The 119,855-nt window shown below is 38.7% G+C and overlaps 1 protein-coding gene across 8 annotated transcripts; it reads right to left on the reverse strand.

Moving 5' to 3' along the window:
- Positions 1-347: 347 nt before the first annotated feature.
- Positions 348-114,734, reverse strand: SEC24D (SEC24 homolog D, COPII coat complex component). 8 transcript variants are annotated; one of them, XM_054554398.1, is made up of 23 exons: positions 114,585-114,734; positions 109,611-109,769; positions 100,649-100,778; positions 93,401-93,549; positions 91,583-91,858; positions 91,160-91,287; positions 82,009-82,120; positions 73,859-73,986; positions 46,004-46,142; positions 42,641-42,756; positions 35,559-35,683; positions 30,526-30,717; positions 29,826-29,919; positions 22,795-22,911; positions 21,522-21,692; positions 18,467-18,563; positions 18,189-18,334; positions 16,674-16,812; positions 15,785-15,903; positions 10,249-10,428; positions 8,828-9,019; positions 6,063-6,152; positions 348-1,177 (listed from the first exon to the last, which is right to left on the reverse strand). In XM_054554398.1, exons 2-23 carry the CDS (start codon positions 109,726-109,728, stop codon positions 1,037-1,039), a joined length of 3,099 nt encoding a protein of 1,032 aa, XP_054410373.1. In that variant the 5' UTR covers positions 109,729-109,769; positions 114,585-114,734; the 3' UTR covers positions 348-1,036. The 8 variants fall into 8 exon arrangements, 6 of the variants coding, with proteins under 6 accessions (XP_054410373.1, XP_054410371.1, XP_024101661.2 ...); XM_054554396.1 differs by having other exon boundaries at positions 91,160-91,290; positions 114,585-114,726; XM_024245893.3 differs by lacking the exon at positions 114,585-114,734 and adding an exon at positions 111,973-112,310.
- Between the last annotated feature and the right edge of the window lie 5,121 nt (positions 114,735-119,855).

A 119,855-nucleotide genomic window follows, 5' to 3' on the forward strand; every position in this document is an offset into this window, starting at 1 on the left:
GTTGAATAGGGCAGGTAGAGGCAGATGCCTTTGTGACATCACTCAAAATCATTCTCCTAGGTTTAGACATATTCATTAATAATGGTTTCATGTAGCCCATTTCTATTTATTTTGCCCACAAAAACATTTTAGAGAACTTTGAAATGCCTTTCTCAAGTATAATATGATGTTTCTTAGATTTATTGCCTAATACTCCTCCACCCTCAAAAAAAAGAGAAAATTTTGTTTTCCTGATTTGTTCTTAGTGAGCTACCCAAACAACTTTTTGCCAAGACATTTTGAATACTACCCTTATTTCTTTTTAAGACCTAAAAATACATAATAAATAAATAAATAAATCTACCTACTAAGATTATACAAAGTGATTTATTGATACTGGTTAAGATCCATTATATACAGGTAGAAACTTTCAAAATTGTACAAAGAACCATTAAGCATATTGATAAAGACAGTTTTACAGACAAAACTGGAAAATAGTTTTAACATACACAATATATAATTATGAAAAAAATGTAGAACACATATTGTTCTACCAGATAAATCCCAAGGTTATTAAAAGTCTGCTATGCAAACCTTAAGTTGAAAAATGTGTTCAATGGAGTTACATGGTTTTAAAAAATTAAGTATAATGTAAAAATTAAGCTTTTTTTTGTCATTGCAATTGGGAGAGGAACTGAGACAACTTTTTACCCCAAATCTATACAGTTTGAAAAATAATTTATATGTCTAGCATAAAGAAAATTGAGAATGTTTATGGTTCTGTAAACTTTACCTTTTATGAAACGCAAACCACATCAGTTTTAAAAATTAGAAACTGTGCAATCAGAAACAGATTGTTCCCTTTATGGTACAATTGTACCTTAATTGGCTTTATACCTGAGCACCAAAGCTGAAGTTCTAAATGCCGTCTCTTCCTGGAAAGTTATTCTGAAAATGAGCAAGAAATCAAAACTAGCCTATTATCATCTAGAAAATTAGGCACCAAGAAGGAGATTATCTCCTTAGAAATGCAACATCAATGACAGAGAAGTTTCAATTAATTAAGCAGCTGACAGATCTCCTTGTGAACACAACAAAGGAAATCCACATAAGAAGAGCCTCCATAAAGTCCTTTGTCTTCTACCAAGAACTGTCGGAAAACCATTTCTGGCTGTTCTCGCTGCTTTACGATTGTGAGCTAGGAAAAAACAAAACAAAACAGTAACAGCCCCTGGTTATAAACATTATTTGAAAATGGCTCAATTTTGTCTCTTTCAATTTCGGCAAACATTATTGAATGTCCATTATGTGCGAGGCTATGGAGGATGATGGGAAAGTGCCTAATATCTAGAGTGGAAAGAGGCATGGACCCCGAAACCCCAAAACCTAAGACATACAATTTTAAGTGGCAAAAATGAAACCTAAGCAGAGTGTTATGGGAAAGGCTTCACAATGATAGTAACTGTCCCCTGAGCCTTAAAGGATAGGGGTAGGGCTAGAGAGTGTTCCATACTGGAATACATGTGCCATGTACCAGAGATACAATTATGGCTGGCATGTAAATTATCACAGGCTTCTAAAAGGGACAAATTATCATCATAATGAGTTTGGGTTTCTGTAGGAAATGTGATCCAGTGAAAGTGCAGAAGAATGAAATGAGACAGTTAAGTGGCAGCAGTATGTACAATACATTCGTGAGATGAGGGACACTAGACAGGAAGTGGTTTGAAGCGTCTGGGTGGGAGATGATCAGGTTCGGAATTAGAGCAGTGGAGGTGGAAAAGGGGTAGATTGGAGAGATGCTAGAGAGGTTAACACACAGGGAAAACAGGGAGAACTCCTGTCCTTTGCTCATCACGATTCTCTAGACCAGTGCTGTCCAGTACAACAGCCAGACACACATACTATTGAGCACTTAAAATGTGGCTAATCCAAATTGAGATGTGCTGTAAATATAAGACACACAATAGATTTCTAGACTTAGTATGAAAAATAAAATGTAAAAATATCTCAATAATTGATGACACAGATTACATATAGAAATTATATTTTGGCTATACTGGGTTAAATTAATTATTTAAATGAATTTTTTTCTTTTTAAATGCAGTCATCAGAAAACATAGAATTGCATATGCATCTGTGTTACTGGAGAGTGCCGCTCTAAGAAACCCACAGGGAAGAAGCCCAGAAGAGAGGCAGTTTTGTCATAAACACTTTGAGCCCTTCTTTCTACACCTGTATTCGTACTTGAGGAAGTCAAGGTAGATGATCTGAATTGTCATAATTTCATATTTATTGCACCACAAGTGGGGTTAACTGAGCCATACATGCACAACAATGCCTCTCCACCTGCCTCCTATATAATTAAGAGGAACCAGGGTGTTTCTCACTTCTTCCTCTCAGGAGGTAAACACACCAGAAAGGCCTGCAATAGGGAAGCACATGCAGTTAGCCACTTCACCAGCTGCAGCAGGGAAGGTATGTGCAATTTTGGCTAGGAGGGCAGGGCCTGCCCTACTTTTGCCTTCTATGCTTTTTAGTTATCAAGCAGAGAGTAACTCTGTCAACACCACTTGCTTTTTTCCTTTATAATGTTTTGACCTGGATCCAAGTCTGTTGGGTTTTAAGTTGCCCCGACCTAGTAAAAATAATAATATATAAGAACAACTGCTGCTGCCACAACTCAGCTAATTCCATGTGGATCCAGATATGTGTGATGCCTTGGCTTTTGGGTGTCAGCTCTAGGTACTGGGAGTTGGCACTGGAATAGCTGTGTGCATAGGCAGATTCCACTCCTACATGAGGAAGCAAAACTATCCCTTAATGAGATTTCTCCAAAGAAGTTTAAAATTTGCCTCCTGATGAACCTGAAGTCAGGATTCTTTTCATTTTATGTTTTATCCACCCTCTCCCACATGCCACTACGACTTTACTACTGTCCATGATTGGTAGGGGCAGTGTGGGTCTAGCCTCTGACACAACTCAGGCTGAGGCTGGGCAGAATAAGACATTGAAGGAGGAAAGACTTGAAGTTCCAATTTCTTTAGAATTTACTTTCTTTATGGAAATTAATGGAAAGAAATTCAGGTTGCTCATCTGAGGTATTTTCTATTGCTGCCATTCACTTGGGTTTTTTGTTTTTGTTTTTGTGTGGTGCTTACTGTACAACCTCCTCTGACAAAGTGTCTCGCTACGAGCTGAGGTGGTAAGTAGAACAGGGAATGAATTTCAGCCTTGGGAGAAACTTAACTTTAAGCTACAGTGATTAATATCCTATCCTACCATTTGATTATCTACAGGTGTCAGGATGACACAGAAAATATAGTGGAAGGTCTCAGGGGAGTGGAGTCATGGAAGTGGTATTGGCCTGTCTTGACACAGTGATGGTCGTCTCTTCAAGGGGCACACCCACACCAATAAAAGGAAAGCATCCTGGTATGGATTGGTAGATCCGTCTTTATTTCCCCGCTTTACATTTCTAAAGGGAGGGGTATGGCCCTATAGAGTAGGAGGAGAACATTAAAATAATCACTGCTCGTCACCTCCTTGCTTCTTGTGTGCCTTCTCCAAGGGAAGACTGGCTAACTCTGAATGTGACATTCTCTGGGTCACCTTACCAGAGATCTTAAAGAATTAATGTGCTTCAAAAGCCAGTCTCATCTTTCATTGGCTGACTCACAGGGAATCGCTGAAGCATGGGAGTGATTAGGAAGGCCCAGGTGGAACATGTTGAGCGAGAAGAGAGCCATGATACAACCTTTGGGGAATATTAACTCTTAAGTGGCAGATGAATGAAGAGAAGCCTATGAAAAAGAGTCACTGAGAAAGAAGAATCAGGAGCAGGGGATGTTTTGAAAGCTGACAGGAGAGAATTTGAGGAAGTAGTCAACCTTGTAAATGCATAAAAGGATTGAGAATCAATTGTCTTTAGCAATTTGGCAGTTTACAGAGAACTGGAGAGATGAGAAGAAGGAAAGAGCAGTTAATATAGACTTTTTCAAGGAGCTTGGTTGTAGAATGTTTGGTATGTTGCCGGTGTTCAATAAATATTTGTAGAATGAATGAGGAAAGAGAAGCAGAATCTTGGAGAAGTGGCAGCTTCTATGAAGGTAGATTTGAACAGCTTGTAAACTGGAAAAGGGCCAATGGGAAAGGAATACTCTAGAAAATACAAGTGGAAGGAGAGAGAATAAAAAACATTTGGAGCACAGAGAACCGTGCAGGGCAGGACTAGAATTTCTCAGGAAGGCACTTGGTTTCGGTCATCTGTAGATATACTGTAGTAGAAATCTTTTTTGTTGTTGTTCCCCACATATATGAGAATAATCTGACAATAAGGTCTAAGAGGCCTGGGTTTTTGAAAACGTAATTAGCATAACCTAGAAGGTAGCAGTTCCTTCTAGATTTGATTTTGTTACTCTTGATCCTTCCATACCAACTCTTTTCTCCTACCTAATCTTAACCCTTTAAAAGTATGTTTTCATTTCCTTTGTTTAGTCAGTTTTCAAGTGTCAGAGAAAGGGTGGAATGCTAAGTGCACTGGGACTAAGCAGCTAGTACAAGCCCTGTATCTGCTATGATCCAGTTGTGAGACCCGGACCAAGCTAGTGAGGTCCTTTGAGCCTCACTTTCATGTCTGTGATGTGCAGGTACAGGAAGCCAGGTATCTCCCAGATTCCTTTCAACTCTGACATCTGTAGATTTTAGATATTTCTAATTCTTTATAGAGATAGCACTCTATGAACAGATGGATACATCTGCAGGTAGTACATAAGAATATCTGATTCTTTAAGTATTCAAGCTAAAATTGTTTTATCACACAGGTGCTTAATATTTTATTCACATATAATATTTGAAGCTCACCCCCAGATGGTTTTATAACCAAAGCTGACATAACTTTGATAAGAGGTTGGAACAGGTGGGAGAAAGCAGAGGAAAGTTTAATGGTTTTCCCTGAAGGAGGAACTACTGAGCACAAGGATGATCTCCATGCTTAGTCCTGCCTCTTCTCTGCAAATGCCCAGTTGGAAGGATGCAGTTGCTGCAGCTGGGATGAAGGTGAATCATTATTGCTGTGCATTCTAAATACCAGTGGCTTTCAATTTGCATTTCATGAGACTCAAGATTTGGTTACACATGTTTCTAGGGCATTCAGAGAGAATGCCCTAGAAAAACGTGTAACCAAATCTTAAGAGAATGTGTTTAGTTTGAGCCTTGTCTGTCATCTCTAGGTCCTGCCCTTAAACTGAACCATAGGTGCTGTGTGGTTTGAAAACTGTTCTAGAAAAGTTGTGTATTCATCCAGATGTCATTAGTTCAATTTGCCTAAGCTCTACCTAAAGTTGATGTTTGCATGCATGAGTTACTTTCACAGTTACGAATGTTGGTTCAGATTGACATCACATTTACATTTCAGGAGACAACTGGCCCCATAAATACCCTGGCACTTGTAGACACGTGCCTCCAGGTGAGTGTCTTATAGCTCTTCAGTAAGCAGTGTTACACAGCACATCATCATCATCTATACATTCTAGATCCCAGGAGACTCTAATACTGAGCTTGGGAAGGAAAACAAGTAAGTATCTGGAACGTGGCAACAACATATAATTTTCCTGGGTTCTAGACATATTAAATTTTTTTACTCAAACTCAGAAAAGGTTACAAGGGCTTGGAAGGACAAGAATAACAAAACTCTTCAGAGAATATAAATTAAACATTGTAATAAATCAAATTTTACAAATGTTCTAAATGATACTTTTATAATTAAGTAATTTTAGGCACCAGAAGAAAAGTCATTTCAAAGTCTGTTAATGGTACCAATTGCTATTAAATCATGAAGTTAATACTGACTTAAGATACCCCCATAGTTAACCCATGGTAGTAGCCATTTATGTTTGTGACTGGTAAGTAGGTAGATATACTTAGAGGTTAATGTGAGGTTTTTTTAACTTTTGTTTTAGATTTGTGATGGTGTGAGTTTTTAAAATCAAAGATCATGTCATAAAAATATAGGGTGCGCATTTTAAGTCTTTAATGAAATTTTTAACATTTGAATAAAGGGAAAAATAAAATTGCTTTCTTACCTTCATTGAATATGGCCTCTTTTGTTGGATAATACTCATTATCATTCTGAGTTGTTGAGAGTATGGGTTTCCCACTTCAGGCAGCAATGTCTTAAATTTAAGAAAATCAAAGTTTTAGTACAGTTTATAACATTTAGATAGAAGTAGCAATATGAGATTATCATAATGTTAAAAACATCCTTCTAAAACCATGTACTTGAACATTGGTGTAGTTCATTACCTGAAAACCAAAACTGTGGGGAAAATGCACTAAAAATTATTGGCACCCATTCCCATAATTGACAGAAGACAATTATTTCTGTCTTTTGAAAAAAACTCTTCCTCTGGAATTTGACACATGTACATCACTGAAATGACACAGCACAGACGTAGTCAGCCCTCTGTATCCATGGGTTCTGCATCCATGGATTCAGCCAACCACAGACAAAAATATTACTTGCAAAAAATGCATCTGTACTGAAAAGACATGGATTTTGGGGTTTTTTTTTGTCACTATTCTGTAAACAATATAGTTTAACAACTATTTACATAGCATTTTATATTGTATTAGGTGTTATAGGTAATCTTTTTTTTTTTTTTTTTTTGATAGAGAGAGGGTCTCACCATGTTGCCCAGGCTGGTCTTCAACGCCTGCACTCAAGCAATCCTCCCGCTTCAGCCTCCCAAAGTGCTGGGATTATAGGTGTGAGCCACCATGCCCAGCTGGTGTTATAAGTAATCTAGAGATGATTTAAAATATATGGGGGTATATGCACAAGTTATATGCAAATACCATGCCATTTTATATCAGGGACTTCAGCATCTGTGAATTTATAGAGTGTTCTGGAACCAATTCCCCATGGATACCAAGAGACAATAGTATATGTTTTATGCAAACAACTTCTTGTGAAAGTTTGATCCCTTTTCAAGATTCAAGGCTATGTTGTGAGAGAAAAGAATGTACTTTATTCCTTCAATGGATGGAAAATTCCATCCAAGTACTACTGTTCCAGCATTAAAACGAACTACCAAATGTTGATTTCTCAAAGGGAATGCAGCCTCTTAGATAGCCCAGAAATCTGGTTAGTGGTCTACAGGCCAATCCAGCTGCACATGGCATCCAGGTGATATGAAGAATTTTGACTTACATTTCTTCCATTAAGACAGAGTAAAATGCTAATGTTTGCTTCTCAGCAAGAAGATGCCAAGAGCCATCTGGCTAACTGTGAGTTAGCCAGAGAACATGTGAGTTAGAATGTTTCACCATAAACCTCAAGTGTCAGGAAAAGTTTATGGTCAATATTTTTCACAGGAGTAAGGAAAGCAAAAAATTCATTATTTATATTCACACTTCCATCCCCTATATGCATTATGTGGCATATTATGGTAGATCTATTTATTTAACAAACAACGTAAGTATTCTTCATGTATATGTTTTAAAGTGCCAGCTGCCTCTAAAAAGAAAGTAGCTTACATTTGGTTTTTAACTTTGTTTCATTTTGTTGATGAAAGTCAAGGAAATACCGGTATGCTGATATAAGCACAGACCTACCAATCTGCTGCCTTGTGGTAGAGACACTGGCTATCTCCTGTGGATGTTCAGTTCAGCAACTATGCATTCAGCATTTACTATGTCAATATATTACAAGAGGAAGCTTCCTTAACTTTTATATAAACATTCTTCAGACTCATAGTTCTTTGCCTACTGAATTTTATTTTTTTAAATTGCATTTACAATCATTTCTTAATTTCAAACCTATGCAGATATCAATTTCTAAATCTTCATCTTAAAACCAATCTCTAACTGGAATATTGATGCCCTTGAATTCTCTTAAAAATACACTTTTGACATTCCTAATGAATATGCAGCTCTCTAAACTGATCACCCGTCATGGCCTTGAATTTTAATCCTGCCTCTTTCTGCAAGATGCTATATATATTGATAAACTGTACTTCATACAATTGGGTTCAACAACTAGACTTAAGCCATCTTGCCACAACGTAAGTGAGGCTTCAGGAAACTATCTGCTGAGCTCTACTGGAACCCACTATCAGAGCCAAACAATAGCCATCGGCAGTGATGCTCACACAACAATGGTCTACAAATAAGGTTTGCAATAAATGTTGACTCTTGTAAAATTATAAGCTGGGTTTTCCTAAGATACTTTAAAATAGTCATTTGTATTAATTTAACATCAAACTCACAATTTCTTTTGTTGTTATTGCAACAGAGGGGTGTATAGTCTCTTTTTATGGAATTATTATTTGTTAACTCAGTAATCTGATTTAGTCTGTAGCCAAACACTTATGAAAGATTTCTACATTCTTCTGAGTATGCAGTTCAGCACCAGGGATGAGTCCAGAGCATAAGAACTGAATTCAGTTCCCATCTCTGCCACTTTACTACCTGAAGGAACTTGTCTCCAAGCCTCAATTGATTCTTCTGTAAAATGTTGAGACCATATCCATCTCACTGATTTGTTATGACAATTAACTGAAATGGTATATTTAAGTATTTAGAGTACAGAGACTGGCACATAGTTAATGATCTGGAAGTGTTAGCATTTTCTATTAAAGTCACATATTTTAGTTGTTTGAAAGTACTCTATACAAATAACTTTATACCAGCTAATTGATATTGAACAAAACATGAAATTCTTTCTTTCGTATACAGAAATATATGCCTTATTATTTTTCTTTCTGTAATATTTGACTGCACATAAATAAAAACATTTAAGAATTGATGTTTTTCATATTACCACAAAAGCAATGAAAATAATACTTACCATATCTGTGTTGATATGTGCAAAAGATGGCATATTAAATATTCCTTGGATCAGTTCTGGTGGGCTGCTTACTCCCAACCACAGGAACATGTGTAGGCCATTAGCCAGTAAGAATATTCCTTCTTCTGAAAGACGGGACTCAGAGCAACGAACAGCAGCAGGTAACATTGTACTCTTGACATCTAACGTGTGCTGGGCAGGCACAGACGAGAGTTAGAAACTCCTTTCTTCCCCTTCCCTTCCCTCCTTCCTCTTTTCCTTTCCTTTTTCCTCCCTTCCCTCCCTCAATGCATAGTGAATACTTATTATGTGCCAGACTTTATTCCAGTCATTAGAAAATAATCCCTACCTTGTGCAGCAAATGGTTTTGTGCAGGGAGGAAGAGACAACACATAAAATAAGTAAAATATACAGAATATAGATGGTGTTAAGAGTTATGAAGAAACGATGCACGCAAGTGGGATGGGGCGTGTCGCTGGTAAAGGTGGGGACAAATTTTAACTAGGGTAGTCCAGGGAGCCCACAAACTTTTAAGAAGGTAACCTGAGGAGGTAAGAGAAGGTGCCATGGGGACAACTAGAGAAGACCATTTCAGATGGAAGGAAAAGCTAGTGCACAGGTCCTAAAGCAAGGGCCCAAATGGAGTGTTTGAGGATCAGCACGAAGCCCAGTGTGGCTGAAGTGGGATGGGGAAAGGGAGAGTAACAAGATTTCTAGAAGGGAGGGGAGGGCGGGGCACATAGCACTGGGCCAGGGTGGTAGGAACTTTGGCTTTTACTGAGATGGGAAATCCTGGAGTGTTTTGAGGGAAGCAGTAATACGAGCTGACAATTTTTTTTTTTTTTTTTGAGACGGAGTCTTGCTCTGTCGTCCAGGCTGGAGGCACTATCTCGGCTCACTGCAACCTCCACCTCCCTGGTTCAAGCAATTCCCCTGCCTCAGCCCCCCACGAGTAGCTGGGATTACAGGCACATACCACCACGCTCGGCTAATTTTTTTGTATTTTTTAGTAGAGATGGGGTTTCACCATGTTGGCCAGACTGGTCTCAAACTCCTGACCTCAGGCAGTCTGCCCGCCTTGGCCTCCCAAAGTGCTGGGATTACAGACGTGAGCCACGGCACCTGGCCAGAGCTGACAATTATTTTAACAGGATGCCCTAACTTCTGTGCTGAAAACAGACTGAAGGAGACGCAGAACTCCTCAGATTCCCTCCCCTCACCATAGTGAGCACATACTGATGCACGTAAGCAACTTGCAGAAAGAGCCCCTGCTCGAAATTCCACACCATATATTTTGAAGGCATTTGTGACTTTAACTTTTCTCTTAAGAACAACATATTTCAGATATAACATACGGGAAAGCACAAAATATGATTCCCTTCCAGCCTCCTCTGGGAAATGCACCACCCCAGCATGCTTACTATGGGCAGAAGTTGTGGGTAGAAGAAAAGCTGAGAGTCAGCCACACCCATAGTCATGACCAGCTGTCTCTGGTATGCTCGTTCATCAGTTGAGATCTCTGGTCTGCTGAGTAGCACACAGTTTTTCAACAAGCAATTCATGTACACTGGCAATACTTTCATGGAATCTGGTAGAATAAGCTGAAAAAGACAATTTTTTGTTTCATACGCTTGATCTTTACTGAGAACAATCCCCTGAGCTTCATCTGTAAGACTGAAACATCATTTGCTTTTGAACTTGTAAGGATGTAAGGATTAACTGGTAACCAACGTAAAGCACCCAGAGCACACAGTAACTGGCTCAGAGCAGGCATTCAAAGAGCAGCAGTTGTTTTTATTTTATCCAATGCTACAGCAGCCTGGTGTAGCTGTTATCAGCACTACCCACTCACTGCTTAGGATGCAATCCCAGCTCTGTCTTTTAGCAGGTGTGTGACCCAGGGCAAATTACTTACCGTGTCTTTTTCTCAGTGTTTTTGTTTTTTTTTTTTTAGCTGAATATGTAATAATAGTATATCTACTTCATGATAATTGGGTTATGATAATTAAATGATTTGTAAAGCACAACAGTGCCTAGCACATAGGATATACCATATATATATATATGTTTAGATATATACATATATTTAATAAAACTTTTTAAAAAGTGATTACAAAACCTATATTTCCACTTCAAGAATAGCATTTCTAACTGCCCACAGGATATCTCTTCCGTTATGATTTTCATGCATCTTAAACTCATCAAACAAATATTAAATGCCATTGTGTCATAGGTTCTGTGCAAAGTGTCAAGGATATAAAAAGGAATAAGGCATAGTCCATGTCGTAAGATGCTTGAAGTTCGCTGGGGATAGACATATAAATACATAAAACATAATAAAGAGAGATTGTAGTACTATAGATTAAAAAAGGAAATGCTTCATGCATTTAGATGTGTCACTACTGAATGATAACCTGCAAAATCAAACTCCTACAATTCCACAAACATGTTCTTCCTCCCATGTTTCCTATTCAGTGTAGAACTTCCAGATGAACCCTAATTCATTTATTTCTTTACCCTCAATTAATAAACAAATCCTTTTAATTCTACCTTCATAATCTACCTGTACCTTCTCTCCATCCTCACTTTGGCTCACATGACCTCATTCTAACTGCCCCAAAGTACATGCCCTTGTGAGATACTACAACCTAACACAATGCAACAATTCTAGGAACACAACCTGATGATTTAAGAAATCATAATGTCCTATATTGTTTAACTTTCTCCTAAATAAATATTGTAAGAATAGCTAATAATCAAGTTTGACTGATCTGAATGTCACTTCCTTCCACTTAATAGCACAAGTCAGTGAACAAGGACATATCCAAAAGAAAAATTATACATACGAGATAATAACTTGCAAACAGATAAATGAAATATCTGATTTATAAATTAATGGTTTCTTTTTAGCTTTCTCTCTTTTTATTTTTTATTTTTATTTTTTGAGATGGAGTCTCACTCTGTTGCCCAGGCTGGAGCACAGCAGTGCAATCTCGGGTCACTGCAACCTCGCCTCCTGGGTTCAAGTGATTCTCCTGCCTCAGCCTCCTGAGTACCTGGGATTACAGGCATGTACCACCACACCCGGCTAACTTTTGTTTTTTTAGTAGAGATGGGTTTTCGCCATGTTGGCCAGTCTGGTCTCAAACTCCTGACCTCAAGCAATCCGCCCACCTCAGCCTCCCAAACTGCTGGGATTACAGGCGTGAGCCACCATGCCTGGCTTAGCTTTCTATCTTGATGATGAAAATGGATATACAGTTATCAGAATCCACACTGAAAGTCTCTTCTCATGATGTACTAAGTTAGGAATGTGGGGAACAGAACTTTCTAACTGGCTCAGGCAAACATATTTCAGAATGATTCTACTTTGCAGTTTGTTTCCCCTGTTGACTTCTAATCTCCTTTCAAAGAACCAAGGACAGTTAAATGTATGTTTATTCATAAGAGTAGAACACTCTCTTCTAATTTTTTCTCTAGCATAATATATCTTCATTTAACAACATTTGGTACTGGATTACTTTCTCAGCCAAGGAAAACTATGATAAAAAGATGTAGGAACCAGATAGATCATGGTCATATTCCAGAGCCATGTGGCCCCGATGCTATTTCTGGTCTAGTTACTAGTTAGCCATTTTACAAGTTATCAAGATCAAGGATCAAGAATGTTCTTAGATTCCTGTATAAAGCATGTCCATTTGGTTTTAAAATATCAGATTGAAATTTCACTGGTTGCTTCTAATTAATGAGGTCATATTAAGAGTTCAGAAATCTGTGATCCTAAATACCACAAAGGGGTGAGGTTGGCCCAAAATGACACTATTGGGACTAAAAAGTCTAATCAGAGGAGGTTGGATTATAGAAGGCAGAGGGAAGAAAAACAGGTGGTAAATGAGAAGGAAAATCTAATTATGAAAACAAAAAAAAAATGGAGTTAAAGAATGAAAGAAAACAAGAAGACGGTCTTATTCAATGTTTTTGAGGTGAGGAAGAAAATGTGGCCATGGATTACCACTATAAAATCTCCCCACCCCACTGACCCCCTCCATAAATAACTAAATTATTCTTTGGGAGTAAAGTGTGAGTGAGGTGGGAGCAGTAATTCATATAAGTCGAGCTTGCTTGAATTTGGAAACTTCTTTCCTTCTTTAGGTTTTAAAGTGACAGAAGTGGTAATGAGTTTTTTTTGTTTGTTTGTTATTGTTTTTTTTTTTAAAAAAGCTTATTTTGCAGTTAAGGTCATTTGACTTGCCTTTTGAAATCAGTGCACTCCCATATGATATTAATATATTTAAGCTCAGAACAGTGAGCTATTAGATTTAATTAAACGAATCCACATTGCTTATGTAAGCCTTATAAGCCTTAAAGTTTGCATTTTTTTTTTTTTTTTTTTAAAGATACAGGGTCTCACTTTGTCATCCAGGCTAGAGTATGGTGGCACAATCATAGCTCGCTGCATCCTCAAGCTCCTGGGTTCCAGGGATCCTCTTGCCTCAGCCTCCTGAGTGGCTGGGATTATAGGCATGTACCACTACACCTGGCTAAGTTTTTATTTTTAGTAGAGGTGGAGGTTTCGATATGTTGCCCAGGCTGGCCTTCAACTGCTGGCCTCAAGCAATCCTCCTGTCTTGGCCTCCCAAAGTGCTAGGATTACAGGTGTGAGCCACTGCACTCAGCCTAATTTATCTTGTTTCTTGTTTCCAGTTATAAGTCTTTTTTTTTTTTTTTTTTTTGCCCAGGCTGGAGTGGAGTGGCATGATCTTGGCTCACTGCAACGTCCGCCTCCTGGGTTCAAGCTATTCTCCTGCCTCAGCCTCCTGAGTAACAGGGATTAGAGGTCCATGCCACCACGCCCAGCTGTTTTTGTATTTTTAGTAGATGCGGGGTTTCACCATGTTGCCCAGGCTGGTCTTGAACTCCTGACCTCAAGTGATCCACCTGCCTTGGCCTCTCAAAGGGCTGGGATTACAGGCATGAGCCACCATGCCCAGCCATATGACTTAACCCAGCATCTATCATATGATCCTCAGAATGACAGCTTCCTTAGATTTTGTACCCTAATTGCCTTCTCTTGCTGCAGCCTAGTTTTGGCTCCAGCAATTCAGTAAAAGCAGTTCTACTGAGGTCCAGTATCATACAATCCAAATAGCTCCTTGGTGGTCTTGCTTGGGTCAAGGAAACTTTGGGCTCTATAGTAAAATAGCGGAATTCCTTTAGGAATCTCTCCATCTTCATAGATATTATTTTTCACAAGTGAACTGTAGGAAAGTACCAAGTTTACAGTTAGATTTTCTGAAGAGAACATTAAGTCCAACTATTCTATGTTTTCAGACAATACTGTTTTAGAATCTCCACATTTTCTAGACTCCATGATGGTTAATCATAAGGTCAAGTTACATTATTTTTTAAAAACATATAATTGGTTGAAAGGCACACTTGAAAAGTGCTAATGGAAAAACCTCATTATAAGAACAGGAATAATCTCTTATCAACTTATTCAGAGAAAATTTATAATCATAATGTTTTAACTCCAGAAATCATTTAATTGTGCAAACAGGTTATCCAGTGGTAGGGACAATGCTTTTAACTTTTAAACCAGAATAAAATAACAGGTTTTATTTTCTTCCATAAATAGGCAATAAGTTTGTTTTTAACTTAAGGTCTTTGAATCCAGTTGTTTCAAAGTTAACAAATGAATGTCCAGAGAGGACACTAACTGTATCTGTACTGCTTCAACTAATGCTCCTGAAGTGTGAGATACTCCAGAAACAGAATAATGTTTCCATAGCTCTAAGACAAATAGTAAAATGAGGTAAATGTTTAAAGTGCTCATGATTGGACTACATTCTGGCTAGATTCCAGGTGTACCTGGTGGGCTTTGTGTAACTTGAACAAGCATGCTATGAAATAGTACTGATATTTGAGTTGACTAAAATGGCAAATCTTCTGAATAATAAAGAAGACCGAATACTCATATAGATTCAGGAGTTGCTTATATATGATTATCAACAGAGGAGATAAAAGAATGGATGACTAATTTAATCACTTTGGACAGTATGGAAAGGAACTTTTGTGAAAAAATCCATCTAGTAAATGTGTTTGTTTTATTTTCTTTCTTTGCCCAGATTAAGAATTTGGACCCAAAATTTATCTGCATTATCTTTCCTGCTGAGGATTTACTTTTAGGTGGGACTTCAGATGTCCTCTCAGCACTCACTTTTGACAACGAATGAACTAGAAAGTTTTCCCATCTATTGCTATTTTAGTTGAAATTCTATATTCACATATTTGATATACAGCTATAAAAAATGCCATCTAACTTTTATTGACATAGAGAAGAATGTGAACAAGAGAGCAAATGCAAAAATAAATGTGGACTTGAGGTTCTGCTTTTCCTTTTATAGGAGAGAGACTAAATGAGGTTTATTCAAAGAATCTTCTAAAATTTCAAATTACTAGATGATGGAGAGTCAATTCTTTGAAAACTCTTGACACCTATTAATAACTTTTAAATGTAAAGAATTCCTGTATTTATATTTATAAATTATATTTGTTTATAAAATGTTATTATTGCCATCAGCTCATGTCAACTTTGTTAATATGCTTAAAATGTATTTAAGCATACACATTTCATAACAAAATACCCATCTCTGGATACAAAAGAGAATCCTGTTTATATTAGGACATTTCTTACATATAACATTCTTTTGTTTATACATACCGTAGTGACTGTCAACTGAATATGCACATCCATTTTTTTTTGTTCAAATTTTTAAATGTTGGCTATAAAAAAAAAACACCACAGCCCCCAAATTGCATTCTTAATCTTCTCAGCTACATTGTTTACTATAACAGCATCTAAGTGCCTGCAACATCATAAGCCTTCTATAGCTATGTGCTGAAGAAATGAGTAGTCGTTTGTAACACTTTAACATTTATGTACAATAGGCAGCTCACCTGGCTTGCCGCAGAAGGACTTGCACAATTCTTCCGGTAACATGCCAACATATGGGCAGTCTGATTAACTAGAATTTCCCGGATGACCTTCAAAGGCTGCTGGAGAACTGCTTTAAAAGCTATGTGCACAAAACAATGAAAAGGACATGAGTTTTAGCTAAGACACTGATCTCTTCAAATAATCAAACAAAAAAGAACAAGTTGCTATTATCTTCAGACCACCCAGCAAGAATAATAGCATTTAAATCTGTTCAAGTCATTTGCTAATAGTCTCCTCTTGACTAAATATGATGATCTAACTAATGGAGAACATTGGCCTACCTACAGCAAAAGGTTATATTGGCCAGATTTACCTTCAGAATATTAGAATTGTACACACAGAAAAAAAGACAGGCCAATTTGTAATTTTTTGATGTCCTGAATTCTTATGGGCTGGATTGCTACCTTTTCCAAACCTTAGTGTAGAATTTCTCAAGGAAGGCCAAAGAAAATTCCACCTTGAGCCCATTATATTTCATAGTTATCATGGTATGGATAAGCAAGTTTAGTCTAACATTAGAGATGGTCTCCATCCATTAACCCAATGTGTCAGAGGGCATGATCACATACCATAATAAGGGTCTAAGCATCATATTCCTAAATTTCAACTCAGACTGCCACCCCAGAAGTTAACTTTAAGTAAGTCTGTATAGCCAGGCCCTGAACTGAGTTATCTCACTTATTAATTTAGAGTTAGGAATGCTGACTATTCTCTCTCAGCCTTTGCTTTTATTAGTTCTGAATTTACCCACCAAAAAGTTGCAAAACTACATTGCTTTTTAGCTACTGACATATCTTGACTGAATTACTAAGCAAGGTTTACTGAACCTCAGGATTGGCAAAGTGTTACCTGACTTGGCAAAGAAGTTGATAAGAGCATCTGTCTCACAGCTCTTATAAAGATCAGCTAGCTGGGAGCTGCAGTTTAAGCCAAGATTGTGAATCCGAAGTCTTCTTTGACCACTGATTGTCGTGTAAAGCACAGCACACTGTAGAAGCAACATTGAGGTCACATGTTTTTCTGATTAACATATCCACCCAAGCTAACTTGATCTTACTTGCATTTACAAAACACTGTGTACAGATAGATAAAAGACCTCTAACTATTTTTCCACAGTTTTTTTTCTATTATTGTTAAAGAATGAACAACAGGAAGTATGGGAGAATAATGACCCATTCATTTGCTGGGTTTCAATGTAGCACTTCACTGGTTTAAATTGTTGAGTGATTCACATGTAAATATCTATTCACATTTCTACAACTAGTCTGCATTTTTCATAGCTCATGTTTTATTACCAGGGATCCAGGTCCAGAAACAATACCTTCACGTGCTCAGAGCCCTACTCAAGGCTCACTTTCTTAAAAACATACAGCTAGCTTTCACAATGGACTTAGGTCTTATGCTGATGATATACATTTGAAGAATGCATAGATAGAAGCATTTCCCCAAATATATGTGATTAAAAAATAAACTTTAATTAAAAGTTCTTCCTCAACCTAATGCCAGCCTCTTCATCCTTTAAAGATGATGCTAATGTTTGGAAACTATGACCATGTATATCTAGTGGTCATAGTTTTTCTTGTTTTAATTCAAAGTCTCCATGGCTTCTAGTTAGTTTCACTTTAAACAAAGCCAAATCCTATTCCACTTGCTTAACATGGTATTATGGGCTGAACTGTGGCTCCTCAAATGTCCTAACCCCCTAGTACTTAAGTATTTGGAGATGAGGTCTTTAAAGAGGTAAATTAATTAAAATGAGTTCATTAGAGTACATCCTAATTCATTATGACTGGTGTCCTTATAAGAGGAAAAACTTTGGATGTAGACATGTAACAGAAGGAAGATGATGTGAAGACACAGGGAGAAGAAAACCATCTACAAACCAAGGACAGGGGCCTTGAACAGATCATTCCCTCTAGGCCCTCAGAAACCTTGATCTTGGAATTCCAGCCTCCAGAACTGTGAGAAAATAAATTTCTGTTGTTTAAGCTGCTCATTCTGTAGTGTTTGTTATAGCAGCCCTAGCAAATTAATATATATATGGTCGATGTGAATAGGTGCTGAAGCCTAACAGAAGTGAATACCGTTGGAAGTCAGTTTGCTGATGCCTGTGATACTTACCACAAGTTTGCTGGACTTGCATGCAATGACACATAATTGTCACTTCATATAAGTAGCAAATATTAATGAGTATGGAGAAACCTCCCAACTGAGTGCTCTAATCTACTGACTTTTGACTTTGGAGAAAGAGAGTTGAATTTTTTTATGAAGAGACTAACACATTTGATGGTATTTCAGTCTCCCCACTGATCATCGTCGGCAACAAACTAAAATAACGAAAAGTGGGAATAAACTTTCAATCACCTGGATTAAGGCTCCACTGTCTTCACTGAGTTTGTCATCGTGCTTGAACTCCACGGTCACTGCCTTGTCACAATCGATGGCAGCCATTTCTACATCGGTGGTGTTGTTCATCAAGATTCCACCAAAGAAATCAGTGGCTCTGAAACCTAAAGATAAGGGAAAAAGGGAAATTTTGCTTCTCTTTATTTTACTGTTATTTTCTTTGTTGGCCTGTTATTAATTTGAAAAAGAAACAATTATTCAAGAAAGACCAGAAGAATTGTATAAATGATAATTACCTGTGCTGGTACGAACCCTCATAATAGCATCAAAGCCTATTTTCTTTTCAATATCATTTCTGAGGTCGTTCAAAAATTGTTGTCTATCCAAGTGCATCTAAAAAATAAAGTCTGATCAATGTCCACCAGATGGCGGTAAAATACTTAAAATAACGTCCTCATTTTAATCCTGAGTTAAAACAATTATTTTTAAAATCCTGATTTAGCATATTTTTGTATATATATTACGCTTCTTTGGTTAAAGAAAATATAGCATTTTTGGACAGTGTTTCTTAACTTTTGAAACTAAAATCTCATCTATTATTTTCTTTCATTTTAACACTTGGATGAGAAAATCGGTTATTAATTGCAAATGGGAAAATTAAGAGAGCATAAGTGATCCACTCAGTGGCTTAGGGTTAGAGACAAGGTTAAGACCCAATGTATAATTCCCGTGTAATGAGGCTAGGGAAAGGCCTTGCAATTGGGGCTTTTTAAAAGTCTGACCACATTCAGAGCTTTGTGAAGGTATGTCAGGGAAAGTAGAAACCCCTTCTCCTAGCCCTGTTAACTACTCTACGATCACCGTATTTCTGAAAACTGTCCACATTCCACAACTAAGCAACATTTATATAATATGCACATGTGCACAATACTGAGCTCAGAGGTCACCCAAGAGAGGAAACAAACTAGCTGAGCTTCTAAAGCTTCTCATCTGTCAGTGAAACTCTTTAGGAAATTCTCACTACTACTTGACACATAGGAGAGAGACTGACACACGCATCTCATCCCTTCCCCCCAGTCCCAAACACGAAGGGAATGAAGGAGGAAAGGAAAGAGGGAGATCATAGACACAATCTTTACAATAATCCCTTTAGTTGCTTACATACAACTGGTTGGTGCCTGCATAGTTCTTGACCATCATTTTTATCTTATAATGTTATTGAATGGAAAAGACTATTAAAATTTGTATTGTTGAAGATGAGAAAGAAATGCTACAGTAGGATTCAGTTTTGCAACAATTGGAGTAAACACAAACAACTGAATAGCAGCATAGGCAACATTAACACTCTTTTATTATAAAATATTTTACTGCCTGTTTACATCTTACTGGCTTTTCCTCTGCTGCATTATAACATTTCTTTTTTAGTAACATTGAAAGAATCAGTAATAATTATGGATACATTGAGGTACAAGTAAATATCCTTTTATATCAGAAATGGCATGGGGTTGGCACGTAACTCAAAAACTTAAAAGAAATAGAAAAAAAAAAAGTAATAAGCTTGGATGATTACACCACAGAGCACCCCCTGCCTACACATCACTTGGTAGGCTGCTCTTTGAAGCCAAGTCACTACCATGTAGATGATCACACCAGTACATAGCAAAGGACCTAGCAAGAACCCCGGTACAATTCACATATGCCAGGAATGGAAGATGATAAAGTCCTTTTTGGAAAAGTGGGGGGAAAAAGCTTCTGATGAAATGTATCCCCCTAGCTGGAAAAGGAGCTAAAATTGATTAGCATGGTAGGCTTCATGTACCTCAATACCCAGAATGTGGGTAGAATGAGTAAGGGTTAGAATTCTGTATGATTATTAAGAGTTTATTTTCTAGAGTGTACCTGAAAAAACATACTTTTATCCAGAAGTCTTAGAAAGAGTTGTTAAAGCTTTTTCAATTTTATTTCCTTTACAATCTTTGGTCTTATCAAGTCCCTTAGTTTATAATATAAATAGGTAACTAGTCTCCATTCATAATTTTATTGATTAATAAAAATAGATGATGACTAACATTTGTCATTTATGTTGGAGAATACACCTTCCCAGTCAATGCCTCCATGCCTGCCCAGGCACACACATTAGAGGCACACCCCTGACCCCTTCTCCTTAGGTGAGGGGGAGTGACTCATCTGATTAATAAGTTTGGGAAAAGGAACTGGGTGGGCACAGCTCAGCCTCTTCTGGGTCCTCTTCATAGGAAGGCAGCTTGCCTGCAGGAGACACATATTTTCTGTCCCTCAATACAGTGTTTTTTCAAGGCACAGGGGTCCACAGGAGAAACTCAAATTGCACCCACTCTGTGCTGGGGTGTATAAGTTTGTCAAATTCAGGGGTGAATCAGCAAGCCCACTTGCCTGCAGACTCAGGTCCATTATAGCGCTGACATTTTGATTGTCTCTTGAATATCTCTCTCAATCAGGCTTGGAAAAGAGAAGTGTAATGAATTGATCCCTAAAATCCCAATAATTTAAAACAAATATGCAGTCACTTTTAAAAATATTATCTTAGGTATATTTTATATAAAATATATTTTTCACCATTATGAAAGCTCACATTGATATTTAACTCTGAGGATGAATGAGCTCATTCTATCACCAAACACTTAGGAAGTATGGAATTGCTGAACCATAAATATATATGGTTCCTATATATATATATACACACACACACACATACATACACACAGTTGTCTCTCATTATCTGTGAGAGACTTGTTCCAGAACCTCCCACAGATACCAAAATCCACCAGATGCTCAAGTCCCTGACATAAAATGGCATATTTGCATATAACCTACACACATTTTACATATCCCTTAAATCACCTCTAGGTTACTTATTTTTAAATTTTTTGTAGAGACAGGGTCTTGCTATGTAGCCCAGGCTGATTTTAAACTCCCGCCCTCACGTGATCTTCCCACCTCAACCTCTCAAAGCACTGGGATTACAGGCATTGGGCCACTGTGCCCTGCCTACGTTACTTGTAATACCCAATACAATGTGAATGTTACGTAAATAATTGTTATCCTATAGGGGATAATGACAAGAAAAAAGTCTGTACATATTCAGTATAATGCAATATTTGGTTCTGAGTATTTTTGATCCGAGGTTGGTTGAAGCCAAGATGCAGAACTCTCCTGATAAAAAGGACCAACGGTATACTTTGTTTTCCTTCTGCTCTTAAATTTATATGTGTTATCTACCCACCAGGGAACACAGCTTTTTAAACCTATAATCTAAACAACAAAATTAAAATGGGAGTAGAAGACCGAGGTGAACAAATTGCTGGCATTTACCTGGAAATTGTTGTATTTGTAAAGGGTTCCTCCAGTGAGCTGAGGAACCAGCCCCAGCGAGGCCACGTCCACATACTGACTAGGAAAGAGGAAGAGTGTCACAGAGCAGCCGTGAGCCACGCAGTCCTTGGCCAATGCGTCATAGACATTTGTTTGGGGCTGGAAAAGTATCTGGAAAAAAGATGCAAAAAAAGAAAAAATAAAAATTACAAAATGTTTTTGGTTTAAATTTTAAATTTCTACTGAATTCTTATTGAATTTTCAAAATGGAAAAATAGACATTTTCCCGCTAAGTGAACTGGGCTGAAGAAACACACTGTGGTCATCATCAGTGCAGTGGCCGCCTGCTGAGCACCCAGTCTGTGCCAGGTCCGTGCTGTGTGAAATAATTGTGTGTTCAATTTTATTTGATACTCCATCAATCCTAATGGAGCTGATACTGCAGCCCTTATTTTACAGACTTAGATGAGGCAACTTGCGTGTTGCCATGTAACCACTAGTTGGGTCCCTATATCCATAGCCTTATCCTTCCCACAGACATTCCCCTCACTGCTACACTGTCAGAGGTTTTAGGTGAAGGCACATTTTGAGAACCCCACACCTGTGCTTCATGCCTCAGGCCTCTGCCTCCAAGGGAAGATGGTAGTCTACATTCTCCCTCTACCTTTATCTTCAATCTGCTGTTTTCCCCACTTCCTCCATTTCTATAACAGTCTTATCATTCAGTCTCTCTTGTGCTGATTATCCATGAAAAAGTTTGGGACCCTTTTTTTTTTAGATGGAGTCTTGTTCTGTCACCCAGGCTGGAAGTGCAGTGGCACGATCTTGGCTCACTGCAACCTCCACTTCCCGGGTTCAGGGGATTCTCCTGCCTCTGCCTCCTGAGTAGCTGGGATTACAGGCACTCGCCACCACGCCTGGCTAATTTTTGTATTTTTAGTAGAGACGGGGTTTCACCATGTTGGCCAGGATGGTCTCAAACTCCTGACTTCATAATCCACCTGCCTTGGCCTCCCAAAGTGCTGGGATTACAGGCATGAGCCACCACGCCCAGCCTGGGGCCTTATTTTAATTTACATATTTCAGACCGGTTTTTCTAGGAATATAAAATATTTTAAGTTGTCTGTAATCCAAAATATTCCTGTAATATGCAATGCCCTGGACTTAATTTATGAGATTTAGTTTCTCCCCTTTTTTCTTACATGAAGAACACACTGCCTCTTTAACTCCTCTTAATAGTTGACATATGGATACTCAAAGAGTTACAAAGTACCTTCTCTTTGTCTGTATTAACCAGTTTTTTGTCATCTCTGTTTTTGAGCTTCCCTGGTGCTTCAGCAGTTGGCAAGGAAGAATGGAAGATGAACAGTTTCCCAGGACAGTCTGCTGCCTAAAAAAAAACCCCAAAAACCCACAGAAAATGCCTTGAGTAGGAACATTTTAAGAGAATCAGAAAATAAAATATACGTTCTTTCTATGAGCTAAGCACTATATTCATTTAATTTAATCCTCATAATAACCTTTGTGTCCTTGGGCAGGTACTATTCTATTTTACAGATTAGAAAACTGAGGCTGAGAGAGGACAAGCCAAAAGTCATAAAATTTGTAAATGAAAGACAGCCAACATTTAAAGATAGGGCCGTGTATCATGACGCTTTAAAAAAACTATTAAAATGATGTGTTACGATGAAATACTTTCTTATTTAGCCTACAGTATAGGTTTCAGGACTAGGTAAATCCCATAATGGAAAGCAGGTGGTAGAATTCCCAGGATGATGATGCAAGAGAAGCTCTCATTTCAAATCTTCAGTAAACATGGATTAAAGCTACAGTGGTATTTTGAGGAAGAATGCATAAGAACGTAGTGGTGGTGTGACAACAGTAGACAACAGAAACCAGCTATGAGGCATGATGCCAAAAGGAAAAGTGTGGGATCAAGATTATATATCTGTAGTCTCTGGAAAGCAACAAAAAGAAGAGTCAAAGCTCCATGACAGTCAAGTCAGCATTAAGAATCAAGATTTAAAATTTTATTTAAGGAGCTAAGAAGAAACCTACTAAGAAAAATTTCCTGGAATTAAGTATGATTCAATATATTGTCCTTCCAACCCCTGCCTTTTTCCAAGCCATACTGCACACTGCTCCAGAGCACCGCCTCTGAAGTGAAGACAATAGCTCTGATCAGGTATGTGGCTTTTATCCTTACGAATCCTCAAGAGCTGAGCACAGTAGCTCACACCTGTAATCCCAACACCTTGGGAGGCCAATGCAGGAGGACTGCTTGAACCCAGGAGTTGGAGACCAGCCCAGGCAACATAGTGAGACTCTTGTCTCTACAAAAATAAAAAGATTAGCTGAGCATGGTGGTGCATGCTCGTAGTCTCAGCTACTCAGGAGGCTGAGGTGAGAGGATTGCTTAAGCCTAGGAGTTTGAGGCTGCAGTGAGCTATGATCATGCTACTGCACTCCAGCCTAGGTGACAGCAAGATCCTGTCTCAAACAAAGGAAGGAAAGGAGGAAAGAAGGAAGGAAGGAAGGAAGGAGGGAGGGAGGGAAGGCATCCTGAAGGCTTTCTAGCACAGGATAACGTCCACAGTCCTTTATCTGGGTGGGAGCAGGAAGGGTGACAGTGAGATGAGCTGCTACCAACATTTATTGCATGCAGCTCTCTGCCAGGCTCTTCACATGTATTTTCTTTAACACTCACAACCTTGTTCAGCAGGTACTATTGTTTGCATTTTAAGAATAGGAAAACTGAGACTCATCCAATTTGCTCCAGGTCACACAAACAGTAAATGATAGCTTTAAAGGCCCTTTGAAGTTGAGTCTGAATCTATCTTTCCAGTCTTATTTCCAACATGTCCTTACCCCTGACATCTGCTTGCACTGGAAGTTTTAGCCACACAAGCTTCTTGCTTTCCTGGGATACACCACATGCTTTACACACCTCCATATCTGTGCACATTCTGTTCCCTTGGCCTGGAATCCATTTCTCCAGCTCTCTGCCTGCAGCTGTTATTCGCAAAGGCACAGTGTGCCTGGCTCAGTTGCAAGATGCGCAGTAAGTGCTACTAATAATAAGGTACTTAGGTTTGTGAATAGCTCTCTTAAAAACAAAGACAGAGAATTCAAGGTCAGTCCTGTCCCAGTGTCTCTCTCAGTGAGTGACATTCTAAGCTCTGTGGAGTGGGTCAGAGAGGTGAAGACACAGCTGACACACTGAGAAGGGGTGTAACCTGGGGCCTGCTGTCTTGTCTCTGCTATGGCCAGTAGTGAGCAAAACTTTGTGTGCTGTGATCTTATTGTTGCATAAGTCTTCCACCGAAAATTATTGATAGATGCAGCATTAATAAGAACACAAGGATAAATGAAGACGCACATGTACGAATCTACAGGTATATGTACACTGCATAGGAGAAAGAGACTAGCAAGGTTTTGGCCAGTAAAGACACATGAGCTCCAATGACCAAATCAGAGTAAAATTTACAATAATATTGATTATAAAATGTTAAGCATGTTGAAAACTCTGAAATTCTATGACTGTGAATTTATCATTTCTGTAGCTTTTTTTTTTTTTTTTTTTTTGAGATGAAGTTTCGCTCTTGTTGCCCCAGGCTGGAGTGCAATGGTGCGATCTCGGCTCACCACAACCTCTGCCTCCTGGGTTCAAGCGATTCTTCTGCCTCAGCCTCCCGAGTAACTGGGATTACAGACATGCGCCACCACGCCTGGCTAATTTTGTATTTTTAGTAGAGATGGGGCTTCTCCATGTTAGTCAGGCTGGTCTCGAACTCCCAGCCTCAGGTGATCCGCCCATCTTGGCCTCCCAAAGTGCTGGGATTACAGGTGTAAGCCACCACGCCCAGGCCTGTAGCTTTTATTATTATAAAAATACTTTTAAAAAAATTCAAATATCAAAGAGGGTATAAAGCTTTAAAAAAAAGTCTACCTTCTCCTCAACTTTTCTTGCCTGGCCTACCCAATTCCCCTAAGGCATTCACTGTCAAAAATTCTGTTCATTTAGATATTCTCTCCTCATATTAATATTGCCATTTTATACTATAGCAGTAAAGAACATGGGTCCCACCTGCTATGATCAGAATCAGCCATTTTATTATCCGAATGACATTGGACAAATTATTTAACTTCTCTAATTCTCAATTATCCCATGACATAGGCAATACATTAAACTACGCAAAATATTGTTGGGAGAATTCCATCATCCAGTACACAGTATTAATCATAATTAAACATACTTGATTGTCTTGTTAATATTACCTATAGTAGGCCGGGCATGGTGGCTCACGCCTGTAATCCCAGCACTTTGGGAGGCCCAGGCTGGCAGATCACAAGGTCAGGAGGTCGAGACCATCCTGCCTAACACAGTGAAACCCCATCTCTACTAAAAATACAAAAAATTAGCTGGGCGTGGTGGCACACATCTATAGTCCTAGCTACTTGGGAGGGTGAGGCAGGAGAATCACTTGAACCTAGGAGGTGGAGGTTGCGGTGAGCTGATATCATGCCACTGCACTCCAGCCTGGGTGACAGAATTAGACTCCATCTCAAAAAAAAAAAAAAAAGAAAATTACCTACAGTAAAACTCTGAGGGAAAAAAAAATCAGGGCCCACTAGGAAAAAAGTTCTATATTGTTTAAAAAAGTCATATTTATTTTTTCCTTATAAAATGGTTAATTCTAGATCCATAATTTCATAAACACACAATTATATAGTCTTTTATAAGTAGCAAATTAATAAAAGATAAAGCTCCTATGTATTAAATGTTCTATTCCCTACAAAAATTTATGTTTTCACCAAAGCCTGACTCTGCCTATAGGAGCGAGTCATACGGAATTAATGAATGCCATATATCATTCTTAACATGGTAGAAAACAGGTTGAGGAGAGAGGCTGGCTTGGAGAACTCATAGTCTGAAATTCAGCTCTGACACCCTTTCCTCTGAGAGACAAGTTATTACCACCCTCGACAGAGCTTATTATCTCTACCTGCTTTTTTTTTTTTTTAATAGAAAAGACTATCCCAGAATTAATGACATTTGTATCACAACTTTAAGTCTCCTACTGTCTTCTCCTGTAGATCAAGGGCTCCCTGAAAAGGAAGGACCTTGATTTTGTGTTTCTCCAACCCCCATTAAGACTACTACCTTCCATTCTATGGTGCTCCATAAACCTTTGTGCAAGGAGCATTGTTTGTGATGCATTCCCCTGCAATCACACTTAGGTATGCATTATGGATAATTTACAGATAAATTCCCCCCAATTCATCATGTATTTTAAGCATAACCACTAAAGGTTACTTTCTTCCAATTTTTTTTCTTCTTTTTTTTTTTGCCAAATCTTACCCCCAATTTTATGGTGGAAATAATAGCTAACTCAGAAAACTGTTCTTTGGCCAAGTTAAAAGACAATGCCAGCAATTCATGTATAGTTGAGTTATGAAGGTCAGATTTTGAAATAAATGCAGATTTTGAAAGACTATGTGGGGAAAAAAGTGCTATGAGTACAAGATGCTGTGGACATGGAAGCATTTACAACAGAAAAGAGTGCACTGAAGCCTTTAGCTGGATATTTCAAGGACTTTTCAAAAGGACGCATAAGAACTTTTCAAACAGTTGCTGTTTATCTTCATGACAAATTAGCACAATTTTTGGTTAGTTTTTGTCTACTCTGTTTGCTTCAGGAAGTTTACTACTACTGATTATATATAGATTTTACTTGGCAACTAGCTGATAGAAAATAAAGCTATAATTCAAATAGGGGAGTACTGTTCTGAAATGTTTTCACTTGAATACACAATAAGAAAGCTTTCACTTTATGTTCTTTCCATTTCTACTCCCTGTGCACAGGGGATGAGACTCTCATCTCTGGTCTTCTGGGCAGAATATCCTGAGTTATCTGGCTGACCAGCCACAGTCCTGGGCTTTCCAAAGTTACTCTTTGCCCTTCTCCCACCCCCATTTAAAAAAATATAACCAACGAACATTATGTTTTGTATTACAGAGTTACATCTCTTCCAGCACACTGTAAGCAGCCTAGGGGCAGGGACAGCAGTGGAGCATCACGCAGCCTCTGCATGAAACTGGCATTGGGGAGAACAATGTTTACTTTGCCAGCAGGGACAGTAGTAACTGCCATTGACATTACATCCAACAGTGTCACTTTGTAAAGATAGTTCCTTATCTATTGATAAAGAGTTATTTACCTTTTATAAAGATAGTTCATTCTACTTTGTAAGAACACTATTATACTACTCATTAAGTTTGTATTTATGAAGTTATCCTGAGTTGTTATATATTTAGATATTAGTTTCTTCTCATTTTTAAATGTCAAGGTAAAAATATGCATTACTATAACAATAAAATTGCAAATATAACAAAAAATAAGATGCAAAAGATATGAAGATACATCACATCGGCTGAAATGAGCTGGACTCTAGTAAACTGGCTGATGGCTGACTATACTGATTGCTGCAGTCATTGTACTGCATGAGCAACCTTGGAGAACATGGCTATTAAGAACATAGTGATTTTCATAATGCATCATAATTAGTATCAAATTTCAGATACATAGAATGCACATACACAATTTGCTTTATATATTTTTTCTTTCTAAGCTGCCAAGCAGTCTCTAGACCTCTTGTGGACTGCCAATGTGGAAACCATTGTTGTAAGATAGCATTGCTCCCTTTTAGAAATGAAATATGGGGTTGAGCTGGAACTCTACGCTCAGGTCCTCTGGAACCTTGGCTGTACAACTCTACTATGCTCTCTTAATTGGTGAAATATTAGTTAATGAATATCTACTCATCCTTCCTTTCACACACAAATCCATGAATGTAATATTATTCCCAGTCCTAACTTCTTAGAGTAGAAAGACTTGTAGGGTGATATATGACTTACTATGTACAGGAACATTTATATATGGATTTCTAGATACCTTACTGGAGGAGAGAAGAACAAAAACAACCCTTTCAAACTGAAATAGAAGATATTTGTAGTAATGTGGAATAAAACAAATTCCTTTCTTTCTGAAGACCAACCAATTATTATTTGTTTGCTTCTGTTAGGTGAGCCCTAATATCTTCAAGTTGCTTTATAATATCTGTTATTAATTTTATGTTAAATTAACATATATTCTGAGACTTTTTGAGTGATATCCACAATAGTCTTTGATCCCACAAATGAATACTCTTGCAGATTAAAAAAACCCAAGCAAGAATCACTGTCTTAGAACTAAGTTACACATTTAGATATAAAATTATGTGGGAAGTGTTTCATAAACTCAGTTCTGTAATACAGTTGTTGCTGTTTTTGTTATTATTACTAAGCATTTTATGTTAAAAGTTAATTTAACTTTAATAACAACATTTTAAAATTAATTTTAGAAACTATCTGTCAGGGCCAAAGTGGTTTGACTCTTGTGTTAAGGTAATAATGATGATTTAGAGTGAGGGCTTTTTTTTTTTTTTTTTTTTTTTTTTTTTGAGATGTAGTTTCACTCTTGTTGCCCAGGCTGGAGTGCAGTGGCATGATCTCAGCTCACCACAACCTCTGCCTCCCAGGTTCAAGCGATTCTCCCACCTCAGCCTCCCAAGTAGCTGGGATTACAGGTATGTGCCACAACGCATGGCTAATTTTGTATTTTTAGTAGAGATGGGGTTTCTCCATGTTGGTCAGGCTGGACTCAAACTCCCAACTTCAGGTGGTCCGCCTGCCTCGGCCTCCCAAAGTGCTGGGATTACAGGCGTGAGAGTGAGTGCTTTCTAATCATTATGGCTTCTTCAGTTTACTGTCTTCATTACTATGAGAATGATCAGAGTCATTTTGGACTCAGCTTCCCAACTGGAGACATGGCCAACCTCTCATCTACTTCTGGCAATCAGCATTCACATCTCCATCACTGACTTCACAAGGCCTTGGACTGGCATGTTTGAAAATCCCATGGCTGGGGAGGGTGATATGGGAATCTGGTAGTTCTGATATTGTTGGACTAATTTTAAAATAGACCATATAAAGTTCATATAAAAGCCAGAGGGAGGAGCTAAACTGGAAATCCTGGCAAAATGAGTTGCTCAGATGCTAACAGTGCTGGAATGGACACATTGGGAGCAATCTGTGGTTTTGGCCATTTCCTCCTGAGATTTGAGTGGAAGTCTGGAATAGCCTCTAGTGACCCACATGTTTTAATGAAGACCGTATTTTCTTTCATAAATGAAACTTTCTTATTTTCTGTCTCTCTGTTTTTAAATTTTATATACTAGCAATTAGAAGTGGCTTCTTCTCACCTTCAGTGCTTCCATACCAGCCTGGATGACAGGAGCAAAGACAGTCTCATTTTCATTAGAGTCTGCAAACATGTCTGGAATCTGGTCCAACAAACTATAAGACATGAGTGAGCAAAAGGTTTGAAATGTTTAGCATATTTTAATAAACTTCAAGCAATAAATCACTGACATTTCAAACCTAAACACATATGGTATTTATTTGACACCAACACCTATAGGTAATTTTTCCTTAGGAAATGATATCTTAGCATGGCTTGGCACCAAAATCTATGATTTGAATGGAACATTTACAAAATCATTCTTTGTAGATATTTTTTCTATTCACTGCAATACTGATCTCTTAGACCATAAATTCTTGGAACAGTGGCTACATCTTCAGTTATTACCATCATCATTGAATACATTCATCCATATATAGGAAACAGCTCCCTTGCAATACCTTTCCAGAAAAAGAGGAAGAACCAATAGGGCTGAATGTGAGTATTTTAAAAATTCTTAGATACTGGTCTATATTTAAAAATCTCTTAGATACTGGTCTATATTTAAAAAAGACAGACTGAACATAAATGATGGAGTTTTATAATCCATGTCTTGAAACCCCCTTGCTAATGATAAAACAATGTATGATTGAATCAAAACACAGTGCAATTAAAGACAGACACCTGATTTACTTTTAAATTATAAAACACTTGGTATTTACTTATGAATCACAGATTGGGATTCTTGATAGTTGACAAGGAAACCATCCAACAAAGGAACAAAGACTTCTCCAACATCAGTCACCACCATCATCTGAGGCTGGGCCAGATTACTCTTCACATTAAAGAAATGGAGAACTTTGTTATACGTGACAAAACCCACTCGAATTGCAGACGTCTCTTCTTGCTCTTCCCTGTAAGGAAAAAAAAAAAAAAAACGTGTTTGAGATGCTTTATAAATTTAGATGAAAAGGAGGTTTCTATCTGAAATTTAGTAAGTGTGTCTTCTATAAAATAGATAAAAACATGTTTAAAGTTTTGGTCTTACTTTCTGTTACCAAGTGTAAACAATACTAGTCATGGCAATGGGGGATAGGAGTTATTACAAAAATAAACAAACTGATAAGGAAAAAAATCCTCAAAATTCTAGGTAAAAATCAAGTAAACACTTGTTCATATTTCTGTAACATATTTATTTTCAATCTATAGAAAACAATAATGCTTTTTTCATGAATAAGCTAGGCTTATTACATTCCTTATAAACAAGGCTCTCTCAAAAGTCACCAGAAGGTCAGAAGAACAAATGGAATATTTGAAGCAAGGGATGAGGAAGCCACACTCATATTACTAACAGGACAGCTGCTTTTATTGAGAAAACACTTGCTCCTCTTCTCTGATTCTTTTCTTACATATCAGAGAATCTCAACAGAAAACAGGCTAGATTTGGGGAACTATATAACTTATAAACATGTAGTATAAATATATAAAATAAGTTACATTTATAAAATGACAGTGTAATTGTTATTAGGTGACCATTTATGATGGTCATGGCAAAGCACTAAAAAGCTCCAAAGCTTCAAAACTGTAACAAAAAGTAGATTTTTGTTTTAAGGAATTCCAAAATGAGGCCTTAGTATTCCTGTAAGTATAAAGGCATGAATGTTCTCGTTCCAGTCTATAGTCTATAGTAAGTACCTTCAGAATTTCATGGTCTAAACTTTAGTTTCATGTTTGTTGAGTGCATTGTACAGTCTATTTTTCTCTCCTCTAAAAGAAAACACGTAGATACTATTGATGCTCTTACTAATTTTCAATGGAGAATATTACATAGTGCTCAATGGTTAAGGGAAAGACACAAAACATACATGCCACTTTCTTTGACCATTAGATGTCAGCATAACTTATTTTGATTAAAGGACAACTTTTTTGAAAAGGAACCTGGTTTGCCCAGCTTCTAAATTTTGCATATGGCCTAAAGAGTTACTCAAGTACAAGAGAGAGGAAAATGGAAGTATCTAGATGGAAGTATCTCAAGTTCAAATTGCTGATTCTGCTGCAGACTTACCAATTTCTTTGATATGTCAACGGAGTACAGGCTGATAAGGTACTGACTCTGAACTGTGTTTTCTTCTCTACTTCCTTCACTAACTGAGGGTATTTGTTCTTCACTGGGCAGTTTAAATAGATTCTCACAATCCCTTCCAAAAGCACTTGGAAACTGTTCACATTCTGGACACTTGCAAAGCTTTCAGAAATGAGAATCCCTATTCTTTCTAACTACACATACACAGACACTCACACACACCTCAATTATCCTAAATGGTGCAACTTTATGCAACTAACCACTATGCTATACTGCATCCATACTCACCCCAACCCCCACCTGATTCATTTGAATCTTACTCTTCAAAACCAAGTGCAAATTCTTCCTCCTCTGTGAAATCTCCCCGATGCTACCAATTAGAAGTCATTTCCTCTTCTAAACACTTATAAATCATTTTCATTGGGCTCTTAGCATAAGGTACCTTTTAGTCACGAGTCCTTGACTACATGCTAATAAAGGGCAGGACCCAAAGCTTATGTTATCTGTCCCCTGAGGGTCGAGTACAATGTGGGGAATTTGATACTTTATTGAGGATGATTATCATGATGGTGAAAAACTGGATTTGGGATGTCAAGTTAGAGCCCCAACTGATAACCCAATAGTATACATTTCTTCCCAACTCCAGTTTAGTGATGTCACCCTGATAGTTTAGAACCAGCCTGGCTAGAAGCACTGACACCATGGATTGAGCTAACACTACAAATTAAGGCTTTATTTTTTTGAGAGCTTACCAGCACACCACTAGTTAAGTTCCCATTTCCCAGTAAAACTTTTTATGACATTAGGTGAAAAATATCCCAGCAAATCACAAAGGGCTTTTATTCTCTTTTAACAGTTAATTTAGAATCAGCTAAGGCAAAAGACACAAAAGAAAATCCACAGAGGAAAATCTAGATTACTGTTTCCCTTTGGATTTGGACATTTTCAAGTGACGGGAAAGGAGTATCCTGGGATTCACAGGGTTCACTTAAGATCTAAATTAACATTTTTTAAAAGCGTCTAATCAGAACATCTTACATTATTGCAAAATATTAGTACTGGTCTCCATGGGAACTTTTTTTTTATTTGTTTGAGAAACAGAACTGCCCTAAAATTTTCTTCAATGGTATAACTGCCTTATTAAATCATATCCAGAAGAAAATTAATTTTCAGCCTCTCCTTCCTATTAATTCTAGACGTTTTGTGAAGTTATATAAAAGATTTCATAAAGACTAATACGTTGATGTTCTTTTTTTCAATGATTACTTCTCTCAATGCTTGCTTGCCCCATCACCATTTTAATGGAATGAACCTGACAGAGCAATACTGAAGGCATTAGTAACTACATGAACCAGAAAATTTTAAGATCAAGCATTTGGAACATTTTAGTTACAGCAGCATTAAAAACAAACAGACAAAAAAAAAAAAAAGGGAAAATAACTAAAGAGCTTGATCTGAATAACAGATGAAACATTTCAAATCTTTTCTTTCCTGTTCCAGAGAAGTCAGAAAAGTCTGGCAACCTTGAGAGGCCAAAGGTATAAATTCAAAGTTAAATAGTGAAGAATGAGGCCTTCCTTTTTCAAAAGATCAGCTAAGAGATTAACATACCCTAAGATGTTAATCAAGACTTCAGACTGTGCTTTTTAAAAAGCTGTTTGGCAAGTAGATCAAATTGATGACAATCTTACCTTAAAAAAAATAAAGTTACACATATGCACAGCCCAAAATAAATTTCAGGGGAGAAGAAACAACCAGATTTGTTTTAAAAGATAAAGGAGAAAAAGGTAATTGGCTTGAATAAAACCTTTTAAAAGAGAGATCGGAATAGTGGCAGAGAAAAACCAACAGTATCCTTTTATTTTTTCCTCCTATCTTTTACCAAAGTCACACATCTGTGCTCCAATGGTTAATAAAGTTATAATGACACCAAAGGAAAGAGTGTGATTTGATAACTTATATCAACAGGCTATTAGCTTCTTATCACCAGCGTTGATAAGGAACAAGGGACTGGTGAAGTAACTGTCTAGGATAATAGATTAGCCTAAGTTGAACCAGTTTGAGAGAAGAAAAAGAGAGAAAGACCATTTCCAGAAATTAGAGTAGTTTTCTTTCATGCTAATCAAGTTCAAATTCAGATTAAACCAACCCCGTGAGAGAGTTCTGTAATAAAATACATCATATTCAGCAGAAAATCCATACTTCTCAAGTTTCCTTAAGAATAGGGTAAGGGAAACTACAGGCACAAACACATCTGCAGGCATCAGATGCCTTTCTTATGCCACCATCTTCAACTTGCTCCCAGCTCATTCTTCATTTTAGAATTTAGTTTGAAATTGCCTCGGTGTTTTTAAACATCCCCACTGCTTTTCCAAACCATCTTTGAAAATATTATGACTTCAGCTTCACAGATACAAATAAAACTACTCCTGGGAGGTCCAAAGTTCATCTGTCTGAGCCTCACATCTCCCAAAGCACCAGTCACATGTGCAAAGAATACAGAGGAATGGGCACCCAAAGATTCATGGAGCTCTAAGGGCTGAAGCCAACACCCCACCCTCCAGAAAAACATCCTTTTCCAGAACAAAGATTGTTGATGTTCAGGGAGACAGATTGGGGGTGGGACACGTAGGGACTAGGTTACAGACAACATTTCCCAGCCTGTTCATATTTCCTCGCATGAGGGATGGCATTCTCCCTGCTCATGAATCTCCTTACTAGATGTTATTCCTCATCCTAAACAACCAGTTTTTATAATAAGATAATTTTAAAATAGCCACGTTTGATATTAGTTTTAGGAGAGGCAATAAGAGAGAAAAATAAAAGGATAGTGTTAGTTATTCCATGCTAGTTTCCAAATACCTCTCTTAAAAGCTTTTATTCAAGCCAAGATACATTTTTTTCTCTTTATTTTTCAAAACAAATCTGGTTGTTTTTTCTCCCCTGAAATTTGTTTTGGGCTGCGTATGTGTGTAACTTTATATTTCTTATGGTAAGACTGCCATCAGTTTGATTTACTTCTTTGTATTAAAGCAGGTAATATGCCCAACAGCCTTTTTAAAGCACAGTCTGAAGTCTTGACTAAGGTCTAAGCTATGTTCATCTGTTAGCTATTAGAATTAGTTTTTCACCTTTCCTTGCTGCCCTCTTGCAATGGCAAGGAATGTGGTGCACCTCAGGCTGTTAACTTACAGGACACAGAGGCAGTAAAGCTGCAAATGGGTTGGACAGCTTATCATAAGGGCAAAAGGAAATTGCTTAAAAATCTACCATCTCTGCCATAAGACAACAGTTCAGTTTCCTGTCATCCCTTCGAACTCTGCCATGCTCAGCAACTACTAGTTTCCACTGGAAAATCAATGCTTTGAAAAGTGAATAACACATCCAAAGTCTTTCCCACCACACTGTTGGGATTCTTCTTATAATTTACAATGTACTTTGAATGTTTTTTACCATAGCAATTTTTTTTATCAGTTTGTTTCTTTTGCTTTGTACAAAAGATCACTCCAACTTTCTAAGGACTCAAAACAATGGTGCTGTTTGATTTATGGCTAATTACCCAATGTCCTCATTAGCAAGAAATATCAATTGGTCATTCAGCACTTATCTTCTGGCCAATAAATTAATTAGGCAATAATGTATAAGTCGTAAAAAGAATGACGGTTCCCTTACTTTGGAATTTTTTCCAGCATGGTCTTCAGTTCTTCACATATGAGCTTGACAAGTCCATTCTTTATGTTACTATATGAAACATCAATCATGAAGATAAAGGCTGGTGGGTTGGGAGGCTTATTCTTCTATAGGAAAGCAAACACATCACATAAATAGATATAAAGTAAATACATTGCATAATCAAATGTCAATACTCATTAGAAACTCTTGAAAGTTATCAGATGTTTCATTTAATATTTAGGATATACCATCTGTGGAATTAAATCATTTTTCCAGAATATCTAGAGCATCTGGTTTCAGATGCTATTAAAAAGATAAAAGAAGTTGTTTATTTTCCAGGGTATGACCTGGATCAGTATTGAATTAGACACTATTATGACATCTAGCACAGAAGGTTCACTTTTGCAAAGCTTTATTATTACAGTTGCTGAAGGGAAAGTACAGAATCATGGCCAGACTTGCTTGTAATACTCTGCCTTACAGGTCGAAATATGTTTGGCACACTAACCAATTATGCTAAAAAAGAATATATATAATGGTGTTTGCTTTTGAAACTGTAATAAAACTTCATTAACTTGGATGTCACTATTTTAGACTCTCTTCTTCTATCAGCTCTTTCCATTTTAAAGATATGAAATTGTTTATGAAAATATAACTGTATACTTTTAAAAACTTTACTATATTTTTAAGTACTGACCTAGTTTTTTACATATTTGCGGTAACATAGAATGTCAGGCCTTTTCTTTATCTGTTTAAAATAATCACTGTGACATAAAGCAGCTGCTACGAACATGTTTTTTAGTTGTTGGTCCCTTTACTGGCTGGTGTTCAAACAGCTTTTAGGAAGTGATCCTTCAGTTGCATCTTACAAAATATTTAGAAAAGAAAGCCACAGGCAAACAACTTTAGTGACCTACATACAGAATAAAGAATTTAGACCAACTTAATTTTTAACTTTATAATAAATCACAAAAATGTTCTAAAATTGTATTTTAATTATTTTAAAATTAGATGACAATGTATGTAAATTATCTTACTGATTCATTCTATATCCACTACAAGGCTAGAGATAACTTTTTAAAATAAAATCCTTCATTTTAAATAAAAACAAATTATACGACTTAAAAATCATCATCCTGAAAACTTCAAGCCTTTGCCAAAATCAGACCAACAAAGAAAGATGGAATTCTGCTGTCTATGTGAATAATTTTTATTGCAAATCATTCCTGATTCACACCTACTTTAATTCACAGCGCAGACTTATGCTGATTTATAATGGATGAAAATAACAATTTCCATTAGTTAAACCAAAACCTCTTTGTGACAAATCCAAGTGTGCTGTACCATTCTTTTAATCTCTTCTATCAGCATTACCAATTCCTCATGGAATATTTTCCATATCTCCAATTTGCATATTTCTACAGAAATGCTTCACTATAACTGGTTTTTGAAATATTCAAAATTAATTCATCGTTCCTCTAAATCACATTCTCTTCCCATTTCTCTATATGGGAATAACATCACCACATGCCAACTCAAGGCTTCAAAGTGTGAAATTAGATTTGGCTATTTCTTTTCCTTCAATAACTGAGTCCCATTGTTTTCACTTTCAGAATGATTCTTTAACGATGTTTTGGCCCATCCCTACTCTTAACCATCTGAAAGCTTGTCATCTTGTGCCTAGATAACTGTCATGGCTTCATCATTAGCTTTCTTAATCTATTTCTCTACCCATTCAATCCAGCTGGCTTTGTCCAGCCAAGCTTAACATGTATGTACTCTATAAAATGCTGGTTTTCCATGCCACCTTACTAAAACTGCTCTCTTAAAAGTCACTGAACCATCCAGATTGCAAACTACAGCGACTTGAAATAAAAATCCAGCTCTTATCCTAGATCTCTTCTATCTCTTTGCAACTTTAGGCACACCAGACCACTTTGGCTCTCTTAGCTCCCAGGACACTGAAGTATCATTTCGTCTCCCAGTTCTCTAACTGTTGCTTCTGCTTTTCATTTTCTCATCTTTATCCAACTTCTCTCCTCCCACCCATGTCCATCACAGAAATCTTGTTCATTTGCTCAGTTTTAACCAGCACCTCTATATAGGCAACTCTTCAAATTCTCTCTCATCATGATTCCTTTTGAGCTCAAGACCAGCATTCCAATTAACTACAGCACACATCCACATAAAAGTTCTGCCAGCACCTTAGACTCAAAATTTTAGAGATTATGACAACATCTCTCCAACTATACTGGTCTTTCCTACAAGAAACTTACAAAAAAACACAATAAGCTAAAATAACCTGGGCTTGAAATCTCACTGTCTCCATGGACTTGTCCACCTCACTTGGCATGCACAACCAGTTAATTGTGAAGGCCCATGTGGCTCTTCTAGTTCCAGTAGCCAAATTTAGATCCTCAATTTCTTTTTCTATTATTTTTAATTGTGGCAAAGAAAACATAAAAATTGTCATCTTAACCATTTCAAGTGTACAGTTCAGTGGCATTAAGTGCGCTCACAATGCTGTGCAACCATTACCACTATCCATCACAGAATGCTTTTCAGCTTTCAAAACTGAAACTGTACCCATTAAACAACCTCTGTTTCCTCTCTCCAGCACCTGGCAATCACCATCCCACGTTCTGTCTCTATGAATTTGACTGCTCTACATACCTCATACAGAATCATTACATATTTATCCTTTTTGTGGCTGGCTTACTTTACTTAGCATAACATCCTCAACATTCATCCATGTTGTAGCACGAGTCAGACTTTTCTTCCTTTTTGAGGCTGAATGATATTCCATTGTATGTATATACCACATTTTGCTTATCCATTCTTCTTCCATAGATACCTCGTTGCTTCCTCCTTTTGGCTATTGTGAATACTGCTGCTATGAACATGGATATGCAAGTATCTTTTTGAGACTCTGTTTTCAATTATTTGGGGTATATACCCAGAAGTGAAACTGCTAGGTCATATGGTAATTCAATTTTTTTGTTTGTTTGTTTAAAGAAGTCTTACACTGTCACCTGGGCTGGAGTGCAGTGGTGCGATCTCGGCTCAGTGCAACCTCCACCTCCCGGGTTCAAGCGATTCTCCTGCCTCAGCATCCCAAGTAGCTGGGATTACAGGCACCCACCACCAATGCCAGCTAATTTTTTTTTATTTTTATTTTTAGTAGAGACGGGGTTTCACTATGTTGGCCAGGCTGGTCTCAAACTCCTGACCTCGTGGTCTGCCCGCCTTGACCTCCCGAAGTGCTGGAATTACAGGCATGAGCCACCGCACCTGGCTGGTAATTCTATTTTTAATTTTTGGGGGAATTATCATACTACCCTCATTTTCTCATAGTTGGACAACTACATTAATTTCTAATGCTCCCTTGCCTCTAATCTCTCCTCTCATTATACAGACTGATGTCAGAATAAACTGTCTGATGCTCAATACAGATCACAATGCTTCCTTCTCTGAGAACAGGAAATTTACTGAGTCCTCAGAGCCTAGCACAGAGCATGGCACCACAAAGAGTGCTCATTAACTGTTGACTGAGTGAATGAATGCATGGATGAATGAATGGAACAACTCCACCTTCACCTTTAATTGTCCTCATGGCCTACTGAATTAACGAAAGTTCTTCAACGGCCTGACATTCAAGACTTACCATGACACTCATTTAACAAACATGTATAAAAACCGAAGAAATCAAAGATACAATGCTGGACCCAGGGGAAAATAAAAAGATAGACTGCATCTCAAAACAATGTCCCAGCTTTACTTCCCATTATTCCCAATACACATTCTCCCAACAATTTAAGTAGTTTACATTTCCAAAATATCTCCTATCCAAAAGTCACAGACTAGTGGGCCTAAGCCAAGAATCTGGCTGGAAAAGTGTTTTGTTTGGCATAGTGTTTGAAAAAATATTTGAATTTGAATATGTTTTGAGGGAAGGGGGAATATACTCTCTAATTATCCTGGTCCACATCACTTCATCTACAATGTCTGCCTAGACCCTAAAGAAATCTCAGTAAATTGTCAATAAGTTTGTGAAACTGTTTCTGCTCACTGTCCTAGTTCCCATGTCCAGGCTCATAGTTTAATCAGCTCAAATGTCACTTCCTCTATGAAGCCTTCCCAATCCTGTTTTCTTACGGAACTATGATTATTCTATTCTTACAGCATTTATCATATTTGAGATATGATATATGAAAACTATAGACATTTCTTATCAGGTCTATACATTGTAAGTACCTTGAGAGCAGGTTTATTATCTTGCTAATTTTGTTATGCCTTACAGCACACAGACAAGTACCTTAGACATGTTAGGCATCTGGTAATGACAAAGTGAATTAAAATTAAGTGAAGAAACTACATTTTGTTCAGAAAAAAAAAGCTGACTTGGCTGGAGACTTCACATTTCAAGTACACTTTACATGCAGATATATTCCATAAACTTATTAATGATAAACTCTCAGTTATATGACAAAGCTGAGGCCTTTTTTTTTCCGAGGGAACTCCAGGATGATTGTGTTAATACTTGCTCATGTATACACAGTGTACTGATTAGAGAATAGGGCTTCTGTGATCACACAGATACGGTTTTCAGTCTGGCTCCATTACTTTCTGGATGTATGGCCTGAAGCTGGCACTTACAGGGTCTCTAAGCCTAAGTTTCCTCAAGTAATGATGGTACGCACCACATGGGTTCGCCGTGAAGACTAAATGATACAATACATAGAAAGAATTTAGCCTACAGCTTGGCACATGGTAAATGTTCAATAATGTTAATTTTACTATCTAAAATCAACATTAAGATGAGCCAAGATGAATAGGAAAATGTGATTTTGTAATTCCTCTTTCCAAGTGCATGGTGTAAAAAATACATGTACAAATTAAATAAGCTTTTTCATTGTCTGAATAGCTAAGCCAACTCATTATTATACTTTATTTACAGTTTAAACTATAATTAAATTTGAAGATGTTTACAGCATATTTATTATGAACTCTACTTGGAATAATAAAAGGAAGATTATGCTTACAAAAAGTTCTTCAAAATGTACAATTTTTATTTGGTTCCTTGCCTGGCTGGGTGAGATTTCCCATCAATTAGACTTCTGGAATATTTCCAGATAACAGAGTTTGAAGATACTAAGACTTTTGTTCCCAGAAACAGATTTGACTCTCTGCCTAAGTTACTACTAAAAAAGCATATAATCAAGATCATGTCGCTTTTTTGGCAGAGAACTAGAAACTGAGAGCAGGGTTAGATTTATACTATGGTTGCAAAGATCAGCGAATAAATTTTCCATCATTAGTTACAATGGCTTTCTTACATTTAATTAAAACATTAAATGTTTGCATGTTGCCCAATGATTCTCCTTCAGTTAACAGCAGTTAGGAACAAATAAACTGTCTAAAAGTCATTATATTTTAGGACATGCTTCTTGCCTAAAATAAAGCATTTGTACCAAAAATATTCCTAAATTTCCCTAAGTATGTTCAGATGTTGCAATTTCTTAAACTAATAAAGCATCACGTTTTCTTTAACAACTAGTTCTACGTAATATATTGCAAAATAATCATATAAAGCAATGAAATAAATGCAATAAGTTATGTTAATGGAAAAAATTTTAAGAGCCAGTCAACTGAAAAAAATTCTAGTTAGGAAAAATGTTCATTATCGTCTATACTCAATACATGACTGCTCCCCTTGCAAACATCTATGAAAGAAATCTGTGGGTCAGAAGCTGTTTTCTGGGAATTGGGCATTAGCAAGCACTCATTTTTAGAAGAGAAAATAAGAAAATGAGTTAGAATGACCCTGTTTCTTCAGGTCTACACATGGTGCTTCAGATATGCGCTGAAATCTGAATGATACACAAGAAGATGTGATTTTCAAAGCAGTGAAGAATTTTAAAGCCTTGCAAGGTACCCATAATGGTGTCATTGTGACACTGGACAAGGGAAATGGCTAGTCCTGGGAATAGTAATACCCGCAAATTCATTGTTTTATTCATTCCACATACACTGATCAACTACCTATCCCATGGCAGATAGTGTGGTAAATGTCATAAAGATGACAGGATATCAGAATGTAAGAAGACGGCAGACATGTAAGAAGGTTTAAATTCCATGGGGATAAATGCTAAAACAGAGATATAGACCAAATTCCGTGAAAAAACAGAAGCTATAGTAAATAATTACCATGATAAAGACAGAGAAAGTTGCAAATGCATATACACAGTTAAAATTTCAGCCAGGCATTACAGAATAGGGAGGGGTTTGCCAGTTGGGGTATGTATAGATGTGACACGAGAATGGAAAGATACTCTGGTCAAATGAACATCTGGTATAAAGGCATGGAGTTGTCAAAGAGGCTGAGTTCAGAGTATGTGGTGAAAAGTTTTGTATAACTGAAGATACAGCTGAGGTGATAGTTTGGGGAGCAATGCTTAATGGCCTTATAAAGAAAGCTAAATTTTTTTTAATTTAATTTTTTAGAAAAGAAATAACCAATAGAGGTTTATGGGAGGTAGTGAGTGTGGGGGTGTGTCTCATGGTGACATTATAGAGCAGGAAAATCAAAGGCCAGGATCTCAGCCTGCTGAGATAGACAGTGTAAGGGGGATTCTGAGAGTCCAAACCATCGTGGTAGCAACAGGAGTGAAGGGAGGTACAGAAACACGTCAATAGTCCTACTAACCATTTTGGTTGAGCTTTTCTCTTGGAAGGAAAGTTTTTCTGAGACTCTTTACAAAATAAGGGAGGCAGAGGCACTGTACGGAACTACTGCATTAAGAACCAGGTATATTCTGTCTGGCAAGGACATAAAAAATTATTGTTTTCTATTTCTGACACCACATTTCAGTTTTTAAAAATAATTCCTCCAGTAGATGGTTTGGCAGTTGAATCATGTTAACAACCTGGGAGATGGGATCTGTGTCTTAGGCATTTCTACCACTCCATGGTACCACCAAAATGCTTTGTTGGTGAATCAAGAGTCAGTTCTTTACATATGAAAGTTATTCACTTGAATTTAACATCAATGTATAAACACTTGAAGTTCTGGGAACACTTACTCTGCAATAATCCAAAGTGGCAACATATTCATAAGATCCTAGAGACAACTCTGGTTTCTCATAGTGGTCCAGTCTTCTTCCAATGTGGTCCAGATGTTGGAAATAGAATGGTGGAACTAATAAAAACAAAATAGGAAAGAAAATATTTTGTTTTCATAAACACAGACAATTTAATAAGTTCTCAAAATTTATTATGAGAGGAAAGGAGTTAGTATCTGGAAAAACGTATTTTAAAGCTGGAATGTAGTATATCGTAAATACCTACTATTTTAAAAACATGTCTTGGAAAAAAGGAGGGTTCTTATTCTATAAGTTATTGATGACAAAGAACATTTATGATTTAAACCATCCTAGAGAAACAGGGTATAAAAGTATTGGTGTTTTTAAGTTGTCACAACCCAAATTCAATTGTCCCCATTTTATTACCTCTTTTAAAAAGAATTCTGACTTTTCTAACTACTTGAATTTTTAATACACCTAACAGAAATAAACATTCGTTATTTGAACTATACTATGAACTACAATATTTATTATGCTTTAATTAAGAGATGTCTTCACCCATGTGGAGTTTGCATGGTAATCTTTTAATGTTTGGGCTTAAGAGTGGAGAGGATTACTGTATTAGGGAAAGACTACACCACTAAGATCTTAGCTAAGGAACTTTAATTTGATTCAAATGTCTAAGAAGGTTAGTTCTGGCAAAGATCTGGAAGTCATCCAACAGCACAGGAACACTTATGAGTCACATACTGAACACTTGGACAAATATGGCTTGGTATCTCTGTAAAAACGAACTCCTGTTGCCTTGAGATTAATAGGGCTGGCTACTAAGCCACTGCCAATAAAAGTATTTAGAAAAACTACCAATGCTCTCGTTTTAAACTTTTTGTAAAGAACAACATTTGTAAAAACCATACAAATAATGCTTCTTGTTTTTAAACCAACAATTTGGCATTATTTATTTTTAGCTGTGAAACTGACATAAGAATAACAAGACTGTTTTCTGAGGTTGTTCTTTTTTAAAAAAAAAAAACCCACTGAGGCTTGATTGTTCTACGTTGTTACTGTATCATGGCCATTTCTTTTAAAGTAAATTTTATAAGGTTCTTATGCACATATGGATCTCTGAATTTGGAAGATTCAACTTCTTGAAAAGATTACGTAAGTAGAAACTGACAGGCTCAGCCGAGGTAAGTAAACTTTGAAGGTCTTAAATTGCTATTTTGTTACATTTAGACGAGATGGAGGATGCTGCCTTGGCTATCTTAGAATGCATAGTACAGTAGTTTCCATGTAGTATAACATACAATTCATTCACGTCTACACACAGAAATGTAATATGTGAAATGTTTTCCCTTTAAATTTTATTTTATATTCATTAGCATTTAATATTGTCTATCATCTTTTGTAAGCCAACATTCAAGTCATACCATAAATCATGTACTACCCTTTGGTCCCTGTCTTCCTGCATGTCTCTGACCACATGCACTCCCCACTGGACAATCTCTGGACACTTTGAAAGGAAATAAGGGTGGAACCACTAAAGCAAGCCTGCTGGGTTCTTTCTAACTCCAACAAACCTCTGTCTTTGTTAAACCTAAAAGAAGACAGGTGTCAGCATACATCTATGGGAGTCTGGCTTCCTTGTAGGGACACATATTTAAGCCTAGTATAAATAATTCTATTGGAAAATAAACATGGCAGCTTCCTAGGAATGGATACCTGAGGGAACATAATCTGCTGTGTTGAGACACAAGAATTCTGAGTCGTTTTTCTCTTCCTGGAAGTGGCTGGGCCTTTTAAGGCCCTGAGCCGACACTTTGGGTAGGAGGCCAAAGAGTCACGGCAAACTGAAGATCCTTGCTGCTCTTCATGATGGGTATGATTTTGGTCACCTTTCTAAGAAAGCTGGGGGCTTGGGTGAAGACATCTGAGGAGCTGGTGGGCTCGCTGGAGGACTTTGTCCAAATGCTTTGGGAGAAGCCTCTGTCCCTTCTCAGGATTTTTTCCTCTAAAACTAAAGCACAGAGAAATGAATTGTCACAGGGTTCCTGAAATCCAGGTCCCAAGACTGAATGATAGCCATGAATTTGGTTGCAGATTTCATCCAGGTTGAGAGAGGAAACAAGATCTTCCTTAGAAAGAGAAGTAAGGGTAGAGAACTAACAGAATCTGGTCTCAATGGGATATCCAATTTGCCCTGAGTGAAAACCATAGTTAATGCAAGGACAGAAATGTACCAAGAGGCTTAGGCCATAGTCTAGGATGAGTCTAGAAGCCAATGATTCAACTCCACAGCAAGGTGCGTTTAAGAACTGACCAAAGGTCTGCATGAGAAGCACTCGCAAGGCCAGTCTCTGGCGCCCTAAGTTGGGTAAAGCCATGGACTGTGTGTGTGCGAGATAAGATGGTAGGGAAATAAGAAGGCAAGCAACGCTCTCCCACCAGAGAACGCTCACAGAGCCAAGATGCCATGAATGTAATGATGTAGGAGGAATACTGTCCCCAGCTGAGTTGGCATTAGGGAGTAGCCAGCACCCATGGGTAGAACCGTGTGTTCACAGGCAGACAGTGCTATACGTTCTTCAGATCTAATTACCTGCAGGGAAGCCTGTCTACAAAGATAAGAAACAGAGAAGAAAACTCATACTCTAATAATCATCACATGGTTCAAAAAAGTCAATGAATATGGGAATGTTCTCAACCTCAGTATGTACCCCATTTAACAACAAATAATTAAAAATATAGAGACATGTTATAAACGTAATAAGTGTGAAAACACTTTCAGCAACTTAGCAGTTTTCTTCAAAATCAGTAAATTCATACTGGAATAAAACAAAATATAATGAATATGGGAAAGCCCTTTTCAATAATGTTCCTTCCTCCTTAAACAATCCAACATTTACATCAGAGTGAAAAAAAAATCTATATAAGTATTAAAGCCCTTGGTTATACCTAAGCTGTTCCTAAGTATCAATGAGCTCATTTTCAAGGATAAACTTGAGAAGTGACAAAAGAGGAAAAGTCTCCCAAGTTTATCATCTGTAATCATAAGAGGTAAAAATCTTCTTTTGTTTTCCACTGAGGCTTTGTGGAAGGGGATTAAGAAATAAACTTTTTCCCCGTACATTTGAGTTTTCTAAGAAACATTTCAACTTCCATGTGGGGCTCATGTATTTACCTAAGGTTAAAAGGGGCTTAAATTTCCCAAATAGAGCCTGTCATAGTTGGTTTCCTTCTAGAAAATCATAAAGAAGGTACTGCTATATAGAAAAAAGAATGTATGCTTTTCCTAAACCAAGAAGTATAATACATTTTACTTAATAAAGAATTTCACAAAGAGCTTTTAATGGCACTGCTTACCATCATTCACACAGTTGCAAAATCCACACTGATACCTCCTTCCTCCTTCGATGAACTGCATAAATGGGCACATGTAGGCCTTGCACCTGTTGCATCTGACTGGTCCACTCTCGCCATGATTTACCAAGTAAAGGGGACTCTATGGAGAAGCAAGAAAAATTAAATGAACAGGTAAGTATAGGATTTCTAGGTACTATAATTTGGAAAGTCTTTTAATGGCACTTTTTTTTTTTTTTTTTTTTTTGAGACAGAGTCTTGCTCTGTCACCCAGGCTAGAGTGCAATGGCATGATGTTTGCTCACTGCAACCTCTGCCTACAGGGTTCAAGTGATTCTCCTGCCTCAGCCTCCCGAGTGGCTGTGATTATAGGTGCCTGCCACCACACCTGGCTAATTTTTGTATTTTTAGTAGAGACGAGGTTTTGCCATGTTGGCCAGGCTGGTCTCAAACTCCTGACCGCAGGTGATCCACCCACCCTGGCCTCCCAAAGTGCTGGGATTACATGCGTAAGCCACTGCGCCTGGCCTAGTGGCAACTTTTAAGGAACTCAACTCTTAGCTTTTGCCCCAGGACAGTAAAGATGTGTTTATTGATAACATGAATTCAAAGCCATAAGATGTTGTCCAGAATACCCAAACAAAAGTTAATTTAAGTTTATCTCATTTATAAGGATATATCAATATATGTATATTTATGTCTATGTGTGTATGCATATTTGCCAATATGTGTGTGGAGAGAGAACATATAGTGATGGTAATAATACCTAATTATTCTTACGTTAAAAACATTCTACACAACTTGTGTCACACATTTTGCTAAGTTTCTTCATAGATTATAAATAAAGAGAATTGGGTCTGATTTTAAAAGTTCTAGTTTGCATAGCAGTATGCTGTCTACGTAGTTCCGCCAAAGCACATCAACTATTTCTTCAAAAATGCAGCTATTTGAAGAAATATGCAGTAATGTTCATTTATTTAGGCAAGGAGGTCGATTCTACCTTTTCTGTTAGTTTATCAGAAAAAAATGTTTCACAGAATACTCACAGTGTAGCTGGCCATGCTTTGCCAGAACTGAAAAAATAAATCATTCAATTGCTTCTTCCTCATAAACATACATAGAAAGCATGACACATCTTTTACAGTTTAAAAGTAAAAAAGTTCAGCATTAAGTCTGCCTTCCCAACTCTTCTGGCTTTCGGGAGAAAGCCACAGAGATACTTGTTTTTGTAAATCTCCTTAAAGATGACATTTAAAGAAAAGCTTGAGAATTGCAGGCTTTGGCATGTCAATTAAATTTTTCTTTACTGAAAATGATATAAATAAAGCAGACTGCTTTTGAACGGAGGCCTGAAGAGCAGGAGGTCAGTGGGGTAGGGGCATCAGGCCGTTTTCTGCTTCAGTCTTAGAAAACCAAGATCCCCCATTGTCCCTGCCCAGATGTTCAACGTGAAAGCTGAGGTTTCAGAAATCAGTTGGGAGGTCTCAGAGCAGAAAAAAACAGGTTTAACACAATACTCAAAAGAATCAGGGGAAGGATTTAAATTTTTCCTTTAATCATTCCCCTCTATTTCTGCACTGCCCTCTTCCCCACCTCTTGCCTCAAGAAAGCCAGAAGACAGATTGGATTTTCTTGTTTATGGTCGCTTCTGATCCACAGCATGGGCCTGGCTCTGGTGCCCTACTGGTAGGGGTTGTGACAAGGATTAGGTGAGTAATACATGCGCAGTGCACAGCATTGTGCCTGGCAAAAAGTAGTTGGAAAATTTTTATCCAGAACAGCCTTTCCTCTCTCAAAACCACTCAGCTCAGGACAGAGTCATCTTTGACAGGAGGGCAAGTACGAGATGGGCTTCAGGTCCTGAAGGCTACCTGGTCAGTTATTGTAAAAACATTATTGTAAAAATGATCTAGAAGACAGAGAATAAACTTTCAGGGGATTCTGATATACTCTAATGGTTAAAAGTTGAGAGGCAAAATGGATTTTTAAAACACTCTGGGAATTTTATTTAAATACATAGTCACACATACAAATTCATATATCTGATACATACACCACTCTTTCAGATAAACTTTTTGTTAGAAAGGCATATAGTGACAAATGTTTGTTCTCTTCAGCTGGTAATAGGAAGAAGAGGAGGCAAGAGAGAAGCAAAAGCATGCAGGTACAAAAAAAAGAGATTCTTAGAACAATAAATGGAAAGCTAGAAGAGTAAGAAGCGGAAGACAACAAATACGTGCTGTTCTGGTAGCGTCCTCTGGATTAAAAGTACAATTATCCATCATGACTCCAGTTACTGCTCTGTTCCACAACTCCAACCTCTGAGATCAGGAGATGCTTTCAGAACTTAAAATTGGGAGAAATTCTGCAGTTTCCATTCACTCAGCCAAGTTTACTTTTCTCATCCTTTTATTTTCAAAAAGTCCAAAGGCTGTAACAAATCCCCTGATTTTAGAAACCAAATATGATCCAATTATATGCTAGACAAGCCAAAAGTAATGGAAGCAAATTTGACCCTATTATCACTGATATGATTTGCTCAAAACCAGACCCAGCCTAAAATTACTGTGAAATTGTCAGCAACGAACACCTATGCATTCCAGTCCTGACAGACTCAAACTTGCAGGACTGAAAATGAATGTCTAACAAGAAACTGGAGTCAAGTCATGACTGTGTCTAGGCTATTAAATACACTTACAGTTTTTTCAATTTTCACTTTTTTAGAAACCAGATGATGGATAGGTAAGTAAGGTCTTCAGAAAACTGAGGTGACAGTAAAGAATGTTAAAAGCTTTTTAACTGTTTACATTTTATTTTCAGGCAACAGGGCAAGGGCTTCTAAATTACACTGGCTTGTTTCATCTCTCTCAGGCCATGCTGAAAAGCATCAAAGATTTCCCTTTGCACTCTCCAGATGTCAGCTTATCTGCACCACAGTAGTGTGCATGAGCTCATAAATAGCTAACCTTACTTTTCTTTTGAGTTCGATCTTGGTGTGCATGGCTTTAACAAAAAATCAAATTACTTTTCAAAAAATTGCCTAAGTTATCTTTTTTCCTTACCAAGGGAATTATATTTACCTCAGAAATATTTTCCAATTTTAAAAATTTTGTTTACAAATGTACTTTAATATTTAGCTCTTAGTATATCCCTGTCTGCCCTTTCTTTTCTGTTCTTAAGTGGAAAATTGAAAAGATAGAAAGACTGGCTATAAAAACCTCACCTGGCTATTGTTTGGTTCTGGCCCTGTGTGGCATGAGTTTACACAACATGAAAATGATAGGGAGGCTGAGGAAAAATGTGAATCTTTTCCTTTATTTTTGGATTAACAGGGGTGTGCCAAATCCTATGCTGATACTAATTTTAATAAAAGTGCTTTAATTGAATAAAATGTATCTCTTGTGTATGTATATAAACACTGGTTGATTTTGGACCACAAGTGAGAATATCATTCTAAGAAATGAGGCTTAGTACTAAAATGATATCCAACAATTAAGAAACAAAATAAAACAACTTTTGATTATTTTTCCATGTAAAAGAAGCAGACATCAAGATGTAGCCACCAATGCCTTCTTAATACCACTAGTAAAATTTTAAAAGTCTTCTTATTTGAATACATTATCAGTTTTCCAAGTATTCCTGCCATCCTCTTGGGTAACTTTAACATTTGTACCACAGGTACCTTTGAGGGACTTACAGTGTAGCGGGGTAGAAAGACAGTAAATAAAAAAGTACACACAAATGCCATGAAAAAAACAGGGTATGAAAAGAAACAATACTTGGCAGAACATCATAAACAAGAGCTCTTTTTAAAGCTCTTTTCAGCTTAGAAAGGCGATGTTAAACTATTCACAGATTGTATTTCCAAAACAAACACAGATGCTCAAAGAAAATAAAGTACAGTGTAGAAAGACCCATCATGAAAAATCTGTATCCAGTTTGTAGGCTGTGTGTATTTTTGTTTTGGCATCTATATTATTAAGAAAATCTGAATACCCAAGCGCGGCTACAGTATTTCTGTTTTAGGAAAGTAATGAACTGCAGTGAGGAATTAAAGAAAGCAGCTAAATACCAAAGTGTTTTTATCACATAGATCCAATAGGTGGCACTGTGCAACTAAAAATTAAGGCTGTATATACCTTATCAGTAGGCAAGAAAACAACCAAGATATTCATGCTACATTCATTACATGTAACTCTAGTAACTTTTAACTGAACTTGCTTTTCTCGAAGAAACTTTTGATAATGGTTTAAAAATATTCTGGGCCAAACAAAATACGAATAAACATGGAATACAAGACAATTTTATGCATACATTGTATAGAAACTACAGAATGTGCCACATTTACTAATTGCCAAGAAAAACTTATTTTTAAAGTTCCTAATCCTCTGCTGACTTTCCTTGAGTATATGTAGGGAAACAGAGGTGCGGTTGGGATAGGGAGCCACAAAGTGGAGCAGGCAACCTAATGACAGCCTGGGAAGCAAAGAGAACGACGACACGAATGCCCTGCTACCAGCGTCCAAGCCCACTCTCCACATTAGCCATCATGGTGCAAAATAACAAAGCAACAGTGACATCTGGGGCGTCCTGGCACACAGCAGTACACTGCGATGAAGAAAAATGATTTTCTAAAGCAAACACCTAGCTTCCTGTTGGAACATCCTATCACAGGCATGGCGCTGGCAAAGGGCAGAGACAGAGTAGCCAAAGCCCAGATTTCAGGAATACTCTGAATGAGTAATGTCATACCCACCCACACCCAGGATATTGCTGGGTGAAACTGGCCCCATCTCTCCTTTCTTCTCTCATTTGTCCACTACCCACTCTCCTTATCTTTCAGCACCGGAGTTCATGTAAGTTCTAATATACACACACAAACTCTTCAACCACCTACTTTCCCCTCTCCTCTAACACTTATTCACTAATTTTTTTAAAAAACTTATTTTACATTTTCAATGTATACTTCTTCCTCCATCTCTTTTTTTTTTTCTCTCTTTATTTCCTTCATTAGAAATATTCAGGAAAGTAATCAGCATCCTGGGACTCTACAGTTGTCCCCACAGCACCAATATTCCACTTATAAAGTGCCTGAAGGAAATATCTTGGCTAAGCAGTTACTGGTCATGGGAAAGAAATTTTTGCCTACAATGGGACCTAAATAAGATGAGAATATTTAAAATAAGACCTGCCAAAATGTTATACAGTTTTCCAGCCTGATTTAGGATCATATTCGGCATCAACTTGTATTTCCCAGGAAATCACTGTAAATGTATCTCTCTAGCAGCAGTGATTTCCTATTGTCAATGTAACTTTGGCAAGCGGCTACTTCTTGGAATTGGAGCGCTGCTTATTCTTTGGAACTGTCTCAAGAGGAGGTCAGTTGGTAATTTGGATTAATTGGGGGATATAAGTAGAAGCATGGAAATGGTATGTGAAAAGATAATCCAGAACCTGTGATGAACAACTACCCTTTAAAAATGTTAAACATTCAGACTATTAGGCATGCTGGAAGACGAGCAGAGTCAGTCAGATTCCCAAAGGATTATGACCAGAGGCTATAAGGAAAAGAGTCTGTATCAACTGCATTTATTAAAGACATTTCCATGTGAAAGAGAAATGAGAAGCAGCTTATATGTGCTTTCTACTTTTAGCTTTACCATATATGACATTTACTTGGCCTATACGGACAAAAAAGGTACAATTCAATAGGCTATTTACTGTACCAGTGCTTTTTAGAGAGCAATACTATTCTATTTAGACTTTTTTCAATACGTGTGAAATGAAAGAATATTTTCTGAATTAAAAAATAAAATCCATGGCACATGTATACATATGTAACTAACCTGCACATTGTGCACATGTACCCTAAAACTTAAAGTATAATAATAATAAAAAAGAAAAAAAGAAAAATAAATAAAATAAAATCCTATCATGTGTCTTCTAAAAAGAAACAGAGCTTGAGGATAAGACACTTAATACATTGTATTAGTTCTAAGACTATATTTATATTTTTATAAATAATGTTTATTAAAAAATTTAATGCTTTTAGTTGGCTCTTCTTAACCTAAAACTTTGCTTTTTTGCATTTTCAGAAGATTTTAGTTTTCTTAGTTTGTTAGTGACACTTGGGAGATTGTTTTCCTTTTTTTCTTTGAACAATACTATCAGAGAGTCTATTTGTTCTGTCTTAATTATATCTACAGCTTGTATTAGATTTGGATACCTCTTTAATTTGGAAGTTAGTTTTTTATTTTTGGGTTTCTTTTCATTGAAAAATACTGAAAAATTTTACTGATTCAGACTTTTCATGATAAATGTAAGAGCATAACTATTATCTTTATGGTCTTATGGTCATTTGTAGTTTAAAATGTTCTCATTTATAAAATCTCAATTTGATATTGAGGGGCTAACAACCCAGGGAGTGGGGAATTCCCATCCACATTGTTCAGAGGAATGCAAGGTCAGTGATAGGAAGTGACTCATGCAACAAATTGCAGAGCTGTAGCTTGAATTCTGATTTCTTCCAGCTATTTATGTCCTCTATGCTATATGTGCAAGAAACAGCTTGCAGACTGGATCTGTAGAAAAGCATACAGTTTCAGAGAAAGGTACCATTCTCGCTGGTCTGTGACTTGAATCAAGCCCTTAAACCATGCTCCCTGGTAAGCATTCTAATTGTCTCTGGTCATTTCTCTCTCCCATTCTCTATAGGAGCTGCCATATACCTTTGCATCTTTATTAAGCTCCTCCCCATAAGCTCCTTCTCCACCTCCCCTGGCAGTTAAATTTACATTCTTCTTCACAAAGAAAACAGAAAACTTCAGGTAAGAACTCTCTTGACTTTCCCCCACTAACTGACCAGCATCTGTCCAACACTTTCCTTTCTCTCCTTCTCCTGTTACAATGGAAGGGGTATCCCCTCTCTTCTGACTTCTCAGAGGCTTTGTCTAATCCTGGACCAGGTCTAAATCTGGCCCCTCAAGATCCTTTCATCCACAAGGGAGAAATATATTTTGTCTAATTCCAGGCCACTTGCAGGAGACATATTTAATTGCCATATGTTCCCATATAACCTTGTGCCTGAAAGCACTTATCACACTATTTTACTTTTCAAAACCACAACTACATTCTCAAATCCATGACTCACAGGTCCAGCCTGTTTACTGTTGTATTTCCTGTAGCACAATACCTGAGACAGGGGTCGGTCAATGGTTTCTGAATGAACAAACACAATAGCTCAAGTACCCACAAATATACACTCAGGATAACTTGTGATAGGTGTTAAAGCAAAAGGTCAAAAAAAAAAGAAGAAATCTTCAGAGGGGTCAGTAAAGCCTTCGTTCGAGGAAGATATGGGCACTTATGAGGAGCTATTTGTCCACTGAGAGAGAGAGAGTAAGAATTTCAACCAGTGAGAACAGCTTAACACAGGAGGAAAAGCCCACGGTTTGTTGGTGACCAGCAGGCAAGTAGCCTTGAACAGCTGGGATGAAGGGAGATAAAGAGAAAGGCTGGAGTGACTTTGAGGAGAGCCTTCAAAACCAGGTAGGGTAGTAGTATACTGACTCAGCAGGTTTCAGACAGACAGACGCATACACACCCCTACCTAAAATCTGTTGTTACTACATGGTAGGAATTCTGATAGAAGTTAGTAAGATATTTCACCATTCATTAAAATGATATCCTTGGGAAAATAGTACATTTGGTATAAATTTTGAAACCTGCTTATAAATTAGCATATTCTATCACATGTTTTACCAATATCATGAAGGGTTTTTAGAATTTTTGTTTGTTTCATCATCTCATATTTCACTCAATTCATTAAATTTTGGGTTTATGTTTAAAATAAACTCAAAATATGTTTGAATACTGTGAACAATTTTCAAATTGAATTTCTAACTAAAAAACTTCACCCCTTAACAGCAGTATGTTAGCTTCACGTTCACCACTGATCCCAAGGGCCTACAATACAGAGTAAATTCTCAATAAATATTTGAAGGATGACAAGGAAGAGAGATAGGGAAGGAGTTAGGGAGGGGAAAACTGAAGGAAGGGAAAGGAAGGGGAGGGGAGAGGAGAGGAAGGGGGAGAGGAGTGGAAGGGGAGGGAGACAGAGAAGTAGCCTCTGGAATTGAGGATATCTGCCAGTTCTATCACAGAAGATCTGGGTGTGATGAACCCTAATGTGCTTTCATCCCAAAATATACACTGATAACTATACTAGGAGATTCGTCTCTTGGAATGGCCAAAAATGCTTTAAAGCAAGCACAGCTATGACCTTTCTACCTAGGCCTCTAATGCCAGGAGGGCTTTTTGGTGGGAAGGTCACATTAAACTGTACACTGAAGTCTATGAAACGGCAGCTCCTGGTGAGAGGGCATCTTTAGTTTCAGAAGGGAAAACAAATACCAGTGCAGTTAAGAGAGCACCTTAATCGGTTTTCCTGTCCTAGTTCATAACTAAACTATCAATGGTAGGTAATGATTCTTAAGCAAAAAATGGTCTGTTTGGATTGGGTTATGCTGACACAATGTTTCAAGTTAAGGGCATATTTGCAAAGATCAGCATTATTTTTCTTGCTAGAACAGATGTTTAAAACTTTTGAGTAAGATACTATCTCTCCAGAATTTTACGCTTGAGCAACATTTTGCCACATTTCTTACAATCTTTGACCTATTGTAACTTATCTTGTATCTCTATGGGAGAATTATATGTTGTCTAGTTACAGGCCACTAGCAGAAAATACACTTCATTGTTACAATAATGCACAATGTTCTACAAATGATTAATATATCTTAGACTTAAAACCCTTCTATAGCTAGTGTTTTTCTTCTATGACAGAACAATTGGCAGCTTTCCACTCCTCAAAGGAAAGTTGTGAAATACTCTAAAGATAAAAAGGTTTAAAAATAATAAGCCCAGAGGCAAACTATCTTTGTCTCTCTGGCAGAATTATAAATTAGTCAAAGTATTCCCTGCATTAGTCTTACTTCTTTATAAGTCCATAAAAAGAGATTTCCCTCCATGTGAGGGTCTGAATTTATTTATTTATTTATTTATTTACTTATTTATTTTTTATTATACTTTAAGTTAGAGGGTACATGTGCACAACGTGCAGGTTTGTTACACGTGCCATATTGGTTTGCTGCACCCATTAACTCATCATTTACACTAGTTATTTCTCCTAATGCTATCCCTCCCCCAGCCGTCCACCCCCCCCAACAGACCCCGGTGTGTGATGTTCCCCACCCTGTGTCCAAGTGTTCTCATTGTTCAATTCCCAACTATGAATGAGAACATGTGGTGTTTGGTTTTCTGTCCTTGTGACAGTTTGCTCAGAATGATGGTTTCTAGCTTCATCCATGACCCTAAAAAGGACATAAACTCACCTTTTTTATGGCTGCATAGTATTCCATGGTGTAGCCACATTTTCTTAATCCAGTCTATCATTGATGGACATTTGGGTTGGTTCCAAGTCTTTGCTGTTGTGAATAGTGTCACAATAAACATACGTGTGCATGTGTCTTTATAGTAGCATGATTTATAATCCTTTGGGTATATACCCAGTAATGGGATCGCTGGGTCAAATGGTATTTCTAGTTCTAGATCCCTGAGGAATCATCACACTGTCTTCCACAATGGTTGAACTAGCTTACAGTCCCACCAACAGTGTAAAAGCATTCCTATTTCCCCACAACCTCTCCAGCATCTGTTGTTTCCTGACTTTTTAATGACTGCCATTCTAACTGGCGTGAGATGGTATCTCATTGTGGTTTTGATTTGCATTTCTTTGATGACCAGTGATGATGAGCATTTTTTCATGTGTCTGTTGGCTCCATAAATGTCCTCTTTTGAGAAGTGTCTGTTCATATCCTTTGCACACTTTTTGATGGGTTGTTTTTTTCTTGTAAATTTGTTTAAGTTCTTTGTAGATTCTGGATATTAGTCTTTTGTCAGAGGGGTAGATTGCAAAAATTTTCTCCCATTCTGTAGGTTGCCTGTTCACTCTGATGGTAGTTTCTTTTGCTGTGCAGAAGCTCTTTAGTTTAATTAGATCACATTTGTCTGTTCTGGCTTTTGTTGCCATTGCTTTTGGTGTTTTAGACATGAAGTCCTTGCCCATGCCTATGTCCTGAATGGTATTGCCTAGATTTTCTTCTAGGATTTTTACAGTTTTAGGTCTAACATTTAAGTCTTTAATCCATCTTGTATTAATTTTTGTATAAGGTGTAAGGAAGGGATTCAGTTTCAGCTTTCTACATATGACTAGCCAGTTTTCCCAGCACCATTTATTGAAGAGGGAATCCTTTCCCCATTTCTTGTTTTTGTCAGGTTTGTCAAAGATCAGATGGTTCTAGATGTGTGGTGTTATTTCTGAGGCCTCTGTTCTGTTCCATTGGTCTATATCTCTGTTTTGGTACCAGTACCATGCTGATTTGGTTACTGCAGCCTTGTAGTATAGTTTGAAGTCAGGTAGTATGATGCCTCCAGCTTTGTTCTTTTGGCTTAGGATTGCTTTGGCAATGCAGGCTCTTTTTTGGTTCCATATGAACTTTAGTTTTTTCCAATTCTGTGAAGAAAGTCATTGGTAGCTTGATGGGGATGGCATTGAATCTATAAATTACCTTCGGCAGTATGGCCATTTTCACAATATTGATTCTTCCTACCCATGAGCATGGAATGTTCTTCCATTTGTTTGTGTCCTCTTTTATTTTGTTGAGCAATGGTTTGTAGTTCTCCTTGAAGAGGTCCTTCACATCCCTTGTAAGCTGGATTCCTAGGTATTTTATTCTCTTTGTAGCAACTGTGAATGGGAGTTCACTCATAATTTGACTCTGTTTGTCTGTTATTGGTGTATAGGAATGCTTGTGATTTTTGCACATTGATTTTGTATCCTGAGACTTCACTGAAATTGCTTATCAGCTTAAGGAGATTTGGGGCTGAGATGATAGAGTTTTCTAAATATACAATCATGTCATCTGCAAACAGGGACAATTTGACTTCCTCTTTTCCTAATTAAATACCCTTTATTTCTTTCCCTTGCCTAATTGCCCTGGCCAGAACTTCCAACACTATGTTGAGTAGGAGTGGTGAGAGAGGGCATCTCTGTCTTGTGCCAGCTTTCAAAGGGAATGCTTCCAGTTTTTGCCCATTCAGTATGGTATTGGCTGTGGGTTTGTCATGAATAGCTCTTATTATTTTGAGATATGTTCCATCAATACCTAGTTTATTAAGAGTTTTTAGCATGAAGAGTTGTTGAATTTTGTCAAAGGCCTTTTCTGCATCTATTGAGATAATCATGTGGTTTTTGTCATTGGTTCTGTTTATGTGATGGATTACACTTACTGATTTGCATATGTTGAACAAGCCTTGCATCCCAGGGATGAAGCTGACTTGAATGTGGTGGATAAGCTTTTTGATGTGCTGCTGGATTCGGTTTGCCAGTATTTTATTGAGGATTTTTGCATCGATGTTCATCAGGGATATTGGTCTAAAATTCTCTTTTTTTTGTTGTGTCTCTGCCAGGCTTTGATATTAGGATGATGCTGGCCTCATAAAATGAGTTAGGGAGGATTCCCTCTTTTTCTATTGATTGGAATAGTTTCAGAAGGAATGGTACCAGCTTCTCTTTGTACCTCTGGTAGAATTCGGCTGTGAATCCATCTGGTCCTGGAATTTTTTTGGTTGGTAGGCTATTGATTATTGCCTCAATTTCAGAGCCTTTTATTGGTCTCTTCAGAGATTCAACTTCTTCCTGGTTTAGTCTTGGGAGGGTGTATGTGTTGAGGAATTTACCCATTTCTTCTAGATTTTCTAGTTTATTTCTGTAGAAGTGTTTATAGTATTCTCTGATGGTAGTTTGTATTTCTGTGGGATCGGTGGTGATATCCCTTTTATCATTTTTTATTGCATCTATTTGATTCTTCTCTCTTTTCTTCTTTATTAGTCTGGCTAGCGGTCTATCAATTTTGTTGATCTTTTCAAAAAACCAGCTCCTGGATTCATTGATTTTTTTTGAAGGGTGTTTTGTGTTTCTATCTCCTTCAGTTCTGCTCTGATCTTAGTTATTTCTTGCCTTCTGCTAGCTTTTGAATGTGTTTGCTCTTGCTTCTCTAGTTCTTTTAATTGTGATGTTAGGGTGTCGATTTTAGACCTTTCCTGCTTTCTCTTGTGGGCATTTAGTGCTATAAATTTCCCTCTACACACTGCTTTGTATGTGTCCCAGAGATTCTGGCACATTGTGTCTTTGTTCTCATTGGTTTCAAAGAACATCTTTATTTCTGCCTTCATTTCGTTATGCACCCAGTAGTCATTCAGGAGCAGGATGTTCAGTTTCCATGTAGTTGTGTGGTTTTTAGTGAGTTTCTTAATCCTGAGTTCTAATTTGATTGCACTGTGGTCTGAGAGACAGTTTGTTGTGATTTCTATTCTTTTACATTTGCTGAGGAGTACTTTACTTCCAACTATGTGGTCAATTTTGGAATACGCGTGATGTGGTACTGAGATGAATGTATATTCTGTTGATTTGGGATGGAGAGTTCTGTAGATGTCTATCAGGTCTGCTTAGTGCAGAGCTGAATTCAAGTCCTGGATATCCTTGTTAACCTTCTGTTTCATTGATCTGTCTAAAAAGTCTCCCATTATTATTGTGTGGGAGTCTAAGTCTCTTTTTAGGTGTCTAAGGACTTGCTTTATGAATCTGGATGCTCCTGCATTGGATGCATATATATTTAGAATAGTTAGGTCTTCTTGTTGAATTGATCCCTTTACCATTATGCAATGGCCTTGTCCCTTTTGATCTTTGTTGTTTTAAAGTCTGTTTCATCCGAGACTAGGATTGCAACCCCTGCTTTTTTTTTTGCTTTCCATTTGCTTGGTAGATCTTCCTCCATCCCTTTATTTTGAGCCTATGTGTGTCTCTGCATGTGAAATGGGTCTCCTGAATACAGCACACTGATGTGTCTTGACTCTTTATCCAATTTGCCAGTCTGTGTCTTTTAACTGTGTCATTTACATTTAAGGTTAATACTGTTATGTGTGAATTTCACCCTGATGTTATGATGTTAGCTGGTTATTTTGCCCGTTAGTTGATGCAGTTTCTTCCTGGCATTGATGGTCTTTACAATTTGGCATGTTTTTGCAGTGGCTGGTATCTGTTGTCCCTTTCCATGTTTAGTGCTTCCTTCAGGAACTCTTGTAAGGCAGGCCTGGTGGTGATAAAATCTCTCAGCATTTGCTTGTCTGTAAAGGATTTTATTTCTCCTTCACTTATGAAGCTTAGTTTGGCTGGATATGAAATTCTGGGTTGAAAATTCTTTTCTTTAAGAATGTTGAATATTGGCCCCCACTCTCTTCTGGCTTGTAGAGTTTTTGCCGAGAGGTCCGCTGTTAGTCTGATGGGCTTCCCTTTGTGGGTAACCCGACCTTTCTCTCTGGCTGCCCTTAACATTTTTTCCTTCATTTCAGCCTTGGTGAATCTGGCAATTATGTGTCTCGGGGTCACTCTTCTCGAGGAGTATCTTTGTGGTATTCTCTGTAATTCCTGAATTTGAATGTTAGCCTGTCTTGCTAGGTTGGGGAAGTTCTCCTGGATAATGTCCTGAAGAGTGTTTTCCAACTTGGTTCCATTCTCCCTGTCATTTTCAGGTACACCAATCAAACACAGATTTGGTCTTTTCACATAGTCCCATATTTCTTGGAGGCTTTGTTCATTTCTTTTTACTCTTTTTTCTCCAAACTTCTCACTTTATTTCATTAATTTGATCTTCAATCACTGATACCCTTTCTTCCACTTGAAGGAATTGGCTACTGAAGCTTGTGCATGCATCACGTAGTTTTCACACCATGGTTTTCAGCTCCATCACGTCATTTAAGGTCTTCTCTTCACTGTTTATTCTAGTTAGCCATTCGTCTAATCTTTTTTCAAGGTTTTTAGCTTCCTTGCAATGGGTTTGATCATCGTCCTTCAGCTCGGAGAAGTTTGTTACTACTGACCTTCTAAAGCCTACTTCTGTCAATTCATCAAAGTCATTCTCCATCTAGCTTTGTTCTGTTGTTGACGAGGAGCTGCAATCCTTTGGAAGAGAAGAGGCACTCTGGTTTTTAGAATTTTCAGCTTTTCTGCTCTGGTTTCTCCCCATCTTTGTGGTTTTATCTACCTTTGGTCTTTGATGTTGGTGACCTACAGATGGGGTTTTGGTGTGGATGTCCTTTTTGTTGATGTTGATGCTATTCCTTTCTGTTTGTTAGTCTTCCTTCTAACAGGTCCCTCAGCAGCAGGGCTGTTGGAGTTTGCTGGAGGTCCACTCCAGACCCTGTTTGCCTGGGTATCACCAGCGGAGGCTCCAGAACAGCAAATATTGCAGAACAGCAAATATTGCTGCCTGATCCTTCCTCTGGACGCTTCGTCCCAGGGGGCACCCACCTGTATGAGGTGTCAGTCAGTCCCAGTAGGTGTCTCCCCAGTTAGGTTACATGGGGGTCAGGGACCCACTTGAGGAGGCAGTCTGTCCGTTCTCAGAGCTCAAACACCGTGCAGGGAGAATCACTGCTCTCTTCAGAGCTGTCAGACAGGGATGTTTAAGTCTGCAGAAGTTTCTGCTGCCTTTTGTTCAGCTATGCCCTGGCCCCAGAGGTGGAGTCAACAGAGGCAGCAGGCCTTGCTGAGCTGCGGTGGGCTCTGCCCAGTTTGAGCTTCCCTGGCTGATTTGTTTACCTACTCAAGCCTCAGCGATGGGGTACACCCCTCCCCCTGCCAGGCTGCTGCCTCACAGGTGGATCTCAGACTGCTGCACTAGCAGTGAGCAAGGCTCCTTGGGTGTGGGACCCGCCGAGTCAGGCATGGGATATAATCTCCTGGTGTACCATTTGCTAAGACCATTGGAAAAGCGCAGTATTTCGGTGGGGATGTTCCGTTTTCTCCAGGTACAGTCTGTCACGGCTTCCCTTGGCTAGGAAAGGGAAATCCCCTGACCCCTTGTGCTTCCTGGGTGAGGCGACGCCCCACCCTGCTTTGGCCGCCCTCCGTGGGCTGCACCCACTGTCCAACCAGTCCTAATGAGATGAAACAGGTACCTCAGCTGGAAATGCAGAAATCACCCGTCTTCTGTGTCAATCACGCTCGGAGCTGCAGACCGGAGCTGTTCCTATTCGACCATCTTGGAACAGACCCCTGAGGGTCTGAATTTAAATGACACTTTCTCAATCAGGCCTGCCCTGAATACCCTATTTAATCTACAAAACCCACACTCCACCTCCTCCCAGGCAGATGTCATCCCCCAAGTCTGCTCTACTTTTTCTTTCCTCCATAGACTTAGATAACCTTCTTACCAGGTTCACTGTCTAGTCTCCATTAGAATGTAAGCTCCATGAGGGCAGAGATCTTTGTCTGCTCTGTTCACTGACGTATCTCAAGTACCAAGAACAGTATCCAGCACATACTGGGAGAACAATGAGTATTCATTGAATTGAATTGGTTATTCTTAAATCCTTTTTGAAATAAGGTGACATAAAGTCTTTCATAAAATGGTCATAGTTTATAAATTATCATATCAAATAACAATGAATTATTGTCCAGATTATGGTATATGAGATGACTGAAAACATCACTAAAATCCCAGGAGTGATTATACAAGTATAAATAAGAGTATAAAACTGTTTCTGTAAAGAAGCTTAAGAGAACTCAAACCAAATGATCAATTCCCTTTAGAGTAGACACCTATGGAAGCTATGCAGTTGTCCAAATATGTCTAAAACTTTCTCTACAAATTCCTTTCAGAGTGGAAAAAAATATAGGGCTCTAAGGGTCACACAGTTCAATCTGTTATTGACATAAACACTGAAGACTGGCCAGGCATAGTGGTTCACGCCTGTAATCCAAGCAATTTGGGAGGCTGAGGCGGGCAGATCACTTGAGCTCAGGAGATCAGGACCAGCCTGGCCAACATGGCAAAACCTTGTCTCTATTTAAACAGAAGAAAACACTGGTAACTAACCATTCCCCGTGCTGTGGCTGGGCTACTTCCAGTAATACAGCAAATCATCTTTGGTGAATTAATTTGATTTGGACACACAGCCAAAAGTCATTTGAAGGACAGCATTTTTGAAAACAGGAATTTAAAAAAGTTGAGAAAAAAATTTAATTTAAAAAACGGATGATCAATTCAAAAGCATTTAGAGAAATAAATACATTTATATATTTATTCTATATCAATAAACTGAAATAAGAGGAAAGATGACTTGTTATCAGAAATAAAAGTTGATAAATATGAAACATTTTCTATGCTTTTCTGTAAGAAAGAAGAAATATAGACAAAATTATATTTGAACTATGTAAAGAATTTTTCAAAACTTTTCAAACTATAGAGGACAAGGGAGTATGGGATGTAGTAAACCAAAAAAAACTTAAATCTCATTCCATGTTAGACTACAATATACTTTAATTTACAGTTTAGGATAAAGGAAAGTGATCTTTGTGATAGATGAACTCCAGGATACCTACAGACACTAGATTTAATAATTATGGGTCTTCTATTTTACCTGCATTTTACAGAAATATTTTTCAAGAAAGTAAATGATGGTTGTATTTTCTCAAACAACAAATAACATTTTAAAGATTTTTAAATGCTCTTTTTTGTTACACGTACTGCTTATAACATCCTTCCCTGCCCCCGCCCCGCCCACCAAATACACACAAACACACACTCACAAATACTATATACCTTCGTCTGTGAAATGATATTGAGAGAAACACTGGAGTGGGGGGAGAATAAAAGTGAAACCTAAGCTAAACTTTATGTAGAATTTTACTGTCCTGGAAATTCCTTATGCAATTGTTATTCTAGTCAGTGCAGCTGTTTTTACCTGGTGGCAATACTAAAGCAATCATAATTTGTAGTGCGCCCCCAAATGGCTTTTTTTAATAAGAACATGTGTGGGAAATAAAATATTTTCATTGATATAGACCATGGAAACTGAACTCAAGCAGACACTAGGATAAAGAGATGACTCCTAAATACAAGATCCTCGCCTTAGTTTGGCATTTAAATTGTCAATTCCTTTCTTATCTACTTTGTAACAGTTTTAGTATCAAATATGGCATTTGAATACAACAAGCTCAATAAATGTTTGAGCACAGGCAGACCTCTATGGTAAAAATGTCACCAAATTACTTGGCATCAAAATTCTACTATACTTCTATATATAAATGATATTGTATGATTAAAATATCATAGTTAAATATTATTTAGCTAAAAATGTTCCATGTACTGTTTTAGGTTCTAGAAATGCAATAGTGAGAAAAATCAGATGTGGTCCCTACCCTTGTGAACCCAGCAGGAAAAAGATGTTAGTCAAATCTACATATCAAAATTGCAAACTGGGATTCATGGTATGAGTTGAGCTACAGGGAGAATGGGGCTGGGGAAGTATCCCAAAAGCTCTCCTCAGGAAGTGACTAAAAGGACAGAACACTGTGAAGGAGTTGAGGAAAAATTATTCCAGCAAATGCTCACGAAACACCTTATGAAAAAATAAAGTCTATACAAACGTTTATGTTATGGTGATGCTTATAATTCGAATAATAAGAAACAGAGAAAATAGTGATCTAATATCAAATGACAGATACCATGCAACACTCCTTTAAAATCAGAGTAATTAAGCCTCTTTCCTATTTACATATGAATATAAATTGAGGAGTCTAACTCAGTTTCCTCCTTCTTATATAACAGCTAGAACCACTGAAGGGGTTTGATGACATCCCTCTTAAATGTATACACTTTAAGTAAATATAAATTGCCTGAAGTTCTCATACTTCTCTTTCTTGTATATAGCAGACACCCAAAATCAAGATTATAAGATTAAAATAAAATTTTCCATGGCAAAATTTGATATTGTATAGCAAATAATCATAATACTGATGAAGATAAGACTGGTTTATTTTTAAACAACTACAGGTTAAGGGTGTTATTGTAATTTTACTTATGAAAGAAATAAGGCTCAAAAAAGTAAATGTTTCAAGATCATACTGCTAAAATAGAGCCAATTTATGCACCTAACTCCATCTAACTCCTAAATTCCTGCCCTAGTCACCACATTCATGACAATGCTATATTCCTGACAAAAAAATCACTTCAGAAATAATCTGTGCTTCAAACTTTGGGGTCACTTTCAAACATTTCAAGAAACAATGTCAAATTAAAAGTTTAGACAGAGTTTTCTTTTCCTACATTTTTCTCTTTCTTCTTCTTTCTTAAAAGTATAATTTTGTTTATTTTTTAGCCTTTTATTCAATGGGAACTTGATTTCTCTGAAGCTTTCTAATATAAACATTAAAATATTTGACTTTCTTGTACTTGATCAGCAAAGATGCACAGCTGCACACATTGTAGACCCTGGTACTCTTGAATTATCTAAATATCCACAAAATTTGACAGAAGTTAGAAGCATGAAGCAAGGTATAGATAGTATATTTCATTGATTCTAAAATCCCTTCAATTCTAAGAGACACCAAACCTTCCAGGTGAACATGACAGATTGCTAAGAAGCCTTTGTTAATAAGGCATATTCCTATTTTTAAAATGTTAAAATATGAGAAAATATGGGTCTTAGAATTTAGAGAAATAGCAGCAAAAAGGCTCTAACACAGTTCCTTGTCTGTGGGGGCTTCTCAATCCTCCCCACTGTTCCACATCAAGAAAGGCTGATTTGGGTCCTCAATCACTAGGGCAAGGAAGGTCATCAAACCCACACTTCCCAAAAATTCACTGAAAATTAAATCATGGCAGAATGTTTTCTTTGTGTTGTTTCTCATGAAGCTTTTCCCCATTTAATAAAAGAATAAAGACTTACAGGAATAATTCTGTGATTAAGAAAATAAGCTTGGTGCATTTAGCTTCTAAAATGTAACTTAAAAAGAATTCAAATGGTCTTTGCCCTGACAAATGTGACTCCCTACACATGTGCTATAAGGCTAGAACACTGTTCTAAAAAGGGATAATATTCTGTTCTTCAGCTGCCAAACTTTTTCACAGTACTTTTTCATAGCACTATATAAACAGTGACCAAAAATCTTAAGAGACGAGATTCAGTTTTGAAAGTAACTTGATAAAACAAAGGTATTTTAAATGTTATATTCATCATTTTATTTCTAAATACATGCATTTTATATGTCCAAGTTTTTATGTTGACACTTTAAAAATACTTAATTAAAGCAGACAAGATGATGATACACAATTTAAAAAATAAATTCTGGCTTTTGAAGTTTTCATTTAAAAATAAATAATTTAAGTATTCTTTAAGTTCTTCACAGGCCATGATATCATACAGTAATCAGTTTAATTTCAGAGCACACTTATCACTAAACTAGCTAAATTTAGGCTATACGTGAAAATGCATAGTCTCCCAATCTTCATGTGTTCTTTTTATTTTTAAAGTTGAGGCTGGATGTGGTGGCTCAAGTCTGTAATCCCAGCACTTTGGGAGGCTGAGGCAGGTGGACTGCTTGAGCTAGGAGTTTGAGACCAGCCTAGGCAATACAGTGAGACCCTGTCTTTACAAAAAATACAAAAATTAGCCAGGTGTGGTGCACATGGCCATGCTCCCTATTTGGGTGGCTGAGGTGTGAGGATCGCTTGAGCCTGGGAGATGAAGGTTGCCATGAACAGAGACTGCACACCACACTCCAGCCTGGGTCACAGAGTGAAACCCTGTCTCAATAAATAAATAATGAAATAAACAAAACTAAAGTTGAGGTCTCACTCTGATGCCAGGCTAGAGTAGAGTGACACTATGACAGCTCACTGCAGTCTCACACTCCTGAGCTCAAGTGATTCTCCTGCCTCAGCCTCCTGAGTAGCTGGGACTACAGGCATGCATCACTGTACTTGGCTACTTAAAAAAATATTTATTTTGGTAGACATGGGGTCTCACTATGTTGCCCAGGCTGGTCTCAATCTCCTGGCCTCAAGTGATTCTCTGACCTCAGCCTCCCAAGGAGCTGGGATTACAAGTGTCAGCCATCATGGCTGGCCATGTGTTTCTTTTTAAATGAATAATATAATACACTCCAGACTTACACTGAAAGTGCTATACATATGAAATCACTTTGGGTTGGGTTGCGAAATTTGTTCACATTAATTTCTAATAACATATAGGACTTCATAAATGGCATCTATGGTGAATGTCCAATAAAACTGGAAAAGTAAGACAGACACTATCAGCTTTCTGGATTTATGAGATAACAGAACCAGGCTTCTCCCTCTTAGAAATGGAGGCCTAAGGTCACAATACAAGGCACAGTGGAGACCTGAAATCATTTCCTGGCTCCTAATCCAGTGTTCCACCATTTGGCTACTGTGCTTTGGAAAAAGTAGCCAGTTTTTATTGGTTCCTAAAATATCTTGGTCCAAAATTCATCCAATTGTTTTACTGTTCTGTCCTTTATAGTGAAATAGAACTTCTCTCATTAATATGTGATAGAAGAAACTGAGTTAATTCTCCCACAGTGTTGAGGAACTTGTAAAAAATACATTGTCTTTCAAATGATTTTTTCTTTACCCACAGAGTTTGTTAGAGAGGTGAACAGGGTTATAAATGAAGTTTGTAGTCATTTAAAAGACATGAAATATCCAAAGTAGGATTTTAAAAAATGTTTATTTCATTAGCAACATGTTTATCAGTAGAATCAACTGCTGCCAAGGAACAACTAAGATTCACTGTGCTAAAAAAAATTAGAGGCCTAAAATACCTACAAATCAACCACCATTCTGTGATATGGTTTACTTTTGTCTTTTAAATGTCTCTACAACCCTGAGAAGAGTGCATTTATTCAACTAAGACCTCTATGCCCAGCCCACTGCTGAACTCTGGATAGTCTTTGCCTACAAGGAGTACTAAGCAGAGGCTTAAAGTCAAAAAGACTTTAAGAACTCTAAAATGATTATTTCAAGATAACTCATAAGCTTCCGGGAAGAGCAAGAGGCTCATTGCTAAAACTTTAGCCAGCAAGAAAAATAAATACTGTTTTATTGAAATTTGGAATCTTGAGTTCCAGCAGTATCACTTACCAGCTGGTAACTTTAATAGCCCCAGAACCTATGGAGCTTCATCATCTATAAAAGTGGGATTACACCTACTACATAAGCTGCTATCTTCCTAAAAGAAGGGATGACATGGTCATCGTGAATAAACTACTACAGTGAGGCACTATAAGTTCTGCCAAAACTATGTCAACCCATGCAAGCAAGATTAGCTGAAAAGTCAAATGCATGATCAGCAATTCCTTTTGCAGGTGACATGTAAAGACCATCACTGACATAATGTATTGGTGCTGGGCTTATTCTCTAACAGAATTTTCCTTTCTTGTTAACTCCATTAATCGGTTCCTTGACATCCATTCCTTTTTCCCCCACAGTGGTACCTTCTTTAGACCTACTGAATCTATCAAAATATAAACAATCATTAACAAGAAAGATTTCAACAGCATGTATTATTTATTTATTTATTTTTATTTTTTTGAAATGGAGTCTTACTCTGTTGCCTAAGCTAGAGTGCAGTGGCACAACCTTAGCTCACTGCAACCTCTGCCTCCTGGGTTTAAGTGATTCTCCTGCCTCAGCCTCCAGAGTAGCTGGGACTACAGGCACGTGCCACCACGCCAGGCTAATTTTTTGTATTTTTAGTAGAGATGGGGTTTCACCATGTTAGCCAGGATGGTCTTCATCTCCTGACCTCATGACCCGCCCGCCTCAGCCTTCCAAAGTGCTGGGATTACAGGCGTGAGCCACCGCGCCCTGCCTAAACTGCATTTATTAATAGGACAAAGTCCTTATTTATTTGTTAAGTCATAATTCAGGTAAAATTTTCCCGGAAACTAAGCTCCATATAACAATGAAGCTATCCCCATCAGAGCCTTTTTCACATTGTACGAAAGTTAGCTGCATTCGTGAAAAATTTTTATTAAGTCCTAGGCAAGAGTAACTGATCTTGTTTTTCTTGTTTTCCAAATCCCTAAAGTTCAGCAGAGTTCCTAGCACAGAGTAAGGAGGGGATTAAAATGCAACTGAAATGTTGAGCCTTGGATGAAAGTATATCCTTGCTAATTCAATAAGCAAGGAAATTACTTTGACTATTATATCCATTTATAACTGAAAAATATACACAGATATTCCTGAATCTAGTCACAGATGGAGTAAAAGCTTCTACCATCTGGTTTATAGGTGAAATTACTTAATTGCATGTATAATTAGACTATGCACTTGTCCAAAAGATAAACATTTCCTATTTTAGAGAAAAAAATGCAAAATTAAATCAGTTATAATCTTCAATCCTTTTGCACTGGACTTCTACACCATACTACTTCAGTTCCTAAAATACAGCATCAAAAATTAAAACACAGTTTACTAAACAAAAGGGTTTACAGCATAACCAATTACTTTTGCTAAATATATACCTCAGAGTTAATTATACCGGCTGTGGGGATGGGTTTCACTTAAAAGACATAAAAATTTAAAACGTATGGTAAGGAATACGAAATTTAAACAGTGACAACATAGATATATGCCCCTGGAAATAGCAAACATCTCCAAAGCAAATGTTCCTAAGGAACATCCTCTCGTCCAAACCGCTTGGGTTAGGTTTATTTTTATAGGCCGTTGCTAACACAATAGCATGCTTAGAAATGTTGGAACCTGTCAAACAATGGAACCAATTTTAAAAAACACTGTACTAAATAAATACTTCGGTAGATGCCAAAGCAGGTTATCTCTAAGGAAAGATTTTAAAATTGCAGTAATGATGGCAATACTAGATAAGCAAACAAAACATAAAATTTTACTAACACCGAAATAAATCATTTATAGTAGAGGAAGATAATTAAAGATGACTTTATATGTAGAATAACAGTATTCAAGTAATACATTTGCTTCGAAAAGATACTTTAAAACTGTTATTTCCTTGATTATAGACTATAAATATCTAAAATAGCAGCATGTTCCTCATTTTCTGTTATTAACTATAATTGTTTAGTTTTTTATTTTTGTCTCACACAATTACATAAACGATAGTGCCACTTATTGATATGTGGAAAAATAAACAGGCTTGGGGTGCAGAGATCAGAAGTTCATTTTTGGACACGTTAAGTTTGAGGTTTCTATGAAGCACCCAAGGAGAGATTTCAGAGAGGTGTTTGGATATGTGAGTATGGGACTGAAAATGTAAAAACGAATGAATGAATGAGTAACAGCGCAGTGCTTTAGAGTACTTTAGACACCAGAGTCTGTGTGGTTTTGCATCCTAGCTCTGCTATTTAGCAGCTGTTGACCTTAACAAGTTATCTAACTCTGTGCCTCAGTTTACTTATATCTAAAATGGGGATAAGTAGGTTAATGTGAGAATTAAGTAAATAAATATTTTTAAAACTTATAATTTTGCTTGTTATAAATTTTGACTGTTATTATTCCCATCAGTAGCAGCAGCAGCTGTTACAGATGATATTTAGTTTTTGGAGGGGATAGGGTATCTAAGGAGAGTGGAAAGAAGATCCCAAGTTCAAGCCTTGACAAACCCCCAAATTAGAGATCAGGAAAACAATAAAAGGAACTTAAATGTTCCCTGCCTGTGACGTAGGAAAAATTAGACCAGGACGGTGTCATGGAAGCCAAAAGAGGAGAATCTGTCAAGAAGGCCCAAACACTTGGTAGCATATAGACTTGCATCTAGCTAGCTGGTGTAGTAGAGCAGCAATAATTCCCTAATGTTGGTGGCTCTCCAAGTTTAGGTCCAGCTACATGCCCAAAAAGGAAGACATTTTTTGGGCACATGCCCCTGAGGAACTTCATTCATCCTGGTGTTGCAGCATCCCTTTCACAGTCCTTATTTTTTGATTCTATTTCAACAAATAAAAATAAAAGTACTACTTTAAATAGAGAGTGTCTTCATTCAAACCAGGAAGCACTGCTATATAAAGGGAAGTAATTCGTAAATATATTCAGAGTAATTCTATTCTTGAATGTCTAGGGGAAAAGAAAGGGCTTTGTGTAGAGAGAGCCGAGTAGAGAAAACAGTACTGTCAAATACATTTACATGGTCAGTATTCAGAGTCTCCAACAACATTAAAGGAATAGAGTGTGTTATTTTCACAAGTCAGATTCCAGAAATAAGCTACCATTCTAACCTCCTCTGTTTAATACTTTGGAAAGCACAGAGATGAAAATGCAGCACAAGTCCTTACTAAAAGATCCCATGTTAGTGGGTAGGTGGTATTTGGTTAAAACAAACAACTTCGGAAAATAGAAACCATACCCACTCAGTTTATGTATAAAATGCATATATACATTTTTTAGGAGGCTTAAACTAATGTTTGAAAGATTTTTTTCAACAGCACTGAAATGCCAGGTTTTATTTTCCAGAAGACATTAGTGAATAATTTTATAGTTAATACTAAATGATGATAACAAGAAGGTTCCAGACTCTAGTTTTGGGTGTGAACAATTGCTGAGTTTTGTTCTATTTCATGCATATTTGACCCAAGTCAGCTTTATCACGAGGAAGGGGCAAGGAGGGGGTTTTTGCTAGTAGATAACTGAAAACCATGCAAACTCATTGCCATTAACAAGGTGCAGCCGAAACTGACACTAGTCATGTGCATAAATCCTATGTATCCACAATACTGATATACAATAGAATTGCTTCCTATGATATTTTGTTATTTATACATGCTGCAGGTTTCCGTCAAGGTAGAAATGTTATCTTCTGTTTATGAAAATAAAAGATCTCTTTGATAAGGTTCAGATAGCAAAGGAACAAATAAGTCAGAGGCTGCATATGTGTAGCAACCCCATCCCCCTGAGAAAAGCTGTGGGGATGGTTCTTGTAGGCACACTGATGGCAATACATTTCCTCAATTTTAGGATTCATAAAAGTTTCACATTTTTGACAGTATGCATCTCAAAATTGATTTTATATGTACAGTTATAATATTTCTCATATTAATATATTACCCAGCTGTTTTAAAGAAGGAGGCAGCGCTGTAGGCAATAATATAAAATCAGCGCCAGATATATTAATTTTAAAAAGTACAGAACAATATGTGTACCATTCTATCATTTACATTTACATACTTTTTTTGAAGGATAGATAGTCATATATTGTTATATGCATATTTTATTTCTAGAAGGAATCACAAAGAACAGGTAAGGGCTACATGAAAGGGGAGGAAGCAGAGGTAGGCAGAGGCCTATTTTTCATTGTATACCCTTTTCATCTTTTGATTGTTTATGTTTTACTTATTTAAAAGTACAGTAATCGACTTTCAAAAGAAAAGACCAATACTACATATTGTTATAGATACCTGCATATGAAGTCAGCATATAAAAACTTTTTTTTTTTTTGAGACAGAGTCTCCCTCTGTCTCCAATCTTGTGAGCCAAGATTATCACGTAATCTTGGCTCACTGCAACCTCTACCTCCTGGGTTCAAGCAATTCTCCTGCCTCAGCCTCCCGAGTAGCTGGGACTACAGGCACACACCACCATACCCAGCTAATTTTTGTATTTTTAGTAGAGATGGGGTTTCACCATATTGGTCAGGCTGGTCTCAAACTCCTGACCTCTGGTGATCCACCCGCCTCAGCCTTCCAAAGTCCTGGGATTACAGGTGTGAGCCACCGTGCCCAGCCTAAAACCTCTTATAGTAGGCCAAGGTGTGGCGGTATGCTCATACAATGAATTACACTACTCAGCAATAAAAAAGAAACAGACTATTGATACATGCAACATTACAATGGCTCTTTAAAACATTATGCTGAGTAAGAGAACCTTTGTACAAAATAGGGCATACTTTATCATTCTATTTACAAGGAGTCCTAGAATAGGCTAAACAAATCTATCACAGAAAACAATCACAATTGTGGCTGCCAGGGAAGGGAGGTTATGTGAAGGGGTGCGGGTCGCCTAGGAAAGGGCATGAGATAACTTTCTGGAGCGGCAATTATGTTCTGTTTTGTAGGTGTCTCGGCTACATAGGTATATATAGTCATCAAAACTCAATAAACGTTCACTTAAGACATGTACATTTTATTGTAAATGAATTTTGCCTCAAATAAGAAAATAATCCGTAAGCAAATTTTGAACACTACCTAATGATATGCATTCTGGAGTATTTAGTATTTAGTATTAAGTGTCTAAATGTCTGCAATTTACTTTGAAATTGATCAGAATAAAAAAGATGGCTTGATGGACAGATGAACATCATGATATGTGACAAGACAAGTGTAGTTACATGTTAATGGTAACATCCAGGTGGCAGGGATATAGGTGTTCACTATGAAATCCTTCTAGATTTTCTGTATGTTTGAAAATTTTCAAAACACAATGTTGAAAATAGCTTTGAAAATACTTCTAGTTAAGTTTTTCTTTAAAATGCATGCATTGTACATAGCGGCATCTCTTTGTCAATACATATTGGTCTACCTCATTCATACTAAGCATAGTGAGTTTAATGAGGTGTTTATAAATATTATATTAAATTTCTAGAACCAGCATGGAAGAGATTATGGTTAAAATATGTAAAGGAAATACTGAATGTACATCTTGATTTGCAAATATGAAACCATACCACGTGTAAGTTTGGCTTCTAACAACAGTTCAACGCCTCTCCCATGACCTACTCTAAGCCAGTTCACTCTACTCCCAAAAAGAAGTGTTGGCAGCACTACATTACATTCATAAGGAATGAATGAATGAAGGAGTGAAGATCCCAAAGGGTATGAAAGCCACTGCACACATCACACATCTCTCTTTTCTCTCTTCTTTCCCTTAGTGGACATAAAGCCCCACTCACCACAGCTTCCTCCTCCCCTTCCCCATACTGCTTTACTCTCCATACCAACTGGTGTGGTGAGCCCAAGAAAGGGAACGATCTGTTTTCTCTTGCAGATGCTCTGCCTCTTGCTTAGATGCTGCTAGGTGTACATTACATCAGCCTACTTCAAAGGATCATTAGATCCAAGACTGAGGTTTATGCTGGGAGGGAATACTGGGGCTCTGGCCTTAAGTGCAGCAAGAGGAATCTGTGGTTCGGCCTAGCTTACCCAGATACTACAATGGGTTATGGTCACAGCTCCAGCTGGAAGTCAAACTTTTCATCCCCTGTGTGACTTGCTCTGCTATAGTGCCTGTGTTTCTGTGCACATGTGGGCATCCATCACTCAGGGGCATCAAAAGAAGGAATGGCAGCAGTGTAGGTTGGAATTGGGTTGTTTCTGGAAGTCTAGATCAAATACCCACTGGCAGCATCCCAACACTGCAGATTTTCAATGTAAACCACTTATCTTTTTTCCCGCTCAACTATATGTTGAGCACATATTTTCAAATCAATATATACAGATTTATCTACCCCATACTTTCTAATCTTTAAGTAGGAGTTGATGAGTATCCTGGCCCAGTGATAATTAAAGCAGATATAGTAAGATCTGCTCTAATAGATCAAGGACTATAGGATCTATCATCTTCCCTCAACAGAACACCCACAATGTAAGGGCTCTAAACTAGGGTATCAGGGCCTTGTGACAAGTCACAATATTTTACTGTGTGACATTCTATATTTTCTGTATATGTGCATTATTACAATACGCCAAAAAGTGACATAGTCCATCTGTATTTGGTGCACAGGATGCCAAAAACCATAGCTTGCTGGATTATTTGTTTTCCTGATGAATTCAATTACTAGATGTTTTGCATTATAAAAATATATTCCAGTTTCCTGTTTATATTATAGAATAATGTATAAGAAAATTGTGAGAAAATAGTAATTTTGGAATTGATAAATTATTGAATTGCTATTATATATCATTCTTACCTCATTTGAAGGAATGGTGGCAAAGGGTTTGATGACAGCAGCTAATGGAATCTGAGCTTGCTTAGCCATATCTGACGTGCATGGAAAACAGTATGTTGTACAACGGATGAAACGAGGACTGGCATTTCCTGAAACATTCAAAAGGATACACTTAAAATTTGTTTAGAAAAAAACCTTCCCTAAGATATTCAAATATTTATAAAGGTACTTCTAGATAATGCATTGCATTATTTCTTATTTGTAAAACACTCTTCATGATTTGTTTTTAAAAAAAGTAGTATTGTGCAATTCTACAATCTATATTCTAGGCACACTATAATTTCTTACAAAATAAAAATACTCTGAATCCTACTGCAAAGATATAAAAGAAGTATCTTAGTTATTATTATTTTCCATAAGCAGAGTCTTAATATAGCCTTACTATACATTTGAAAGGCATTTAGATGCAATGGAAAAAATAAAACAAAGAGACACACAAATATGACAGAACAAAATTTTTGAATCACAATCATTTCTTCTTCATCCTCTTCTATCTGCTTATGGGAAGTTAAGCATTTATATACTATTTCATATTAGCAAGTGATACTTTGTCAAATATGATTCCATTTGACTATTTTTTTCTAAATTTGGAAATTGAATTTCAAAATGAAAATTCTACTTATAATAGAAATATTATTTTCAAAAACACCCTAATCTATTTTTAATAGACGTTAGGCTTCCTGACCAAGTATCTTTACTTCATGGCATATCCGAGTGTTAAAACAATATCTATGACATAAAGAATATTTGTATCACTAGAATAACTTATCTAAGATAAATTCTGAAATAAAATATTATGACTAAAAGAATGTAATCATCAATCAAATGTTCGCTGAGTGTCTAAGACATTTCAGGCCCTGTCCTAGGTGCTTGCAGAGTTTATGTTCTTGCAGAGGACACAGACAATGAATATTATGCCTAATAAAAGTAAATTATATAGGACATTAGAAGGTGATAAATGCTGTGAAAAAAGCATATCTAGTGAAGGGGTACCAGGAAGTGGCAGGCAGATTGCAATTTTAAATACTTACAAGGTAGGCCTTATTTAAAAGGTAACATCCGAGCAAAGAGCCATAGGAGGCAAGCGATTTACCCTAGCGGGTATCTGGGGAAGGACATGCCCAGAGTAGAGTGACAGCAGGAGACCCATGGAGCTGGAATGGAGCCACTGTGGGGGGCACTAACTGGTGTGGAGTTCAGCGAAGCAACAGGCCAGATGAGGTAGACTCGAGACCATTTTAAGCCCTCTGGTTTTTCTCCCAATGAAATGGGGAGCCACTGATGGCTTTAGAGCAGAGGAGTGTCATGCTGTAATGTAGGTTCCTCTGCCTGCATTTTCAGAATGGATTGCAGTGGGGAAGAGTAGAACCAGGAAATCCATGTGGAGGCTGCTGCAGTACCAGCCCAACAGCAGTAGAAGTGTTGAGATGTGGCTAAATTCTGGATATATTTTGAAGGTACAGTGACTTATTTGTTAAGGGCATATAAGGTGTGAAGATGTGAGTATGAGAGAGCGTGATGGTCAAGAACGACTCTAAGGTTGCTGGCCTGAGAAACTAGAAGCATAAAATTGCCACCAACTGACAAAGTAAAGGCTGCAGAAAGGGAAGGGATGTTTTAACGGGTGTGCGGGTGGAGATCAGGAATCTAGTCAGGGACATGTCCAATTTGGGAAATCTATTACACAGTCAAACAGCAATGCTGAGTAGACAATTAGATATGTACATCTGGAGACTGGGCTAAAGTCTGGGGTGGAGATACACATTTGGGAATTCTTAGCATATAGATGGTATTTGAAACCATGAAACCAGGTTAAGACCACCAAGGGAATAATTATGGCCAAAGAAGAGAAGATGACCAAGTACTGAGCCCTGGGGTCCTCCAAGATAAGGAGGTCAGAAGAGGAGAAGAAAGCAGCCAAAGGACTGAGAAGGATGAAACGAGGAGCCTAGCGTCCTGAAGTGAAGTGTAGGATGTATATCATGCGGAGGCACGATCATCTGTGCCAGATGGTGCTGCTGGAGATCCTAAAGAGGCAGTTTTGGTGGAATGCTAGGGAAAAATCTGCTCAGAGTGAGTTTAAGAGATAACAGAAGGAGAAGAATTGGCAATAGTCCTTTTAAGTTTTGCTGTAGAGGGGTGGAAAGAAAAGAGTGCTAGCTGGTAAGGGAAGTAGATCAAGAAAACATTTTTATATTTTAAGATGAGAGAAGGTTTTTTTTTAAAAAAGATGGGAATCATTCTGTAGAAAGAAAAATACTGATGATTTAAGAGGAAGAGGGGAAACTTACTGTGGAAATATACTTGAGTGGTGCACAGGGAAAGAGGCTGGCTTCCGACTGGAGCACAGATTGCTCACTGAGGGCCAAATGCAGGTGGCCACAGTGGGAGGATGCGCTGAGACTGGGGGTCCATGTGGTGGTGGGGTGCATGGAATTTCCTTTCTGAAAGGAGGATGTAAAGCAGCTAAAAGAAAGATGCGAAAGAAGGTGCTGCAGGTTTGAAAAAGTATGAAATAGTCACTAAGGAGAGTGGAAAAGTGAAAAGACTTGAGAAACACAGTATGTTGGGAAGTTTATGGTCCTGAGCTTAAACAGAGATTGTGGCGGGGTTGTGACCCTCTCTCTGGCCATGTTTTGCTGCACAGATGCAAGCCTGAAATGAATGGGACGTTGGACTTAAAAAAGCTTTTATTCTGTTCATTTCCAAGCTACTAGTGTCAGATTTCACAGTTTTTAGGACAAACTGGAAATCCGGATTTTTATATAATGTATTCTGATTTTTAAATAATGACAATTAATTCAAATAGAAACAAAAGAAATTACTGAGTAGGACAAATTAACATGACTGCAGGCTGAATCCAGTCCTTGGGCTGCTCTGCAGAGCATCTGAGAGAAGGGGAAGACATAGTACTAACAACAAGGGTAATAATAATAACAGCAGCCAATGCACTAGACATCATTCTAAGACTGTTACATGTAAACTCATTTAGCCCCACAATAACTCTATGGATTAATATATTTATAATCTACTTTACTGAGGAGGAAACTGAGACACTGGGAGGTCATGTGACATTCCAAAAGTCAAAGAGTTAGTAAGTGGCAAAAGTGGGATTAGAACCAATTATAATTTTCTACAACATCCCAGAAAAATTGAGTCCAGGTTGTCAAGGCCTGGAATGCTGGATGAGGAGTTGAGACCAACCCTGTCTGCCCATGGACAACCGTGACATTTTTTTAGCAAGGGTTAAAAAAAGGCCAGGCACGGTGGCTCACGCCTGTACTCCCAGCACTTTGGAAGGCCAAGACGGGTGGATCACAAGGTCAGGAGATTGAGACCATCTTAGCTAACATGGTGAAACCGCGTCTCTACTAAAAATACAAAAAAATTAGCCGGGCGTGGTGGCAGGCGCCTGTAGTCCCAGCTACTCAGGAGGCTGAGGCAGGAGAATGGCGGGAACCTGGGAGGCGGAGCTTGCAGTGAGCTGAGATCGTGCCATTGCACTCCAGCCTGGGCGACAGAGCAAGACTCCATGTCAAAAAAAAAAAAAAAACCAAACTTTTTTTGGCAAGGGTAAAATGATCAAATAAGTAATTGAAGAAAATCAGTCTGCCCAAAGTTAGATAGCTTCTAGGAACAGAAAAAGAATACAGACAGGTAAACTGATCCATTGCTTTAAGAGCCCAGGTAAGCAGTAACAGAGGAGGAAACCAGACTTTTGGCAGCAGGAATAAAAGTAAAGGAACTCGTAGGTAATATTAATATATGTAAATATGCTTGAATGCTTAATAGTGTTTGTTTCATATTTAAACAAAACTTTCCTCATTATCATCATTACACAATGTTATACAGACCATGAACTAAGAATTTTAAAAGTATTTTAAAGTTTATTTTAATTTTCCATTGCACTCAATTATACTCGTTAAAATTACCAATAAAATATTGAAGCTGGATATTTGTTACCTTTAAAGGGTTTATATTTTGACGGTGAAATATGCATAAATGAATGAGCTCTAAAGGTGACTAAACAAATGCTTCGTTCAGGAAGATAATGTGCACAAATAATAAAATTTGAAAAAGCAATTGAGAATTTGTTTCTATAAACAGGTATACAACAGTGGGGCATAAAAGGTCTGGCTACTGTGGATAATTTGATAATTTAGCAACCACAGGAACTAAGATTCGACACTTTTTGAGATGCTTAATAAAGAGCATTATGGGGTAATTTTACTGAAAACATTCAATAAATTCATTCCACAAACATTTACTAAGCTAAGCTCCAGGCAAGGGCTTAGAAACAGAATACAGTAAAGTCTCTGGCTTCACAATCTAGTTGGAACGAGTGACAGTAAAAATAGATCATTGCAACATAGCATGGTAAACATCACAGAAAAGCAAATAGATTAAGAAATAGAAGAAGGGAGACAATGACTCTGTCACTTGGACCAGAATTGACCATACAAAGGATGAGGTGCTTGAACAGGGTCTTAAAGGATGGGAACCAAAGGACAAGTGGAATCTTAAAATAAGATCCTGGAGCCAAAGGCAAAGGAATAATATTTTAAAGTTTAAGAATATTTTAAACTTTTCTTTATTGGCTGTGATCCTAACCAGCTGTATGGCCTTGGGCAAGCCACTTAACCTCCCTGGGCCTTATCCTTACATCTGTAAAGTGAGAGAGCTGAGCAAATAAAGTCCAAGGTTCCTTCCAGCTCTATATTGTAGTTATGTCTGTGAATTTCTGTACAAATCTGAGAATGCTGAGCTACATCCTAAAAAGCTTATTACTATTGGCAAATAAGCCAGGTCAGACAAAGGGGCTTCATAGCAAAAGGGTATGACTGGGCCAACTTTGGGGCTTCATACCAGGGCAGCTTTCTCTTCTTGCCAAGGGCTAGGCTGCAGGCTAAGGAGAGAGAACGATGACTGAGACCCTGCCACCTTACTAGTCCTGCCTGCTCACCCACTCCTTCCTTCATACTCTTTCCATACTATACGATCCAGTAATTTCACTTCTAGGTACAGTATATACTCCAAAGAAGTGAAAGCAGGGGCTCGCATAGATACTTGTACATAAATGTCCACAGCAGCATTACTCACAAGAGCCAAAAGGTAGAAACAACTCAAATGTCCTTCAACAGATGAATGGAAAACAAAATGTGGTATGTATAAAAAATGGAAAGTTACGTAGCCTTAAAAAGGAATGAAATTCTGATATACGCTACAAGGTAGATGAACCTTGAAAATATTATACTAAGTAAAATAAACCAGACAGAAAAGGGCAAATATTGTATGATTCTCTCAAATGAGGAGCCTAGAGTAGGCAAACTCATAGAGACAGAACATAGAATAGAGTCTACCAGGGGCTGGGTGGGGTGGAAGAATGGGGAGTTATTGTTTAATGGGTACAGAGTTTCAGTGTGGGATGATTTTTTTTAAAGTTCTAGAAACAGGTAATAAGAATGATTTGGTTGCACAACATTGTGAATGTAATTAAGGCCACTGAATTGTATACTTAAAAATGGTTAAAATAATAAATTTTATGTTACATATATAGATTTGACCACAGTTTAAAAACTACCCACAAGTCCCTCAAAAAAACAAAAAACTATGCACATGCTGTTACTTGACATGTATTATGCTCTCCCCCACTACCATACTTTAGCACATTCACCTCCTCTGCCTGGCAACCCTCCCCTCCCCCATCTCCCTAGTCTTGTGGGTTACACTTGCTCACTGAAGACACAGTTTGGGTGTCCCCGACTTGGGCAAGATAGGCTGGGTCAGTTATCTGGTTGGTGACCTCACATTTAAGTTCCCATGGCAACATGTTTTTTATCTTTCTATTATAACATTTATCTCACTGAATTAATATTTAGTTATCTTTTTCCTTGCCAGATTGTTCACTCATTTAATAAAAGAGCTGTGTCTTTTATTTCTGAATAGAGGCAGTGAAGTTAAGAACATAGGCACTTGCATCAGAATGCTTGAGTTCAAATTCTAGCTTTGCCTCCTACTAGCTACATTTCTTAGGTAAATTACCTAAGCATTCTGTGCCTCAGTTTTCTACTCTGTAACATGAGAATGATATTAATGCCTATCTCATAACATTACAGGGGGATTAAATGAATTATTCCATATAAAGTGGTTAGAAAATTGTCTTGATACATACTAAGTACTTGCAATTATTAGCTATAATAATAATGTTAATTTGTAAATTTTTTATTATATTATTAACCTCAGGTTTAGCATAGAGGCCTGGCACATAATAGGTACTGAATAAACATTTTCTGGATGTATGCATGAATGAGTGAAGTTCTGAACAAGTGGAATTCTGATCCCAGATAGCTCCAAGATTTGTGGGAGAGACCTACCTAAACCACAATAAAATTTAATGTGATACGGGTGAAATATATATGAAGCATTATGGGAAAAGACACTGGAGAAGACTTGAAAAAGAAAATTTAAATTGAGTTTAGAAGAACTAAATGTTTCCCAATTAAAGGGGTGAGAGTCATATATTTCAAGTACGTGTGTCCGATAAATATTTATTGGTCAACTAGTATGTTCTAGATACCAGGTGAATTTTTAAGGATACAACAAAAAACCATCCTCAGACTGTTGCAGAGAAAATAGTACAATGTGAGAATCAGAGGCATGAGGAGAAAGAGGATGAGCTTGGTATATGAAGGCAGTTGTAAAGCAAGAAACAGGTGGGAGATGAGGCTGGTTAGGAATATTCTTTAGGTTGAAAAAAGCCCCAAATATTGTTTTATATTTATTCTAAATATTAAATAAATAGATATTAAAACACTTATATAACACTTATCATTAGGTTGAAATGAAATTGCCACCTTTTATAGGTCACAGTGATAGAAAAAAAAATCAACAATTTCATATACCTCAACTTATTATCTACCAAGCCCTAAATCCTTTACAAATATGAACTCATCTAACTAGTTGGAATGAGTTCTGTAAGTAATGAGGAAGAAACAAATTATTTTTACACTTGATCTTAGCCAAAAGGCCGAGAAGGAAAAATTATTTTTAGAATAATAAATGAAGTCATCTGAATTGTTTTAATATTAATATCTACAACACCTATAATTTACATGAAACCCTTCTGTGTATTGAGCCCTCTATACACATATAAGCATACTTATGTGTGTGCGTGCATACACACACACACACATACAAAGACTCACGCACACAGTCACCTCTAATTCTTACACTGGCTCTGCAGAGCCGGTCTTAGTCTCCACGTATTACTGAGGGTGATGCTGAGGTTGGGAGAGAGGTGAAATGGACAAAGCTCACTTGGGCAGTAAGGAGTGGAGTCTGAATTCTCCCAATCAAGTCTCTTTCTACCTCACTGTGCTACCCACTCTATAAGGTTAGCTCTGAAGGCGGCACAGAGGATAGAGAGAGGATCCCCAACTAGAATTTGGCTAGCTCAACAGCTCTGGGATGAGACAAAATGCTTGTTTGTATACTGATGTTATGCTTCTAGGGTTGAGTACACGATCCATTAAAATGGTATATTCAGAATCTCGGACATCAGATTTCATCGGGCTACATTCTTAACTTGTCATAAACAATAGGGTAATATATTCTTGAGCTGAGAGGTATGGAACAGTAGAGATGCAGCTCAGCTTCTCCTCTTCCCAGTTTAAATGTGGGAAAACAGAACCCAAAATGTTAAAAAGATCTGCTTAGAAAATATTGTTGGGGCTAGAACCAGGTCTGCTGACATCTCAAACAGTCTAATTCCTCACTGCTCTGCTCGTGCCAGCTTTCCAACATACTGAATAAATTAAACCAAAGTAGGGTATAAACTAATTTAAACCCATAAATTAAAATAAATAATTGTTTTAAGCAGATATATTGCTCTGTACTTCACTGGAAACTCTCCAGACTTCCATACGCACAGAATAAAATTCAGTTGATAGCATCCTCTTGGTACTTGAGGGATTAACGGAGGACTGATTCATTATCAGCTATAATGGGGTTTTCCATTATTAAGAGCATTATTGAAGGGTGTCAGTGTATTTGCTTTAAAAATGGTGAGAAATTTTAAAACCTTAATAAATGGCATAATTAAAAACAAATACCTTGGTCTTGTATCATGCAATCTGTAGTGACCAGGGGAGGGATCTGGCCTCTGGTGTTGGTGGCATAAACTTGTCCTCCTCTGCTGGCTCTATCATTCTCGATCACCTGGATCTGATAAATAAGACATCAAGAGCCCGTTAAAGTAGGTTCCAGTTCTTCCCAACATTCCATTTAGAGAGTACCCTTGCTCTCTCCTCCCTCCTTTTCCCCTCCCTCTCAATATTCACACACACAGAGACGCACACACAGTCTCACACACTCACACAAACTGGCATTTTCTAAATCCTTTCTGTTCATTTCAGATCAAATTGTCATGGAAATACCTACCGTGTCTTCAGTTAAAATGGTTACAATTTTAGAATAGTAGTTTCCAATTCTATTTTGTAATTCTTTAGCTTCAAATCTGACGTGACCCTTCAGAGAACTTTATTTTTATCTAACTTGTTTATTAGAACATAGATAAGCATTTTCTTTCTTTTTTCTTTTTTTTTCATTTTTTGAAACGGGGTCTCACTCTGTCACCAAGGCTGGAGTGCTGTGGTGCAATCACAGCTCTGCAGCCTTCACCTCCTTGACTCAAGCCATTCCGAGTAGCTGGGACCACAGATGGGTGCCACCACACCTGGCTAATTTTCTTTTTCTTCATCTTTTTGTAGAGACAGGGTCTCCTCTCCCTATGTTGCCCAGGCTGGTCTCAAACTCTTGGGTGCAAGCAATCCTCCTGCCTTGGCCTCTCAAAGTGTTGGTGTTACAGGTGTGAGCCACAGCACCTGGCCAGCATTTTCTTAAAAAAAAAAAATCTGGTAAGAAAAGAAATTGAAAACAACTATTTAAAAGAAATACTGGCCTGGCACAATGGCTCATGTCTGTAATCCCAGCACTTTGGGAGTCCAAGGCGGGAGGACCACTTCAGCTCAGGAGTTCAAGAATAGCCTGGGCAACAGAGCGAGGCCTCATCTTTACTAAAAAGGTTTAAAAAATTAGCCAGGCATGGTGGCGCCTGACTGTAGTCCCAGCTACTCTGGAGGCTGAGGTAGGAGGATTGCTTAAGCTCAGGAGTTCAAGGCTGCAATAAGCTATGATCATGACACTGCATTCCAGCCTGGGCAACAGAGCAAGAGCCTATCTCAAAATAAATAAATAAGGAAAATGCTTTTTCAAATAAAAGAAACTTCCAAAAGGCTAAAAATTATCTCAGAAGAAATGATTTATAATATACAACCTACAAAAACCTTAACTTTCTCCTCAAATGTCTTTTGATCTTCAATTTGCTTTTCAAGTTTCCCCAACTGCACCCCTGGTTCCTTGAGAGGTAAGACACAAATGGTATAAAGCAATCCCATGTGGTTTGTGCCCACTGTAGAGAAGTCAACAGCAGCAAAAGTCTCTTAAGTTCTGTCATCTAATGTGGAAACATCTGATATTTCTCTACTAAAAACAATTGTTATTGATGAAGAATATAAGAGATACAAAATATCTTTCTGTTCTAGTTGTATAGGGGTGAAAATTATGAGCAAAATCTAGTAGTATGGAGTTAAAAAGAGAACAAGAAAGAATCCTAATAATTATGTTCCTCTTTCTCTTCTCCCTTCCCTCACTTCTTTCTTCATAAGAGAAACAAGGAGGAATAAAAGGAAAAAAAATAGAGACGGTGTAAGAAGAGGAAAAAAAAAATGGAGAAACAGGAAGTATGTCCAGACTGGAATAGTGTTTCCAAACTGCACCAAGGGTGCAGTTTTTAATATTCTTAAAACCATCAACAATATGAAAATTGCCTTCTGCCAAACTCTGAAATGTTGCTTTCTCTACTCTTCCCTCCCATTCCATCCAATCCAGCCCCCAGCTGGTACTGACAACATTGTTTTTATGAAATGTTGATGAAAGATTTAGCCTGCCTTTAAGTCTACAGGTCTTCCCTCCTAATTTCATAGGATGTGAATTGTTATTAGATTAAAATATAAAATGGCTCCAAACATAACTGCTGTCAGACACAGATAAGAGTAAAGCTACCATGAGCAGAGACAAAAGGCAGAGAAATCGAAACACTGTAATTATATTCTGTATTTTGACCACAAGGTTAATCGGATTCATTAAAAATAGAGTTGTTTTTTATTTTTTTGAGACAGGGTCTTGCTCTGATGCCCAGGCTGGAGTGCAGTGGTGTAAAGAGGGCTCACTGCAGCCTCAATCTCCTGGGCTCAAGCCATTCTCTTGCCTCAGCCTCCCAAGTAACTGGGACTACAGGTGTGCACCACTATGCCCAGTTAATTTTTAAATTTTTTGTAGAGATGGGGTCTAACTTTGCTGACCAGGCTTGTCTCAAATTCTTGGGCTCAAGCTTTCCTCCTACCTTAGCCACCAAAAGTGCTGGGATTACAGGCATGAACCACTGCACCTGGCTTAGAGTCATTTTTATATTATCAATATTTATTGCAATCATTTCAACCAACAAAGAGTCAAATATGAAAGGGAGGTGAAAGCCATGATAATGTATTAGTGTGCATAGTATACAGAACATATTGAATATAGTCTTCAATAGACTGTATTTCCAAAAAGTTTATTTTTAAATTATCCATTTGCAATTTACAAAGCCCTGCCTCCAAAGAAACAGTGTTATCAGTAGTAATTACATTTCTAAATTAATTCACATCTTGGATGGAATACTACAGAGAAAAGAATGGGAGATTAAAGTCGTTCTGATAATTGCTAAAAAATACTATACCTTTTTTATTTACTTCAAATGCATGTTCTTGAAAAACAGGCTTAGAGATAAAGAAGCTTCTATAGCAATTTTGACTGTGACTCGGTATTTGAAGGGTTTAGATTTAATGACAGTGATCCTTGATAATTCCAAAACTACTTCAAAAGGTATAGATTTATTTTTCCTTCAGAAGATGTGCTGCTAGAATTACGATCATATTTATCTGCTGTGAGTGGAGCATTCTGGGTTCATAAAACAGAATTGGAAAAGAGAAAAAAAGAAAGTGACTATCTTGAGATAAATGAACAAGGATAAGGGAAAAACAAGAAGATGTGTGTGCCATGCAAGAAAGGCTGCTTAGCAGGATCATGTGAATTTTGGAGCGGTAAGATAAAGTGGAGTAGAAAGCACTTAACTTCTTTTTTTTTTTTTTTTTTTTTTTTTGAGATGGAGTCTTGCTCTGTCGCCCAGGCTGGAGTGCAGTGGCACGATCTCAGCTTACTGCAAGCTCTGCCTCCCAGGTTCATGTCATTCTCCTGCCTCAGCCTCCCGAGTAGCTGGGACTACAGGCATGCGCCACCATGCCCGGCTATTTTTTGTATTTTTAGTAGAGACGGGGTTTCACCATGTTAGCCAGGATGGTCTCGATCCGCCCACCTCAGCCTCCCAAAGTGCTGGGATTACAGGTGTGAGCCACCGCACCCGGCCTATAGAAAGCACCCAACTTCTGAATAATCCTCTTATGGACACAGGAAAGGAGGGAGGAAGAATTTTGATGATGATACATTTCCTTACTTTCAAAATTTGTTTAAAACCACCACCAAAAGGGTTTTAATAAGCACCTCGCTCAGGACTGGGGTACAGCAGAAGCTTAGTAAATGTGACTTTATATCTTTCTTTCCAGAAGGAAAAATTTATTTTGTTAGCAAAAGTATGTTCCTTTGGTAATAGGAACACAAACAGGCTCCATCTGACCATCGCTATTTCATTAGTTTTAAGATAAAAATAAATACTGGACTGATTTGTCTGTATGTATTACAGGGGTCCTGGATGACTCACAGCATCTACTCCTTCTTGCTTTTGTTGCCCATTCATTCATTCACTCATTCAAGGAATATGTGGACATATACTATGTATCAGGCTCTGTTCTAAGTGTTAGAGACACAGCAGTGAACAAAACCATCATGGAGTGGACATTCTTGTGTGGAAGACAGGCAATAAGTAAACAAATGTACAAATAACACACCCAACATCAGGCAGTAATTCAGTGCTGTGGATATGGAGTGGTATGGATGGGGTGCCAGGGAGACTGAGGATGAGCAATGAGGACATTAAGGAAATGAGGACACGAGCCGTGCCCTGCATACATCTAGGGGAAGAGCATCTAACTAAGCAGAATAAAGGCAAAGGCCTTGAGGCAGGGCCATGCTTGGCCTGCCAAGGAACAACAAAGAGGCTGGTGTTGCTGGTCAAAGGGGGTGGAGAAGAGTGGTAAGAGACCAGGTCAGAGGTAGCTGTGTGTGTGAGTGTGTGTGTGAGAGGGGGTATAGGGGAGCCAGGGGTGGCAAATAATGTAGGGTCCTGCAGACTATTGTAAGAACTTTGGTTTTTAGAGTATTGGTTTCCGTAGCCATGACATGATCTGACTTAGAATTTGAATGGATGACTCTGGCTGCTCTGTGCAGACTGAAAGGGCAGGGAGACCAATTAGGAGGCTCTTATAAAAACCTAGGTAGGTAGATAGTAGAGGCTTGGAACAGGATGAATAGACAAGGTAGGACCAAGAGAATTAGCTAAAGAACTAAATATGAGATGTGCAAGAAAGGAAGAATCAGAGATGATTCCCAGGTTTTTGGCCTGAGGAGCTAGAAGAATGGAATTGGATCTGGATTTCAGGGAAAAGGTCTTTACTAGGAATATCTGCATTCTCATTCAAAGCCACGAAAATAGATGGAATTACCTAGAGTGGTGCTTTGCACACTTTAATGTGCCTAGGAATCATCTGAAGAGCTTGTTGAAACACAGATTCCAGGGCCTTACCCTTAGAGATTCTGATTCTGTAGGTTTGGGCTGAGGTCTGAGAACATGAATTTTTAATAAGCTCCCAGATGATGCTGATGGTGCTGTCCTGCGATCACATTTTGAGAAGTGTTATCCAGGGAGTAAATGCCAATGGAGAAAGGAAAGGTCGAAAGACTAAGACTAAGTCTTTGGAAAGGTCCAAAGACTAAGCCTTAGGACATTTCTAACACTGGGTGCTCAGAGAGATGAGGAGACATTAACAAAGGAGACACAGCCTCCAGTGGGGTAGGCAGAGATATAAGCAAATGGGTGGAATCCCAGAAGCAAAATGTAGAAGTTTCATTTCAAGGAGAACGGAGTAAACAGATGTGTCCAATTGCTGCTGATGTCAAATCACATGACAGCTGAGAATTGACCATTAGATTTGGTAACAGGAAGTCATTGGTAATTGGACTAGCACAGTATTGTGGGGTTGTGGTGATGAAATCTAAACTGGAATAGGATCAGGAGAGAGTGCGAGGAGATGAACTGAAAACAGCAGATATAGGCAACTCTTTGGGAGATTTCTTGCTTTAAAAGAAAGCCAAGAGATGGGTGGAAGCTGAATCCAGGTTTGGGGAGAGGCCAAGGAAAGCTTCTTTTATTAATGATGGGAGGCATCATAGGATATTTATATTCTGACGAGAATGATCTGGACGCAGAAAAATTTGAGTTCATTTTCAAAGAAGTGCAGATGATGCAAGAGAAAGGGGATGTGACAGTTAATTTTATGTGTCAACTTGGCTAGGCCATTTTTGGGACAAACATTAGTCTAAGTCTAGATGGGGCTGTGAAGGTATTTTAAAAGTATTTTTTAAGATCTAATTAACATTTAAACAGGCAGGCTTTGAGTAAAGCAGATTACTTTCCATAATGTGGGTGGGCTTAATCTAATCAGTGGACGGCCTTAGGAGAAAAAGGTTCCCTGAGAAAGAGGAAAATTCTGCTTGCAGATGCCTTTGGACTCGAGCTGCAATATCAACTCTTCCCTGGGTCTCCAGCCTGCTGTCCTAACTTTCCCATTCAGTCCCCATAATGAAGTAAAACCATTACTTAAAATATTTCTCCCTCCTTCTTTCTTTTAAGCCATAAAAGTAATGACTGGCAATATGATTCTCAATAAAGGCACGAAGAATTGTCAAAATTTAATTTCTAACATGTTATAGCAGTAGACAGTATTACAAATCTTCAACTTTAAATTCAAATAAATATAGAATAAGTGACAGATTACAAAAATAGCCCAAATTATCTACACTTCCCTGTATCAATGCTCTTTTCAATGTTGCCTTGCGCCTCCTCCCATCAAGAGGCAAAGTCCGTTTTTGAATCTGAGGCAGTCTTGTGACTTGCTTTGGCCAAGAAAATGTAGCAGAAGTAGCGATGTGCCAGTTCCAGGCCTAAGCCTCAAAAGGCCACACACACTCCTGTCTTCCCTTTTGGATGTCGGCCACCCAATGAACAAACCCAGTATACCCTACTTGACAATGTGGCCTGGTCATTCCTCATCAACAGATGGGTACCAAACACAAGACACACAAATGACACTATCTATGATGGGCAGAGTGGTGGCCCTCAGAAAGATACGTCCATGTCCTAATCTCTGAAATCTGTGAATATTACTGATACGGGAGCGGGGCAGGGAAGTGCTGGGTAGAGAAAGGTGGGTCCCTGGTTAGGGCTCTACCCCCACGGACCTAGGTGAGGACAGGCACTCCTGCTTCCGTGCCCAAATGTTGCATTTTCCAAAACCACCCTAGCCCGCCATGCCCCCATCCTGGGCCTATAAAAACCCGAGTTCCTAGTGGGCAGACACACAGGCAGCCAGACGTGGAGAGGAGCACATCAGCGGATAAAGATGCAAGCAGCTGGATGGCGAGAGGACGGGGAGGGGTAACGCCAGTGGAAGAGCACACTGACAGACATGGGAAGAGGCAGAGTTTGGCCGGGGCAGTCGGAGGAGAGCCAGGGCCACTGAGTGGTGAGACTCCAGAGGAAAACCATCTCCCTCTGGCTCCCCCACCTGCTGAGAGCTACTTCTACTCAATAAAACCTTGCACTCATTCTCCAAGCCCATGTGTGATCCAATTCTTCCAGCACATCAAGGCAAAAACCTGGGATACAGAAATCCCTCTGTCCTTGTGATAAGGAAGGGGTCTAATTGAGCTGGTTAATACAAGTCGCCTATAGATGACTAAAAGAGCACCCTGTAACACACGCCCACTGGGACTTCAGCTGTAAACATTCACCCCTAGACACTGCCATGGGAGTCGAAGCCCCACGGCCTGCCCATCTGTATCCTCCCCTAGAGATTTGAGCTTTGGAGCACTGAAGAGGCGAGCCACAAACCCACTGCATGCCCTCCAAGGAGAACAAGGGAACCTTTTCCATTTCATTACCTCAAATGGCAAACTAATTTTATTAAGTTAAGGATCTTGAGAGGAGGAGCTTATCCCGGCCCTGAATGGAATCACATGTATAAGAAAGAGGCAGAGGAATTTTGAGACAGACACCCAGAGAAGAAGACATGAACAGAAGGAGGACTCAATGTGACCAGAGAAGCAGACACTGGAGTCATATGGTCACCAGCCAAGGAAGAACTGGAGCCACCAGAAGCTGAAAGAGCCTAGGAACAGATTCTCCTCTACAGCCTTCAGGAGCAGCACAGCCCTGCTTAGTCCATTTTTCATTGCTTATAACACCTGAAACAGTAATTTATAAAGAAAAGACATTTATTTCTTATAGTTATGGAGGCTAAGAAGTCCCAGGTTGAGGGGCCACATGTGGTGACAGCCTTCTTCTGGTGGAGACTCTGCAGAATCCCAAAGTGGCACAGAGCATGACGTGGCAAAGGGGCTGAGCGTGCTAGCTCAGGTACTCTTTTCTTCTTCTTATAAGGCCACCAGTTCCACTCCCATGATAACCTATTAATCCATTAACCCACTAATCCATGAACGGATTAATCCATTCACAAGGGCAGAGCCCTTATGACCCAATCATCTCTCAACACTGCCACATTGGAGATTAAGTTTCAACATGAGTTTTGGAGAAGACAAATGTTCAAACCATAGCACTTGCCAACACATTGACTTTGGACTTTTGGTCCCCAGAACTGTGAGAGAATATATTTCTGTTGTTTTAAGTCACCTGATTTGTGGTAATTTGTTACAAATTTGTTACAGCAGCCACAGGAAACTAATACATTATCCTAAACCATCCACACCCTAGCCAAGCCTCCAGCTGACCCTAGATGCATGAGCAAGCCCAGCCAAAATCAGATGAGCCTGGCCCAGATTAGCAAAACTGGGAACCCACTGGGTCATGAGTATTAATAAATAGTAGTGCTAAGCTACTGTTTTGTAGCAGTTGGTTACATAGCATAAGTTAGCTAATATCGTAGCTTTTCCTGCTCCTTTATTTCTAACTTCTTCAAGTACTTATGTTTATAGAACCTATTCAAAGACTACAAAATTAACTGTAGCCAATTTCATTATTATTCCAAAAGGATTTTACATCCCAATGCCATAAGATTGGCAGCTTCCCTGCCTCAGTGACACTGGGCTTTGTTTTATGACTTGCTTCAGCCAAGGGCACATGAGTGGTTATGACACATGCCAAACATGAGTGGAAGCTTTAAGAGCTGTTGCACATTTTGGCCAGCTCTGTTTCCTCCCTCTGCCATAAAATAGCATGTCCTCAGTAGTGTTTGCCTCTTCACGCTGGATTCTGGAATGATAAGGATGGATGAAGAAGAGCCTAAAGCCAATCTGCAGCTGCCGCAGCCTACATGTAAACTGAGTGATAAATACATCTTTACAGTTGTAAGCAAAGTTGGGGATTGTTTGCTAAGCAGAATAGCCTTGCAAAGCTTGACTGATAAAATTATTAAAGAGTAACCCTCCAAAGAAATCACTTGAGTGAAGAGTTTAGTTCTAACTTTACATTAAAAAAATTTTGTTTTTTTAATGTGCAAGATGTAAAATATACTTTCAGTCTCTACAGGTTTCTCTTATTGAAAAGGATCCTTTAGTTATCTAAAATAGCATATTTCTATAGGATATAGTCTGTCAATTACTCATTAGATAGCAATAGATACTGCCAAAATATGTCAATGTAAACATTATAGACACTGCCAAGTTCATATGACACCAAAAAAAAAAGAAAAAAAAATCAGCATAGGCTGCTCTTTCATGGAGACCTTCAGTATGCCCATAACCCTAGCATGCTTTCCCCCATACATGCATATAAGGAAGGAAGTCTTCCCTCTATGTGATGAGTATCTCCTAACTTCTATGATAATGAACAGGATAAATGCTAACAAACTGACGAGTTGCTGGGAAAAATGAATGCTCCTTTGTGAGTGAGACTGTGAGAGTGAGAAGATCACTTACTGGGCTAGGGATAGAGTCAGGATCCAGCTTCTTCTGGGGATGTGAAGGACCAGCCATCTGTGCAGGACCTCCAGGGAAGCCTCCTGGGTAAGAGAGTTGTGCGCTTGCCATCTGGGGACCAGAGTTGGCTGCTTGGAAAAAATTTAAAGAGAAATGACTACCATCCCAAATCCAGCATGTAAGACTTGTTGACGATATTATGCTGTTCAGTCAAGCATGTTGTATTTTTCATCTTATTAAAAAAGGCAAGGAGTCAAGTATGAATGTGGTTCCCCATTTCTTTGCTCTTGCCAAAACTCTTCAAAAACTACCATTTCTTAAAAGTAAGTGATAGATACCTAGTAACATAGGAACAAAGCTGATTTTCAGTTAAGGGTTCCCCTTGGTAACACAAAGCCTTCCCCTGCACCCTGTCTGCCTTACCCTGCTGTGGAGGATATCCAGCACCCAAGGTCTGGCCTGGAAGAGGTGGGGTCTGGTACTGGGCATTTGGAGGAGGAGGCCCAGAGAGCCCATCTGGCCTGTACATTGGTAGAGGCAAAGGTGAGGCACCAGGACCATTGAGTGTGGTGGGTGGTGGTGGAAGAACTTGAGATCCAGGCTGCAAAATGGACGGCTGTGGAGGTCGTGGAGGAGTCTGCAATGATGTGGCTGACAGAGGGCCAGGGGGTCCCTGGCTTGGAGGAGCCATGCCTGAACCTGTGTGAGAAAGAAGACCAGCCCACTTAAATACCACATTTCTCAACTCTCTGACTTCTGCAAAGTACATGACAGAGATGTTTGTTTTCCTGACATAAAGCAAGAGGACACCCTTAGAAACATATGTTTGGGTTTTTTGCCACAAAGTGAAATCTTCATTCAGAAAATAGAACAAATGCTATTTTATACAACTGGGATTTTTTTTTTTTTTTTTAGGACAGGGTCTTGCTCTGTCACTGAGGCGGCAATACAATGGCAAGATAATGGATCACTGTAGCCTCAACATCCTGGGCTCCAGTGATCCTCCCACCTCAGCCTCCCAAGTAACTGAGACTACAGGCACACACCACTACACCAAGTTCATTTTTTTTTTTTTTTTTTTTTTTTTTTGTAGAGATGGGGTCTTGTGATATTGCTCAGGCTGGTCTCAAACTCCTGGGCTCAAGCAATACTTCCTCCTTGGCATCCCAAAGTGCTGGGATTATAGGTGTGAGCCACCACGCCTGGCCTGGAAAATTTTTAAAAGGTAAAAGCAACATTTATAATTTAAGTGAGGGAATTCATAGAATAAATTTTAACTCAGTTGTGTAATTACATGATATATGCATTAATTAAAGCATCTGTATCTGGTACAAATCTAGAAAATCATATAAAAATTCTATTACATAACAAGCATTACTCAGGTAAATTGCACATTCAATAAATTATTTGCATCCTGTGCGTGACTTGACCAAACAAATTTCAGAATTAGGTAGAAATAACCAGAGAGAAGAGAAGGGCCACCAACATGCTCTCCAATCATATTGGAAATAGCTGTAAAACCAGATTATGTTTTCCTTTCTCTGATGATGGGAAATTGGGTTGCTTCTTTGGAGACTTATCCATTTTGAAATGAGTAAAAGACAGAAAATAGAGGGATTTTAATGATACTTCAGAAAACTAATTTTAAGTAACATGGAAACATTCCTCATCTAGATAAATGGCCGACTGTGCTGTCATTACAGTGGAGCTTTCCATGACTCACAGGATATACAGCATTTCTGTTGATGTAAATCTCAGTACTGTGACTCTTTCCTCTCCTATTCTTCTCTTTTCTGCCTCACAACATCTGAGCTTCCATTCTTTCCATGATCTAAACACATAATTAAAATGCACTGTGAAACAATGAGTACTATATTTCTGATTTGGGGGCCCCATCACAAACAATACAAGGTTTAAATTATCCTTATTTATTTAAAATAATTTCACCATTCTAATGTTTATTTGTTAAGTCAGCATTTTTTGTCTTTTTTTATTGTTCAATCATTGAATGGAAGGTATTCTGAGGGTCCTTCAATTACCTTGAAATAAGTGGCAGCATGATCAAGAAAACAATTAACTATAGCCATACATAAGATAGATGCTTTATTATTAAAAATGTCCAAATACTACTTCAACACAGTATGCCCTAGTTACATCTATTTTAAAAATGAAGAAAACCTCTCTCATTAAAAATAACCAGGACACAAGGCAGTCAATAAACACTAATAATAAAACTATTACCATAGCTGTTGATTTGCATAGCACTGAGCTGGCTGCCCAGCTGGGTGACAGATGAAGTGGATATAGGACCTGGATAAGAAGATTGTGCAGAGGGTTGGTATGGTGCATATGAGGATGCCACATTGTTGACAGGTGGAGGGCCTGGAAATCTGAGAGAGGAAAACAGGATGTTAAACAATATCACAGCGTCTCAAGCAAATGGCGTACAATAATGTTAATAGCTTGTAAAATTAAATAAGCCTGTCTAGTAGGCCTAGGAAAATGACTGATATTATATACTAAATCTTTAATTAAGCTCGACATGAACTCAATATGATCATGTAGCATCATCTTATATTTATGCTCACATGCTGAACATGCCAAGACAGAAAAAAAAATCCTAATGTGAGCATAAAACCAGTTCTGGAAATCAATTTGGGAAACTGAGCCAACCAGAGCCTTATCTATACTAAAGTTAATCATCAATAGAATGAAAATCAAGAAAACAATACAGCCAGGAGCAGCGGCTCATGCCTATAATCCTAGCACTTTGGGAGGCTGAGGTGGGAGGACAACTTGAGCCCAGGAATTCAAGACCACCCTGGGCAACATAGTGAGACCCTGTCTCTACAAAAAATAAAACAAAATAAAATAAAAAATTGGCCAGGAGTGGTGATGCTACTTGGGCGGTTGAAGTAAGAGGATCACTTGAGCCCAGGAGGTCAAGGCTACAGTGAGCTGAGACTGTGCCACTGCACTCTAGCCTGGGCAACAGAGCCAGACCCTGTCCCAAAGAGAAAAAAAAAAAATCTAAAAATTACATCATGCTTTACCTTTGATTTAGCTTGAACTTATTAGACGTTTATTTTGTCTTGTTCTGCATTAAACAATGGCCACTATCTGGACAATGTACCTAGCACGGTTAATCTGCCAAATGCGATTAAAGCCTGCCTGAGAGTCACATTATAAATTCTTATGAATTTTAAATTTTAAATTAAGTTTTCCCAAATGGTATACTCTGATTTCAATGTCTCTATCTGAAAACTGGAAACTATTTCCCCACGGCCCATGTCTTGCCTTCTGCCCCCTACTGCCATTGAGAGGTTAGGAGCAGAGCCTGAGGGAAGCCAGTGCTTGCCTGAAGTCCCACAATTTATTTGTGACAACACTAGGACCAGCGTTTTTCCAGGTCTTCAGTGAGTGCACTTTTCAAAGCATCACACTAATTTTATCTTGTCATTTTTCTCTATATGTTTAAATTGAATAATTATTATAAACAAAACAAAATTAACCTTCCAACCATTACTCTGAGTGCATGACATTAAGCATATTTGCAGAATAATATCTCACACTTTGAGATAAACAGGTGAGTGATGAAAATGCTCTTTTCCGCTCATACCTCTGAACAGCTTATTTCTGCAGAGTCTATGTTTTATCGGTAGCCGAAATTGACTTTATAATTTAGGACTCTTCTGTAATGATACAGAAAAGGCTGCCTAATAAAATACATGTTGCAAGAAAAAAAAAAAGAAAATGCTCTTTCCATTCTTTCCATTGTACGCACAAGTACAAGCTATCCTATAGCAGAAAATTGGCTAGAAATAATGGAATGAATAACATTGTAACCCAAAAATATTGTTAAACAAAACTATCCAATTTCTCTCCTGTCAAATTTTTCAAAAAGCCCAACACAGTTAGGCTAAGCACCCTTTGACTTAAATACTTTTTGGAAGAAAATGAATAAAAGATAGAAAATACAAACATTAACTTTTCACAGTAAAAGTTTTCTTTATATCTCTAATCAATTAATGATACTGGTGAAACACAAGCACAAAAAATATAATTCTAGTCTTGCGTGACCCATTTAAAATATGTTGTGATACTAAAAAATGATTTCAAGAATTACATTAAAGGTCTGTTTTGTAAATCCATTGTTTCCTAAGATGAAAACATTTCTTCTTTTTAAGAAATAATATTTTTTCGTCTTTTAAAAAAACTTTGTCGGCGGGGCGTGGTGGCTCATGCTTGTAATCCCAGCACTTTGGGAGGCTGAGGAGGGTGGATCACGAGGTCAGGGGATCGAGACCATCCTGGCTAACACGGTGAAACCCTGTCTCTACTAAAAATACAAAAAATTAGCCGGGCGTGGTGGCAGGCGCCTGTAGTCCCAGCTACTTGGGAGCCTGAGGCAGGAGAATGGCGTGAACCTGGGAGGCGGAGCTTGCAGATACACACAGGCAGAATATACATGTACTATAGAATACATTCATGGATGCAATGAGGTATGGTTACAGACGTTGGATTTGATAAGCAGAAACTGGGGATGTTGCATTTATACGGAGAAAAAAGCCCCCAAAACGTTTTCAAAGGTGTTTCATAAATGTTAATACTTTTAAATATACAATTCTGTGAATTATTTTTTGTTTTTACAATACAGGTAGGACAAAATATATTTCAAACAGGAGTTATAACACAAGCAGCTTCAAGTATTTTTTTTAACTTAACAAAGGTTAAGGATTTAAAGTAGAGAATGAGAGACTATATAACCATCAGTTATTACTTTCAACCCATAAATGCCTACTTATGATTCAGTGCCTAACATATATCCCAGGAGTTAGGTTTCAGAAATTCACAAATAAATTATTTCTTTCTCACCAACTTAAATATGGTAAGTCTTAAATAGATTTGGTTTTTAAAAGCAATTATTATCAATTTTAAAATAAATAGAATAGTATTAAATGGCTAAAAAACCCCTCACATAAATGAGGGAAGAAATGAAAGAACATCTTAAACATACAAATTAGTTTAATTTTTTTTTTTTTTTTTTTTTTTGAGATGGAGTTTCGCTCTTGTTGCCCAGGCTGGAGTGCAATGGCAAGATCTTGGCTCACTGCAACCTCCACCTCCCGGGTTCAAGTGATTCTCTTACCTCAGCCTCCCGAGTAGCTGGGATTACAGGTACGCACCACCACGCCCAGCTAATTTTTGTATTTTTAGTAGAGACAGGGTTTCACCATGTTGGCCAGGATGGTCTCAATCTCTTGACCTCGTGATCCGCCCGCCTTGGCCTCCCAAAGTGCTGGGATTACAGGCATGAGCCACCGCACCCAGCCAATATTTTAAAATTTCATTACTTTATTCAAAGTCACACAGCATGTTGTACAAAGCTGAGGTGGGAATCCAGGTCCTTCTGCCCTAGTGTAGAAACCTGGTGTGTAACTATAGGTAAGCCACTTAATCTCTGTAGCTCTCAGCTTTCAAATTCTGAAAAAGAGCAAGTGAAATGGAGCGATCCCTTTTTTTTTTTTGCTATAAATATAATGTTAAAATTAAGAACCATACAGAGTTAAATAAATGTTTCTCATGTTGACTGCCTTTATTCAACATGGCTCTGGACTGAAAAACATTCAATTATATATTTTAATTTATGGTTTCATTGAATGTCAAGTATATATTTTAATTTACATTTCACTGAATGTCAGAGAAGGGCAGATTCACCATAAAAAAGAATTCAATAAAGAATTACTGCCAGATGATTAATAAAACATGAAAATTTAGCCTCAATTTAATCCTAATCCTCTGCAGAGTTGACTCAGTTTTCTGTGGCCTGTTCAACTTCAAACACTCCCCATTTTCAAGTTTGCAATAAATTGCTCAAGAAATGAGATGTATGCTGAAGTTTGTATGTGGAATTCAGATGCCAAATTTTTCAAGATTTGATTTAAACAAAATCAGAATTTTGAATACCTAGCCCATAGAGAAAAAATGAAAGTTCCACCAAATCCTAGCATCGTTCTCCACACTAAATAAAATTGAAGAAAAAACAACTACTTCTCTTATTTTTATTGCTCCTTCCTTCAACTTTTGCTGAAATCAGTTTCTTAGTAGATTCACACATATCAGCTTCAATTTGGGAAGATGGGTCCACTGTTCCCTCAAATTCACTGTTTCTTCATCAGAATACATCACTTAAAATTGATTGAATTTTTATTTTATAATTAAAAACACTGATTCTTAGGTTGCAGATTTTATTTAATATCCTACTCAGTAGTAACTCTATGTAGATAACTTTAGCACTGCTTGCAAGTTTAAGACATTTATTCTTCCTCAGTCAAATCAAAAAGACAAATAACTAGGTATGATTTTTAAATTTTATAAAACATATTTAAAATAGCAGTATTTTAAAGATAAAAATTTTACATGTTAAATTCAAATCAACATAGTAACTTATTTATATCTTGTTTTTATTTGATAATTTAGACACAGTAAAATTAAAATATTTCTTTGGTATACTAAGTACAAATGACACAGATAAAATGCTAGAATCCACAAAGAAAAGTCATATGCCATCTATGCTCTTTGACAGCCTCTGTCATCAGACTGGTATGATTCACCTGCACAATCACAGTGCACTTTACCCTTGCATTGTGCTACATTCGCAGAACCATGTCCCATGAGGGCAAGGCAGCATGGTAACCAGGAAGGCTCAGCCTGAAATACTATACTTTTCCCTGACTTTTTCACTTTTTAACCCCAATTCTAACCTTCAATCCAGTATGCAAGTTGTAGCAAGTGAACAGTAGAAGAGAGGGAGTAAAATCTGTCAGTACTTCCCTAGGAATCACCACAAAAGCAGATTCTTTAACCTATCAAGAGATTCCTGAGCTGGCACGAGTAACTAGATTGAGCTCTAAGGACAGACAAGCTATAAACAGTGGACTTTTCAGATCCAATGGAAATTATACTGACAAATGCTAAGGTGTTGAGTCCATGGGCCTAGTGCACTGTGTAAGGTACTCTGCATGTATTAATCATTAAAATCTTCACAACCACATATTATTGTTAAAATCGTCATGAGCAAACCGAGGCACACAGAGGTTAGGTAACTTATCTAGCTAGTAATTGTCTGGGCCAAGATTAGCAAACATGTCCTGACTCTAGAGTCCTCTGCTCTTCACTGGGCCAGACCCTGTGCTGGGCTCACAATCACAAAGTTAGGGCCTGCTTGATGGTAAAGTCCATGGTTTACTCACTCCTAAGCAACCTGATCAAGTGAAATAAATGGCAATAAACCAAAAAGATCAATCAATTCCAAGCTAATACCAGTGACCAAAACATTCTTCTAAACTTGAAACCAGTTGTTCAATCTTTGCATTTCTTTCTTTAAAAAAAAATATCTGAGATGCCTGGAAGTTTACAACAATAATTTTTTTTTTTTTTTTTTTTTTTTTTTTTGCCTTGAGACAGAGTCTCCCTGTCTCCCAGGCTGGAATATAATAGCATGAACACAGCTCACTGCAGCCTTGACATTCTGGGCTCAAGCAATCCTCCCACCTCAGCCTCCAAAGTAGCTGGGACCACAGGTGCATGCCACCATGCTTGGCTAATTTTTTATTTTTTTTGTAGAGATGGGGTCTCATCATGTTGCCCAGGCTGTCTCGAACTCCTGGGCCCAGGTGATCCTCTCGTGTCAGCCTCCCCAAGTGTTGGGATTACAGATGTGAGCCACCACACCTTGCAACCATGAATTTTTCTAGGTCTTCTCCCCTTTACTTCTGGACTGAGAATTCTATATTCTCATTTTACAAGTCAGTCTGTGAGCCACCACACCCAGCAACAATGAATTTTTCCAGATCTTCTCCCTTTTACTTCCGGACTGAGAATTCTATATTCTCATTTTACTAGTGAAAATGAGGACAGGCATGGCCAAAGAACTTCACCAGTGTCTACAGTTAGTAAACTGCTTGAACCAGAAGAGTCATTTTGGTTCTCTGTCTTTTTGCTTTTCATCTCTTGCCTTTCTATCACTCTTTTGAGACTCAGGGCAGTAGGATCAGGTCCCGAGTAAGACCCTTTGACTTCTTGCTCCAAGCTTAAATCACAATCACACTTAATGACCTACCCTCTGCATCCCATAGCTACCATTTCAACCGGCAAATGTCATGTTATCATGACAAACAAGAGCCAGCAAGTGCCAAGCTCACAAATGCCCTGTAGGAGAATTAACCTGACGACTTTAAAAAATCCCAGAGGCAGTTTTCCTATTATGGAGGACTATAGGTTTCGTGAAAGGCCATGACTAAAAGGCTTCACTATTAGGAGGGTCTAAAGTCATATCTAGGGGGTACTGCCCACGCCTTCCCACCCCCAAACCTTGCTACCTGGGAAGGAACCTGAGAAATGAAGCCTCTGGGTAATCCTTGAAGAAACTCCAAAGCAAACACTGCCTGCAGCTTGGCACTGGCTTGGCACAGGTTCTCAGCAGCTACACCTCACCGGATAAACAATAATGGGATTTCTAACAGGGAAGGTGTGATGCTGGCTTCTTTCCTAGGGATCAGTCCCTAGTGGGCTGCAGGCTCTAAATATTTCATACATCTTGGCTTCTCCAGGCCTGCTTCCAACTTTTCCCTTCCTCAATTTATTATAAACACAAACACAAGATTTATTTCCTGTGTTGTTTTTACTACAGCTCTGCCTTTTGAGAATCCCTCACTGGCATCTGTGTGCCTTCCACATCAAGCTCACAGAACCATTGGCGACAATCTGATTTAATTTTAAAATATTTATTAAGCACCCATTGGCACCGAGCTCAGTTCTGTGAAGGATCCAAGAAAATAGAATGATTTAAAGTTTTATTCAAGAATAAAGGCCATGGGCATCTAAAGGAATTAAAATTGATATAAAATTCTAAAATAAACTGAATATAACTCAAAACTAACATGTATGGTATTGACACAAGTAATTTTTGATACATTTTTAAATACCTACTAATACTGTCTTTTTCCTCATAACTTTTCTTGCTTTTTTTTTTTTGAGGCAGGGTCTCACTGTGTTGCCCAGGCTGGAGTGCAATGGCACAATCATAGCTCACTGCAGCCTTGACTTCCCGGACTTAAAGGATCCTCCCACCTCAGCCTCTCCAGTAGCTAGGACTACAAATGTGCACCGCCAGGCCGGCTAATTTTTTCTATTTTTCTAGACACGGGGTCTCACTATGTTGCCTAGCCTGGTCTCAAACTCCGGGGCTCAAGCCATCTGCCCAACTCGACCTCTCAAAGTGCTGGGATTAAAGCCGTGAACCATCATGCCCAGCCATAACTTTACTTATTGCTTTGTTTCCTAGGGCAGTTATCTAACAGATTCTTTCAGGGGTGTAACATTATCAAAACGTCAAACTTTCAACCAATAAACATACAAGCTTAGAAGGTATTTCTGAAATCATTTTAGGAGAATATACAAACGAAGGTTGGAATCTACCTAGCTCACCTTTGGGGAGGGTGACCAGTGGCATGAGCTCCATTCTGACCAAACTGATGGGGTCCTGGAGGTGGAGGACCCGGAGGCAACATTCCCCCAGTGGCAGTGGCCCCCAAAGGCCCTGCTGGCTTCATCATACCTGCAAGAGAGGGGCATGAATTTAGAAGTGTATTAAAGTACAAAGAGAGATGAGGCAAAGTCATTAGGTTAAAAATGAAAACTAGGTGGAGGAGGAGGGAAACAAATGGATTAGAACAAAATCTCTTTCAAGCTTAACCATCACCTACAGACCTGTCAATACCAGGCTCTGGCATGAGTATTTGACTATCATAATGATGAAAGAGTAGAAAAGAAGGGAATCATTTTATCACTAAACAGAAACTAAAACAGAAAAAAATAAATTTGCATATGACAGAGGCACCTTGATAAAGTACATTACCACGCAAAGAATACTAGAACACGCAATGAACAATGGCAGTTAGATATCAGAAAATAAACCTGGAAAAAGCAGGAAGGGTCATGGTAAAGCATTCTAACTGTAACTAAACGGGACATGGGGGAGAACACTAGAAATGCCTTTCAATTACAGCACAACAAAAGCAGATGGGGAGTAGGGTCTATCTTTCTAAAAATCCTGAGCACTTCCTTCAGAGCTTAAAAATCTTTCCGGGATCCTAAATAGCTGGATGATAAACAGCTGGGGGACTGCTCACTCAGAGTCAGATTCATCATGCTTGCTCAGACAAAATATGGGACCACATGCAATTCATGGATGCTTCTGGGAATGTCTGTGTTTTCATTTATTAGCAGCTCTTCTTAAATAGAGACCTTTAAAGATTTCTCTTTGGAACTGTCTTCAGACATTTCTCTCTTTTCTTCTTGAGAAATTGCAGTAGAGGAGAGAAATCACTGGGCTTGGGTTAGAGTAGTTCAAGGCCCCACATGGTTACTTATTAGTTGTATGACCCTGGGCAAGAAGCTTATCTTTAGGGACCTCAGTTTTATTCCTGTAAAATGAAAGGCTTAGGCTAGATTACCTGAGACCTCTTCTAGCTTCTAGAAAGAACAAAAGAGAAAGGAAAAAAAGAGAAAAACTTCAGTTCTTCTATCTGCTGTCTCCACTTGCTTGTTTTTGCTCATTCGATTTACTTTTGACCATACCCTGCTCTCTGGCAAGGTCATCGATGACCACCTAGCTGCCTGCTGTGCACTCCTCCTTTTGACTTCGTCATGGTATTTCATATTAACATTTCCTTTATTCTGTTATATTCCTCCAGAAAGTTTATTCCCTCAGATAGAAAGGAATTGACTGATGATGTGTAGTCACCCAGGAAGAGTTTCTTATATTGTCATCATAATTGCTTTCGAGAGAATGCTTTCAGATGTTTGCGTAATCTAAAATGACAGGTACCTAGTGAAGTGCCGGTCTTCATGAATAATATTGAAACTTTTACAAGGTTTCCTCTCTTAAAATAGGACTCCTTAAACTGAGGACATTTTTATATTAATTCTACATAGTTTTACTTAGCAAATTCATATACCACTATTTTCAATAAATATTATCCTTATAGCACTACATTTTAATACAAAGTTCTAAACCCCAAACCCAGCAAAGTTAGAAAAACATGAGACTTGCAGTCACAGACAAGTTTGAATTTGTGACTCCGATAAGATACTATATTTTTCAGAGCTTCAACTTGTAATCCCATGTCATGGCAATAATATTCCCTAGCTCCAGGGATTGTTCTGAGAATTAAATGAACCAATGGATATGACAGTTTTTAAAACAGCTGTTTCATCTTCCCTGGCCATAGCCCCTGCTCTCCTTTCTTAAGCATTTTTATTCTAACAAAGCATATGTACCATAATTACAAGCACATTTATATTTTCATTTTAAAAACATTATTTTGGACAAAAGTAGGCAATTCACAATAGTAGCATTAATATATTTTCAAGTTAAATAATTACATGCACTACGAGAAGTCAAAAATATTCTTTTTTTTTTTGGTCTTTTTTTTTTCCTTTTTTTTCTTTTTTTAAATTTGCCTCACGGCTCTCCAAAACTATTCCCCCTTTAAAAAAAAATAAGTAGGATAGCAGCAATTTTCATGAAAACCCCTATAGACATGTCTAGAGAATTAAAAAAAAAAGCTCTGATATATGCAAGCAGAACTTTATACATCAATATTACTGTGCTCTCCCTTTTGTTCGGGAATCAACTCTATGGCAGTGATTCAAATCATTCTGTGGCATTCTCAAATCATTCTCATTATTATTCAACATAAATTTAAGATGCCTTTGAGCCATTTGAGAGAAGAGACAACCATGTAAACAAATCATTACAATGTCTTGTGATGACTGTCACAATATGCAGAGACTACCTAACTCCTCCTGGGGGAATTGAGAAGAGTTCAAAGGAGGAGGACTGCTTGAGCTGAATCTTGAAGGACAAGCAGGAGTTTTCTTCATATAGAAGACAGGATAAGGGATTCCAGTTAGAAAGCAAAGCTTGAGCAAAGACATGAGAGAGGATGGCACGATCAGGACAGGGGAAAGGCTTGGTGTGGAGAAGCTGGGAGGGAAAGTAGCCAGAGTGGAAGCTGTCCAGGTTGGCTGGGGTCAGACTGCAAAGTCCTATGTGTCACTTGCACTCCACCCCCAGGGCAAAGGGAAGTCAGTATCACTGATATCTGCAAAGTCATAGTCTTCCCCCAGCCATGTTATTGGCATTTTCAAAAGTACTCAAACACAAACAGAATCAGGTTCTTTATAGAGCAGTATGAGAATTTTAACAGGAAAGGAACACCGTGCAATGAGAATGAACTGTTCTTAGACACCCCCCACCAAAAAAAATCTAAGATCACAAGTTGGTCTCTCATACAGTGGCAGATACCATAGACCAGTAAACTCAACAATTCCAATCTCTTTCTGACTTGCTTTTCTATTAATATTAATATATGGTCTTGAGGTGGAAAAGTGAAAATTCCTAGACTGCCTTACTATTTGTTTTGCCATATGCTCTAAATTCAGCAAAGCAGCACACCTCTGGGAGACTCTGGCCAGCCTGGTGGCAGAGATGATTCTCCTGGGAGAGAAAGGTGGTGACTTCTGGTGGAATGGTCCTGCATGGGAATGTTCATCTTCATGGACCACATACTCCCAAGTCTGGTTCTCTGCCTTTTTCTAATGTTTTGTTTGCTTCCTGATACCCTTTAACAAATCCCTTTCCACTAAAGGGGACTGTTATCAGCAAAGGAACACTGACCAAACCACATCACAGAATAGCATGCCTTGAATTTGGTCTTGGACCTGACAAACTAAAACCAAAATTAAAAGCCATTTGTTGGGGGGAAAAATGTTTATCTAAAATAAACAAAGATAAACTTCCTATTATATGGGTAGAAGTGTAATGACTATGGTCCCTAAAGCACCGTGCTTGATGCACCTATATAAGCTCACTATTAGGAGCCCTATCACCATCCCACAGCCCCTGTTCTAGTTTCAGGATATTAATACTTTTTTTTTTTTTTTTTTTTTTGAGACAGAATCTCGCTCAGTTGCCCAGGCTGGAGTGCAATGGTGCAATCTTGGCTCACTGCAAGCTCCACCTCCCAGGTTCACGCCATTCTCCTGCCTCAGCCTGCCGAGTAGCTGGGACCACAGGCGCCTGCCACTATGCCCAGCTAATTTATTTGTATTTTTAGTAGAGATGGCGTTTCGCCATGTTAGCCAGGATGGTCTTGATCTCCTGACCTCGTGATCTGCCCATCTCAGCCTCCCAAAGTGCTGGGATTAGAGGTGTGAGCCACCGCGCCCGGCCTTACATTAATACTTCTTAACTCTCAGTCTCCAGACCAGTGTCCTCAAGCAAGGGCAATTTTGCCCCTAAAATAGGACATCTGGCAATGTTTGGGACATTTTTGGTTGCCACAACTCCCAGAAGGTTGGGGGAGGTACTGCTGGCATCCAGTGGATAGAGACCAAAGATGCTACTAAATATACCACAATGCACAGGATGGCACTCTGTTACCCTCCCCCAACAAAGAATTAGTTGGCCCCAAATGTCAATAGTGCTGAAGTTGAAAAACCCTGCTGCAGAGAGCAGTATGCCCAGCTGTAATTCCTTCTCCACACTTAGTAATGTGCTATGTAGCTTTCTAAAATGTGTATACATTGGATTGTGACCCTTCCCAGATTAAATCACTTCAGTGGTACTCTACTGCCCTTACAATAAAGTCTAAATTCCTTAAAATGATCCCACATTCCCCTGCCAGTGGCATCTCTCACCGTTCCCATGCTACTCCCCAGCCATGCCAAATGTCTTGCAAGTCCTGAAAAGTACCGCCTTCCAATCCCAGCAAACTGCTTCCTGACCTGGCCAATTCTCATTCATGTTTCAGGGCATTCTCTCCGGGAAGGAGCCCTTCCACCCTAAGTCTTGTTTAGGTGCCCCTGACACGTGCTTCCATACCACCCTCTACTTCCTTTACAATAGTACTTCCCCCCAAAATTGTCATTGTTAATTTTTTTAGTGCATTTCTCACTAGCTAAGTAAATACTATGAGGACTGAGATTAGGCTTATTTTATTAAGTGTTATATTACCACAATTATTTTGTTTGTCAAATAAATTGTTAAATTTGTGGCTGGGTGCAGTGGCTCATGTTTGTAATTTCAGCACTTTGGGAGGCCAAGGCAGGAGGATGGCTTGAGGCCAGGAGATCAAGACAGAACTGGGCAACATAGTGAGACCCCATCTCTACAAAAAATTTTAAAATTAGCTGGGCATGGTGGGCACACCTATAATCATAGCCACTTGGGAAGCTGAGGCAGGAGGATCATTTGAGCCCAGGAGTTCAAGGCTGCAGTGAGCTATAATTTCATCACTGCAATCCAGCCTGAGTAACAGAGCAAGACCTTGTCTCTTTAAAAAAAAAAAAGTGTTAGGGGCCAGGCGCGGTGGCTCACACCTATAATCCCAGCACTTTGGGAGGCCGAGGCGGGTGGATTACCTGAGGTCGGGAGTTTGGGACCAGCCTGACCAACACAGAGAAACCCCGTCTCTACTAAAAATACAAAATTAGCCGGGTGTGGTGGCACATGCCTGTAATCCCAGCTACTTGGGAGGCTGAGGCAGGAAAATCGCTTGAACCTGGGAGGCGGAGGTTGCAGTGAGCTGAGATCGTGCCATTTGCACTCCAGCCTGGGTAATAAGAGCGACACTCCGTCTCAAAACAAAAAAAAGTGTTAGTATACAGCACTAGCTTTACAAAAACACAATGAATAAGCATAAATGGAGATATGATAATGTGAGCAACACAAAGCAAGAGTTAGCACTGGCCAGATCTACAGTGGAATAGATACTTCAGAGAACCACAACAAGTTTGCTTGTGTCTGTCAGGAGACCAATAAAAGGGTCACTAAAAGGCTAGACAAGAAGACACGGGAAGACTGAAGATTAAGGTATCGAAGGTTATTCAGCAGAATATAATCAGAGATATAAGAGCTGGAGTAATTTAGTGAAAGTCTTAAATAATTAAACCAAAACACCATAATATGCATAGAAAGATATATTTGCAGAGAGTATAATAGCCTGGTTATTCACCTGATATTTAATATCCATTAAGTAAGGAGAAAGCAGTTTAAATTAAAGCATGAAGGATTTAATCCAACAAAGACAGCTTTTAAAAACACTGGTAAGGCCAGGTGCCGAGGCTAACGCCTATAATCTCAGCACTTTGCGAGGCCAAGGTGAGAGAATCACTTGAGCTGAGGAGTTCAAGACCAGCCTGGGAAACAAAGGGAGATCTCATCTCTACCAGCTACTTGGAAGCTAGGCAACAGTGCAAAACCCTGTCTCAAATAAATAAATTAATTTAATTTAATTAAATACTGGTAAATACCAGTGTTTTGCTAATGAGTGCTACAGTTTGTCATTCACTTCATTGAATAAACATTTATAATTAGCTCAATTTAACCATTCCACAGTGTATACATATTTCAAAACAATATGTTGTACATAATATATATGTATATATAATTTTTTATTTGCCAATTAAATTTTTTTTTTTTTTTTAAACAGCCATGAGTGCCTTCTCTGCTCCGGGAACATCTACTATAGGAACATCTATTATAACACAGTATGGCAAACAGTATAGAGGCCTGAAAAAGTATTAGAATACAAAAGGAGAATTCAAATTAGATTTGCATGGTATAAAAAAATCCCTCTGGCTCAGGAGTTGATGGTTTGGAAAAAGGCAGTATTGGAGAGAGGGTTAATAGTTACAAGATCATTTTAGTAATCCATGTAAGAGATGGATGGATTGAACAAAAAGAGTGACAGGAGAATGGAAAGGAGAAAGCAGGTAGGAAAGCTGTTTACAATCACTCCAAAAAGATTTGGGAGACCAATTACATTGGAGGAGATAAAAAGGAGGGAGAGGTTTTTTTGCTTGTTTGTTTGAGAGAGTCTCACTCTGTACCCCAGGCTGGAGTGCAGTGGCGTGATCTTGGCTCACTGCAACCTCCATCTCCCTGGTTCAAGCGATTCTCATGCCTTAGCCTCCCAAATAGCTGAGATTACAAGCATGTGCCACCACGCCCAGCTAATTTTTTTTTTTTCTATTTTTTTAGTAGAGACCGAGATTCACCATGTTGGCCAGGCTGGTCTCAAACTCCGGGCCTCAAGTGATCCACTTGTCTTGGTCTCCCAAAGTGCTAGGATTACAGGCATGAGCCACCACACCCCACCAAGTTTTGTTTTTTTGTTTTTTTAATAAAGTTTCTGGTATGGATCACCAAATAAATAATGCTAATGAGTGAGATTTGAAATGCCAGAAAACATAGGCTTCCATGATGAATATGGAATTGTTTTGGGCATGGTGACTGTGATGTGCCTCAACAAAGGTGGGCAACTGGAAATATGGGTCTAGGGCAAGCTTTTCCAACCCACGGCCCACACGCAGCCCAGGACAGCTTTGAATGTGGCCCAACACAAATTTGAAAACTTCTTTAAACCATTATGAGTTTTTTTGATTTTTTTTTTTTTTAGCTCATCAGCTATTGTTAGTGTATTTTATGTGTGGCCCATGACAATTCTTCTCCCAGTGTGGCCCAGGAAAGCCAAAAGACTGGATACCCCGGTCTAGACCTTAGGAGAGGCATCTGGGCTGGCAAAATAGATCTGAGAGGCAAGCACTTTCTGTGAATGATCCAGCTTAGGGAAAAATCTACAGAGTGGGAGAACAGTGGTGAACATGGAACACGGAGGGAGAAACAGCAACACTTAAGAGTCATGTAGAAGAATTCCTTCAAAAGAAATATCCAGAAAGCAACCAAAAAAAAACGGGCACAATGGCTCACACCTATAATCCCAGCCCTTTGGGAGGTGGAGGCAGGTGGATCACTTGAGGTCAGGAGTTCAAGACCAACCTGGCCAACATGGTGAAACCCCATCTCTACTAAAAATACAAAAATTACCCGGGCATGGTGGCGGGCGCCTGTAATCCCAGCTACTCAGGAGGCTGAGGCAGGAGAATCACTAGAACCCAGGAGGCGGACGTTGCAGTGAGCTGAGATCGCAAAACTGCACCCCAACCTCGTCGACAAAGGAAGACTCCACCTCAAAAAACAACAGCAAAAGGATAGTGTCATTGAAACCAAAGGAGAAACGAGTTTTGTAAAAATGAGAGTGGTAAACAGTGTCAAATACAAAAGAGGACAGACAGCACAATGTCTACTGTATTGAGAAATGGGACACTGATGGTCCTGGTGAGGGAAGTGGCAGCGTGGATGGGGTGGCAAACTGTGGAGTGTAAACTATGCTGAGTCATGGAGGGAAGGACAGGTAAAGGTGGAGGTCACCAAGCATAGTGAGTACTTTCTCAAGAAGATGCCTGTGAAGAGGGAAGGGTGAATAATATAGAGTGTTAAACTTAGGTGTGTATGCAATTTGTTTTTTGCCTTCTTGAGAGATCTGGGTATGAATCCTGGTGCTACTACTTGCTATCTGTGACCTTAGACAAGTCACATGACACCAGACATTCAGTTTTCTTAGCTGCAAAAATAATTTACTTCATAGCATTGTATGAGGATTAAATAAGACAATACAGGAAAAGCTTTTAGGGCCAGATTTCGATACATCATAAAAAGGAATAATTTATAATTATCATTATAAATAAATGCTGAGGAGAAATGAACCACCAGATAGAAACTGAAGGGGTTAATGGTTTCTACAGGATCCAGTAAGGCAAGATTATAAACATTCTGGAGAGGATGGACCTGAACAAGAAGAGGGATGCTTCATCTGGACATCTTTAAAATCTCGGGAAGAATAAATCATAAGACTGACTTTCCACAGGAAATTCACAATCTCAGAGCATCTTCTGCAGCATACTGTGTGTGGCTGCTAACATCAAGCCCCGCTACAGGGAGTCCTCACCCTTTGCTGATTCTGCACTATATACATTCTACCTAGCACAGCCTGGATCCCAGATATCTAAGCTAGTTCCAGTGAGCCCTGAGAGTTACTCATTGATTTATACATGGTCCATTTGTACAAAGAATTGTACAAAGAATTATCCTCACATATAACTGATGTACAGATTTATCTAGGGCCAATCCTAGATAAGGATATGTAAATTTAATTCATTTATAAATTTAATTCATTTTTTTATTCAATGTTTACAATAGCCTTACACCACTAATTAACAGCAAGAACAAGACTCACAGTAAAAATAAAACAGGAAGTGTTTGTTTTAGTCTATATTTAAAAACCAAACTTGTATTCCATGCAATAACCAAACTAGTGATGTAGAGTTCTGCTATGAGAGCCTTTTTCAAATGATCCTGTAATCTCAAGCCATTTCATTATATAATGATCATTCAATGCTTTCAAATCTCCTCTTTCAGAACATCTTGTCTCTGAGCCTGAGAACTGAATAATTGCATACAAGTCAAAATAACACACTTTACCTGTTGGAGATGCTGTGTGCGACGGATCCCCATAGTGCCCATAATGAGGTGGAGAAAGGCCTATTCCAGGCTGAGGCTGAGAATATGGAGGTGTAGCCACGTAACCTTGTTGACTCATTACGAAAATATCATTCCATAGGATAATTCTACAAAAGAAGTCTGCAACAGAGAAACAAGAAACATGTTACCAAGAGAGTTTTAGTTACGTAAAGCTATTAAAAATATAAACACTGTTATTACATGTTTATGATGGTTTGAGGAAAAGTACAGATATCAGGTACATGAGAAATCTTTGTATTATACAATATATCATTATCCCCTAAAAAGGATCTAACCATAGCTCTCTGAAACTCAGTAAATCACTTCAATAATCCTGGGCAAATTCTCAAGCATGAGACCTGAATAACAACTCGCACCCACTTTTTAAATGGAAGCCTGAAGCATCTCACAGATAGTCTCTCATAGTGTTCCTATGATTTTGTGCTTTTGGTTTCCATGGTCGCATTTCAGCACAGAGCACACCATGCCATTCAATTGACTGACCACCATAACTGCCAGTAGCCTGCAATCAGATGTTTTACGACATGTCTTTTTAGTGCTCCTCTAATTAATTATTTTAATCTAGTCATTAGGACAAAGAGAAATCATAGTCCAACAAACACAGCAACAGATAACGTTGATAATGGGCTTATTTTATGAGTTATAATTTGACCAAGCCAGGTGGTCACTATAACCACTTGAGTGTTGTCAGTGGTTTTTCAAAGGCGACAGAATTTCTTTCTAATTTAAATGATATCACATCTCTAAGAACATATGCACCTATATTTAAGGGACTAAGGAAAAAAAGTGTAATTTTGTAAGTGTGTAGGCACACACATCACAAATATAACAGACTCATCTTGATTTTTTTTAAATCTTGATTCTAATCAGAACCCAAATTTGCTTTAAATTTTCCATTTTTTCCAGGTTTTAACAAAATAAGAGATATTTCATAGGACTGATGTTTTCTTTAAAAAAATTTAAATACGACAGAAAATGCTTTGAATGCAAGAGAAGTGGGTTTTCATTCTATGTCTGCCATACTTAACTGTGTGACATGGAATGAGCTGAAGAACCTCTCTGAGCCTCAGTTCCTTCTTTTAGAAAATGAAGCCTTTCCAGATTTCCACTGATTCTACAATTTATCTCCAGTTTATTTGCCCCATACAGGCATATTCTTCCTTTTGTTCTTTTATTTGTTACAATTTAAGATAAGAGATCAGTGATACCTGCTAAGACTTAGAATCTGTCTATATTCAAGAAATAACATTTCAAATTAAAAATTTGAAGCCTAAAATTTGTGATTTGATTTTGTTTCCATATTAAACTATAAGTTTCCAAAATAAAAGCAACCATGTAAAAATATTATGAGACCATTTCCTTCTCCTGGGAGGGGGAGAACTGAAAAAGAGGAGAGAGGCAGGCAAAGGCCTTCTGGTCCACTTTGTTCCTGACAACCCTTTTTTCCTCCTCCCACTTAGCAGAGAGAGACGTGGCAGCCTGAGCTTTGGTCAAGCTCATCCAACCAAGAGCACTTAGGAAGTCGGCACGAACACACCTAAGTAGCAGCCTGTTGCTGAGTGACAGAAAAGAGAGGCTGAGATGGTCACTCCAAAGAACAGGAAGCAGTCAGGTCCCTCTGAACTGGTTCTCAGAGGAATCAGCTTCCTCACGCAACCCAGTTTGCCACGTCAAACTTCCTCACACAGAGCACCAAGTTAAAGAAACCTGACTCAGCTTCAAGCGGCGACATGGCAGAAAGCCACTTGGCATGAGCAGGCCTAGGATCAAAATCTGGGGAGCCACAACCCCAGAGCGGCCTCCTGGCTCACTGTCACCCAGCAACTCTAGCCAAGGTGCACTTCTAACCCTGAAACAAGTTCGTATTTGGCCAGATCAGTTTCACTATTCGGATGTCCCGAAGCTTCAAGATATAGTTGCCATTTTTACCATGAATATTTCTAACATTCCCTTCCTTCAAAAAAGGAAATTAAGTTGATAAGGAGACGAGAAAACCGCTGGCAATGACACTCGAATGGTGGCCACTGAGGATCCTAACCAGGCAGTTCCCGCATCCCAAGGCAAAAGGTGGGGGCGGGTAAAAAATGCCCACGCCCACCTCCTTCTCCCCCATCCCGCCGGCCCCACTATTAAACTGCACTAAAAGGCTAAAGAACAAAGAATGAGTTCTCCTCCCGCCGCCCCTGCCTCAGGTGAGCACCCGGCCTCCCGCCGCGTCCCCGGGCCGGGCGCCGCAACCCGCTCCGCTGTGCCTGGGCAGGGGCTGTCCCGCCTGAAGGCGTCCGCGGGTGGGAGGCTTTACCTGCTCCCGCTCCCGCACCCCGCGGGCTTCCGAGCGCTGGCGGCTCTGCGCCTAGTGCCGGCAGCCCTCGGTGGCCGTACTCCCGCTGCGATCGCTTCTCCCGCCGCGCCTCTTCCCCGGCCGGCGTTCCCTTAGCCTGGACTCACGCTCGGAGTTGCAGCTGGGCTGGGAACTGCCACGTCAAACCCTCTCTCGGCTGCGCGCCCCCAGCGCCGGGCTTGGACCCGCCGCCGCGCTCCCGCCTGCGCACGCGCACAGCCACCGGCCGCCGCGGGGCGGGGCCCCCGGGCTGAGCCAGAGAGCGGCCGAGCGACCTCCCGCTTTTCGCTTTTTGCCTTTTTCCGGTTTTTTGTTTTTTGGTTTCCTTTTTCCCGTCTTTTCTTTCCCCTCCCCCTACAGGTCAAAGCCTTTAACGTCGTGGCTAAATCAGAACCGTATTTTCTCGGCGCAGCCCCGTAGGAAGGAGGGGAGCGCGTTCATTCATTCTTCCATCAACAGGTTGCAGTTTCAGCTCTTCATTCATTACGTATTACTTAAATAACTAATAGTTCAGGTACTGCACTACCGTTACATACAGGAAAGTACACGATCTGGACCTAGGGGAAATTACCGTTTAAAGGCGAATCTGGCACGTGTACACGCACATTTGATAACGTACCCGTGCAATGCACTACAGAGGAAGGAACGCCCAAAGCAGCCCCTGGCAACGTGTAACGCGGGAGGAGTGGGGGGTGGGGGAGATGTCCCAAAAGAAAAGTGTGGGAAATGGGGTTTCCATTGATACTTGGGTTGTTAGCGTTGTGTATACTCCTTCTTCCGCATATTCCTTGTTTGTGAAGTAGGATGGCTGATCCCAGCCCCAAACAGGAATCTCTGCATGTAAAAGTACCCAGCGTTTAGCTCACCGTCCTGTGAGAAACCGCTCAGAAATAAAGGCAACCTATATGAGATCCGAGCTTACCTCTCTATCTCACCCTAAAATCAGGACCATCTGGCTGGTTTCCCATCATCTTTCATTGCTAAATAGGAAGACGTTCAGCCACCCCCAGGTTTGGTATAGCTACCACTTTGCTCAAACTTACAAAGTAAAAACCAGCCCGGTGTTGTTTTTAACATGCACTTTCTTCCGGGCTACAAGAAAGCTACTTGACAAATACCTTTACTGATGAACTGCCTAGGTAAAAACATACATGGGGATGTTGCTACTCCTGAAATGCTACATGAATTGTGCAGGAATTTTAAGTCATTTTAGCAGTAAAGATTTATGGTCCATTTTTCCCACTCTTATAAGTTTTTAAGGCATGGGGCAAGGCACAGTGGGTCACACCTGTTATCCCAGCACTTTGGGAGGCCAAGCAGGGAGGATTGCTTGAGGCCAGGAGGCAGTGAGCTATGATCACACCACTGCGTTCCAGCCTGGGCAACAGAGTGAGACCCTGTCTCAAGAAAAAGAAAAAAAGATTTTAAGGTGAGATATCCGGCCTACATCCAGCTTCAACACTGATCAGGTTTGAAAACCCACATTGAAATTTTTGTTTTAAATTGTTTCTTGTATTCTCAATGTGATGAAAATGTTCAGTGAAAGTTTAGGAAGTTTTGGCAGGTGTTGAAGCAGTACAGCTTGTAAAAGCAGTGAAAGAACTTGTCATATAACAGCTACATTACAAGGAGCGAGTGAAGCTATGATACAAAGATAGGAGAGAGTAAAGTCAGAAACAGTCACACCATGTGATGACCTGCTTGACTTGTTACCCCTATAAAACCACTACATTTGAATTGTAAATACATCCTCACCTCCTGCTCAGGTACCAAACTTGTCTGAAACCAGGACAATCTGTGGTTTCAATTCTAAAACAGTTTTTAATTCCTGAATGTTAAAGCTGGAAGGGACTTGGCTGGGCGCGGTGGCTCACGCCTGTAATCCCAGCACTTTGGGAGGCCGAGGTGGGTGGATCATGAGGTCAGGAGATCGTAGACCATCCTAGCTAACACGGTGAAACCCCGTCTCCACTAAAAATACAAAAGATTAGCCGGGCGTGGTGGCAGGCGCCTGTAGTCCCAGCTCCTTGGGAGGCTGAGGCAGGAGAATGGAGTGAACCCGGGAGGCAGAGCTTGCAGTGAGCAGAGATCACGCCACTGCACTCCAGCCTGGGCGACACAGCCAGACTCTGTCTCAAAAAAAACAAAAAATAAAATCTGGAAGGGACTTTAGAGATATGAGTATTCAACTCAATATTCAGTGAGAACTGAATTCAATTTAATCATCTAATGGATTAATAGACAGGTTTATCGAGAAAATTTAAAAGACTTACTAGTCATTTATAGCTAGTTGGAAGTCATCCCTTCCAATTCCAAAGCTCTTTTCACCTCCCTATGCTTTTTACCTTCTGATACTCTGATTTGCTGTTCTCTTTTAACTAGTTCTGCCTTTTTCTCCTGTGACTGCCTTGTATTCAAGTTCTCAAATAACTATTAACTGACTGCATAGTTCCACCAACAATTGGAGTTACTTATCATTAATCTCTTTTTTAAATGAAATGGGCTTCTGGTTTGCATCCTGCTTCTCTTGTCCTGTCCCCAAGTGCCCATGCCTTAGGTGACTAACTCCTAACCTTGTTCCTGTGATTGAGTCCCTGGCCTTCACCAGCCGTGAGGGTTGGCCTGGAGTCTCAGTCTTCCTTGATCTGACACATCCTGTTGCCACCTGAGCTTAGCCTCTGATGTTCCATATGTAATTAACTTAGTTTCCCAGGTAACCATGTCCTATTTGAAAGGTGAGGTCACAAGGACCTCACAATGCCCATATACTGGGGTTTTATGTTCTATGTTCAACTTTAAAAAGGAAAGAAAGCAGAGAGTCAACTATGCATAAGGCTATATACAGAGAGAAGGAATTTCCTGACAATACTTAAGATTTCTTCTAATTGGCAACCTTTTGAAGGTTATGATGCTCTAAGCATTTATGTAACTTACAAAGTTTGGAGGTTTCTGGTTCCAAAGCTGAAAACAGCTTGAAGAAGCTTTATTAAAAAAAAAAAAAAAAAAAAAAAAAAATTGAAGTGGCCAAATCCTGGACTATTTTAAATACCTGGAAATGGAGTACATAAGGTCAAGTTAAACGGGGGTGATGGGAAGGGTACATGGTAGGGTAGGCTGAGTAGCAACTAATAACAGTAATGATAGAGTTCAAGTAATACCCAAGGTGCTTCTAGAATTACTTTTTTGATATCTCAAATATCATGCTGTAAGTATACTACATCACATACAGCTTCAATCACAAAATGGACAGTGGGACATCCCACTGCTAACTCAGATTGACTCAGGTTTGAATCCTGACACTATCACTTACTACTAGCTGTGCAAGTTTTACTTATTCAACAAATATTTATTAAGCACCTACTATAAACTGGATACTGTACTAAGAACTTGAATACAAAGTCAGATGAGACACTGCCCTGGCTGTGAGAAGCTCGTGGAATAGTGCAAGGATCAGCCAGTGGCAGCCGATATGCTATATTTGGCCTACCCACCTGTTTTTGTACAGCCTTCGAGCTAAGAATGGCATTTACAGTTTTACATGGTTGAAATTTTTTTTTAATATTTTGTGACACATGAAAATTATGTGAAATTCAAATTTCAGTGGCCATAAATAAGTTCTCTTGGAACACAGCCGTGCTTTTCTATTATCATATATTCTGTAGTTGTTTTTGTACTATAAACGTAGAGTTAAGTAGTTGTGGCAGAGACCACAAGGCCTGCAAAACCTAAAATATATACTATCTGGCCGTTTACAGAAAAAAGTTTGCTGCCCCCTGGTCTGGCAGGATGTACAATTACAATATAGTTCATTTTCATTCCATGAAGAGACACAGGTTGCCATGAGAACATGTAAGAAGGGACACTTAACCCAGATTTGGAAAGTGAGTGACATCTCCCTGGTGGAGGTGTCACCTGAGCTGAGGACCTGAGGACAGTAATAAGGCCAAAAAAAAGGGTGAAGGGCAGCAGGGAATAGCATGAATGAGTTGAGGAAGATGAGGAACATAGGGCATTCAGAGGGGCTAGAAGCCCTGTACAGCTTGGACATGGGTTTCTAAAGCAAATGAGATTAGGCATGTAGGCTAGGGTAGCTCATGGATCCCTCAAAGGCACTGGAAAGGCAATGAAACAATTTAAGCATGGGAATGACACAGTGGATTATTTTTTTCTTTCCAGAAAGATCAGTCTGGAGTTAGTGAAAGAGTGGAAGAGAGGAAAAGGCAAGATTGGTGGGGTAAAGAAGAGTTAGGACACCGTCAGCAATAATCCAGATGAGAATATGGTGGCCTAAGCAAAGGCAGTGGAGATGTGGGTGGAGAGGACGGACAGGTGGGAAAGAGGTTTAGAAGGCGTATCAATGGGACTGGGTACAGAATTCAGGAAAGTGAGGCAGAATACGGACAAACACTCAGATTTTTTATCTGTGAGAATTAGTGGATGAATGGTAGAGCTATATAAGGGGTGAGGGAAACAAAAACAAGAGCCGATATGGGGAGGGGATGGGTTCAGTTTTGGAGAAGTTCATTTTGAGCTATCTGTGGGACATCTACGTGGAGGTGTCCAGTCACCTGTCAGATACGTGTGTCTGCAGCTAGGAGACAAATCTGAAGTGGAGGTAATATAAGGCAGCCAGCAATGAAAATTTAAAAATCAATCTGGCAGGCAAGAGATCAATCAGGCTCTGCAGTCGGACCAAGTCATTTCTGGTTCTGTCCCTTATAAGCTGTGTGTACTCTCCCTAAACCTCAGTATTTTTATCTTTAAAAATTGAAGGAATAATAATAATAATCTCAAAGGTCGTTGTGGGGATTAAATGAGATAATACAAGTAAATCACTCAGCACAATGTTTGGCACATAACAACTGATCAATAATGTTACCATTGTGGCATCATCATCCCAATCATTATTAATAACATGTAAGTGACAATTGAAGCCATATGAGTAAAGTCAAAGGATGAAACCCCTGGGAACCTAGAATAGATGCATGTCCTAAGTTTACTAAACCTTGGTTTACTCATTGTAAATTAGGAATATTACATTTCTCTCATTGTCATGGAGTAGAAAGGGTTATGGAACAAAGTAAAAGTAGACCAGGGTAAAAAGCATTGGGAATGCTGAGCTGGTGATCAGTAGTATTATACGGGGTAGGTAGGCAGGGCTCTTGGGGCCAGGAAGTAGTGCCACTCAGCTCTCCTTTCAATATAACCTGCTCCGAGGAATATAAGTGGCTGACAACCTTCAGCTGCTACCCCTTTGGAGCTGCTAAGGCACTTAGCCCAAAGCTACTCTCTCAGCAGCCCCTAGCCAAAGACTGCACTTGGTGGGGTTAATGAAGTCAGCATTTTTGCCTAACCCATGGGACACCTCTAGAGGGAAATCTTTTCTCTGGGGTTCTCTTTGCCCTGGCCAAGACTTTCTCAGAGCTGCACTGCTATCTGAGGTTCATCCTACCTCATCCTCCTTCCTGCCCTCTCTTTTTCACAGGTGTCAGATCTGCACACACCAGAGGGCTCTCTCTCCTCCTCTTGCTCCCTAGCTCATCTGTTCTTATAGGTGTTCCTCTCAATAAATCTCTTACATATCTCATTCCATGTTGTTGTTCTGCTTTTCATCTGACCTGGCCTGACAGCCTCATGGAGAAGGTGAGATTTGAACAAAGCTTTGGAGGAGGTAAAGGAGTTAGCAATGCAGATCATCTGGGGTGGGGAAGGGAATTCAGGCAGAAGAGAGAGCCCCCAAAAGTTCCTATGTCAGGAAGTAGGTGTCTGGCATGTTTCAGGAGTAGAAGGATGCCACGGAGTCTGGAGCAGAGGAAATGAGGGGAAGGTTGTAGGAGAGGAGGGCCTAGAGGTAAGGGGGTAGGCAGATAGTATAGGATCCTTAGGCTGTTTTAAAGTTTGGTTTTTAATTTGAATGAAAAAGGAGTCCTTACAGGTTTTGAACTGAGGAATGACGTGATTTGACTCACTTTCCAATATTTTTTTACTGATATGGGAGGCAGGTGTTCAGAACAATATTTATTTTTACAGTCGCAGTGAGATTTCAGGCCTCAGAAATGTATTCTGTAATCGTTTGGTTTCACACAGGTTTTCTTGGTCATGGCCAAGATTTGAGAACAGTAAGTGTTTTGGAGCCTCCTGCACTATAAAAGCAGGTGGAAAATTGATTCTGACTGCTGCACGACCACAGTTCTATATTCATAGCTCACCCCTCACTCCCACCACATTCCTGGTGACTTGAAAGATTTTCCAATTGATGAAGTGAGTAAGATGTGATTCAGTGTTTTCATTGCACTGATTTTCTTGAGTGATCTAAGGAGACAAGTAAGCTAGTAGTATTGAACTGAGAAATTAAAAGCCCCTGACTCATCATAATAACAGGAAGAGGTAAAGACGGTACTAACAATCTAATTGAAGTCAGTGCCTGAATATATGATCATTAGTGGGAAGAAATGACGTTCCTTCGATTTTTTTCCTCAAATCTACTTATGTGATTACCTAGAAAATAATGCAATACTATATTGTTACATAAATAAGAAATATCAGAAATTTGGATTTTGGAATATTGTATATGTGGCAGAGACTGGACATTTTTCTGGAATATCCATTATTCTGAGTGTGTGGCTGGTGTGTGGATGTCCGGCCTCCCCTGTAGCTGGTTGTAGCTTTATGGCTCACAGAGCACGGTGGACATAATATTTGCAACTTCTTTGTCTCATCTTTAAAAGTCGCTTCCTGAGTCTTTCATTTTCTGCAAGCTAGAATGAAGACATGGTAGCAGTAAAGCCAAATTAACCCTCCAGGCGAGGATAATGCTCTAGGGTTGATGGCAAGAAATAAGGAACCCCGGTCTCTGGTTGTCTTCATAACCAGGGCCACCTACCCCTCTTGAACCCTGTGTCTACCTCTGAGCTGGTATATGAGAGAAAAGGAAACTCTATGGAGTTTGAGCCACTGACTTTGGGTGGGGGAAGAATCTTTTACAGCAAATTAGCATATTTTAAAAATTAATATATTTTAAAAATTAAGAGAGATACTTGTAAATTTTACCAGTCAGAGTGAATCTACCACAAGAAACAATCCAATAACACATCATAATCTACTAGAGTAAGAAGAGGACTATGGATAAAACTGAATTAGCCACAAAGAGGGGAAAACATAGACTGTTTGGTGATTTTATTGTTTTAATGGAGTTGTTCAGTAAAAACACACCCCGATGTTTAAGGGTGGAGTTTTCTTTTGAAGAGAGCTGATGTTCCCATTGTTAATCACAGTGGATACTGTTTCATTGGCCAAGAATGAAGGTGACTTTTTGGATTGAGAAAGGAGAGGCTCCCCTTCCTCTTCCTCCAAGGTCTAAACATTGAGTCTAGACTGAGAGATACTGAGAAGTCTGCAACTGTGCCACTTGAGAGAGTTACATCTCGAGAGTTAATCTCAGCCACAGGAAGACAGGTCTCAAGCCAGTGCTTGTGTTCGCGGCAGCAGTGAGGCTGGGAGCCCATTTCTAGGCCAGCCCCATGTGTCAGTGCCCTTTAGCCCCACAGGGGCAGTTCTGAGTTCCAACACCACTAACAAGAATCAAGAGCAACTCTTTGATCCTGAGGGGCAGGGTTCTCTCTGGTTTTAGACCTGAGGAGTGGAGGAGATGCAGATGGCAGAGCACGGTGGCAAGATCTGGCTAGAGTGGACAAATCTGAGGATTGCACTCAGAAATAGCCATAATTCAGTCCCTGGAGAACCTTCAGAAATCACTGTGTCACCCTGAAGTGGGGACTGAATTCAGTGAACAGACAGGACCTTGTTCCATTTTATATATATATATATATCACTAGCAGATAGTA

This window comes from Pongo abelii, chromosome 3, assembly GCF_028885655.2.
Source record: "Pongo abelii isolate AG06213 chromosome 3, NHGRI_mPonAbe1-v2.0_pri, whole genome shotgun sequence".
In the NCBI taxonomy this organism is placed as follows: domain Eukaryota; kingdom Metazoa; phylum Chordata; class Mammalia; order Primates; family Hominidae; genus Pongo; species Pongo abelii.

Excerpts from the sequence above, each read along its gene's own strand:
- SEC24D (XM_054554396.1), bottom strand. The coding sequence starts at position 109,728 with ATGAGTCAACAAGGTTACGTGGCTACACCTCCATATTCTCAGCCTCAG. Across the intron at positions 42,757-46,003 it reads TTGCAACTGTGTGAATGATG|TTCCACCATTCTATTTCCAA; the intron begins GTAAGCAGTGCC and ends TGTTTTTATTAG. Across the intron at positions 6,153-8,827 it reads CACATATCAACACAGATATG|ACATTGCTGCCTGAAGTGGG; the intron begins GTAAGTATTATT and ends CTTAAATTTAAG.